The sequence below is a fragment of the Acipenser ruthenus genome, chromosome 5, assembly GCF_902713425.1.
Source record: "Acipenser ruthenus chromosome 5, fAciRut3.2 maternal haplotype, whole genome shotgun sequence".
Classification (NCBI taxonomy): domain Eukaryota; kingdom Metazoa; phylum Chordata; class Actinopteri; order Acipenseriformes; family Acipenseridae; genus Acipenser; species Acipenser ruthenus.
In genome coordinates, this window is record NC_081193.1 from 12,013,911 (window position 1) to 12,148,589 (window position 134,679).

The 134,679-nt window shown below is 40.0% G+C and overlaps 1 protein-coding gene across 2 annotated transcripts; it reads right to left on the reverse strand.

Moving 5' to 3' along the window:
- Positions 1-20,429: 20,429 nt before the first annotated feature.
- Positions 20,430-82,872, reverse strand: LOC117402668 (adhesion G-protein coupled receptor F1-like). 2 transcript variants are annotated; one of them, XM_059023648.1, is made up of 16 exons: positions 82,812-82,872; positions 61,077-61,132; positions 47,757-47,863; positions 46,976-47,039; positions 45,674-45,829; positions 45,139-45,303; positions 44,644-44,750; positions 38,830-38,891; positions 38,120-38,256; positions 34,713-34,894; positions 33,994-34,179; positions 31,883-33,217; positions 31,078-31,119; positions 30,526-30,582; positions 29,823-29,874; positions 20,430-22,123 (listed from the first exon to the last, which is right to left on the reverse strand). In XM_059023648.1, exons 3-16 carry the CDS (start codon positions 47,859-47,861, stop codon positions 22,041-22,043), a joined length of 2,733 nt encoding a protein of 910 aa, XP_058879631.1. In that variant the 5' UTR covers positions 47,862-47,863; positions 61,077-61,132; positions 82,812-82,872; the 3' UTR covers positions 20,430-22,040. The 2 variants fall into 2 exon arrangements, with proteins under 2 accessions (XP_058879631.1, XP_033859933.2); XM_034004042.3 differs by lacking the exon at positions 82,812-82,872 and having other exon boundaries at positions 61,077-61,258.
- Positions 82,873-134,679: the final 51,807 nt, after the last annotated feature.

A 134,679-nucleotide genomic window follows, 5' to 3' on the forward strand; every position in this document is an offset into this window, starting at 1 on the left:
TTAAATCAGACCATAGGTACCTACAACATAAAATACAGCACATCTTCTACAACAACAGGTAATGGAATTGTAATTTAATACTGGTAATTGATTATAAAACCATGTATCAACACGCATCCTTTTACTTGTAAACTGCAGCTTTCTTTAAAAGGACAATATACAATTAAAGTGCAGAATTCCATGAAACATCCTGGTACTCGTGTAATTATACTTATGAGACGTATTAAACACTTTTTCCTGAATGAAAAACTTTACAATTCACCCAGATGTCATTGAGCATTAGAAGATGATACACCACTGGTACATGAATAGAGTTAACTCATCTAAACTGGGACATTTAATATAAACTGTTTATCCATAACTTTAAAATCAGAAGCAAAACTGCAAGAAAAAAAGTCAAGCAGGCAAGTATTTCATATATAGTAGGCGTTATCAATCTTTACTGGTTGTAATAATAAAGACATTGATAAAGACTTCTACCAAAATATTTGCTACTAGACTTAGTTTCTTAATTTACCACAGTAAAGTCAAACCTTTTATAGAAAAACATATAGTGCTTTTTTTTAAAGAAAACAAAATGTAAAATAATGTTAACATGCATTCAGGATTCTATTATTTATTTCTTATTTATTTCTTAGCAGAAGGATTCATAAATTAAGCTTGTGATTTATTTCACACTGGGTTTGAAACATTGCCAGTTGTATTATGGTAATACTTTGGTAAATTGTACACAATAAAGAAATGGGTAAACAGGAGCCTGTGAAATGGTATAGTTCACGTGGTATACCACAAAGAAAGGTAGCCATGGAGGTATCTCTTTTGCCATGCACAGACCATTAATGACAGTAGCAAGCTAAAACAAACAAGGCAACTTATTTTTCTCTGTCAGTCAATTAGCACTGAAGGGGTTGAATGAATTATAATGAAATCTTTCTCTAAGAATATGTGCGTTTAACACAGGGTGGAACTAGGATAGGTGAGTCCACGTTTTGTTAAATGTAACATCTGTCTCCCTAAATGTAACAGACAATACCATACCTTCCTCCACAAATCCCTTGGAACATGAGTAAATGTTCTACTGCACAATCAAGATAACAGGTCTGCTTCTTTGATCATTCTACTCCTTTGATCATTATGTTGTACGTACTAAAAAAAAACAAGTATGCTTCTGTGATCATCATCTGTGAACATCAACTTGTCTGTGCACTGGTCATTATTTTGCTTGTGCACTGGTATAAAAGGTTGTAACTTGTGATTACGTGTAAGAGAACTAACTGCAGACCACCTGCTTTACTTCTCTCCAGAATTCTGTACAATAATCTTTGCTGTTACATCTACACACTCTGAGGCTGTTTTTGATTTCTTCAGGGTCCCGACAACACCCCATTATCAGGCAGGGATGCTGAGAACAAGGCCAAAGTCTTTTCCAATTCCACTAACCATAGTATATTGAGGAATGCAGAATTTATATATACTATATATAATTACAAAATGTGTTTCAATTATAAAGCATGCACATATTGCTGACATTCACAAAACATATTTTACACATAAAACAATTTTAATATAAAGGAAAATGAGTATGTAATCCTTGAAGGATGTATTTATAATCTTGCACTTTCCCTTTTTGTCAAGGAATTTATTCATGATTAGGAGGATGCACATTTGAAGTTCACTGCTCAGGACTCCATGTTTCTGAATGCGTTGTCTCTGACACAGAAGTAATTGTGTCAGATTTGACTCAAACATTGACCTGAGTGGTGGAAAGTGATTTGCATAATTCTACCCTTTCAAGTGATTATAATTCTGGCCATGGTCCAATGTGGCAAAGTGGTTAATACTGTACAGGTGCAGGTGATTGAAGAACAGACAGACAATTGTAATCCAGGTGAAAAGGTTTGTTTTTATGAGTTGTTTTTGTCCAGTGCCTGACGGCGAAACAAACAGGAAATAATAATGCTGATAAGTAATACAGCGGCGTGTATTACTTACATTTAAAATCCCCCAAGCTGGTCCCGAAATAATAGTCCCGTTCTTGTATCCCCACATTAAACACAAAACACATACACACGTTTTAGTGATTGTGGTGCAATACAGTTTTACAGTGGTACAAGTGAAGTGCTGTTCCGGGTTTGTGCTGGCCTCTGGCGACAGCTCTGGAACATGTTAGCTGTCTAGTGAATACACTCAATAATAGACAGTATAAACAAATACTCACGATTATTTCACGAACAGTACAGGTCCTTCCAGGTCAATGACACAACCAAAACAAAGGAACAGATAACATTGCTTTGACCCTTATTTATACCGTCACTCATGACCCCTTGGTAAACGATTGCAGCTGCTTTTTATGATCTGCAGCTGCCACATCATTTCCCCTCTGGGTCAATGAGTTAGTGTACCGAAGCTCTGTCTCTTTTCTACATGACCAACTTCCTTTTAACCCTCGGAACGAAGTGTCAGGCCAAGTAGTCCAGAGTACTCTGTTCCTGTTACTTAGCACCCTCACAGATCAGAAGGGAGATTTACCACCAAGAATCATTGTCTTTCTGTCACATGCAGATTCCACTTTTCCAAGGCACTGCTGTTACAAAGGCTCAGTCGGTCATGCTGATAAATACACTCATATTGCGACATGACTTAACTAAGGAAGCTACAGCTGATCTTTTAAATTAATTGAGCTCATATTCACTGGTGTACTTCCACCTCATGTTTTCCAATTATCTAATCATTTTACATATTATAAAAAACATTTGCGATATTCACTTTTATTGCAAAGTATGTCTTGTGTACTGTGGAACAGGCCAGCTGTCCCGATTGTAATTCAGACTTCAAACTTCCTACCTATAGAAAGACAGCATCAGGATTTTTTACAATTCACTGATGTAGCCAAACACATCATAAACTGGCAACAATCTCATTGTACTGATGCAGTAATGATGTTTACAATGGATTATGTATTGGAAATCTGGTACCATTTTTTTATTTGACAAGAATGACTTCTCACTGACTTGCTTTATTCTGTTTGGCCAATTCAATTTCATGTAAATGAAATCTCCACAGACCTGCGTAGGAAACACACCTTGGGTATCTAAGCCATGCATAGAAACATTCTTAAGACCATTTGTTGATGAAACTGTAAAATTAGGCAATGAAGGGTTTATGTGAAAAAAACCTTTTTACTCAGAATAATTTGGTGTGTTTCCAGTGATCTGTACATGTGACTATGTTGCAGTTAAAATGTTAACCTATTAGTGTGGTTCAGGGGGTGGAGCTAGGCCCACCCTGCATCCTATCATCTCCTTTCATCAATTAAATCTACCTTATTTAGCTATAAGTCACCTCTATCTAACTGTCTTGTGTTTTTTCATTTTCGGTGTAAACCTAAGCGGATGGCAAAACTCTCAACTTCTATCAAGCATAATGGAGAACTTACAGCATCTGTCTTCCGATAAAGAGGATTCTCAGGATTTTCTGTCTATACCAGACCATTTTCCTCCAGCCTCATCTCAGTTACATCCAATCAGGCTCCCGTTCAAGTTTCTCCATGTCCGCCTGCCACCCAAGGACCTAATCTTCACCGATCCAAGCGACTCCGGCCTCAGGATGCTCCTCCCGTGCGACTTTTTTGGAAGGACTGGACCATGAACAAACTAGTAAAAACCCTCCTTAAAAAAGGCAATGCGATTATTATTATTATTATTATTTATTTCTTAGCAGACGCCCTTATCCAGGGCGACTTACAATTGTTACAAGATATCACATTATACATTATTTCACATTATACAGATATCATATTATTTTACATACAATTACCCATTTATACAGTTAGGTTTTTACTGGAGCAATCTAGGTAAAGTACCTTTCTCAAGGGTACAACAGCAGTGTCCCCCACTGGGGATTGAACCCACAACCCTTCGGTCAAGAGTCCAGAGCCCTAACCACTACTCCACACTGCTGCCCCGATTCCAGCAGGGACTGATCGAGAATCTCTTTTTCTTCTCTATTGCAGTTCAGTTTCCTCCTAAAAAAGCGCCTCAGAAGAGCCCAGCCGTTCAGTCGTTCTGTGCCAGAGCAAGTCATCCCCACATGCGGCCTTTTGCCGACACATTATCTTCGGTCAGTACCAAACTGAGCGATTTGGATAAAAGGTTATCTAATATCAAACAAGAGAAACAAAGTTCAGCTCTCTCATTAATTCCTGCAGCAAACACTGTAGCGGTGGCTACAGTTTCTTCCGGTTCCTCTCTAACTTCGGTCTTGAATCAGATCCTCCAATCTACAACCTTGCTACTGCATCTGCACATGGCTCCTCCTCTCCAACTTCAGCTTGCCGTCACTCAATATCTCTGCAAATCAGGCGCAACATAATCGAAAGTAAGGATGTCAATCTCGTTTCATTATTGATGGCGACATCAGAGTTTCTGGATCACAGAGTTGTGGATTGTGGAGATCTAACAGTTACTTTAAAATCCAGAGACCCCAGATTACTGAAAAATTGAACATTGGGGGAATTCATCCTCACCTTCTCTATATTCAGCAATGTGCTATTTTCTGTATATCCTAACCGAACAGTTTAACTAGACTCCTATGAATATTACATAGTCTGTCTGTCAGATATGGAGGGACCATGTTTTTTGATTATCAAAGCTTTTTCAGCAAATCAGCAGCTATTCTGGCATCTGACAACCACATAATTGACTGGGCATAACCTGATTCAGATTTATTTAATAGAATTTTTGATGGCCTCAGAGCCAATGCATGTGGGGTCTGCACTTCCACAGCTCACTCAACATCTCTCTGCCCAAAAGCAGCAACAGTGTCAACCTCATAATCAGCTCCTGGCACCTCCGTACCTCACTACTCAAACAGAGCCTCCTTCCCTAATTCTATGCATGTTTCAGCTCCTCCAAATTTATCCTCAAGGCAAGATAAATACGAGTGCAGAATTAGATTCTCCAGAGGGAAACAAATCTGTAATCATTTTAATACTGGTTTCTGCTCAAACAGGCAATGTAACTTCATTCATATGTGCACAGGGTTGCCCATTCGAATACAATCTGCCCTCTAGCTCACAAGTGACTCTCACCAATGCTCACAGTCCCCACTCCCATAAACATTCCGGCTGTATCTAAAAAACTCCAGAATCACCCTGACATAATTTTCACCAGCTACTTAATCGATGGACTAAAAAACGTTTTTTCAACCGTACTCAGTCAAATTCTTCTTTTCAAAGCAAGAACCTTTGTTCTGGCATTCAAGAACCAGAGGTAGTTCATTCTTTCATGGAAAAAGAAATTAAGAAAGGTTTTATAGTTGTTCCCTTTTTAGCTCCCCCGTTTCCAGTCTACAGAATTAATCCCATTGGCATCGCCACTATGAAAATGTCATGTTCCATTTCTGCTTCATCTTTTTATTTATCGCTCCTCCTTCAGATCTGCCAGCAGAAGCAATTTCTAATCTTAAAAGTTTATTTTCAGAAGTTGGCGTACCATTTTCAGAAGAAAAAACGATCACCCCCCTGCATTCTCTGGAATTTCTTGGAATCAGTCTAGACACAGAAAAGTTTGAAGTCAGGCTACCCGAGTCTAAACTCAGCCATATTTGTTTCCTTATTCAGAACTTTCATATCAGTAAAACAATCAGGAAATGTGCACTGCTTTCCTTGCTGGGTCATTTCAACTTTGCAATTTGCATTATCCCCCAAGGGAGGACGTTTATATCTCAACTAGCAAAAAATGTGGACTCTTACATTAATATTTCCTCAGAAGCTAGGAAAGACATTAAAATGTGGTCTGCTCGTAATCAGCATTGGAATGGCCTGTCTATGTTTTATGACAATATTATTTCAGCATCACACGACCTGGCTTTGTTTACAGACGCCTCATCGCTGGGATTCGGAGGTCTCTTAAACAATCAATGGTTTTCCAGTACATAGCCTCAGGAAATTGAAAATCTATCTCCACATCTAAAATCCACAGCTTTTCTTGAAATGTATCCAAAAGTTGCAGCTGCCCAGCTATGGGGTCATCTCTGGTCTAAGCAATCATTATTATTCTGCTGTGATAATATAGCTGCAGTGCACATTAGAAATAAAGGCAGTTCCAGTTCCCCTCTTATCATGCAATTACTGCGGTGGCTAGTATGGATTTCAGTTTCCAACAATTTCCTAATGCAAGCTCGCCATCTACTGGGCTTTTATAATAATGCAGCTGATGCTCTTTCTCGTTTACAGATTTCCAAATTCACAGTCTGGTCCCTACTGCTCAGCCATCTCCAGCAGCAACTCCAAAGTTCAATCAGCTGACTTTCAACTGACTCCAACTGTCAATAAGCTACTTAATTCAGATCAGATTACATGACTTCAGCAGATCCATGTACCAGATCCTCATACTCTACAGGTTGGGCTTAATATGTAACTTTCTGCTTCCAAAGCAGGATTAATCCTACTCCATTTAACCAGGACTGGATCATAGCTGTCATAGTTCATGCAAATGATTCTTTACATCTGGCACCAGCTACTATCAGATCCCATTTGTCAGGAATTCAACACCAATTTCGCTTGATGTCCATCTCTTCTCCAACTATACTATCAATCCCAGTGGTCTGTCTCCTCCTCCTGAATTTCCAAGTGTTCACCGGCTCCATCTCCTGCTCGGCTGTCTAGATCTATAGACATTCTCGGCAACTTGATTTCAATTCTCCGCCAAGGCTGCTTCTCTCCATTTGATGATTTAACTATAGAAACCATATGTCTACCTGCATTTTGGTTTTTTTTAAAATGCTCCGAATATACAGTGCCTTGCGAAAGTATTCGGCCCCCTTGAACTTTGCGACCTTTTGCCACATTTCAGGCTTCAAACATAAAGATATGAAACTGTAATTTTTTGTGAAGAATCAACAACAAGTGGGACACAATCATGAAGTGGAACGAAATTTATTGGATATTTCAAACTTTTTTAACAAATAAAAAACTGAAAAATTGGGCGTGCAAAATTATTCAGCCCCTTTACTTTCAGTGCAGCAAACTCTCTCCAGAAGTTCAGTGAGGATCTCTGAATTATCCAATGTTGACCTAAATGACTAATGATGATAAATAGAATCCACCTGTGTGTAATCAAGTCTCTGTATAAATGCACGTGCACTGTGATAGTCTCAGAGGTCCGTTTAAAGCGCAGAGAGCATCATGAAGAACAAGGAACACACCAGGCAGGTCCGAGATAATGTTGTGGAGAAGTTTAAAGCCGGATTTGGATACAAAAAGATTTCCCAAGCTTTAAACATCCCAAGGAGCACTGTGCAAGCGATAATATTGAAATGGAAGGAGTATCAGACCACTGCAAATCTACCAAGACCTGGCCGTCCCTCTAAACTTTCAGCTCATACAAGGAGAAGACTGATCAGAGATGCAGCCAAGAGGCCCATGATCACTCTGGATGAACTGCAGAGATCTACAGCTGAGGTGGGAGACTCTGTCCATAGGACAACAATCAGTCGTATACTGCACAAATCTGGCCTTTATGGAAGAGTGGCAAGAAGAAGGCCATTTCTTAAAGATATCCATAAAAAGTGTCGTTTACAGTTTGCCACAAGCCACCTGGGAGACACACCAAACATGTGGAAGAAGGTGCTCTGGTCAGATGAAACCAAAATCGAACTTTTTGGCAACAATGCAAAACGTTATGTTTGGCGTAAAAGCAACACAGCTCATCACCCTGAACACACCATCCCCACTGTCAAACATGGTGGTGGCAGCATCATGGTTTGGGCCTGCTTTTCTTCAGCAGGGACAGGGAAGATGGTTAAAATTGATGGGAAGATGGATGGAGCCAAATACAGGACCATTCTGGAAGAAAACCTGATGGAGTCTGCAAAAGACCTGAGACTGGGACGGAGATTTGTCTTCCAACAAGACAATGATCCAAAACATAAAGCAAAATCTACAATGGAATGGTTCACAAATAAACATATCCAGGTGTTAGAATGGCCAAGTCAAAGTCCAGACCTGAATCCAATCGAGAATCTGTGGAAAGAACTGAAAACTGCTGTTCACAAATGCTCTCCATCCAACCTCACTGAGCTCGAGCTGTTTTGCAAGGAGGAATGGGCAAAAATTTCAGTCTCTCGATGTGCAAAACTGATAGAGACATACCCCAAGCGACTTACAGCTGTAATCGCAGCAAAAGGTGGCGCTACAAAGTATTAACTTAAGGGGGCTGAATAATTTTGCACGCCCAATTTTTCAGTTTTTTATTTGTTAAAAAAGTTTGAAATATCCAATAAATTTCGTTCCACTTCATGATTGTGTCCCACTTGTTGTTGATTCTTCACAAAAAATTACAGTTTCATATCTTTATGTTTGAAGCCTGAAATGTGGCAAAAGGTCGCAAAGTTCAAGGGGGCCGAATACTTTCGCAAGGCACTGTACAGTTCCTTCTATTTCCAGCTTTCCTTCTCTAGGTATCCGCTGCAGTGACCTCAGGCTCATTCCAGATTCCCATTTCATCCTATTGCTTCTCATTTCAAAAACAGATCAGCTGCAGCAAGGACAATGTATTCAGCTTTCAAAAATTAACTCTCCTCTGTGCCCCTACACTTCCATGCTGAAGTACATCACAAAACACAAGGCCATTTCATCCTCTGACCCTTTGTTCATCAATTCAAGCCAATCCATTGTATCAAGGCATTGGTTTTCTTCACATCTCTCCACTGTGGTGTCCAGAGCAGGTCTTCCCTTGCAATTCTACACTCCTCATTCATCCAGAATAGGGGCAGCTACATCAGCTGCAAAAGCAAATATCAACCAGCATCTAATCAAGAATATGGGATGCTTAGGGGGCTTCCAAGTGATGCATCTAATAAAGGCGCTCTGAGTGGAGTGCACCCTATAGCCTGGAGGTCGCCGGTTCAAGTCCAGGCTATTCTATTGCCGGCTGTAGACGGGAGCTCCCAGGGTGCGGTGCACAATTGTCCGAGCAACGCCCGGGGGGGAGGGATTAGGTCAGCCAGGGTGTCCTCAGCTCACCGCGCATCAGCGAACCATGTAGTCTGGCCGGGCGGCTGCGGGCTTGCCTGTAAGCTGCCCAGAGCTGCGTTGTTCTCCGACGCTGTAGCTCTGAGGCGGCTGCATGGTGAGTTCGCAGTGTGTAAAGAAGCGGGCGGCTGACAGCACACGCTTCAGAGGACAGCGTGTGTTCGTCTTCGCCGCTCCCGAGTCAGCGCGGGGGTGGTAGCGGTGAGCTGAGCCTAAAAATAATTGGATATGCCAAATTAGGAGAAAATAATAAAAGAATTGGCAATTACTAAATTAAAAAAAAAATAAGGGATGCTGGACCTCATCAGCAATCAAAGCTTATATTCATTCTTAATCATCGGAAATATCCTCTGCCCATCAGTCTATTGCTAGTATGTCCGGAGTGGGGACAACCTTTCCACCGTACAGAGGGTCTTCACATAGTCAGTAGGGTACAGCTTACTAACCCCTTTGTCATGTTAAGTGTTTTATTTCCTTCTTGTGTTAAATGTTTTCTCTTTTTTTCTCTTTTTCTATATGCATTGGCAGTTCCCCTTTTTCTTATCATAGGTGTCTTCAGCAGGGAGCCAGGGATCCATTCTTTGGGGGGTTAGTGATTCCACTTTCTCCAACCCTTTGTTAAGCATAGTTTCATTTACCTCATAGAGGAGGGTTCTCCATGAGTCAGCGGGGACCCCCGGCCAAACCCTTCCTTTAGCATGCATGATCCCTTGTCATCTTCTCTTTCAGGTTCTGATGCCTCTATTCATATGAGGGCCCCCAAGCAGTGGGACCCCTCTTCGTTTGTCGGGTCTCCTCAGCGACGGAACCTGTCTATCTTGCTGAACTCATGATTCTGTTGTTCACAATGCGTTGCATGCTCTGCATTTTGATCAGCCAGTTAAGGGAATTAAATCTCCATCTCCTTTAATGGTTATTCCTTGTTTTGATATGGTTGATGACTTTGTTCCAGATTACATGCATGCAGTGTTACTAAGTGTTAAACAAATTGCATCTTTGTGGTTTGGTTCATGTTATCATGGGAAACCATGGTATATTGGTAGTAAGACAGCAGATGTGGATGATTTGCTACAATGTTTTACACCTCCAGACAAACTACCCAGGTACACAAGGACTAAAAGTTAGGAGATACTGGAAGGCAAAGGAGTGGAGAAATGTTTTACTTTCTATTCTCTGCCTTCTCTACATGCTAAATTAGAATGGAAGTATTATTTTCATTGGTCGGTGTTGGTTTATTCTACTAATGCCCATTTTCAGAACAAGATGCAGCCCAGCAAAATCTCCAGTTTTTTGTAAAATTATTGTGCACCTTTTGTTGCACATTTGTCAAAGTGTCCGTAATTGGAGACCTCTTGAGCATACAGGTCTACTTTTTCTTTTACAATCCTCAACTACTGTTGTTCTGTCATGTTGCCAAAAGAGTATCTATGCAAATATTACAAAATATTTCCCTGTTGAGGGATGTGCAATATAATAGTCACTTTTATTTTTGAAATGCCAATCAAAAATGTCAGATTTTAGTGCATAAATTAATGAAGTATTTTATTCCTAAACACAATTTGGCAAATTTTACACAAATTAAATGTTTTAATAGACCTAACCTGTTTCTATTTCTCATCGGATAGCGGCTGAATCATTCTTTAACTGTATTTATCCAGAAATACTTTAGAAGAGTATGACAGATTGAATCTATGTAATGTAGATTATTCATCAATAAGCTATGAAAGGCACACATGAAAGGGAAATTATGCAGTATGTTTCCATGGAAGATTTGCTTTCATTACTGGTATCTTACAAGTGCACTTTCTAGATAGAACTGATGTTGTTGTTGTCCTAAAGCTTTTACAGGTTGTAAAGAAATTCAGTGGAAGATAATGATGAGGAGATTGCAGTTCCCTTTCAATTCGAAGACGACCACCAAAACATTACTTATGTGATATGCCTTCCTATTGGTAGGTCTTCACTGAGATCTTTATATCAGAGCTGCCGATAGGCCCCTTCCTGGAGTGACGTCCTCGGTCCCGCCTACCGGGTGATTAAACAGTCAGCCCACGGAAGCAATGTTCTCTTTTTGTCTCTCAAGATGGTAAGGTAAGACCTCTGTCTCGCTGTAGAGTAGACCTCACCGGCTGCCTCAGCCCACCTACCCTGGTGTGTTGCGCTTCCAAAAAAAAAGTGTATTTTACCCCCTGTTGTTTTTTAACTCACCCACTGTGGCGTTAGCCTGTGTGTCTCCCTGGTGTATGCTGCGCGCTGACCAGGTGTGTGACTACATGCGGTCAGGGTAGGCACTGCTGCATTAGCTGACCCCTGGTGCTTCGATACCTCGGTGCACGTTCAGCCCTTGGTACTTCTTTGCCTGGTGCTCATGGTGCTCGGTGCACTTGGTGCGCACGGTGTCTAGTACCTCAGTGCACATAGCACCCTCAGTGCTCAGTACACTTGGTGCACGCGACGCTCGGTGCACACAGTGAATACGGTGCCTGGTGCTCACGGTGTTCGGTGCGCACAGTACTTCGGTACCTCGCTGTGCGTAGCGCCTCAGTACACATGGTGCTCAGTGTGCACGGCACACGGTGCGCACGTTATCTAGTACCTCAATGTGCATAGCGCCCTCAGTGCTCAGCACACTCTGTGCACGCAGTGCTTGGTGCACACGGCGCACTCGGTGGGCACGGTGCGCATGGTACTTGGGCCACTCAGTGCACACGATACTCGGTGTGCAAAGTGCTCAGTATGCACGGTGTCTAATAACCCAGTGCGCATAATGCCCTCGGTGCTCGGTACACTAGGTGCATGCGGTGCCTTGATGCACTCTTCCTATAGACGGTGCTCCACTCCGCTGTAAGCTTCGCACTGCCCCGGTTGGGTGACTGCACGTAGTACAGGCTAGACACCCTTGTCCAGTTGCTGGGATCGATCCTGTGTGAAACATCGAGTTCCCCTGCAATTTCATTGCTGGAAGCTGGCTTGCCACTTCCCTGGAATCAGAAACTCCCCTTCTGTGAACTCAGCTATAAACGCTGCAGAACTGCGCTGTGTTTGCTCTTTTTCTATTCAACAGCCTACATCGCTTTGCGATTGTAGTCTGCTTTTCTAACCTTACAGCGTTCGCTGTTTTGTGTTTTCCTCTGCTATTGCAGCTATAAAAAATAAAAAAAGAGACCTGTGATCGTCCACCGGACCCCAGCTCTGCTGAGCTCCGCCGTGGAGTTGACTCCACTGGATTATCTCGGCCTGCCCTCTCGGTGCTCTTAAAAATTCAGTTCACCTGCGTTGCCGTGGTGTCTGTTCTATTTACCCTCACAGCCTTGCTGTTGTGTGTGTGTCTGTGTTGTTTTCTTTTACTGCCTCGCAGTTTAAAAAAAGAAGAAGAAAGAAGCGTGATTCCTCCACCGGGACCCAGCTCTGAGTTGAATCCGCTGGCTTGTTTCAGCCTGCCTACTCAGCGCGCTGGTAAAAAAAAAAAAGAAAAAAACAACAACAAACAAAAAAAATCAGTTACCCGCATTGCGGTGGTGACTGTTATTTTACCCGCACAACTTGATGTTGTGTGTGTACGTGTGTTTTTTCTTTTACTGCCTTTTACTGGGACTCAGCTCTGCTGCGCCCTGCTGTTGAGTTGCATCCGCCGGCACCTCAACTTGGTGTGCTGGTAAAAAAACAAATAAATCAGTTAAAGCGTTGCCGTGGTGACTACTACTTTACCCTGTTGTGTGTGTGCATGTGTTTTTTATTTATTTTTTATTTAGTAGTCGCCAATTTATTTTTACCCCGTTTCTCTCCCAATTTGAAATGCCCAATTGTATTTAGGTTCAGCTCACCACTACCACCCCTGCGCTGACTCGGGAGCGGCAAAGACGAACACACGCTGTCCTCTGAAGCGTGTCCCTTCAGCCAACCACTTCTTTTTAGTCTGCAGGCCAGCCATGCAGCAAGCCCAGAGCTACAGCGTCGGAGGACAACGCAGCTATGGGCAGCTTACAGGCAAGCCCGCAGACGCCCGGCCAGTCTCCAGGGATCACTGGTGCGTGGTGAGCTAAGGACATCCTGGCCGACCTAAGCCCCCCCACCAGGGCGTCGCCCGGCCAATTGTGCGCCACCCCCTGGGAGCTCCCGTCCACGGTCAGCAGTGGAATAGCCTGAACTTGAACCGGCGACCTCCAGGCTATAGGGCACATCCTGCACTCAATGCGTAGCGCCTTTACTGGATTGCGCCATTCGGGAGCCCCTGTGTTTTTTCTTTTACTGCCTTGCAGTTTAAAAAAAAAAAAAAAAAAGAAGCGTGATTCCTCCACCGGGACCCAGCTCTGCTGCGTCCAGCTGTTGAGTTGAATCAGTCGACTTGTTTCAGCCCGCCTAGTGCAGCACTGTGCGCTTGCCTGTACTGCTATCCTGATTGCCTATCGCAGCCACTCGAGCCTGTGTATCCACACCGGTGTATGCTATGCGCTCTGCGCCGTGGGTCACCCCAGATGTTACAGAACCGGATGTCAGCATTGCTGAGGAGGACCATTAAGCTTGCGGTATAAATGGCATGACTCTGCATTTTCAGTTTTGAAAGCAGATTGGTGTACTCACAAAATGTGGTACATGTGAGAGTGCTTGGTTAAAACTGTCATAGCTTTAAGTGTAATGGCTCAGAGACAAATTAGACATGGTTAAGTAATGAGGACCAAATGGACAGGGGCAACATCATGCTGCTCAATTATTGAATGTGTCCCAAAGTGTGGTCTCCTGTATATGGAGTCGATACCAAACTAGCGGCACTGTTAGGAGGCAACATGGTGTGGGGTGCAGAAGAGTAACAACCCCTTGGGAAGATCACAATATTCAAATTGAGTTATTTTGGCAACGTTTCGCAAATGCTACCCACTTGAGAAATGACCTCCAGAATGTAACAGGTGTTATAATTTCTACTCAGACGGTTCATAGACGGCTTCATGAGGCTGGTATGAGGTCCTGAAGAGCCTTAATCCATTTACCTCTGACACTGACAAATCCAGGAATGTTTGAGATGGGCTAGGGATCACATCAGGTGGAACATCACCGATTGGACGCCACTCCTCTTCACTGACGAGTCCACATTCTGGCTTGATTATACTGACAGACAGCGCGGTGAACGTTTCTTGCCGCATCATGTTGCAGAACACAATAGAAAATGGAGGAGGATCTGTCATGGCTTGAATAGGACGCAATTGAGAGGGTGAATTGGCCAGTGCGATATTCTGATCTCAGTCCTATTGAGTATGCTTAGTACATGCTAAAGAGTGCGATAGCAGCCCATTTAAGATGCGACGTGTCGTTGGGACTTTATTATTTTGTATTGTACTGTTTAACCCTATTTTCTGATGAAGTTATGTACTTGTAGATTATTTCAAAATCATTTGATTTTGCACCTGTTTACACAGATGTGCACCCTGCCGTGGAACTTGAGAGTTGTTGTTCTCTATTGGAGTGCTTTTTGGCTTTTGTTCCCGAAAAGCTAATCACTTACCTTTGTGACTGTACAAACAAAAGAGCATGCAGCTGCTTCACAGGTAAGCCAGCTGCAAACGGGAAGGTGTTTTGTTTGAAATGGCAGTCAGGGACAAAATACTATCAAAACACAGTACTGGGTACAAGGCAATGAAGCAGGCGTCTGCGGCAGCCAGATCCATCACAATGCCTGCGCAAAGTAGCCCTGTACACGCATTTGTGACCATCCCTCCAACACAAGGGAAGCAGAGACCACAAAAAAGGTGTAGGGTCTGCTACAAAAATGAAAACAAAAGAAAGGACACAAGAAAAATGTGCAGTGGTTGCGAAGGCAACCGCGGGTTCTGTTGTATTGAACATTTCAATAAATGGCACACGTTTTGATGCTGTTTGATTTTTATTTGATAATCACTGTTTACTGATTATTATTGTTATTAGCGTTATTAGCAGCATTTTTGTTTTCATTGTTCAAACAAAAAATAAAATAAAAAAACTTGTTTTTATCTCTATATTGTACATGGGTATGTATTACACAGGAGCATAAATGGTTAATGAACAGCACAGTGGTTAACTCCTTTGTTAATGCTGAGTGCCAGTGTAGAGATTGTCTCTCGTATAATTTAATTGTATTTGGAAAGAACACAGAGGGGCTGGAAGGCAGTACTTTCTTTTTAATTAATTTATTATATATTTCTTAGCAGACGCCCTTATCCAGGGCGACTTACAGTCGTAAACAATAATACATTTCAAGAATCACAGAACAAGTAATAATACAATTAAGAACAAGATAAAAATACAATGACTTTGGTTCTAGCAAGTACAAGTATATGACAAAATACGATTCAATAACGGAGCAGATAACAGTGTCAGTGATAGTTACATCAGGATATAATTAAATACAAAATACTACAGATTAAATACACTTGTGACAGATTACAGTACTCAAAAGTACAGCATTAAATGCAGTAAAATAGTGGGCAGATAAGGGCAGGTAAAGCGCATTTAAGGAAGTGATAAGTGTCCAGAGGGAAAAGAGGAGTTCTACAGGTGCTGTCTGAAGAGGTGAGTCTTGAGGTGGCGCCGGAATGTGGTCAGGGACTGAGCAGTCCTGACATCTGTAGGAAGGTCATTCCACCACTGCGGGGCGAGGGTGGAGAAGGAGCAGGCTCTGGAGGCAGGGGAGCGTAGAGTTGCATGCACATGGTGTATTACCAGCGCTGCGTGACAACAGTTTGGCCAAAACAGCTTTGTAACAAAGTATTCTTTCATAGATCTAGGTTGCACAGATTATGCATTTAAGTTGCTATGTGATCAAAAGTAAAAACAGTACAATCAAGTAAAATATGAGTGTAAAATAAAAAAAAAAATTAAAAAAAGTACTTATTGACAGTAGCGAAGTTGAAATGATAGGCAGGTTGCATTGATGTTAAGCCAGGCCAGAAGGCAGTATAAAGAGTCCAGGAACAGATTGTGGGAACAAGAACATAGCACATTTATTTTAGTAGTAAAAGGCTTCAGACCTTACATTGCCTAGTTCAAGGGGGCGTTAATCAACAAGCATTTGAAAAACATGCAAAACACTATGTCATGTCAAGCTTAAACTAATTCCAAACTGTGTTGTACAACTGGACTGAAACAATATAATACTATACTCCGGTGATATGTAGTAAACATATATGTGATAGTGCTAAGGTGGCGTAGTTTGTTTTGTGGGTTTGCTGGAGTTAGTATGAATCTCTGCCTCCCCTACTGGAAATGTACCTGTTTTAATTGCAATTTAAATCCAATACATGTTATTTTGATATGATGTAATTTGTTTTTCTTCAACATGCACTTCAAATACAGCTTTTCCTGATGTATAAAATTACATTCCAGAGAAAACTTTGCTCCTAGATTTGATTAAAATAGCGCCAGTGGTTTCACCTAAAACGTTAGGTTAGTATCATAACCCTGATTCCCAGGAATAGAAATGTAACCATTACCTCATGGGTATTTATCCTTTAATCATTGATTGTTCCACTTTTTTTACTGACACCTTATTCCACTCACAAGCCAGGCTTGTACACTCCACTTTGTTAAATCCCAGGCGGACAGATGCCTCCAACTTAAAAAGCACAGCCCCCACATGAGAGCAAGTCTAAAATGTGAAAAAGAAAATTATGGCAAAAGAAAACAAAATATTTGATCTCACATTCCTGAATTCATATTTGTAGAAATTAATGACTGAAGCTTGTTGCCTGTTTCTTATGCCTATGGTTATGCTGCCCTTACCCTCCCATGCAGTTACAGTGAGCAGCTATTACACTCCCATCACTCCTGACAGTTACCAAAGTCTGATGGGGTTTATCTGTCACTCTCCATGAAGGTTTGACATTTGCCTTGAAGACTGTGCTGTCTGAACCTGGAGGTTTGTGATGGTACACAATCTGCACCCAGCCGCTGACGAAGAAATTGTGGGTATCCAGAGACCTTTAGTTCTTCATTGTCGAACTTGTATAAATCCCTAAAAACAGTGATAGCAGTAACAACATGAGCAAACATGACTATAGAAGAGACCTCATAATAAGATTCAGTAAGCTGGTGTATATATGATAACGTCGACTCGTAGGACATAACTTTAGCTATAACTGATGCAAATCGCTAAGTATCTTAGCTTGTTAACTAACGTAAACTCGTTTTGACCTAGCTAGCGTGTCAGATAAAATCACAAAAGCCATTTATAAAAAGTTCAAAGAAATCAGTACATACCGGGAGATTCGATTAAGTAGCTATATGACTGGATATGTCACCTCCGGCCAGCTGGTTGGGTCGTTCCTCCAGCAATCATTTTGCAATGCGAAGGGACAGTCTGCAAGCCCTATATTATTAAGTGTTTTAATATATCTGGTCCCAATTAATTAAAGTAGTCACGGGACATACTATTTACGTTTTAAGCTAATATAGCAAATTAAATATGAATTAATCGATTACGAAAATAAGCAGGATTTCAGTGGATCCCTATGAGAGGCACCGGTATTACACAGGAGCATAAATGGTTAATGAACAGCACAGTGGTTAACTCCTTTGTTAATGCTGAGTGCCAGTGTAGAGATTGTCTCTCGTATAATTTAATTGTATTTGGAAAGAACACAGAGGGGCTGGAAGGCAGTACTTTCTTTTTAATTAATTTATTATATATTTCTTAGCAGACGCCCTTATCCAGGGCGACTTACAGTCGTAAACAATAATACATTTCAAGAATCACAGAACAAGTAATAATACAATTAAGAACAAGATAAAAATACAATGACTTTGGTTCTAGCAAGTACAAGTATATGACAAAATACGATTCAATAACGGAGCAGATAACAGTGTCAGTGATAGTTACATCAGGATATAATTAAATACAAAATACTACAGATTAAATACACTTGTGACAGATTACAGTACTCAAAAGTACAGCATTAAATGCAGTAAAATAGTGGGCAGATAAGGGCAGGTAAAGCGCATTTAAGGAAGTGATAAGTGTCCAGAGGGAAAAGAGGAGTTCTACAGGTGCTGTCTGAAGAGGTGAGTCTTGAGGTGGCGCCGGAATGTGGTCAGGGACTGAGCAGTCCTGACATCTGTAGGAAGGTCATTCCACCACTGCGGGGCGAGGGTGGAGAAGGAGCAGGCTCTGGAGGCAGGGGAGCGTAGAGTTGCATGCACATGGTGTATTACCAGCGCTGCGTGACAACAGTTTGGCCAAAACAGCTTTGTAACAAAGTATTCTTTCATAGATCTAGGTTGCACAGATTATGCATTTAAGTTGCTATGTGATCAAAAGTAAAAACAGTACAATCAAGTAAAATATGAGTGTAAAATAAAAAAAAAAATTAAAAAAAGGTGAAAAGTGAATCACCTGGATACCGGTACTTATTGACAGTAGCGAAGTTGAAATGATAGGCAGGTTGCATTGATGTTAAGCCAGGCCAGAAGGCAGTATAAAGAGTCCAGGAACAGATTGTGGGAACAAGAACATAGCACATTTATTTTAGTAGTAAAAGGCTTCAGACCTTACATTGCCTAGTTCAAGGGGGCGTTAATCAACAAGCATTTGAAAAACATGCAAAACACTATGTCATGTCAAGCTTAAACTAATTCCAAACTGTGTTGTACAACTGGACTGAAACAATATAATACTATACTCCGGTGATATGTAGTAAACATATATGTGATAGTGCTAAGGTGGCGTAGTTTGTTTTGTGGGTTTGCTGGAGTTAGTATGAATCTCTGCCTCCCCTACTGGAAATGTACCTGTTTTAATTGCAATTTAAATCCAATACATGTTATTTTGATATGATGTAATTTGTTTTTCTTCAACATGCACTTCAAATACAGCTTTTCCTGATGTATAAAATTACATTCCAGAGAAAACTTTGCTCCTAGATTTGATTAAAATAGCGCCAGTGGTTTCACCTAAAACGTTAGGTTAGTATCATAACCCTGATTCCCAGGAATAGAAATGTAACCATTACCTCATGGGTATTTATCCTTTAATCATTGATTGTTCCACTTTTTTTACTGACACCTTATTCCACTCACAAGCCAGGCTTGTACACTCCACTTTGTTAAATCCCAGGCGGACAGATGCCTCCAACTTAAAAAGCACAGCCCCCACATGAGAGCAAGTCTAAAATGTGAAAAAGAAAATTATGGCAAAAGAAAACAAAATATTTGATCTCACATTCCTGAATTCATATTTGTAGAAATTAATGACTGAAGCTTGTTGCCTGTTTCTTATGCCTATGGTTATGCTGCCCTTACCCTCCCATGCAGTTACAGTGAGCAGCTATTACACTCCCATCACTCCTGACAGTTACCAAAGTCTGATGGGGTTTATCTGTCACTCTCCATGAAGGTTTGACATTTGCCTTGAAGACTGTGCTGTCTGAACCTGGAGGTTTGTGATGGTACACAATCTGCACCCAGCCGCTGACGAAGAAATTGTGGGTATCCAGAGACCTTTAGTTCTTCATTGTCGAACTTGTATAAATCCCTAAAAACAGTGATAGCAGTAACAACATGAGCAAACATGACTATAGAAGAGACCTCATAATAAGATTCAGTAAGCTGGTGTATATATGATAACGTCGACTCGTAGGACATAACTTTAGCTATAACTGATGCAAATCGCTAAGTATCTTAGCTTGTTAACTAACGTAAACTCGTTTTGACCTAGCTAGCGTGTCAGATAAAATCACAAAAGCCATTTATAAAAAGTTCAAAGAAATCAGTACATACCGGGAGATTCGATTAAGTAGCTATATGACTGGATATGTCACCTCCGGCCAGCTGGTTGGGTCGTTCCTCCAGCAATCATTTTGCAATGCGAAGGGACAGTCTGCAAGCCCTATATTATTAAGTGTTTTAATATATCTGGTCCCAATTAATTAAAGTAGTCACGGGACATACTATTTACGTTTTAAGCTAATATAGCAAATTAAATATGAATTAATCGATTACGAAAATAAGCAGGATTTCAGTGGATCCCTATGAGAGGCACCGGTTTGTTTTCCCCCAAGCGGTGGGCATGGCATGACCAAAACGTACGGTTGAATCCACGCAATGAGTGTTTCTGGCTGGTGAATAAGCGACTAGAATCTAAATCCTCTGCACTGCCTTAAACCCCCTCAACCTAATTTATTTATCTGTCAGCTCAATCTTTGGAAGGTAAATCTATACAATAAATACAATATTCTGCGTTTGGAGAGTCAGGATATTTTATATTACTATAGCAAGGTGTAGTGAATTAGATATACAATATATTTACATATAAATTAGTCATAGTCACCCTCTTACGGACGTCAAAATGTAAGAAATGAGACGTACCATATTTAAGTTCTGGATCATGTAGAACTCGGATTCCCTTGACAATAACCGACATTCACACAACATGTCAGAAATATAAAACAATAGTTTATTGAAGAATAAAAAAGGGTGCACAACTAATCTAATATTGCAGAAAGAAAAAGCTACTGGTTAGAGATATGCTTGAATAATATTATTGTTTACATAGTCAAACGATTACAACGACCATAACATCATTAGCATACAGCCTTAGTATACTTTGCATTAGTATTTTCAATACGCGTTTCTCGTTGTAATTCATATCAATATGCACGAGAATTAATTCAACTTCCCATTCAGAACGGAATCCAACATTCCAGTACCTAATTTAGCAAATTAGTTTTACTGTGTTAATTTAGTTTAGACATGATGTACCAAACTATTAATATGTTATCAACCTTAGTTGATTATATATTCAAATTAACTGAGAAATGGGGCAATGATCAAATTCTCTGCATTTACGAGGCAACTCCTTTGAGTTGCACATTTCAACAAACAAAATACATTTCTTACACACTCTAAAACAAGAAGTAATATTCTATTCCTAGAACAGTTTATCCACTAACTTGATAGCATTTGCTACAGTTAATTTCTCGAGTCATAAAGTATTTAATGTGCTGAATACTTATCGATTTTCAACAAAGAGGTCAATCTGTGTTGATGAACACGGCAGCTCTCTGGATCTGAAGTTCCAATGAAAGAAGACGGTACTTTGCTTGAAGTACGCATTGTATTGCATCGGTTCGCAATAAACACCTTACCCTGTAAAATTACCCTGTAATTTTATGGTAATAATCCAGTTTTACTGGGTAAATACCAATTGTCTTCCGTTCTTTCATTGTAACTACTGTTGGAATAAGTAGATAGTTCAATGGAAATGGTCTTGTGTCCTTCTATAATTACAGTTTTAACAATTTACTGTTACCTAAATGGATATACTCCTATTTCTCAGTGATAAGGTGCTGTGCTGTTGCCTGTCGTCTTAAAGTGGTTTTCTCATTAATGCAGTTACTGATTGCAATGAGAAACAGGCAGCAAATAAATGAGTTATTCAGTTACAGTATTCCAGCCTATTCCAACAGTAGTTACAATGAAAGAACGGAAAACAATTGGCATTTACCCAGTAAAACTGGATTATTACCATAAAATTACACAGTAATTACATAGTTATTTGTGCACTGTAATCCAAAGTTCTACCATAATTGCTTTATAAATATATACCATGTGCATGCAGGTCTTTTCATCTTTTCATCTGCAGTGTTGGAATTCAAAATATATAAGTTCTGTTCCTGTGTTTATTTGCTTCATGACCATATTGTTTGTGGTCAATAAAGCAAAAAAGAATAATTGTTGTTTTTCTTTTTATTAAAAGAACAAGTTTTTGTACAGTAGTTCAAAGTAACATTATAGTTAAAATGTAAAGCTCTAGTTAATGCATAGCCCATAAGTTAGCACTAAAGTATGCACAGTATTTATTGAAAGTACTCAAAGTTGCATAACTTGACAAATATACAGATTTGCATTAATAGGCACTGAAATGTGAAATTTATATTTTAAAAAAACAGAAGCCAGAATTATAATATACTGTACATCAAGAGATATGTGCAAAGATATTTCAGTGTCTTTACAGTTTAGAGCTATTGCTCAATTAATATGTTTATTAATTTTGATTTAACTTAGAATAGAATCCAATATTTAATGGAGAATCACTTGAGTTTGTGACTTCATGCAGTCTGTGGATTTCTGGAACAAAAAGAAAGGATTCAAAATGATCATTGGTATTTTAGAACCCTTTTCATAAAGGTTTAGCTCATTAGTAATTGAACCGTATCAATGCCTTTAGCAAGAGGTCTTGTCATTTTACAATCCCTCATAATGTGCCAAAGGCAGTTTGCATCAATAAATACAGCTTTACAAACAAAGCTTGTAACTCCTCTGTTTTTGAATTTCTGTCTGAAATATATCAGTGAAATATATCAATGGATTGATGCATTTACATGTAAAATGCTTAACATATTTTACTATGGTACATTCTATTTAATGGCAATTTAAAGGTTTGATTTTTTCATGAATATCAAACTCCACTTAAATCATGATTAAAGCTTTGTTGATATGGTCCATAATTTCATAATTTGTAGTACTATGTATGCATGCTACACAAATTCTACTAACATTCAACACACATCCTTTGGAGTGCTAACATGCACAGTACAACTAAAACACAGCACAAAATGTTAGGTTACTTACCGTAACCCTGGTTCCCTGAAAGAGAAGACGACCACCAACATACTTATGGGATATGCCTGCCTTAGGTAAGTATTTACTGAGCATTTTATGTCAGAGCTGCCGATAGGCCCCTTCCTGGGGTGATGTCCTCGGTCCTGCCTACTGAGGGATTAAACAGTCAACCCACGGAAGCCATTTTCTCTTTTGCATCAAACCCGTGAGGGTGACCAATGCAACAACGCTGGTTGGTGGTCGTCTTCTCTTTCAGGGAACCAGGGTTACGGTAAGTAACCTAACGTTCCCTTTCAATTCGAAGACGACCACCAACATACCTATAGGAAAAGTATACCAGAGCAGTCGCGAGGGAGTAGGAACGGCAGCGGTTGAGAGACGCATCAAAACCGCATAACCCAACATTAGCAGTGCGATCTTACAACCTCAAGGACCCTCGTGCCTAATTAAGGCAGGGCAGGATCTACCACATTAAGGCGGCAGAACCTGGAGAAAGTATGTGGCGTAGCCCAGCTAGCCGCAGTACAAATATCAGACAGCGAGGCCCCTCTGAAGAGGGCCCAAGATGTAGCCAAACCTCTGGTACAGTGCGCAGCTACCCTCCCAGGTGGGGACAAGCTGGCATTGTCATACGCAGTCAAGACTGTGTCCGCAATCCAGTGCGACAGTTGCTGCTTCCAGATGGCCTGTCCTAGGGTCTGTGTAGCGTGACAGACAAAGAGCTGGTCAGAATGACGCAGAGCGCTTGTCCCATCTATGTAACACCTCAATGCCCGCACAGGGCAGAGGAAGTTCAATCTCCTATCCTCCTCCAAAGGAAACAGAGGTGGATGGAAAGACTTCAGTTCCACAGACTGGTTCATGTGGAAGGCTGTGATCACCTTAGGGAGGAAAGCAGGGTTTGTACGTAGTGACACCCTGCTGCCATCGTCCCAAATATGCATACAGGAGCTGTGCACTGACAGCGCCTGTAGCTCACTGACCCGCTTTGTGGAGTTGATAGCCAAGAGGAAGGCTGTCTTCATAGACAGATACTCCAAATATATGAAGTGTATGGGGTCAAATTGTGCCTTCGTGAGAGCCTCCAGTACAACATCAAGGCTTCATTCGGGGAGAACGGCCCTCCGTGGAGGGCGTAATCACCGAGCACCCTTGAGAAAACAGGTTGCCAAGAAATGCGCACCCGGAGATATAGAATCAACGGGGGCATGGCACGCAGAAATGGCAGCCAAATACACCGTCAGTGTAGAACGTGACCTACTGGCATCCAGCAGTTCTTGCAGAAACTGCAAGATAACGGACATAAGGCAAGATACTGGGTCATGACCTCTAGTCATGATATCTCCACTTACAGACGTATAACGACCCAGTCGAGCCTCCCCAAATAGCGTCAAATAGCCCTAGGGCTGACCAGCGCTCCCGTTCAGGGGCCAGAGCCATAATTGGAACCTGCCTGGTTCCGGATGCTAGAGAGTGCCTTTCGTCTGACTGAGGAGATCCATGTGAAGTGGGATATCCCAGGGCTGGCATTGTAAGAGCAGTGGTATTCGCAGGAACGTGTGAAGGAGTGTCCTGGGGACCTCATGGGTGTCGATGCCGAGTGGACCGCCTAAGCGGTGGAGGGAGTACCACAGGGGCAGTGTGTCGTCTCCGCCGAGGCGAAAAGATCGACCTGCGCCTTCCCGAACCGTTCCCAAATGAGCTTGCAGAGACGCTTCGCGTTCTCTGTGGGAGCTCTGCAGGATCTCTTCCACTGCTGGCCCAAAGGTATGCCCCGGGGATAGCCGCACGTCTAACAGTGCCGCCTTATCCGCATTGGGAACCCTCGCCTGTGACAGCCATAGCTGTCTGCGAGCCACCACCAGGCTTGCCAGGCTCAGGCCTAGGGCTTGCCCTTGAAGGTCAGAGATCTGGAGCAGCATGCCTGAAAGGAGGCGTAAATCGGCTCAGGGAGTGGAGCTTCCCTTAGTATCCCATATAGGCAGTCAGTATACCTGCCGTGTTTGCAAGGTGGGTCACCTGTGCCGCTGCTGCATACACCCTCTTCAGGTGTGTCTCCGTGACCCTACACTGCCGGTTTGGGCACACAGGGTCTTTAGGTAATCCCCCCACCGGCAGAGCCTTGACCAAGGCCGCAATGGCTGACTCAAATGGGGGGCAACCATGCCCCGAGCGCCGTGTGTACTGAGGCGCCAGGCACCATAAGCACTGTGTGCACCGATCACCGTGTGTTCCACGTGCACCGAGCGGCGTGTGCACCGAGGCACCAAAGTACCATGCACACCGAGTGCACCGAGCACCGTGAGCACCAGGCACCGTAGTACCAAGGGCTGAGCGTGCACCGAGGTATCGAAGCACCAGATGTCAGCTAATGCAGCAGTGCCTACCCTGACCGCATGTAGTCACACACCTGGCCAGTGCGCAGCATACACCAGGGAGACACACATGCTAAAGCCACGGCGGGCGAGTTGAAAAAACAACAGGGGGGAGAACACACTTTCTTTTTTTTTTTGAAGGCCCAACACACCAGGGTGGGTGGGCTGAGGCACCCGGCGAGGTCTACTCTACAGCGGGGCAGGTTAGAACGCAGCCCCGGTGCACTGCAGCTGAAATTCACAGCACAACACAGGCAAAGCGGGGTTGTGCGACAGGGTCAACACACAGGAGGACATGCAACAACAACAGTAAACAATAATATTTGTTTCTTTTTATATTTCGCCCAACTGCGCACACTACAGCCGCTGGAATCACTCAGTGGCAGGGATACAGCAAAGCCTAGCCCCGGCGGAGGAACTGTGTTCTCCCCAAGAGTGTAGGCTGAAAAGACACACACACACACCCTTAATCAATAATGCACAGACAGTCGCTCACACACACAGCAGTATACTGACAGCCTGCAATGCAAGTGAGGCAGGCTGTGAAGAAAGGGCAAGAAAGAAGCTAAGTATTAGAGTCGCTGATTCCAATGAAAGCAGCAAGCCAGCTTTCAGCATGAATACAAGGGAACTGCAGTCAACTCAGACGAGCTCTTTCAAAAACACACTCAGTTTAGTAAACACAGAAGCTTACCTTACCGTAGGTGAGAGGCAAAAGAGAAAATGGCTTCCGTGGGTTGACTGTTTAATGCCTCAGGAGGCGGGACTGAGCACGTCACCCCAGGAAGGGGCCTATCGGAAGCTCTGACATAAAATGCTCAGTGAATACCTACCTAAGGCAGGATTATCCCATAAGTATGGGTGGTCGTCTTGAATTGAAAGGGAACCACCACACAGGACAACATCTATGGCAGCAAGCAGAACAGACAGACAAAGTGTAGGAGAGCAGGTGGAAGGTCTATGACACCAACACCCAGTAAGTCCAATAAGGATGCGTTTACTGTATATGATTTATGTCTTCAGAAAACCAAGATGGAGTCTCATTCCACAAAATCAACCTTCACAGGAATGCAAAAAAAGAGAATTCTAACAGCACTTCAAATACTGTGTAAAATAGGGATGTGTCCAATATTGAGAGGAACGGTAGTTAATCGCGCCAAGTTATCAGCGAGAACTGCCAGAGACTCTCTATACAGCAAGGATAGTTTACATGTTTTTAGGGTATTGGTGCAGCAAAAGTAAATCAGCCAAAAGCACCATTTCACTTTTAATTTGTAGTTCCCAACACTCTTAGGTGAAATGTAGAAAAAAGGTCAATACCTCTCATACAGTAAGAGAACGAAGTCGCCAAAGTAAGGTAAAAATGTCCTTCTTTATTTTGTTTTATTTGCAGATTTTTGCAGACCCCAGGCACTTTTATCCATGCATATGTATATTACAGGACACTGGGCCAGACCAAATCAAAGTTAGCACTTAGCGAACTAGGATGCAAAAGCATTTGTGGTAATAAAACACAAGAACAATTCCAAGCAAAATCTTGCGGAACCAAAACAAGTCCTTTTCACCCTTCAAAAAGCAGCTATTACTTGTTGACTACTAGTGGGTTGAGAAAGGTGAGTGGTTTGCTATTGTCTGACCAAATCTAAAATAATAAAATAAAATACAAATACCCGAATCTGTCCATTTAAAAAAATTTAAAAATCCGCAATCATCTATTTCTTTTTCATGGCACTGGACAGCATTTCATTCAACGTCTTATTGTATAATATGTACAGTGCCTATAGAAAGTCTACACCCCTTTCAAAATGTTCACCTTTTGTTGCCTTATAGCCTGGAATTAAAATGCATTAAAATGTTTGTTTTTTTTCATTGATCTACACATCCTACCCCACAACTTCCAAGTGAAAAAAATATTCTAGAAATTTGTAGAATATTAATTAAAAATAAAAACTGAAATAGCTTGGTTGGATAAGTGTCCACCCCCCTTGTAATGGCAATCCTAAATTAGCTCAGGTGTAACCAATCGCCTTCAAAATCACACACCAAGTTAAGTGGCCTCCACCTGTGTTAAATTGTAGTGATTCACATGATTTCAGGATAAATTCAGCAGTTCCTGAAGGTTCCCTGTGCTGGGTAGTGCATTTCAAAGCAAAGACTCAACCATAAGCACCAAGGAGCTTTCAAAAGAACTCCGGGGACAAAGTTGTTGAAAGGCACAGATCAGGGGATGGGTATAAAAAAATATCAAAGGCCATGAATATCCCTTGGAGCACGGTAAAAATTTTTAAAAATATAATCTTTCTCAATACAACCTTTTTTCCCCTTAACAGTGTGGAGTATGGTGTGTAGATAAGTGGAAAACATCCTCATTTAAATGCATGAAACTCTGAGGCACTGACACAACAAAATGTGAAAAAAGTTCAAGGGGGTGTAGACTTTCTATAGGCACTGTACCGGTACTGATCCTGGCGACAGTGTTACGTTGGTTTTTGGATGTTCTATTCACCTCAAGTTTTTATACTCTCACACTTTCTTTGTTATCCGCCATTTTCTTTTGACATTTAATCTTCGTTCTTGTGCAGTTATAGCCTACTATACAGCCTTGTGCACAACAGGGCTGTACCATGCCAGTCAGGTATGAGGATGCTGGCATTGCATGGTGCTGACACAAGCCAGGGCATGGTACAGATTTTTACCAAAATCATGAAAACAACGTGGCTCACTTTTATAACAGTGACAGAACAATGCAACGTGAAGCTGCAGACATCGTGGAAACAAGGTAATTGCCAAGTGTGTGTGTGTGTGTTACTATTATTATTAAACATATTTTTATTAATATTACAAATAGTAGTAGTTGTTGTATGTAATAGCATTCACTGATATTCAAAAGAAACAGTAGTACAACACAGATTTTTATTTAATTTTTTTCCTGCCCTTTCGCTTGTTACCACCCTTCAAAAGGTCACAAATACCGTCTGGGGATTGGTCAACAGCTATTTTCATGTTGCTTTCGGCGGTCCTTCCTACTCCTGCGAAACTTCTCTCCGCCCCTTTCGTGGATTGGAAATGGCTAGTTTTGGTTTCGGGATAAAGAAAATGTAATATGGAAACTAGTGATATTATCGCATGAACACTCTTTCGCAAGAGTGATTGGGGTTTGATTTGATCCGGTCCATTGTCATATATGTGTAGACAAAAGTGCCTGGGTTTACCTTACTTTGGGTTTACCTTACTTACTTTTTATTTCTCTTACTGTATGACAGGTATTGACTTTTTTTCTACATTTCACCTAAGAGTGTTGGGAACTACAAATTAAAAGTGAAATGGTGCTTTTGGCTGATTTACTTTTGCTGCGCCAATACCCTGAAAACACGTAAACTATCCTTGCTGTATAGAGTGTCTCTAGCAGTTCTCGCTGATAACTTGTTTTGTCAACATGGAAATATACTAGGGAATGCATTTATTTTGATGTCTGTATCATTTATATTAAATGATTTATTTATATTTTAAAATGGACTAATAGCACACATCACACAGAAAATTAATTAAAAAGAACTTTTTTGAAGACCCCATGGAATTCTATCCATGCATATGTATATTACAGGACATCCGAGTTTAATGACAATTAACTTGTTTTGTCAACATGTAAATATATTTCATTTATATTAAATGATGTATTTCTGTTTTAAAATATAAATATTAAAAAGTGTCTTGCATGTGTGGGATTTGAAACTATAACCTTCTGTTTGCAAACGTGTTGTGTTACTGTCAGTGTTACACTATTAGTTGAGAAAATAAGCAGTATTTTGAAAGATGAAGTCAGCCAGCTGAGAATTACTTGACACTTATTTTTTACATTTTGGAGATTTTTGGGGGATTTTTTTTCTTTTCTTTTCGAGTCATCTCATCATTCTGAGATTCTGATCTTAATCTCTGAAAAATGTTGGTTTCTTGTCAGTGTAACGCACATTGTGGTCCCTGTTGGCACAAGGAAGTACGGTTTCCTCTCGATACTGGTTGATGAGAGTAACACTATTTGTGGTCCCCACTGGACAAAAAGGAATGTTAATTTCTGAGAATTAGCTATGCTGACGTCAGAGCCTATATTTTTGGTAAAAGTGAAACATAAATACATTAGTAAATATTGAAATAAATCAATACATAGACATGTATTTCTTTCTTTATCTACCTTGATATTTATGTATTTCTTTTTCACTATCAGATCTAAAGACTGCCATTTAATACTGTATGAAACAAAAATAAATACTCAACAGTTCTTGTTCAATTGTAAATTAGTGAAGATTTTTTTACATAAAGGTTGTCATGCTTTTGTATATTTTTGCTTTGTTGCAGGACTTGTCTGTTCAGTTTGTCTTGTCTGTCGGGTCACATCGTTACTTAGCACGGGAAGGGGGAGTGAGTGAATGAGTGGGGATACAATACAATACAATCATATCAGGCAAGTTAGAATGCAATTAAAAACATCTAACTGGTCTGAAGTACCAGCCTGGTAAACAAGAAAAAAAAAACTTCAACTGTAGAGGTCGGAATTAATAGGTTGCTGACTGGAGGCCATCATTTGAGCTGACATACGTATCTGGAATTTGACTACTCAACTCAGCTATCAGAGAGTCCATTACAAGAGTGAATAAACAAAGATAAATAAATAAATAAATACATACATACATCATTATCATGTTTCATGATGTTTTATAGTATTGAATAAATTATACAAATCTTCAGCATTCCCCATAACTCGTTTTAAAATCATTACATTTCTTTCTTTGTGGGTGTAACTAAAACAGGTTTCTTTCATTTTTTATACTTACTTTTTTTGCCAAAGATATTATATCTATCACTCGAAATACCACCAGTTGTACTCTGTAACAGGAAAATAAAACACAGTAAGTGTATGTTCTTCTACATCATGAAAGTACTGGACAGTTATCTACTGTATAGCTTTGTGTACTGTAGGTGCTGATAACAATGCCTGCAAAAATATGTGCTTGTAGATTTGCCTTCTAGATTTGTATGTATATTGAACTGGTGAGTTATGTATTACTAGCAACATATATTTTGATGTATAATCTCTATTTATTTATGTTCCAGATGAAATCCCTGTTTTAAATTGTTTTAAACTCATTAATAAAGTTTTATTCTGAAAAAAATAAATTGCAAGTTATTTCAATTTGATTTACAAGATGTCATTTATAACAGGGGTAGACAACTCTGGTCTTAGTCCATTGCAGGTTTAGTAAATATAATTGACTATTAAGCGCATTATGAGAGGTCAGGTTTAAAAGATTAAATTGACATGTTTGGAACAAAGGCCTGGACTAGAAGTGTCTATATTGTCTACCGTTGATTTATATCTGTAGCGACATGGAAAGCCTGTTTTTCACACATCTCTCTGGTTGTCAGACTGCTCTAAGTGATTTGCACAGTATATGCTCCATGGCTTATTGTTCTTGAAGTAGCTTTTGAGAAAGTGCTTGTTTTGATCTTGCATTAAAAACACAAAATTGCACTCACTGTTTGTTGAGAGCTGTATTTTGATATCGAAAATTTCTTCAGCAGTGCATCTCGTATCTGTAGTTAAAGTACATAAATATTGGACATTAGACATGTATCATGATTTGAATTACAGGGCATGTACTATATACTATAATAAGTATTTCATTTTATTGTAACCATTAGGTTCCTATGGTAAAATGACTTGGTAAGAACTTAGTAATTACAGTCATGAATATAGGTGCAATTGTGTAAGGACTACTGAGTACAGACTAATAACCCTCTTTTGATTATAATTAAACAATTTAGTGTACTGTAGTAATAACATATGCATGATAATGCATGCTGGGATGTTCCCGGTAAACTTTACCACTTACCTCAATTGTAATGCAAACAGTTAGCAAGTAAAGCTTAAAAAAATGACCCAATAGACACACTAGTTTTCAAATAATGTATTTTAATAAATAATGATGTATTATGTGGCCAATTGAAATTGTTACTGAGCATTACATATCACCAATCCTAATTTCTCAACACTCGTTTAATAATATTAAAAAAGATTATGAAACCTACCTTACTGTCCAATAGGGTTCCAAAGACTAGAACAAAGAATCCCTAATAAAGAGAAAAAACATTAGCACACATTATTGATTCACTTGTTAATGCACTTGTTTTAGCCAGTTTATTTGAGGTCCTAAGGTATAGGTCCTGGTCTTTTTCCCTTTAATGTTCTTAATTAACTGTATGAACACAAAATAAAATAAATAAATTATTTTCAACAGTTAGTATATTAAATGTATATTTGTCTACTGTGTTTCCTGGATCCCTCTTGAAAAACAAGCTGGAGGTGCCAAATTAATGAGGTTTCCCTGATGTGAGTGTGTAAAATTTTAAATAAATACATAGATTAGTAATAGCATACCCCAATGCATATTTGTCCCTAAAATGCATTTAATAAAAAGTGGCCCTGATTTTTGTATGTATTTTACACTTTTGTTTGCCATCTGGTGGCAGGAAGAATGAAGTACAGCTGAAATGAAGGCTGACAGAAAACAAACAAACAAAAAAAAAACTGCAGCCTTGCGTTTTGTTGCACATTATTTCCGTAACCATGCAGCTCAGGGGCAGCTGAATCTGGCTGTGATTGTACTCTCCATTTAAGTCAGTGACTACAGAAATACATTCATCTCTATCTCATGCTAGAATTATTGGGATAAATAAGCATAAACTTTGTCTAAAATATTCAATTACTGATCAACCTAGTTATAGAAATATATACAATTGAGTTAATATTTCGCTATGCTGCAGTGTATTATATCTAAGAACTTCATCTCTGCACTCTACCATTCATTATGGATATAGTGTTTCATACAAATACCTGAAATGCATTGAGCACTGTGAACACAACATGGATTCCCTCGTTGTCAGGTGCAAGCAATGTTCCAATTCCAAATCCCCAGGTAAGACCAAGAAATGGTGTTAAGATGGCGATGCATCTAGCAACTACTTTTAAGGTGCTTGTTTCTTCAGCCCTAGACATGTCTCCAATAGTTCTTCTTAGCATCTTGACAATTACCACAATCAGTATGATCAAATTGATGGTAATTATGACCAGGGCAGGTATAACAAAAGCAAGAAGGACCATGGTGTTATCCCAGTTGAGCCAACATGCATCTGTTCTTGTGTAATTACTCTTAGGGGCAGTAACAGCTACCGAGATAACAGCAATAATAAGTGGGCAGCCATAGCCAAGGCAGAATGCAATTGCCAGCATTTGTGACTTGCCTAGGTCTTTGAAGACCAGGATTACTCGGAAGAAAAGCAGAATAGCTAAAGTTAACATCCAGAAGAATAAGGCCAGGTAGAAAAAGTGAGTAAAAAAAGTGGCTGCACTGCAGGCTGCTGTGTTTGCATTAATCGCAGCCCCTATGATGAACCATATATCAGCGATCAACAAAGATAAAGCGAGGTTCACAATTGAAACGTGTCGAATGTAAGAGGTTTTATTTTTGTTCACACTGTGCCATACAATTGCTTCAATAAGGAGGCACAAGACTAAGCTTCCTATGGAGATGCCCAATCCGATATAAGTAATGTAAGTACATATTTTACACGGGTCTTTGGGTGACATTAAGATTGAGAAGGAAGTCAAGTGTTCACATTGACAGCGAACGTTGTTTCCCAATATCACTGATGTACAGCCAGACGTATCCCATGATCCTGTGTTGTTGAAGAGAGTGAAGTTCCAAAAGACACACTCAGGTTTATCCAAAAAAGTGTTTTTCATTTCAAAGTCCAAGGAAACCTTTTTAATTACGCTATTCACTACTGTCGTCAACACAATGCCATTTACTTTTCCTTTTGTTGTGTTGTTTCTGAGTGGGAGGATGTCTGAAATGTTTAAGTAAGCAATGCTAACGATAACAGGAAGAGTGCTTAGTTCTGATGAAGGAATAGATACACTACCATGGACTGTATTATTAAATTTAAAGCTCTCATTGTATGCAATGTCATTGTTAGTTATTTTAATCGCATTCAATTTAATGTTGTTTGTTTCTAGTTTGAAAAAAGAATTTGTAGAGAATGACGTAGCGAAAAGTTCCACTGACTGCAATAAACGAGAGCTGGTACTATCAGCATTTTGATTATTTAAGGCATCCCAGGATTTTATTGATTCCGATCCTATTATATTGTTCACTGTTCCAATAAATCCCTACAACAAAGAAGAAAAGGTAAACAATATTAAATAGCACTCCAAATATCAACATTACTCTCATCTGATTGCAACAGCAACAAGTCTATTTATATATAGCAACAACTGAGAAGTAAATGGGTCATGATGGTAAAAGGCACTTATACCAGGCCAAAACAGTGCCTGATTATGGGAAGCAAAGTAGAGGCAAAAAAAGTAATGTAATGCATCAACAAGCATGAAATTGAATCAATTGAATCGCTATAATAATTACTATTTGTTGAAAATAAAGAAGCTACAGCAATGCGTACATTGTAGGAAATAACTAGGCTAATTGTAATTGAAAACAACACACTTTCTAATTGTGTATTAGGAGAATATATATATATATATATATATATATATATATATATATATATATATATATATATATATATATAGAGATATATATATATAGAGATATATATATATATATATATATATATATATATATATATATATATATATATATATATAGAGATATATATATATATATATATATATATATATATATATATATATATATATATATAATTTCTATTTTAGTCTGTACAGCACACAATCACATAAGCAAAAAATATTTAATCAATGTAATGTAAATATTTCAAAATAGAGTTAGCACATTATCACATTTCCTCAAGATGAGGTCCTATAGTACTGTACTGTGTCAGAACTGCCTGGTACAGTAAGTGCAAATTAATGTGACATCTGATAACCTGCTAACTATTTTTTTTCTCAGTTAGTGAATGGAAACTTACCCCCAATTCAGCCTCAGTAATGGTGACATTTTTAGCAGTGTTTGAAAAGATTGTCAATATATCAACCACTGAGGAAATGGTTGCAGCTGATGAAGTTATATTGTTTTTAAACACTGTTGAAGTATTATTTAGCTGTTCAATTAAGATGGGTAGCTCAGTTACTGGTTCTGGGCTGTTTGTCAGATTCTGTTGTAAAGGGAAAATAAACAATAGTAGTAAACAATAATAATAAATAACTAAACAATAATAAAATAACTAAGTGGTAAACATTCTGAACCTGTGATAAAATATATTATAACATGATTGAGAAATTCCACCAAAGAACTTTGAACACGTTCCTCAGAATGTAAGACATTACAATACTGTTTTAGTTTAGGCGTTTTGCCTGGACCCTAACATTACAACACACTGATTGATTCCTGTGTGTTATTATGGTTCTGAAATAAGTGTCATAGATTTATTTCAGAAATAATAGAAATACAACCCTATTTTACTTGTATTTTTCATTGTAAACATAGCCAGAGAGAGAGAGAGAGAGAGAGAGAGAGAGAGAGAGAGAGAGAGTTTTCATAACTATTAAACAGCACTACTGCTTGCCCAAAGAAAACCTGGGCCCAACACAATACTCAGCTGTAGCTCACTATTTGAATTAGCAACTTCAAATTGAATAGAGCTTATTATATAAGTGTGTTTATATGTTTTGAAAAAAGGGACATTACCTGAGCGTTAGACAGAATGTTATTGATTTCTTTTAATACACATGTGTTCTCTATGATACACCATTCCCCATTTTTGCATTGTACATTGATATTTCCAATCTGTTGTGCTGGGCATGCTGTTTTAATTATGTCAAGGTCCTGTCCAACACCGTAGTCCGAGTTATTACATAACCCTTGAAATCCTGGTTTAAACAAAGAAGAACAGGGTCAAACATTTCCTCACAGTAGGGTTTTTTTTTTTTTTTTTTTTTTTTGGACAACAGTAAAATATTGTAAATATTAAAACAGTTCTGCTTTGTTCCTAGTTAACCAACCATGCTCAAGAAAATGTCAATCAACATAAAAGGACCCCCTTGTAAACAAGGCCTTGGTCTGAATGGATAACTCTCCTGGTTAAATAAATTAAATACAAAAAATGTTCCATTTGAACTTGTTAGTTGGGCTTGCGAAGCAAGAGTCCCCACTTTAAATCTTCGACATACTTCTTCTTCTTCTTCTTCTTCTTCGGCACGCTACTCCTCTTACACCGTTTAAGCTAGAAATGCCGTTCAAACTTTAAAACGGGTAGACCAGTCTGGAATAGTGTGCTTGTATACAACTTTTAAGAAAAAACTATTAAGATTTTTGTCCTTTTTTGTCCATCTTCATTCACTTTAATGGGACTTTTTTCAACATTCTAAAGCTCCCCATTGTTTAAAAACTCCCAGACTTCCAACATTCTATTTACTGTAAACGATGTAACTTTCGACACAAATCAGCTACTTTGACCACTTTCCCAACAAGTAAGACAAAAAGTTAGAGGGTATGACATGTTCCTCTACTCTGCTATTCAAATATGAAATCAAAACAGAAATAACTTTTACCAATCAAGAGGTACACCTGTTTTAGTAACCGTACCAACTACGTTTCCTGTGAACATTTAGAAATAACTGCCGTTTTGACCACTTTCCCAACAAGCTAGACAAATACTTAGAGCAAATGAAATCTTCATCTACTTCTCAGCTATTCAATTATTCAAATCAAAACAGGAATGGCGTCTACGAATCAAGAGGTACAGCTGTTTTAGTAACCGCATCAATTTCAAATTATAGCACATTCTAAGCATGAGGCAATTAGTAAACAATGTGACTTTTGACACAAATCAGCTACTTTGACCACTTTCCCAACAAGTTAGACAAAAAGGTAGACAAATCTGAAATCAGTTCAAATATCTTCTACCAATCAAACGGTACATGTCTGATGAAATGTGTGATCTAACTGCCCCACAGTCCAAAGTAATAAGGTTGATATAGTAGTCTATCAAAGTAATCAGACCAATTTTACTAAATTTAACTTTGACTGTATGTAACTGCTTTGCTTTAAAAAGTAAAACTTTTTAAACTTCTTCCACTACCACAAAAATGCTTTTAAAGAGCTAAAGCAAGCCCCACAACTTTACTTGTAAAGTTACCATCGAGTTGAACTTGTTGTCCAAAGGGCATGGCCGTAAATTGAAATATTCCGCGAGATGTCCTGAAAGCAGTGTACTCTCGAGACTTGGCAGCTAAGGGAATCTGCCAATATCACTTGCTGAGATCCAAGGTGGTGATGTATCGGGCCTTCCCCAGTCGCTCAATCAAGTCTTCTATGTAAGGCATTGGGTACGGATCAAAGTCAAGATTGAGACAGACCACAAACCGTTATTAGCCTTACTAGGATCGAAAGCTTTGGACAAGCTTCCACTGAGAATCCAACGGTTTCGCCTCAAGTTAATTAGGTTTTCGTTCCACATTGTGCATGTCCCAGGAAAAGTGTCACAGGGTGACTACAGTCCGCACTCACATATCTGACCCTTGATTTTGTTGGTACTACATTTTGAACAGAAGACGTATTTTAATTCAGAACGATATGATTCTCAAAATATCACTTGCCAAAATAGACAACTGTGGACATGTGGACTGTAATACAGTAGAAACTGTTAAATCTGATATGTATTGTAGCAGTATGTCAAATTCCCCATTAACGACCCAACAGCAAAATTAAATTAAAATGTTATCCATACACAGAACTCGGTAAAACATAAAAGGCAATGCAATTTAGCAAAAAAAAAACCAAAAAAAAACACAACAGTTTCCAGAATTAAAACAGTATCCAAAGTCAGTCTTCAAAATGGCAGAATATAGTGCTCGATAAGGCCCTAATGTCACAGTTCACTTGCAAATGAAAATGCACAATAAAGACAAACTGATAATCAAATCAATTGTAACATTGAAGAGAAGGGCTATGTATATAAAAAAAAAAAAACTGGTGACAGAGTCAGAAATCGCGTGTGACGGTTAAGTGCATTAGATTGTTCAAATATATATAATGGAAATTGATTTGTTTAAAACGCGACTGACGTGTATCCGAGTGTCGTATATTCCAGTGCCGACTGTATTTAATTCACAAGCCCAGTTTCTGACCGTAATTTATTTATGTATGTTTAAAGCACGATTTACTTTATTTTTATAAACTGTGTGGAAAGCACATCTCACTTTTGTTTTATTTGAGGTAAGAGATAGTGCCACAGGCACACAAGAGTTAATGGCAGAAGCATACGTCACTAGGATGGATGTGCAGGGGTAAGAGACTAGAGACCAGTGAGACGAGAGTGTCAGGTGCTGGAGCAGAGTATTAGGAGGTACAGGTAATGAAGTGCATGTTTATTCACACCCCTGTGTCGACCTCCTTTTACACACACACACACACACACACACACACACACACACACACACACACACACACACACACACACACACACACACACACACACACACACACACACACACACACACACACACACACACACACACACACACACACACACACACACACACACACACACACACACCGAGGAGGCTGTGTGGTCCAGTGGTTAAAGAAAAGGGCTTGTAACCAGGAGGTCCCCGGTTCAAATCCCACCTCAGCCACTGACTCATTGTGTGACCCTGAGCAAGTCACTTCACCTCCTTGTGCTCCGTCTTTCGGGTGAGACGTAGTTGTAAGTGACTCTGCAGCTGATGCATAGTTCACACACACCCTAGTCTCTGTAAGTCGCCTTGGATAAAGGCATCTGCTAAATAAACTCATTATTAATAAATACAGTGCTTAGATTACAGCAATGGAATATTAGCCTACATGCAAATGTGCTGTTGGGTTCAGTTCTCATCTATGCTCGTTGCACATGTTACATTTACAGATGTCTGACATTAGCCAGGTGGGTGGTTCCAGGTACTGTTGTGAGTCCTATCTCCTCTATTTCATTAAACACATTCTGATTTGCTTTGAACACATTTTGAACATCTGGAAAAGGTAAATACACACTGCATGATTTGCTGTATAAGTAGCACTTAGTCAGTGTTCACCGATACTAATAATTATGTTCTTACCGGTAAAAGATGCTGCGTTAACGTTATAGCCTTTCTCAAGAAGAGATGATGTTATTTTGTTGTTTCCTGCCTGCAAGATGGAGGATGATAATGTCCCAGTTGTTGCTATCTCATAGTCTACAATAACACTGCCGCTTCTGCATCAATGAAAACAGACATTTCTAAAGAAAGGAACTGATGGCAATGGGAAGTACCAACGGTTGTTAAAAGTACATTAATCATATGCAATTTAATTATTATAATTATATTATTCCTGTGGATGAGAGAATAAAGTGGAAACTCCAAAAGATGGAGTCCTTCATGCTGTTAATTAATGTAGAATAAGTTACAGGAAACATAATTGTTTGGGAGTGGTGATACATTTTCTTTGGAAATAAAACAACAAGAAAAAAAGATGTTTAAACTGCACATTTTTATACTGAAGAGTGTCATTAAAGTTTGGCAGTGTCTGAGTCACTGTTCAGGTAAGCAAGGTATTCTACATCGTCTGCTGTGGCACTAAAAGTAGTCAGTAGTTGTGCTATTTAAAATAACATAGGAGAAAACCGAAGTTGAAATAATAGATATGCACACAAAATATGCATAGGTCTAGAATTACCATTTTGTTTATGTAACTGCTTCAGTATAAGTGGTGATGCCCCAACTCCTCAGCTAAACAGAAGATATATTTAGGTTACTACAACTACAACTACTAATAATAAACAACTTACCTGAAACCTGTGACTGCTACTGTCTGAATACCCATTACAGTTCCAGAATAACTCTGAATTATCTGAAAAGAGGAATTCCATTGGAAATAAAGCATGTGTATAGAACTAGTAGTCATTATATAAAGTAATTGAGATTCATTGAACAAAATTATTATCTTGATATTTTACCTCAGATATAGGGCCATATTCGCACAGCATTTATCACAGTGCAAAGTTAATGAAAAATAAACTTCTAATTACAGAACTAGCAAGATCCAACTATGTATATACAGGAGTGTTATTGTTTCCTTCCCATTTTTGTTATGTTCGTGTTGTTATTCAGAAGTTATAATTAGGTTTGCTAATATTCGACTTTTTTTTGACAACTCGACGATTAATATCAATGTTTATTTTAGTTTTTGTTTGATTTTTATTTTTCATTTCATCAGAGAATGGGTGAAATCGACCTTTATGCTTATAAAAAAAATGTATGCCATTGAAAAACGTCTCATTTAACTAAACCACTGTATCATATTCAAGATGCAACAAAACCATGGCTACCAACATTCTAATTAAAATAACGTTTGGTCACGGCGGATCCTACACAAATTTAAAAATTGTCTCCAATAAACCGTAGAAAATGCAACATATAAAAGTGTATTACACAGACTTTTATAGCATTTATTTACGAGTAAAAATAATATGCACAGAACAAAACATTAGGTAGCTGAATAGAACTAACTTGCACTTATTATTCGGAGTCTGAGCTGCACCCCTCTCCTTCAGCACAGCCGGACTCTGAGTCACTGGAAGGCAAGGCAGACGGGCCCGCTTCATCCTGCCGCAGACTTCAGCTGTTGGCCAGGGTATTGTGCATAATATTCATTAAGTGTTTTCCTCTTGCACCCCATTTTCAAATCAAACTGGTAACTGTCACCGTATACCTAAAGCAAAAGCTCACCTACACCTTAACCAGATAATTTCAAAGTAGGCGCTGTGAATGACATAAGCGCTGTAGCTAGCAAATGGAAGTGCATAGTCGGTGCAGGTCTTGATGATTCACAATCACTTTAACGAATGAGAGCATTCTAGCGCTGCTTCAGTCGACAAGATCTGCCAGAACACAGTGAAACTACACGACTAACGGACCACTGAGATGACTGAGAGACAGCGACCCCCAGCCATTCAGAGCGGAACGGAGACAGGACAGACAGCAAGTATAAAAAAACTATACAAACCAGAGATGATTTCAAAATGATTATTTTTGGTAAGAAAATAATAAAAAAAAAAGAGTGAGTGATTTTACCGACATTTATCCTATATAAATGTATTTCAGTCTAACTGTTTTTTGGGGGGGGGAATTCGATGTTTAACGTTTTACCGATTAATATCTTAAAGTAGCACGCCCAGTTATAATCAAATCAGTCAATCCACAGTTTATGTTTTTTTTTTTTTTCCGTCTTTGAGTTAGCAAACACCTACTCTGTCTTACCAGCAAAGCAAATGAAATTCGATTCACAGTTGCTTTTCACTAGATCTGGCGTAATAATGTACAGCCACTCTGGCTGATCTAACTTATCTTTTATTCATCCTTGGGCTGGCAACTAGAATTGAACAGCATATTTTTTTTAGTACCTTTGTGACGGAAATATAATGAGTTCTGGTTGTAAATCTCCCTCTCGACCTGTGAGGATACAAAGTAGCGAAAGGGAAAGGCTTTGGACAGGTTGTCCTGACAGTTCATTCCCTGGGTCGGGAAGTCAATCAGCCTGGAAAAAGACGAGACTCCAGTGCGAGAATGCATTGACCTGGAGAGGTATGACACAGGCCCGTTTTTTGGGATGGAACCGCATAACAGTCCCGCGTTTTGATTGGTTGATGTCTGTCACATGAATATGTCGTCACACGAGTGCTTGCAGGAATTTTTAACATTATGATCAGTGAGAGAGATCTGCTTTCCACAACCTTTCCTAATGTGGTATTACGCTGTACTGATATAACAAACTATGGGTGATTACTTTAAAAGTCGAAACATCTGGGTTCAGATAGGCAGAAGCAGGGAAAAAAAGAAACTTCGTCAAACACAACCACCAGAAATCCAGACAGCCAACACATTTGAGCCACTTCAACATTTAGATGACCAAAACCAACATCAAGAGAATGAAAGAAACAACACCCAGGACCCTATAAACAGTGCTGACCAGGCAGCAAAAAGAAGGGAGGTCATGATTGTTGGGGACTCCATACTGAGAAACACAGCAAGTTCAGTTCGCAGTTTGGACCCCCTTACTACAACAGTGTACTGCCTTCCAGGAGCCTCAGTCAAGCACATCACTGAGAATGTGGACAGGCTCCTAGAACGAACAGGAGATGACCCGGTAGTAGTCATCCACATTGGTACAAACAACATTGGAAGAGACAGGCCAAGATCCCTGCAAAACAAATTCAGAGAGCTAGGAAGGAAATTAAAAGACAAGACCAAAACTGTGGTATTTTCTGGGATACTGCCGGCGCCTTGCAAAGGACCATATGGACAGCTGGAAATACAAAATCAAAATGCATGGCTGAAATCGTGGTGCACACAGGAAGGCTTCACCTTTCTTGAACATTGGAGCACTTTCTACAACAAGGACTATCTATACAGGTGGGACGGACTGCACTTAAACAGAAAGGGACCCAATCTACTCGGAGAAAGGATCCTTCAGGATGTCCAGAAGCATTTAAACTAGAAAGGCAGGGGGGAGAAAACAAAAAAACAGAAGGGAGACTACATCAAAACAAGGGCAACAACTCAGGTAAGACCACTATTAAATGTATTTATCTTAATGCTAGAAGTCTCAGAAACAAAATGTTAGAACTTGAAGCTACTGCACTAACAAGTAACTACGATGTGATAGGTGTTACAGAAACTTGGTTGTCTGAGAGTGATGGAGACGAATATAATATTAGTGGGTACACACTGTATAGGAAAGACAGGCAGGACAGAAGAGGCAGAGGGGTAACGCTATACATAAGAAATAGCCTTGAAGCCCAGGTGTTAAATCAGGACAAAGAAAACAATTGCTATGAAAGAATTGCTACGAAACTGGGCATATTACATTCAGGCTGGTCTAGCACCCTTCGAACGGTGGTTGTAGGTGCTCTGGTTCGAGAGATATGACTGAAAATGTGTTTTTTAACACTGCCATAGACATGAATGGGGCTGAATACCCGAAAATATATTTTGCAAAGAATTGCTACAGTGGGTGTATGCGTGCAGGGGTTGCATGGTGGTGAGTGCATGTAGGGGTTGCATGGTAGTGTGTGCATGTAGGGGTTGCATATTGGTGTGTGCATGTAGGGGTTGCATGGTGGTGTGTGCATGTAGGGGTTGCATGGTGGTGTGTGCGTGCAGGGGTCACATGGTGGGTGTATACATGTAGGGGTTGCATGGTGGTGTGTGCGTGCAGGGGTCACATGGTGGGTGTATACATGTAGGGGTTCCATGGTGGTGTATGCGTACAGGGGTTCCATGGTGGTGTGTGTGTGCAGGGGTTGCATGGTGGTACACATGTGTGGAGGGGAATTGGAGTTCAGGTTTTGCACAAAAGAGGGGCGGGGAAAAGACTGGGAAGGGTAGGGTAAAAGAAAAATTACTACAATCATTTATTTTCACTTTCGACTTCCAGTCTCCTTACCTTCACTTTATGATTTTATTTTGTGATTATTTAATTATTGTCAAAATAAACGGCCTTCTTCTACTCACAGTTGCAGTCTCATTTCTGTCCAAAAAGAACCTGAAACACTACAATATATTGATGGACGTTACATAAGAAAATGAGATGTCCTTTTTTCGGAATACCATGTTCCTTCCCAAAATGTGTTTTAATATTAGTCTTTAATAAAGGAAAATGACTGCTTTAATTAATTTTAATGTATCTATTTCAGTGCAATGTAGTTTCTTCATGTAATAAGAAATACGTTTTTTTAACATTTACATTTTATTTGTTTTTTCATAAAAAAAAAAAAAAAGATTTCTGGGGAGAGTAAAAATACATTAACTTTGATTCATGTACTAAGGGTTACTCTCAAATGAATTCACGATCCAGTTTATGGTAAACTGCATGGATGACTTAGAAACTCGGCTGTCAGCTGAGTCCCCAAAACTGGGCAGAATTCGAAAATGCAAAGCGGCCCAGAATTTGGGACGTTATCTAAAAACCAAGGTGGCCCAGAATTTGGGACGTTATCTAAAAACCAAAGCAGCCCAGAATTTGGGACGTTATCTAAAAACCAAAGCGGACCAGAATTTGGGACGTTATCTAAAAACCAAAGCAGCCCAGAATTTGGGACGTTATCTAAAAACCAAAGCGGCCCAGAATTTGGGACATTATCTGCAAACCAAGTCGGCCCAGAATTTGGGACATTATCTGAAAAGCAAAGTGGCCCAGAATTTGCGACGTAAATGAAAACAGGGGCAGTCTATATGTAAAACTGTGATTACATTAGAGATAAACTAATGTATCCTCTAACAAAACTGCAATAGTGTATACATTTTATATTAAAATATATCGCAAAACCGATTATAGATATATGCTACTTGAAAGAAAAAAGTACACCACCACAGAAAGCCAATTCTTACATTCGTGCATAACATGATAATTTATATAAAGTAATCACCCAGAGTTTGTTATATCAATACAGTGTAATACCACGTTATATTTTAATGGAAAGGTTGTGGAAAGCAGATCACGCGCTCTCTCTGATCACAATGTTTAAAATGCCTGCAAGCTTTTCCACTCGTCTGACGACATATTCATGTGACAGACATGGACCAATCAAAACGCGAGACTGTTATGCGGTTCCATCCCAAAAACCGGGCCTGTGTCATATCTCAACCTGGAAGGTAAACGAGGTAGCAGCTGTAGGCAATAGAATCAGGTGCAATCTTTTACCAAGGGGTCATGCATAATCGCATAAAAGGGGCTGGAGTATTGTAACTCTTTTCCTTCGCTTGGGATTTGACGTGGAAACTGGAAGGACCAGGAGATTGCCCAAAATAATTAAAAGAAAAGAGTTTGTGAGTGTTTTGTTTGTTTGTCTGTTTAGTAATTGTCTGTGTTCGTTATCACTAGACGGCTAAACACAAATCCGGAGCTGTCACCGAGGGCCAGCACGAAACCGGATCACCACTGCACTACCGTCACGAATAAACATTGTTATCAGCACCTGTTTCACTAAAAGCACGTATTATATAGTACTTCACCACAAGCACTGAGAGCACTCACTTTGGAACAGCGATCATGTGTGTCTAATTGTGTGTGTTTGTACCGTGTCTATTATTTGCAGGACTGCAACCCTTCGTTTCATTACTGTGCAATACACATTGTTGTGTATTGCCAGCTCTTTATTATTTACCAGTGGGTCATCAGACCATTGGATTATACACCATTAAATCAATCATTCTCACTAGTACTTTGTTGTCTGTGTGTTCTTGGGATTACTGTATCCGCACTGCATCTGCTATACACCTGCTACCACTTACCACTTTGCCACAACCTTAAACACACATATCAAGATAAAGAAAATAAAACACAATGTGAGTCTTTACAATAAATCCATGTGCTGTACTTATGAACTTTTAATGCTTGAAGCTTCTTTCATTTTTCTAGTATGTGATGAATACTTTGTGATATGGTTTCTTAGAGATCTGCCCTTGGAGATCAATCCAACAGATGCTTTGAGCCTCACAAGCTTTCATAGACATAAACATCCAAAGAAAGCGAGTAATGTGTGCTGCGTATGCAGCTCAAGCACATAACAAAACACACACAAAAAAAAAAAAAAACCACTCACTGCCTCTTCAATGTCACTTTTGTACTGGTTATATTCCGGGGATGATATATTATTTAGAGCAGGTACAAATTCTTTATCCATCGAAAAACTCATTTTTAGAACAAAAACTGTAAAACAAGAACATTTTCAGTAAAATTTCTAAAATTAAGATTACCAATCTATAATCTGAACCATGTGTTGTAAGGACCCCATCTGTAACATTAACATTCTGTTCAACATTAAGAGGATATGGTATTTTCTTAAACAGTCATACTTTTCTCTTTCCAGTTTGACACAAGTCTAAAATCCTCATGAAAAAAACTTTTTTGTTTTTGATTGTGTTTTATTTTGGAAGTGTGAATAAAGTATAAATTACCTAGATTACTTTTGTTTTAATTGCAAAGTAGCACTATATATTTAAAACTCAGTATAAAACCTTTGCCAATGTAGGTTAAGAGAACCTGAAGTGTAGCGCAAAACAATAAGATTAAAAGCTTTGTAGCATATATTTCTTACAAGATTTTGCCAGGCAATAGAGTCCATCTGGTGAAGCCACTTGGATGCAATCACAGGTGATAGCATATTCTCCTGAGCAAGATCTGTATTTGTTGCAGATTGTAGAAGACCAGGCATAATCTTTTTCACACTCGCACTGTGTGTATTCACCATTTTGAGTGCAAGCTAAAATTTTTTTTAAAAAAACCAGTTACACACATTCCAACTTCATTTTAAGAATTAAAAAAAGAATAATAATATAAAAACATGTAATGACAGGCTTTTTTTTACAAAGTAATTTTAATCTAAAGAAAACTGGTTGGATCGTTTCATGATCTCTTTTGTTCCACCACAATGGAAGCATTTTCACTTGTCAGGCAAATTCTTACCAGCAGCCACAGTAACCCCGTATATTGAGGACCTTTAATAAAATTAAACAAGTTGTGTGGCTAGAGTACCTGTAGCTAGCAAAATACTTGAAAATAAATGTCTATGGCAAAAAAGTTCTTGACATATAGAAAATCCACTTGTATAATGACTCTGCCAGCGTACTTACTTGTTGTAAGGACCCCATCTGTAACATTAACATTTTGTTCAACATTAAGAGGATATGGTATTTTCTTCAAGAATTGTTTCAGTCCATCTAGATAGGATTCATCAGGAATAGTGACAAACACCTCAATATCGATAACATATTCCTGAAGAGAAGTTGCTGTAAAGAGGAACAATCGAATTAATACAAAATAACAGGTGTTTGTAACATTTAAATAGTTGTTAGCAAGGATCATTATTTTCAACAATGAGTCAATGGCCGGGTTTCCAGGCAGTTTAGAAAGCTGATACTCTCTCTGATTTATGTGACATACCCGGGCTGCCAGATGTTTCTTTGCCAAATTTTGGAAGTGACCAGCAAAAAGAGTAGTCTCTGTATTACATATCAACAGTGGCGCCATGTCAAATTGGTACTCGGACAAAAACATTTAAATACACCCTCCTGTATTTTAATATTAATTAGGTTATTTGCATGTGGAAGATTTCTCTGGCTAAAACAAAGATAACTACGCGGAAACACACGCAACCCGAAAGTACTACCGAAACAGAGTGAGAAAAAGGTGAGACTAATTTGTCTTTTTCCATGGAAGCTGCCCCAATGTTATGGACTCTGTTATTTAATGTCAGATCCTTGCGGTGAATGGCGATGGAGTCACAGCCTCACTTGAATTCTTCTTCTTATTTATTTCTTAGCAGATGCCCTTATCCAGGGCGACTTACAAGATATCAGATTATTTTTACATACAATTACCCATTTATACAGTTGGGATTTTACTGGAGCAATGTAGGTAAAGTACCTTGCTCAAGGGTACAGCAGCAGTGTCCTCCACTGGGGATTGAACCCATAACCCTTCGGTCAAGAGTCCAGAGCCCTAACCACTACTCCACACTGCTGCCTTACAAATAAATCCCACTATTTTGCAACCACTCTCAGCTACTTACACAATGGAATTTAAATACAGCATTAGAGGTAACTAGACCTCACTTTTTTTTCTTCTTCTCAAAGCCTGCTGTATACAGGATACATCCAGAAGCTTAACCTAATGCGTTACCAGACTGGCAGGCCATTAAAAATTATCTAGTGGCAGAAAACAAGTTAAATGAAGTAAAACTTAAAACGAATGCTGAATTTAGTAGGTTTACAGAACAAAGTAATGTACTTAAACAATATTAATGTTGTACTTAAGAGTTTGTTTGTGTAAGTTAGGCAGACCAAAAGACAGCATTTTGTGAGTTTTCGGTAAGAAAATATGAAATGTTATGGTTCCATATTAAACGTGCTTAAGGACTAGAATAAATTGCTTACCTTCGCGTTTTTGCCTCAAAGGGGCATGGATTTGATATTCATGATTTACAGAGGTACTTCCTACCTAAGATTTAAAACATAAACATGCATGTATTTAGGAATAATCTAATTCAGGGTCTCTGAAACACAGTAGTTCTCAAACTTTTATTTTGTTTGGGAATCATTTATAATGGCTTTGGACTGGCACAACCCCCCTTATAGAAAAAAAAGCCATTTACAAATACATTTTAGACACATCAACATTGAGTTGTATAAACAGCACATGCAAAGCAATGCACACATGGTTGTTTTCTTAATAAGAGAGAGGATCACAATGCAATGCAGGCTTGCATGGTTCTGATATGGCCATTCTGGAAACCTTTCCTCCACCTGTCAGATGGTCCTGCACCTTAGCTTGAGAACTACAGCTCTAGCACATATGATTTATCTATAAAGATGCAATATTGATAATGAAATAAATAGACATGACGAACAAGATGTTGCTATTGTCCACGATAGCTATCATTGTAAGTTGTCCTTCCTGTAGTTTTAAATACGTTTCTCATTTTTCATTAATGCCAATGCAGTAGAACTTTTATTTTTAGTCGCCTACACTCTGTTTAGTGGGAGAATGATTCATTTCCAGTCCACACTAGGTTCTACTAGTAATATTTACAATAATTCTGAATAGGTATTCATGCTGTTTCTGAAATATTTGGATAACGCTAGTATTTGGCTTATTTTTATGGTACTGTATGCAATTATTTAATGGATTAAAAAAAGCTGTAAAATGGTTACTTACTGTTAAATTGTACTGGTCTTCATAGCCATGTAATACTTGTGCTTGTGAAAAGTTAACTAAAAGAAGCAGTATTATGGAATACAAATTCACTGCATGCATGGCCATTTCTGTTAAAAAAAACAAACAACACAACACAAATAATTATTTTAAAGTCAATTGGAAATTATAAAAAGAGAATATTCATCATAATAATTATCTGGAATACCCGCTTCCGACCCGCTGCAACACCGTCCTCTTACCCACGACCTGACCTGACCCGACCCGCTTTAATCAGACCTGCAACCCGACCCAAACCCGCAAGTTTTTGTCCTTTACCTACTGGCTGCGTCAATTGACCCCCACGCTCTCATATTCGAACACCAGTCTCTACCATTCTCCAAAGACTGAGTTTATACAATAGGCTATACAGTGGTAGCTTTCACTAGTGGTCTGGATATATTTTAACATTGTAACATTAACTATCTCTACTTACTTTACTATAAAATACCTGTATATTCATTTCGTGCCACCCGTCAATATGGAGCTACACCTGGGCTTTCACAGAGATGTAACAGTTTTGTGGCTGCCCCCCCCCCCCCCCCCCCTTTGTGGGGCATTAGAAGGGACCGCTAAACAAGAGGTGCTAGTTCTTGAGCAAGGAGAGCGGGCCACTTGTGCCACTGGAAAGTACTAGATGAACTGATAAGGCTTCGGTATGAAAACTAAGAGTAGAATTCTTTAAAGCACGACAGCATGGGGGTGAATTAACGGGGGCTTTCATTCTCCGGCTTCGGGAGTTGTTTTCCAGATGGCAGCGACAGGAATGTGGTGACGCCGCACAACGAGAGAAGATGCTGCGAGACCAGCTCATCTTCGGGCTAACCCAGAGACCTATCCAACAGGAACTGCAGCGACGGGTACGTCGAAACCCGCAAATTACGTTTCCGGAAGTGGTCGGAGAGGCCAAGATACTGGAGCAAGAGGGAGACAATATGGAGACTGAAGCAACGGCCTGCCCCTAGAACTGTCACCAATGGACCTGGAGGGCTGGAAGAACAATACCCGGGCAGAACTGGTTAAGGAACTACAAGGGTAACTTAGAGAACTGGGTAAGTCCCTCTGTGAGAAGTTATGTGGTCAACCTAATCAACCAACCATGGGTGTGGTCTCTGTCTTCCCTATCACCACTAGGGGGAAAGTTGAAGAAGGACGACATCGCCCCAGACCAGAGTTACAATTGGATGACCAGGGACGTTGACCAGGGACGTTGACCAGTGACGCTGTCTGTGTGAAGGGGACCCTTAACTCAAAAACCTGGGCTGGCTGTCGTGTGGAGATGGGTATAACTGCAGGCCGGAAGTGTGCTCTGTGGCGGCATCTCTGTGAGAGGACCGTCTCTGTGGGAGGCCTTGCGTGCGCAGCTTCAATCCATATTGACAAACTGATTAATATTGTTAAAACAAATTGCAAAGTCTTAAAACTAATTGGAAGGTATTTTATTCAAGCAACCTAGGCGTTATGCATTCATAGAGTAATGGATCCTACTATTAAAGTAATGTTAACAATTTGGAAACAATTAAAATAAATATATAAAAAGATTTGATTTATTAATAATCTATTTAATTTTTAATGCTGCACTGGGATTAGGCAAAAGCAGCCCCCCACCCCCTTACAATATCATATCAAAATCATATAATGCCCATTTGCCAACTATTTCTAAAATCAGCCTCCTATTTCAAAGTTTTTCATAAGCAGTACATTGTATGTGTGTAACAGGACAGGAAACAAAAAGAAAAGTGTTTTGTGCAAGGCACGGAATCTAGTTATATAAATTAGCTTCCCTCATTACTTTTTTGGGGCATTGCAGTGTTAAAATAATAGTTTCAGAAACTAGGACAAGTACTTTTCTTTAACTAATTTCACAACCTATTAAGTTTAATGCTGTATTTCAATTCGTTACAGTGTTTCAAACTATCGTTCTCAGGCAATCCAACCCATAAATTGTTTAAAATCTGCCAATAACGTCTTTCAGCTACGGAAACAAAGCAAGTACATTGTTTCAAGTTTTGCTGAGAGTCAATAACAATGTATTTGTTCATGTTTATCTGTTCAATCTATGTGTTCAACTCCACCAAACGGGCGTTTATCCACTTTTGTATTTACCAGTACACTAACTCCAATACAGATTCACATAGTACAGTACACACATAGCCAAGGTAGGACTGGAAGTTCAAAGGATTGTCCTTTTGATGCAGCAGTACTGCCAGTAGAGAAGCCTGGCTATAGATTTAGTATTTGTTTTGCGTGCAAGTTCAGAATGGTTGCAAAGTATTTCCCATGCTTCGGAACAGTTTAGAATTCTGGTATTTTTCCCTTGTGAAACACGAACACTCCAACACCATAGTTAAATTAAACGAGGATCTTTATTTGCATTATATCAGAGACAGTCCAATTATTGAGCGTGCAAACTATACCCGACAAATAAAGACAAAAACAAAGCATAGGAACAAAAGAAAATAAATGGATAAATCAAAGCTAATTTAAATACGCAGAATGTTACGTCGTTAGGTTGCCTGCTATAACCTACACTTAGTTATAATAAGTATCAATGTAGCAAACTAAAGCAACAACGAAGCAAAGTGTTACTTTCAATTCCATCTCGTCTTTAATCTCAACCCCCTCAGGGAGACTGAACAAGCTTTTTAACTTGTAAACCCCTTGTTAAGGTGGCGGCTATATCGAAAGGTACAACATCCTCTATATTAAAACATACGTATCCATCCCAACAATCATATCATTACAATCAATAACACATATACATGCACAGTTGAAGTTTTCCTTTAGTTCGCGAACTTAACAAAAGTGATGCATTATTTTAATATAAGTTTATAAAGTAGCACGGAACACTGCGTCCTGCAGTAATTCAGGGCAGCAGTGTGGAGTAGTGGTTAGGGCTCTGGACTCTTGACCGGAGGGTCGTTGGTTCAATCCCTGGCGGGGGACACTGCTGCTGTACCCTTGAGCAAGGTACTTTACCTAGATTGCTCCAGTAAAAACCCAACTGTATAAATGGGTAATTGTATGTAAAAATAATGTGATATCTTGTAACAATTGTAAGTCGCCCTGGATAAGGGCATCTGCTAAAAAATAAATAATAATAATTCAAAGAATTTATTAAGACTGTATCTGTGGCAATCAGATTAACTGTCAGTTTGTTTATCTTTAATAATGGGTAAATTATGTTGCATTTTCAGTCCTATAAAATACCTAGTGCACACGCAGCACTAATAAAAGTGTCTCTCTTGGTTTTATGTGACTGCTGTTGTTGATATTGCTGTCGTGGATACCTCACAAAAGGTAAATTGAGTGACTAAGTAATTTATTACATTATCAGTTAGAAGTGTATTACATTATCAGGCAGGTCAGAGTTATTACATTATCAATGAAAAGTGATTACATTATTGGGCAGAAATTTTTATTACATTATCAGTTGAGTTATTACATTACTGGAAGATTATTACATTAATGGTTGTTACAGTCATAGTTCTGATGAATTCTTCATAATCATCTAAATGTAGATCTACAACAATCCTTGCGACAAGAATGTTGAATCCTGGATACGGTCAGCTGCTTGCAGTTGTTTAAAATGCATTTTGTTTAACACTGAAACAACTGATTGTATTCGGGATTCAATATTCTGACTGTAAGGATTGTGGTTAATACATTTTTAAAAAGCACATTAAGCACTTACAACCCTATAAAATACATAAATAAATAATATAAGTTTTAGCTCAGAATAAAAAAAAAAAACATAAATAAAAACACGCACGCAAGGCCGCCACAGAGCATGCCTCTGGCCTGCAGTTATATCCTCTTGGGTCATAGTGTGAGAGAATGTTCGTAGAAGTGGGGGGCATTTTTGATGCAGATCTATCATTTGAAACTCAAATTAGGAAAATGATTAAAGTATAATTTTATCGTTTGAGAAATATAGCTAAACGTAGACCTATTATTTCTGTACCTGATGCTGAGAGGCTAATGCATGCCTTTGTTTCATCAAGAATTGACTGTAATGCACTTTTTTCTGGGATTCCAAAACACCTGGTATCTGGCTTACAGCTCATCCAAAATGCCGCCATAACTAAAACCAGCAAAAGAACATATTGCCCCATATCTTGGCCTCTTTGCACTGGCTCCTTGTACAGTTTAGAATACATTTTAAGACTTTACTTTTAACTTATAAATCCCTGAATGGATAAGCACCCAGTTATTTACAGTTACTGACCCCGTACACTACTAGGGGCTGTTCGTTATTCTAGGGTGAACAGACATGGTATGGGAGGAAGGGCTTTTTCTTGTAAGGCTCCAACACTATGGAACTCTCTGCCTTATTCTGTCAGAGAAGCTATGACTCTTACTGCCTTTAAATCAAGACTGAAAACACATTTTTACAAACTAGCCTTCTTATCATAGTTTTTTATTATACAGTATAACTGCTTTTTTGTTGTCCTTTCTAATTTCAAATTGTATTAATGTTCCTACTATGTTGTTTGTATTCTTTTTATATGAACTGGCTTTCTTTCTGTTAACTTCGTGTAAAGCACCTCGAGGTCCATGTTACATAAGGTACTATATAAATGTGAATAAATAAATAAATACATACATATGGGGCCCTATTTTCATACCCGACTATGGGGTTCAGCGTGCATGTGGCAAAGCGCCCCGCCCCTGTGTGCATTTGTGTTCTGTGTTGTATGTTGCGTGTGTGTGTAAATGTTGGTGTATAGATTGGTACACGGGATATAAACGGGTCTGTGTTTCACGTATATTTAAAAGGTGTATATTTGTATTTAGGCACGGGATTGCACATCACGCACGTGCATTTAAAATATAATATGTGAACACGGGGTTTCACGTAATTAATTCACGTGCTGGGATTCAAGTGAATAATTAATTAGTAATTGAATCCCAGCACAACAGTATAAATAGGCACATTTTTAGTCAGTTAGGGGTTGGGTGTTCGGAAGAGGAGAACGGGTGAGAGAGAGAGGAGAAACTAAATAGTGTTAAATAATAATAATAGTTGTTTGTACTCACCGTGTTTGTTTGTCTCCGTGCACCGTTTGTTAAGTGTTTAGTCGTTTTGTCTGTCTGTTTATTTTGGCGTCAAGTGCCGTGTCCTGTTTTGTATTCCATTGTTCAAACCTTTTATTTGTTATTAAACGCTGAGTGCAGCCATTGCACTCAGCTCATCACAACCACCGTGTCTTTGTTTGAATTCCTGTCTGGTCTGACGCCACCCACTCTGGCCGTCTTTGTGACACGTGGTGTCAGAAGTGGGATAGCCGCGCCTCCAAGCGTCAGACCAGGAGGGGTCTGGGAAAAAAAAAAAAAAAAAAAGGTCAATGGCAGAAGACGCCATCAAACTGCGGGGCTGGTTCCTAGAGAATGCTGGGCTGGAGGCCCAGTCTCTGCCCATAATCGTCCGGGCCCTGTGGATGATGGACAGTGAGAGATGGGAGGCCTATCAGGAGGAACACACCCCAAACACCTTGGAGGAAGGTGTGGAGTTTCTCCTCAGCTACCTGGAGGCAACGATAAAAGCAGCCCAGGTAGCAGGCCCACCAGCAGAGGGTGAATGCCTGCTGTCCCCATCTCCACCAGCAGAGGGTGAGTACCTGCTGTCCCCATCTCCACCAGCAGAGAGTGAATGCCTGCTGGTTTTGCCTCCACAGCCCAAGCGGGAGGAGCCTGAGCGTCCACAGCCCAAATGGGAGGAGCCTGAGCGTCCACAGCCCAAATGGGAGGAGCCTGAGTGTCCACAGCCCAAGCGGAAGGAGCCCGAACGTCCTACGCCTGAGTGGGAGGAGCCTGAACGTCCTACGCCTGAGTGGGAGGAGCCCGAACGTCCTACGCCTGAGTGGGAGGAGCCCGAACGTCCTACGCCTGAGTGGGAGGAGCCCGAACGTCCTACGCCTGAGTGGGGGGAGCCCGAACGTCCACAGCCCAACAGGGAGGAGTCGGTGCGTCCACAGCCCAACAGGGAGGAGTCGGTGCGTCCACAGCCCAACAGGGAGGAGTCGGTGCGTCCACAGCCCAACAGGGAGGAGTCGGTGCGTCCACAGCCCAACAGGGAGGAGTCGGGGCGTCCACAGCCCAACAGGGAGGAGTCGGGGCGTCCACAGCCCAAAAGGGAGGAGTCGGTGCGTCCACAGCCCGAAGAGAGGGAAGTCGGTGCGTCCACAGCCCTAGGACCCAAGCCACCAGCAGAGGGAAAATGCCTGCTGGTTCAGCCCCAAGAGCCGGAAGGGGAGGGGTTACAGGCTCAACCCCCTGAAATTTTTTTGGGGGGAGAAGGGCAGGATGCTGGTGTCCCCCAGCAGCCTCTCGCTATGCTGCTGAAGGCAGCACGGCGCGCACATGCCCAGCCGCCACAGCAGAGGGAGCCAGCACCGCCAGGAGCAGAGGAGCTGGAGCTGCCTCTGCCTCCACCACCTCCAGGAGCAGAGGAGCAGGAGCTGCCTCTGCCTCCACCACCTCCAGGAGCAGAGGAGCAGGAGCTGCCTCTGCCTCCGCCACCACCACCGCAAGGAGCAGAGGAGCAGGAGCTGCCTCTGCCTCCGCCACCACCACCGCAAGGAGCAGAGGAGCAGGAGCTGCCTCTGCCTCCGCCACCACCAGGAGCAGAGGAGCAGGAGCTGCCTCTGCCTCCACCACCGCCAGGAGCAGAGGAGCTGGAGCTGCCTCTGCCTCCACCACCGCCAGGAGCAGAAGAGCAGGAGCTGCCTCTGCCTCCACCAGGAGCAGAGGAGCTGGAGCTGCCTCTGCCTCCGCCACCGCCCGGAGCAGAGGAGCAGGAGCTGCCTCTGCTGCCCGTACCTCCGCAGGGAGTACGGTGGCCGGAGCCCCAGAAAGGGGAGCTGCCGGCCACGAAGAAGGGGGAGGAGGTCTGGAGACCACTTTCCCCAGCAGCAGTTTCGCTGCAGGAGTTCTTGTGGCCGGAGCCCCACAGGAGGGAGCTGCCGGCTATGAAGAAGGGGGAGGTCGGGGGACCACCTGCCCCCGCAGCTTTTTCGCTGCAGGACGGGACCAGCATGCTGTCAGCCGTGCCACTACCGGCAGGGGAGCTGACAGCATTTCCAGCCATGGGCCCACTGAAGCCTCCCTTCCCAGCCCGAGACTTTGGCCTGGACTGCTGGGTATTTAAGGGGGGAGGTGGCCGTTGAGGCCATGTGTGCTGCGCACAAGGGGGGGTATATGTGGCAAAGCGCCCCGCCCCTGTGTGCATTTGTGTTCTGTGTTGTATGTTGCGTGTGTGTGTAAATGTTGGTGTATAGATTGGTACACGGGATATAAACGGGTCTGTGTTTCACGTATATTTAAAAGGTGTATATTTGTATTTAGGCACGGGATTGCACATCACGCACGTGCATTTAAAATATAATATGTGAACACGGGGTTTCACGTAATTAATTCACGTGCTGGGATTCAAGTGAATAATTAATTAGTAATTGAATCCCAGCACAACAGTATAAATAGGCACATTTTTAGTCAGTTAGGGGTTGGGTGTTCGGAAGAGGAGAACGGGTGAGAGAGAGAGGAGAAACTAAATAGTGTTAAATAATAATAATAGTTGTTTGTACTCACCGTGTTTGTTTGTCTCCGTGCACCGTTTGTTAAGTGTTTAGTCGTTTTGTCTGTCTGTTTATTTTGGCGTCAAGTGCCGTGTCCTGTTTTGTATTCCATTGTTCAAACCTTTTATTTGTTATTAAACGCTGAGTGCAGCCATTGCACTCAGCTCATCACAACCACCGTGTCTTTGTTTGAATTCCTGTCTGGTCTGACGCCACCCACTCTGGCCGTCTTTGTGACAGTGCATAAATGCATCTTTTCAGTCATTTAGACGGGTGACTTGTATGTGATTTTCGAACGTGTAAGTTTACGTGCTTCGTGGGATTTAGTCGTCTGTCTATTTTAAGTTATTCATGGCTAACTAACTTAGCTGACATACCCCTACATGTGATTCCCAAAGCATTTACACGTCTTTTATTAGGCTTTTAGGACTTTCCGAATTACACCTGCTTCTACTTAGTGTAATTGTAGTCGCTATTGTTTAAAAGATAGACAATTCACTACCCTTCTGAAAGTGAGAATGGCATTTTTTTTGAAGTGGTTGCAGTGCAGGAAGAGAAGGAGAATAATGAGGAGGGGGAGGTATCCTTTTGCTAGATTATACAGACACCGTATTTGTTTTTCTGACCTAACAGATTATCAGATTATTAATTGTTTTCGACTAAATACACAAGCAATATTGGAATTATGTAGAGAACCACAATGCTGGGTTGGTCACGGAATATATTGATCCTTTGCCTTGCAGGAAGGTTTTATATAAATGAAGAACTGCATTGACAAGTATTTCTACTTTCTCAGATGAAAAATGTGGTTTTCTTCTGTTTTTTATTTTCTCCAAATTACCTTTACAAATGCCTGAAGAACTAAATGTAGGCGATTCTGAGCCCCGTCTGCTCATTACCATCCTAATTGATATTCTGCCTAGTCATTTAGCACATTAGTGACTACAGGTTTCGAAAATCACACCTTCATTGACACGTCTAAATCCAATGTCACCTTGTGACAGGCTAGCTGCAGGGATGACTTCAGGCCAGAGAGAAATACACGGACACAGGCAGTAGTGATGAAACTGAGACGCAATGGTTGCGCTCAGAGCATTTAATAAACAAACAAAAAGGTTTTAAACAGAAAACAGGACATGGCGCTTGAGGCCAAATAAAACAGACAAACAAAATGGACTAACACTTAAACAAACGGTGGATGGACGGACAGACACACAAACACGGTGAGCATATATAAACCAAAAAGTATCATGCTGGTCCTACCAGCATGCAATAGCAATTGTTGCTTACTTTACTTTACTTTACTTTCTCCTCTCCACACCCATTCTCCACTCACCGAACACACAACCCTGAGTGAATGAAACATGCATCTATATATACTGTTGTGCCGGGATTCAATTACTAATTAATTATTCACTTGAATCCCAGCATATGAATTAATTATGTACAACCTCGTGCTCACATATTAATTACTTTAAATGCACGTGAAGTGATGTGCAATCCTCGTGCCTAAATACAATTATACATTTTAAATAACTTGTGCTGCACACACCCATTTATATCCCGTGCAGCCATCTCTATACACCAACATTAACACACCACACACAACATATAACACAGAAATGCACACAGGGGCGGGACATATTGCCACACACCTGTAGGAGAGAATTTAGTCATCTAGACAAGCATAAGTGATTTAGATGCTTAACCCTGAATTAAAAACTTAGGGGTAGATGTACTAAAGTGTTGCTCCTGTCGCAAACCATTTGCAAACGAGTGGGAAGTCTAGGGCAAAATGCACTAAACAAGCCCAACTCTTTAGGGAATGCTTTGCAGCAGCAGTTTCTTTGCAGTTTAAGCTTAGATGAATATGTAATTATGGGCATTCCTGCACACATTCGCAAACGGGGCGGAGAATATTATAATGAGATGTACTAAAGCTGTCGGCAATTGCAACACTTACAATTGCATCAATTTGTTATATATATATATATATATATATATATATATATATATATATATATATATATAATGAAGACAGAACAGGATGCATTGTACAGATGACGTTTACATTTAACAAAAACAATGTTATTTTGATTCTTGCACCCTTGCATGTATAGACGTTACCTTGGGGCACCCTCTGCTGCAGCAAACCACAACTCAACTCCCATTATGTCGCACGACTCTCGCAATGTATAATGCTAGAGATCTTTCTAAGGAGATGCAACAAATATTTAAATTACTAAATTGAGGCTGTCGTTATTAATATATTTTCTCTTAGTACATAGCACAAAATGTTTACTTTTGTAAAGTGTCGTCACAAAAATGCAAATTGCAGTGTGTTTGCGCTGTGACTGGCCCATCTTAGGACACCTACCCCTTAGTTATTTATGAAAATCGGGGCTACACCAGCCCTTACACCTGCCTAAAAAAAAACAAAAAAAAAAAAAAACACAAGAGAATCCCCAGACTGTACTAAGTGATGTTGCATATTTGCTTTGAGGAAAGATAATGTATTTCAATAGAGGGTGTATGGAATTACATGTATTGTACTACAGAGTGCATTTTGGATTCAGCAGCCCTGCATTCATTTAATCAGTATGTACAATAACAACTGGTTAGAGAACTCCTGTACAGTGGGGTAAGCTGGGTATACACTGACAATTTTCTTCTAATATTTTTTATACTGCTTTTACACTTTTTGATACACTTTATAAAGAAGACAAGTTTACAGGGGTATAAATTACATAGATTAAATAAATCCCATGATAATTATATATATATATATAGAAAACAAAAAAAGATAATTTGTGCACTACAATGCTTGATATTGACGAGGTGCTGACCAGCATAAGGTAATTACATGTAATGAAGGTAGAGTCTCTACAGCAATGCAAAAGTTCAAAATTCTTTCAGCCAAACTTTCAGTTTAGATGGCTCACCAAAAGACTTTCCTTAGAGACATTCATGGTCAATGTGAACCTGATGAAGACACGGTAGTGTTGAAACACGTTGTTTGTTTGTTCATCATGTTTTAAAATTAATAAAGATATTTTTTGAAGAAAATAAACAAGCAGGAGTTCAATAATTAATCCGTTTGAAGCAAAATGACAAGAGTGCGACCATGAATGTCTCTACAGAAACTCTTTTGGTAGCCATCAAAACTGAGTTTGGCTGAAAGAATGTTGAACTTTTGCATTGCCGTAGAGACTCTAGCTTCAAATATATATCATGTATTTATTTATTTATTTATTTATTTATTTATTTAAAAATAGTCTTACAAAAACATAAACTGTCCACTTTTATTCTGTAAATTGAAAACATTGAACCGTGCTTATCCCTATTTTAAATCTCCCTCTATTTAACCATATTGGCAACAAGACAGTAAATCGACAAGACCTTTCGTCAAAGGCACTGAAAAGGTTAACTAGCTCTTCAACCAGTGTTAAATCTTCTGAACCAGTATGGCCAGTGAAAACCAGCAAACTACCAGTTTTCATCCATACCTATAAAACACTCAATAGGGGTAAATAGTACAATACCTGCATTCAAAGTCAAATCCAAGTGAGAACAATGGAATGAACATCTGTCATAAAATCCACTGCGCAACCTGCCACAGGTCAACAGTACCACAGACATTAGGTTCTACCACGGGTACGTTGGACTTCCAAACCACAAACAGAGTTTACATTATTTATTGTAATAAATGCGCAGCATGTATATAGGTGAAACTAGTCAGTTTTCACTAGATTTGCAGAACATGACTAGGATTGTGAACACCTGGACTCCAGACCCAGTCCAGCCTGGCTGCACTTTAATCAACAAATCACATTTGTACTATTAAAAACATTACTTGTACTGAAAATATTGCACAGAAAGGAAGCGATCCTAAAGAAGTAGTCATTAATCTGCACAGACTATAGCTCCCCCATTGTGCTTCTATATATGTGCTTCTATAAAATAAAGCCAAATGTACAATCGTCTTTTATTTAAAAAACATTGCCGAGTCCCTTAGCACACCTGTAATCCAACTGTCTAAGTTAATTTAGCATTGGTAAAATGCTTTGTGTATGCTGTGAACTTAAAGTATACATTTTATTCAAATAGCTGTAAGAATCAGTACAGAATGCACTTAGTTACACTTGGGGAAACTGGAGCACATTGGGTATGTTTCTGCCTTCATAAGCAGGAATTATAGAGGATGTCCGTGATATGTCAAGTTTGGAATCAAGTTTTAATTTCCAATGTGAGCAAAATGCAGGCAAACGGTGTATTCATGCAGAAATATACAATATATAAATATATTAATATAACTATTAAATGTAGAGAAGTTTTAGGGATGGTTTGTTGTGGCCATAACACTTTTGTACAGTATATAAAATAAAAAATATATATATATCTTTAACCATTAATACACAGTAAACTACACTTAATATCATTCCTGTTTATAACAGTCTACACTTATTATCACCACATTGAAATGTCCCAGTCAGAATATAATGGGGGCAAGCTCCTAATATCAGTTTGATAACACTGGTTAATATCATTAACACTGAATCACTCATACAACTGATTTTCACCCCACTTTATATCACATTAGGAAGTAAAAGCATATACTTAGAAGGTTTACATGGCAGTACGTTTCTGTTCAGTATTTTAATATTAAGTATGGTAGCACAGTAAAGCAAATACAATGCATGCGTTTAAAGCAGTCTAGCAGACTGCATTGAAAATACATTTTCATTAATGGACTATTACTATTAAGCTAATATATATATATATATATATATATATATATATATATATATATATATATATATAACAGTATATATTAGCTTAGTATCACAGCAAAACAGGCATATTTGTTGTGTCAGAGTTCTGGTGAAGTTAATTCTGCCCAGTGTCTATATTTTCTCAGTCCCTTTGGAATTATATTAAAAGGGGTTGACTGCAATACGAATTACAGAGGCTTATGTTCTGTAAATAATAAAAACCCAAAATGAATAACCCCATATATTGTATTGAAAGTCAAGGTGGTGTAAGCTTACTGTAGACATCTCCAGGGAGTGTGTGGTTTTACATCAAAATACCATAACGAGCCAAGCTATTTGTAAAAAAACATTCTGCACTACATGACTGTATAGAAAATGTCCCATCTAGGTAAAAAACTTCTCAGAATTGCTTCTAAGACTGTTCTTGTGTAGCTACCTGTCAGGAGAAAATCTGGTATTCAGAGTCAAAGCTGTTTACTTCATTGTGCAAACTGCAGCATATTATTGAAAGGAAAACATGTACTGGTGATGTTGGAAAATCTACTGTATAAAAGTGTAGCCCATAAAATAACTTTCTGGTTTGGTTTCACAAATGTTGTATCATTGCCAGTTCTATTTTTCTTTCACATAATTTGTAAAATGAAACACTGAGGTAAAATGCCCTAATAATTAGGGGGTTTCTCATGTACTGTATGACTGTTACAGACGTGTAAAGCACCAAGTGCAGTACAGTAATTGCATAAAACTTGACATAAAAGTATAAATCAATAGATTTAAAAAAAAAAAAAAAAAAAAAATTGGTGGAAAAATGTTTGGATACACAAACCCAATAACATCTATTTAAACAGGCTTTACATTAAGAGAAACAAATTGCATTGTTTCTTTTTAATAGTTATGGTAACAATAAAATAAGTATAGATTCAACTGTTTCTTACCTTTCTGAATGCAAGTTTTCTGTTCCGCATAGGGGGTGAAGACTTCTGTTCATAACCTGCAGTAAAAAAAAAGTATTGACTCTGTATTAGAAATCCCTTTATATATATATGTGGTTCAGTTACACTTTTCAAAGGCATGTGGAGTCCTCTGGCAGTAGAGAGGTATTATACAAGACACACCTAAAATGAGAGCACACCTGTCTAGCAAGTTCATGCGTTCATATTTCCTTATGTCTGTTTAATTACCCAATAGCAGGTGTTGGATTTATATTTTTCCGGTCACGCTTTATTTAAAGGGCTGTTTTTTAGTTTATTAACTGTTAACAAACATTGTTCATTTTTAGCTAAGGGTTAGGGTAAAGGTTAGGGTTAATATAAACCTAATTTCAAGCATATGATCGACTGGGTATTGACTATCCATAGGGCTCTGGTGTTTGATTGATCACCCATAGGGCTCTGGTGTTTGCAGTTTTAGCTGGCCTATTATATATTATTAACTAACAGTTAACAAAAAATAAATAATGTACATTAACATGTTTATTAGCTGTTTGTTAACAGTTAATAAACAAAAACAAAACAGCCCTTAAAATAAAGCGTGACCATTTTTCCTTTCTATTTTTACATGTTAAGATTTATAAGCAATAACATAAATGATATCAGCAGTAACCTGCTACTGCTGCACATAATCGTAACAGGATTCTTATGTGACAACCAGGTGACAAGCAAGGGGCAGCAGTGTGGAGTAGTGGTTAGGGCTCTGGACTCTTGACCGGAGGGTCGTGGGTTCAATCCCAGGTGGGGGACACTGCTGCTGTACCCTTGAGCAAGGTACTTTACCTAGATTGCTCCAGTAAAAATCCAACTGTATAACTGGGTAATTGTATGCAACAAAAAAAAAAAAAAAGTGTAAAAAATAATGTAATTGTATGTAAAAATAATGTGATATCATGTAATAATTGTAAGTCGCCCTGGATAAGGGCGTCTACTAATAAATAATAATAATAAAAGTTTACACAGGGGACCTGAAGCAAAACCAATGGAATCTAAACTAAAGGTCTACTTAAATCCTATTCATACTGCGTAAATAACAAATGCAGTCATTGTGCTTCTAAAAACGTGATTGGGAATCAAGTGTATGTAGGTAGTTTGGAGAGGGTATAAGGTTGTTCTGAACAAATACCAATTGCAATTGCAAAAGCACAATTCCCAAAATACAATTATCAAAACATTTAACACCAACACTGAAATTGCTAACTTATTTGTAAAACACACATTACTAAATCCTGAACAATCCTTTCAATTCCCTTAACACAATTAAATTGCTTTTGTACATATTTTTGTGATTAATTCCTCTTTAAAAGGTAAAGTGTTTTGTTTGCAAATGATAACAATGAATAACTGAAAAAATAAACATTCCAGTTTTGGAAATACAATTTATATAACGTATGTCATCTGGTTCTTAGTACTTTAGGAGTGCCCATGCTTTGAATAGTATCTGTTATAGAGAGAATATTATTTCATTTGTCTTGCTTGGGGACCAAGGGTGCCATTTAGGGGGATCAGATGAACAATACATGATTTAATGTAGACCTGTCAACTGTTTTTTGAGCACTTCTCCCAGACAACTCCCGGGACAGATTTTCTTCCGTATTTTGCTCAAAACTATAGTGTTTTATGTCTGCAAAAGACATGTACTGTCTGTACCTAGCAGGCTTTAGGACCCAGGGGAGACCTGCAGGCATGCATTCAGTGCACAAGGCAAGCTCACATAGTTGACCATCTTCAATGACTGCACGTGCGATAGGCCCTCCCAGTTAAAAATCAATCAATCTATCTATCTATCTATCTATCTATCTATCTATCTATCTATAAATTTCAAGCTTCTTGGACAACAACATATTTTCACATAATCCGAAGAAGCGTTGGAAAAAAAGCACATTTTCGGTAAACTATGTAGGACTGATTTTAATGGTGGGACATGGGAGCAAGAATGATATTTGTGGTAAGCATGAAAGATCACAAAAACACCAAAAAGCCAGCGGCACTCAGAAAACCAGAGCTTTAATAACATCTTTCATTGCCAAAGGAAAAATGGAGATCAAGAAAGTTACATATGCCAAGAACCTACATGTTGTGACTAGTTCAGCAAATCTGTATAGACATGTTCCCAGACTCACACACTGTGAAGTATTCTGCAGGAAATTGAAAAAAAAAAGTCACACAAATAGTGAACGAGCATTTCTATTACAATTTCAACATCAACATTGCTTTAGAAATTCAGATTGATTGATTATATGTGTTCATATTCATTTGAACCCCCATTATCCTGGACTGTGTATTAACTGAATCACCACATTTCCACCTTGCCACCAACAGTGCACACCCAGAAATGCAGTAATTGTTCCTATGTACTTCCTTGTAACAGTTTCATTTTGCATTGTACTAATGTTATGCCTCTTCAGTAGAGATTTTAAATAATATAAAAAAGGGGCCCCTGGACCCATGCTTGAAGTTGACCTCCCCACTAGTGAAATCTGAAATGGCGCCCCTGTGCAAAAACCAAATCTGTTTGCTGTGTATGATTGGCATAGGGAAATAATGCAGGTCATGTATTTGTTTTTGATTGAATCCCTCCTCAGTGGATCTATATGGTAAAACAATTAACAAATTAATAATGATAATAATGATTGAGCTATGTGAATTACTCAGTTCTTGCAGCCCCCCCTCCCCCATATATGATTGTAGTGTTTGTTCAAGTGATAAAAAAAAAAACTAGACATGATAATAGCTTGCTTGAAAAGCAAACATGTTATTCTGTAACCTCAGCCATAATCCAGTCATAGGTAACCTGCTGCATCTGTTACAGGTGATTTTAAAACGACACAGGAATCCTATTGGGCGTCCTATTGAAACTTGCTGGCGACATCAACTACATTTTTCAAAAGCATGTGGAGTCCTCTGGCAGTACAGGGGTATTATGCAAGACACACCTAAAAAAATCCTGAAACAGCACGAGGAACAGAGAGCACATCTGTCTAGCAAGTTAATATATTCACATATTTCTTCATGTCTGTTTACTTACCCAATTCACGGAAAAGGAGCAGGGAGGGGCTGCGCGGAATAAGCTCTATGAACTATGTGCATGAGACTTTAGGTTTTCCCCTTGGCTTGTGAAGAGCTGCCCTCACGGAGGTGAGCGACAATCGGCCTCCCAGGTTGGGAAGGAAGTATTACTTCCCCCAGGAAAATGAAGAGAAGGATAGAGGATACATATAAGAACACTAGAAGTCGCTCCAACTAACAAGAAACAGCTACACTTCGGGAGATCGGCGCAGCCAGACCTCTGAGACAGAGCCACGCGGGGTGACAGGAACACTGGCATAGATAAAGCAAGTTAGTAAATAATACAGGGTTTCACCCTGGCTCAGGGAGAGCGTGTATGCTGGCCCCAAGGGGAAGAAGTGATAGAAAATGGAGATTTGAGAAAAGTACAGGGTTGCCCCCTGGCTCAGGGAGAACAGCCCTCTCAGAGGTGAGACCAAACTGATCAGCCTCCAAGGCTGGGGAGAATGTATTCTGCCCCCCAGGGGGAACCTGGAAAGATAGAGAGATTGCCCCCAAAAGAGGACCCTCGGCTCCCCACATCTGTGCCACCAATGCAAAATAAAAATTAAAAATAAGGGTTTGTAAAGAAACAAAGGTTACTAAGAGGCAATCAATACTGGAGGAATGTTTTTTTTAAGATTATTATTAAGGACTAATCTCAGCGGAGAGAGAAATAAACTTTAATTGGGAGGAAACCTCTGGTGGTCCCGGCGGAGAGATGGCCACCACTCCGGCATACTAGTAATATTGTGTTGGTGGTCAGTTATAAAAGATATATATATATATATACACTACTGGTCAAAAGTTTTAGAACACCCCCATTTTTCCAGTTTTTATTGAAATTTAAGCAGTTCAAGTCCAGTGAATAACCTGAAATGGTACAAAGGTAAGCGCTAAACTGCCAGAGGTTAAAAAAAAAAGTTTAGGTTACCAAAAACTGAAAAATAATGTACATTTCAGAGTTATACAAAAAGGCCTTTTTCAGGGAACAAGTAATGGGTTAACAACTTACAGCTGTTCTGCAGCAATGGAAGTAAATTAAGCCTTGAAAGTTGATGCTAACAATTCCTACAGGTGTCCCAACTTTTGTTGATTACTTACAAACCCTCTGTCTGTATAAAAGCAGTGTTGGAACAGACTGTGTTACTACACCCTCTTAAGCATTATTTGGACTGTATTGTACTGCAGGAAGCAGTATATTGCTCTCATAATGGCGAGAAAAAGGCAATTAACAAAGGAAGACAGACAGACCATTATAACCCTTAAAAGTGTGGGTCTTTCCTTTAGAGAAATTGCAAAGAAAGCCAAGGTGTCAGTGAGTACAGTTTCCTACACCATCAAAAGGCACTTGGAAACTGGAGGAAACTCTGACAGGAAGAGGTCTGGCAGACCCAAAGCCACAACAGAATCAGAAGACAAGTTTCTGAGAGTCAACAGCTTGCGTGATAGGCGGCTCACAGGACAACAGCCTCAAGCACAGCTTAAGACTGGTCGAAGTAAGCAAGTCTCAGTTTCAACTGTGAAGAGAAGACTTTGAGCTGCAGGTTTGCCAGGTTGAGTGGCAGTAAGAAAGCCATTGCTAAGATGGCAAAATAAGAAAAAGAGGCTTGCCTGGGCCATGAAGCACCGCCAGTGGACTACTGAAGACTGGAAGAAGGTCTTATGGACCGATGAATCAAAATTTGAAATCTTCGGTTCATCACGCAGGGTTTTTGTACTCCGTCGAGTAGGCGAAAGGGTGGTTCCTCGGTGTGTGTCACCAACTGTCAAACATGGAGGAGGAAGCGTGATGGTCTGGGGCTCTTTTGCTGGATCCAGAGTCAGCGACTTGCACAGAGTGAGTGGCACCCAGAACCAAAACTGCTACCACGGCATTTTGCAGCACCATGCAATACCCTCTGGTATACGCCTAGTTGGTCAGGGGTTCATCCTACAGCAAGATAATGACCCAAAACATACCTCCAGGCTATGTCAGAACTACCTTAGAAGAAAAGAACAAGACAGTAGGCTTCAAATCATGGAATGGCCAACACAGTCTCCAGACTTAAAACCCATCGAGCTGGTTTGGGATGAACTGGACAGAAGGGTGAAAGCAAAGCAACCTACAAGTGCAACACATTTGTGGGAACTTCTGCAACAGTGTTGATAAGAACTTTCCGAACAATATTTGATTTCCATTGTAGAAAGAATGCCACAAGTGTGTTCAGCTGTTATATCTGCAAAAGGTGGCTACTTTGAGTAAAAAATTTAGATTAAATTTTGTTAAACAAAACGATTCCATGATTTCTTTTTTATCTCCAATTGTTTGTTTGTTCTATGCTTTAATTTCAGAGTACATTGAGACATTAAACTGCGTAAATTTCAATAAAATAAAAACTGGAAAAATGGAGGTGTTTTAAAACTTTTGACCGGTAGTGTGTATATATATATATATATATATATATATATATATATATATTTAATATAAATTCACTCTTGGGACAGACTAGCGGCAGAAATGGAAACTGCGACTGCGCTTGCTTTGTGACAGTGAGCTTGTAGTTTACAGTGATCTTGTAGCTTATGACTTCAGTTGGGAGTTCATGGCTGCTGCTGAAGGAGAGAAAGAATGTTGCTGAATGAATTGCCTGGTCGAGCTGCAGCAGATTGCATAGGGAGCATTATAAGATAGAACAAGATAACATGAGCGTGAAAAAATGAGGAGCTGCCGTGCCAGGCGCGTGCGGCAAAAGTAGGGATAGGACAATCAATCCCATGGTTCAATCTTGTGATCCCATGATTCAATGCACGTATCCATGATTCAATGTGCATATCCCTTCAGGCACCATTATTGGAGCCCACTGAGTTGTAGGTAACAAAGCATTGTCACTTCATAATTAATGTAGACAGAATGAACACAGTTGTGAGCGTAAGGGGCGTGGCTGTAATGAAATATTTTAGTATGAATGAATGCGTTGCTACTAATTCTGGAGCCTGAACAGGTCAGTGGGGCCGAGCCCGCAGCCTCGGGATTGAACAAACAAGTACACCCAAAACACACAGCAGGCAGGGTAGGACAAACAATCTTGTGATTCAATCGTGTTATCCCATGATTCAATGCACATATCACTAAAGACACCATGATTAAGGCCCACTCAGAGGTGGAGGTAAGCAAAACATTGCTTGGACAGCAGAAGAAAATGACTTTTCCTACAATTTCTAATTTTGAAAGACAGCTTAGTACCAATTGTGTAGGGAATTTAGGAATCCAGATCGAGAAGGTGTTGTGAATACATGCTGCCATAATTGATGTAGACAGAACCAACGCAGTATAACGATAATGTAAACACAGAACACAGAGCAGGACGGAGTGTACACGGACACTGTGAAGCCGAGAGAGGAATGGCAGAGCCCACCAAAATTAAAACAAATTAGGGCAAACCAGTCCTATCAAAGTTTCTCACAACCAAAGCACAGAAAATGTAACAATGTAAGCGAAAGTCTGGCGACACATAGAGAAGCACGGATGGCAGAAATGAAAATGACTAGTGGGGTCTACAGTGCTGCAAGACCGTACACAAATGCTAAAAACAGACATAGAATGAGAGTTTGACCCAGGGCTTAAATAGGGGGTTAATTGATAGAGTGTCTTAATTGATAGATTGGTTTGATTAACTAGGGGGAAGCCCCTGTACCTGCTCTCTGAATAACACCCAAAACTTGCGGGGGGCATCAACTAAATAAAAAATCACATCTGTATAGTATTTCAGGATTCTATTTACAGGGTTTGCTGGTATATCATCACATTTCAAAGCACTCTGACCTCTTATGTTAGCAAACAAAAATGGAGTTCACATTAAGTTAAAGTTTAGTTTGCTAACCAGGGTTTCAAAATGCATTGTCTTACTGATATTAGCTTTATTAATTAAAGATTGTGCAGATAATCAATTGGTTCTTCACTTTTCTACATTAATTCAGGATATACAAATGTTTCAAATACAATTGTATGTGTAATTGGAACCAGTTGTAGCTAGACTACTGGAATAAGTCTGAAAATTAAACCAAAAATCCTTCGTACAAATTCTAAGACTAGATGCCATCTGTAATGCTGTCTTTGAAATATCTGACTTTTCCAAATTGAAACATAAAATAAAAGCAAATAACCCAAAGATCTTCAGCAGAAGAAAATTGGGACCAGTGATACTTTTTATGTTATTATTATTATTATTATTATTTATTTCTTAGCAGACGCCCTTATCCAGGGCGACTTACAATTGTTACAAGATATCACATTATTTTTACATACAATTACCCATTTATACAGTTGGGTTTTTACTGGAGCAATCTAGGTAAAGTACCTTGCTCAAGGGTACATCAGCAGTGTCCCCCACTGGGGATTGAACCCACAACCCTCCGCTCAAGAGTCCGGAGCCCTAACCACTACTCCACACTGCTGCCCTATGTTGCAAACTAGTGTGAGATGGCAGGGAGGGGGTTAAAACCTATCTGCAGAAAAAACATGTGCGGAATGCACATTTGTCTTGTTAATTGTTTTGTTTAATTGTTTAATTGTTTTTGTTAATTGTTTTATTGATTAATCATTACCTGCACCTGGCTACTATTGAAAATTGGAGCCAGGTGCAGGGTTTAAAGGAGAGCAGTCAGTCTGCTCTGGGCAGCTGCTGAAGAGGGTAGAAGCCCGACTGTGCTGGTGTGTGGGTACAGCCGTAATTAAAAGAAAAGGTAGTGTGAAGCCTTTTTTGTGTGTGTTGTTCTGTTTTGTTTTTGTACAGGTAAACAGCTTAGCTGTCCTGTTTTTAGTTAGGGTCCTGTTTTGTTTAGTTATTGCTCAAAGAGAGCTAGGTGTTTGTTTTGTTTGTTTTTGTTTCATTAAAAATAGCGCAACCGCACTTCAAAAATCCATTTCTGTGTTGGGTCAGTGTTTTTTAAAGGGGCAACGAACCGTGGTGAGTGTGATTCTTTCACATATGGTGGCAGCGAGTGTGGGCGCCCCTGGAGACCCAAAAATGGATTTTAAAGATTTAATAGAGAGGCTTAATAAGAACACCGCTGCTCAGGAGGAGCAGACAAGGAAGATGGAGAGGCAGAGACAGGAGCTGGGCATGGCCCCGTTAATAATACAAGAGCGGGAGCCAACAGAACTGGAGCTGCTGCTGCAAAAGTGGGAGCTGCCGTCCCGAGAGCCAGAGGGGGTGGAGCTGCCGTCCCGAGAGCCAGAGGGGGTGGAGCTGCCGTCCCGAGAGCCAGAGGGGGTGGAGCTGCCGTCCCGAGAGCCAGAGGGGGTGGAGCTGCTGTTACCAGAGCCCAGAGAGGAGGAGTCGCCTCTTCCAGAACCATCATCCATGCAAGGGAGTCCGGCGTTGCCGAGGGAGGTCCCCAGTCCCGTCAACGTGGACACCTGGCCGGAATGCCCAGACCTCCCTGCGCTGGACCTTGCTCCCAGGTCGCAGCACTGCCAGGCACAGTCGCTTACCTGGTCCCTTACTCCACTCCCCCTGGAATCCCAGACGTCGCTGCGCAAGAGGCAGACGTCGCTACGCAAGGGGCAGAGGTCACTAGCGTTCCCCCTGCTGATTGCTCCGCTCCCCTTGCATCGTGCTGCACTCCACCTGGAATTCCAGAGGTCGCTGCGCAGGTCCACAGGCGCACGCCTCTGCCTGTCAGTCCTGGCTCCCGGTCACCGGTCCGCGCTATGGTCGCCCTGGACAAGTCGTCTGGGTCCAACCTCGCCGGTCCTGGGTCCCTCCCTGGAAACGCCGGAGGGACCAACCCACCCTCAAGCCCGCCCGTGGAAGAGGGCGAAAATTGACATTTGTGGACTTGAGGGTGGGTGGTCTTTTAAGGGTGGAGGGAGGTGGCCGTTGTATGGCCGGTGTCTTGAAAAGACATGGGGGGGGGGGGGGGGGGGTTGTGTGAGATGGCAGGGAAGGGGTTTAAAACCTCTCTGCAGAAAAAACATGTGTGGAATGCACATTTGTCTTGTTAATTGTTTTGTTTAATTGTTTTTGTTAATTGTTTTATTGATTAATCATTACCTGCACCTGGCTACTATTGAAAATTGGAGCCAGGTGCAGGGTTTAAAAGGAGAGCAGTCAGTCTGCTCTGGGCAGCTGCTGAAGAGGGTAGAAGCCCGACTGTGCTGGTGTGTGGGTACAGCCGTAATTAAAATAAAAGGTAGTGTGAAGCCTTTTTTGTGTGTGTTGTTTTTGTACAGGTAAACAGCTTAGCTGTCCTGTTTTTAGTTAGGGTCCTGTTTTGTTTAGTTATTGCTCAAAGAGAGCTAGGTGTTTGTTTTATTTGTTTTTGTTTCATTAAAAATAGCGCAACCGCGCTTCAAAAATCCATTTCTGTGTTGGGTCAGTGTTTTTTAAAGAGGCAACGAACCGTGGTGAGTGCGATTCTTTCACACTAGATAAGAAAATACATTTTAAAAACTTGTTTAGCTCACTTTTAATCTAAAGCATAACTAACTGTCCCTCCAGGACAATTGTTGAAATCAGGTGAATGGCCCTCCAGTATTGTTGAATGTAGGTGAATGGCCCTCCAGTATTGTTGAATGTAGGTGAATGGCCCCCCAGTATTGTTGAATATAGGTGAATGGCCCCCCAGTATTGTTGAATGCAGGTTAATGGCCCTCCAGAACTATTGTTCCCCTAACATAGGCTTCTGTTGACACATGTGCTGACAGCTGATAGATTTCAACCTCAGAAGGGTAATGTAGTATCAGTTTACAGGACATGCACTAAATATCTTGATTTCACTGCAGCTGTAATCTTTCCCTGGAATATCTGAGCATACCATATATGTGTGTACCCTTTACTCCTAATCCACAGCCAATCCAGCCCCAGCTTTAACCCCTTCCAATAAGACATGCATTTAGGGGTCAACCTGCTTATTGTGCTGGATGCAATCCAAAACGATTCTGAGTGCACATTAATAAAATCTGGATGTAGTTTACCTAGGCAGGTAAGAAAAAATGACACAAAATTCACATCCAATTTACATTTAAAAAGGTGTGTTATTAAAACCAATTCATATGCTCATTGTTGTTCTGTGTGACCCTGATAAAGGTGCCATATACCACACTGTATAGGAAAGACAGGCAGGACAGAAGAGGCTATACTTAAGAAATAGTCTTGAAGCCCAGGTGTTAAATCAGGACAAAGAAAACAATGCAGGATCAATATGGGTCAGAATAATGGACAAAAATTCAAAGGGCATAATAATAGGAGCATGCTATAGACCGCCAAATTCAGATGCTGAGCAAAATAATCTGTTATACAATGACATTCGAAATGCGTGTAGAAAAGGAGAAGCCATACTAATGGGGGATTTCAACTTCCCCCGTATAACATGGGAAGACCCGGTGGGAAGCACGACGGACGAAATTGAAATGGTGGAAATGACAAATGACTGCTTCCTAACGCAATTTGTCAAGGGGAGGCATGCCTAGAGGGGAGCCATGCCTTGATTTAGTCTTTTCAAATAATGAAGGCAGAATAACTAAAACAGAGGACAGAGAGCCATTAGCAAACTCAGACCACAACATGGTCTCATTTGAAGTATTTTTTAAAACCCCAAAAGTAATGATTAAAGCTAAGGTTTACAATTTTAGAAAAGCAAACTATGAATGTATGAAACAGAGACTAACAGAAGTAGATTGGAGTAAAATAGAGAGAACATCCACAGAAAAAGGATGGCTGTTTTTTAAAAATGTAATACTAGATGCGCAAAAAAATTACATCACAAAAGTAGACAAATCTAAATCTAAAACAAAATGGCCAAAATGGTTTAATAGATCAATTAAAAAAATATTCAGCGAAAAAAGGCACTTTACAGAGCGTTTAAAAGGGACCAAAAACAAAGTACGCAGAAAGAGTACTTGGAACTGCAAACACAAGTCAAAAAGGAAGTTAGAAAGGCCAAGAGAGAGGTAGAAATCAATATTGCTAAGGGGGCTAAAACCAATTCCAAAATGTTTTCCAATATTATAACAGCAAGAGAACATTCAAAGAGGAGGTTAAATGTCTAAGAGACACAAATGGCAAAATCATAGATGAAGAAAAAAAAATAGCAAATATATTAAATGATTACTTTTCACAGGTTTTTACAAAGGAGGACACGGACAACATGCCCCACATGTCAACCTGTTCCTATCCAACTTTAAATAACTTTAGCATGACAGAGGCAGAAGTGTTAAAGGGACTAGGAGCTCTTAAAATAAACAAATCCCCTTGGCCGGATGAGATCCTCCCAATAGTACTCAAAGAAATGAAAGAAGTTATTTACAAACCGCTAACCAAGATCATGCAACAGTCTCTTGACACAGGGATTGTACCAACAGACTGGAAAATTGCAAACGTAATACCGATCCACAAAAAGGGAGACAAAACCGAACCAGGTAACTACAGACTAATAAGCCTGTCTTCTATTATATGTAAACTTATGGAAAGTATAATAAGATCCAAAATGGAAAATTACCTATATGGCAACAATATCCTGGGAGACAGTCAGCATGGTTTTAGGAAAGGGAGATCGTGTCTAACTAACCTATTTGACTTTTTTGAGGATGCAACATTGAAAATTGATAATTGCAAAGCATACAACATGGTTTATTTAGATTTCCAGAAAGCGTTTGACAAAGTCAAGCATAAAAGATTAATTCTCAAACTGAACGCAGTAGGGATTCAAGGAAATGCATGCACATGGATTAGGGAGTGGTTAACATCTAGAAAACAGAAAGTACTGATTAGAGGAGAAACTTCAAAATGAAGCAAGGTAACCAGTGGTGTACCACAGGGATCAGTATTAGGTCCTCTGCTATTACTGATCTACATTAATGATTTAGATTCTGGTATAGTAAGCAAACTCGTTAAATTTGCAGATGACACAAAAATAGGAGGAGTGGCAAACACTGTTGCAGCAGCAAAGGTAATTCAAAATGATCTAGACAGCATTCAGAACTGGGCAGACACATGGCAAATTAAATTTAATAGAGAAAAGTGTAAAGTATTGCATGCAGGCAATAAAAATGTGCATTATAAATATCATATGGGAGATACTGAAATTGAAGAAGGGAACTATGAAATAGACCAAGGAGTTTATGTTGACTCAGAAATGTCTTCATCTAGACAATGTGGGGAAGCTATAAAAAAAGGCCAACAAGATGCTTGGATATATCGTGAGAAGTGTTGAATTTAAATCAAGGGAAGTAATGTTAAAACTGTATAATGCATTAGTAAGACCTCACCTAGAATATTGTGTTCAGTTCTGGTCACCTTGTTACAAAAAGGATATTGCTGCTCTAGAAAGAGTGCAAAGAAGAGCAACGAGAATTATCCCAGGTTTAAAAGGCATGTCGTATGCAGACAGGCTAAAAGAATTGAATCTATTCAGTCTTGAACAAAGAAGACTACGCGGTGATCTGATTCAAACATTCAAAATCCTAAAAAGTATAGACAATGTTGACCCAGGGGACTTCTTGGACCTGAAAAAAGAAACAAGGACCAGGGGTCACAAATGGAGATTAGATAAAAGGACATTCAGAACAGAAAATAGGAGGCACTTTTTTACACAGAGAATTGTGAGGGTCTGGAACCAACTCCCCAGTAATGTTGTTGAAGCTGAAACCCTGGGATCCTTCAAGAAGCTGCTTGATGAGATTCTGGGATCAATAAGCTACTAACAACCAAACGAGCAAGATGGGCTGAATGGCTTCCTCTCGTTTGTAAACTTTCTTATGTTCTTATGTTCTTCTTATGCCTCAAATACAGACAGCGAACTGTATTGAAATTTGCAATTAAACCTGATCTTGTGCAATTGTCTAGATGAGATGCAAATCTAATTGCTATCTTGATAAAACGAGAGAATTCACTGGAATATTATAACTGCTCTTTTAAAGTTACAGTAGTTTTACTGAGATTGTACTGAGGTGTTTTGCAGTTTTAATGGGGGGGTGGTATGTGACAGGAAGACCCTGTCGCTGGTTCTTGGGTGCATGTGTGCCTTTATGGAAGCAGATGGGATGCGCAACAGGAGACGCTTTGCTCAGGAAGTAATTGAGCAGGGAGGCTCGCCCGGCACTGAGTTGATCGGGGGTCCGGATTGGCTGGGGGGCGTGCTCGGGGACAGCCTCAGACCTTGCCATACACACACACACTTTTAGAAAGGCTCAGATGCCATTGGAATGGATTGAAAAAGGCAAAACCTCCAATGTTCTGCATTTATAACTGTCCCAAATTATAGTTGGAGTATACAGTAGATTTTTAGCACATATTTTTCATATATCCAAGTCACATAATATGTGTCGCTGTTTATTACTTATCTGTTTTGGCCACTGTATTTTTCGAATGTGTGCAGACCTTTTTTCACTCCCTAAATGTTTGACGTGAGCAATTTTACCGCAGTGGAAGATCTGACCAAATGAGTATTATTTTCAGCAGCCTCTTGTTTTCCTTATTTGGTGTTACATTGTCAACCAATCCATTAGATGCAGTGAGTACATAATAGGCTAGGACCATAACTGGATTTAGTTTACATGCAATGCAGGAACCATGGCTTTATGAAAGAACAATTAAACAATAGAGATACATAAAGGGTTGCCATTTAAAAAAAAAAATAAGACCGGTTTATATATATATATATATATATATATATATATATATATATATATATATATATATATATATATATATATATAATATAATTTGTTTCTTAGCAGACGCCCTTACCCAGGGCAACTTACAGTATACAAAAAATACATCTCAAGAATTACAGTACAGTTAAGAGCAAGATACAAAATACAATGACTTCAGTCCTAATAAGAGCAAATACAAAACACAGTACAATTTGATATCGGGGCAGTTCAAGAGCAGATATTATACTCTATGATGATATAACCTTTTACGCACATGTATTTCAAAACCAAAAAAATACAAAACAAGAGGACAGCTGGGAAACAAATCCCAGGACTTTGTCTTTCTTCTTTGTCCTTTTGTTTGTGTTTTTATTTTGTCAGGCAGTAGTGCTAGAGATCAAAAGCCCAGTAGTTGTCATTTACTTTAGAATACTGTGTAAAAAACATAGCCTTATATAGAGATCTCACGAAAACCATATTTTATAATCTGTTTACCCTCTCAAGAATGAGATTAGTGAAAAATAAAGACACATTTTATAATGGAACATGAATATACACGATTACCTCCCTTATGAAAGTTTACTGTGGTAAAAAAAAAACAGAGTGCATATACCATAGGATTTTCACAGTTCACCAGTTACCATGGTATCAATACCACCATTTACCATGCCCTGTTACCATGGTATCAATACCACCATTTACCATGCCCTGTTACCATGGTATCAATACCACCATTTACCATGCCCTGTTACCATGGTATCAATACCACCATTTACCATACCCTGTTACCATGGTATCAATACCACCATTTACCATACCCTGTTACCATGGTATCAATACCACCATTTACCATGTTCTGTTACAGCGTAAATGCCAGTGTTTACCAATGTTCTTACTATAGTATTAATAACAGCATTGTTATACTATTGTTTACAATGTTCTGTTACTATGTTAGATGTACCAGTGTTTACCACAATCGATTACTATTGTACATACACTATCATGTTTAGCCTGGACCATGATAGGACTACCACTTGTAGCCCAACTGCATTTTGTACCATGTTTAAATAAAGTTTTGAATTTAAATATGTTATAGGGTGGAAGCACAGGACACAAGGTTCACAACCTACCTAAACAACCATCAGAATAGTTTGGTCGTGTATGATGGCGATTCTAAGCTGTTTGGATCAATAGAAAGAGCAATCAAACAGAATCGTTTTTTCATATTTATTTTTTATTTGGTTGCAAGCTTAATAGGACCTATGGTAACAAGCCCTGATTTAATGTAACGCTATTTATTTAAAACGGCCTTTTCTTTACAGTCTTTACATATTTAATCTTAAAACTAAAATAGCATAATCACTCCCTGGGCTTTTGGCAAATCTCTATCTGGCTGACTATGACAGCCATCTGACACAAACAGACACTTCAGGGTGGCTGTTTGCGCTAGCTGAAGGGGTGTGAGAGAAGTCCCCACCCCCTCTGGGCACAGCACGATTTCCGAAAGGCATTTGAACACAGACTCTGAAGAGGAGAAGATGCAGGTAGTTTGCTGTACCCTGGCTAGGGGCCGGAAGTGTTTTTGAAACAGTAAGAGAGGGTTTTCTTGAGTTGAGCTCTGTTTATATGGGTCCTTTAAAGTAGTCTAGTGGCTTTAAATAGTTTTAACTCTAAAGATAGGATGTTATTTCTGTGGGAGACAGTGTAGCTTGTGTTAAAGACCGTTTCTCTCAATTTTTTCAACTTTGCTCATTTAAACGTATAGGTTATGTTAAACAGATTAATCTTCTGTATTAACGTTTTAAAACGAAAAAAGCTAATGTGTACTGTGATCCTATTTCTGTGTGCATCGATGTAGATCGGGTTAAATACAGTTTAAATGCAGTTTCTCTCTCTCTCTCTCTCTCTCTCTCTCTCTCTCAATATTTTAAACCTAGTAAGTCATTTTCTTTGTTAAAAAAAACCCAAAAAAAACACGTTTATTCAGCATTTCTCCCTTTTCATTGTCTGTGTTTTATTGTGAAAATATTAAGGGGCCTTAAAGTTTGGCGGTCTCTATATGTATACACTAAGCGTGGTTGTTACATAAGCACTTGCAAAATGTAAAATCACAACCCCACAAACCTATGAATAACAGCATAATTGTCTTATTAAACACTGATTTTTGTTCCTATCATAAATATAAGCGGATATATATATATATAAGGTGGACCTTCGATGGACAAGAGCAGAAATAGAATTTTTAGATACCATAGTAAAAGTTGAAGAAGGTTCAATTGAGACTGACCTCTTCTGTAAACCTACTGACATGCACCAGTATTTACACATGCCCTCTGAACATCCGATACACACTAAAAGAGCAATCCCAAAGGGTCTAGGAATAAGAATACGAAGAATATGCTCAAAAGAAAGTGACTATGTAAAACAAAGAAATGTATTAAAAACAAATCTTAAAAAAAGAGGATAAAAAGAAAGAATTATAGAGACGGAGTTAAGAAAAGTGGATAAACTAAAAAGAGATGACCTACTAGATTATAAAAATAGAAATAAAAAGGTCAAAAGAGTCCTATTAATAATGACTTACTCTAAACTTTTGCCCAATATTTCTAAAATAGTTTGGAAACACTTGCGGGTTCTACATAATTCAGAAAAATTAAAAAAAAGTATTTCTTAAGGTCCCAGTTGTAGCATTCAAAAGAGAAGCTAATTTAGGTGATATTTTAGTTCACAGTAAACATAAAAGAGTAATTGACAAAATAGGTTCTATGAACAAGTGCACCAGTAGATGTAAAGTGTGTAAATACATGGACAAAAGTAAAAATATAATTAAACATAAGAACACCACATATCCACTAAAAACTAATATCTACTGTAAAAATAGCAATGTTGTTTATGGAATAGCCTGTGAAAAATGTGATGAAATCAAATATGTTGGAGAGACTGGAACCACTTTATACAAAAGAATTCAGAACCACCTTTCATTCATTAGAAATAAAAAAATGAATGAACCAATAGTACAGCACTTCACCAGTCAAGGACATGACATAAATGATGTAAAGTTTGTAGTATTAGAACAACTAAAATTAGACAATGCGACATATAGAAGAATAAAAGAAAGTAAATGGATAAATAGACTGAACACGATTATGCCAGCGGGACTCAACAAAAAAGAATGAACTAATTAACTTCAATAAATATATAACATTTAAATAAATAAACAAAATTCATTCAAAAGTTGTGCATGCTGATGCGCTGGGGAGGCCAAATCAAGACTGATCCTCAGAGCCAGCATTGCATGATATAATAAAATTATAAGTTTTTATAAAGTAATGTTAATTAGAATTAATACAGATTCAAAGATAGAAGTAGAAATGATGTCACAATATATAGAACACCATTACATCATGTAAGAATAAATCATGGATTTGAATGTAAACAATAACAAGTAGTTGTCATGCCGTCAAAAACCTATAAATACCTCCAATGTTTTGATTCAAACACAGGCTCCCTTGAGAAAGATATGTATAACATATCGAAACGTTGGGCAGCTGGCTCTTTGAGCTAATATATATATATATATATATATATATATATATATATATATATATATATACATATATATATATATATATATATATATATATATATATATATATATATATATATATATATATACAAGTGATCCTTTATAATAGATTGAGTGCCTCCTTCTGACTTTGTTCTGCTCTCCTCCATTGCTTCCTCAGCTGCCTCCTTTCTCTAAGCACTGCCGCCGTCTAGACTTTACAGGGATAGTTTGTACTTTCTCCTTTCTTTTTTCAACTTCAAACCCTTCGCTTCCATATGCGTAGATGGTATCCCAAAATTTATCCAGCTTCTTTTCAACTGTTACCCCTAACCTTTCCAATGCAAAACAGAGATCTGTGTTTACTGTGTCCCATGCTGTTTTCTCAGAAGCTCTTGGCCATTTAACTCCAGTCTTGTGCCCATTGAGGTTATTTTCTCTCTTACGCTGGTTCATCTGACCAGGTTCACAAGGATCATTAGGTTCATCACTAGTTGTGTTTATGCAAGTCCTCCTCTCATCTGTGACAGGGGTGCTGATATCCTGCGAACGGTGGTTTGCATCCTGTCGCTAGATTTCATTCAACTGACTTGACTGACTTCATAAAAAATACTGATCAATGGGAGGCCCTTGTCCCTTCTCCCTGAAGCATGTCATTCTCCCTAGATGAATCTTCAAACCCCTGACCGTTGTCACTTTGCTCCAGCCACAGACACAAACCTGGAGCTCAATGTCTTTGCTAACTGCAGATCTTGAGCTAGTCCTTTGCAAAATACTCTCCGTTCTCATATTCGTTTCCTTTCCGAAGTCATTAACTGTGTTGTGAAACCCTGAGTCATCTTCCACCGACTAGGGGTATTTTTCTCTTTAATTTCTTAGAAGTCTTGGGTGGGTGTCTCCAGCATACTGTTCCATTTGAAAACACAGAGCTGGATCCTGTCAGCTAGGGTGGCTAACCCCCGCTAGCCCCAATTGGACTATTTACTCCGGTCAGATGTCTCTCCAGGCTGTCACAAGGTCTTTCCCTCATTGCCAGCTGCACTATTCACAGCAGTCACTGGACGTACCTTGGTACTCTCCCGCCTACTACTGGAACTCCCTCCTGGCTGGCCTCCCTGCGTCCGCCACCCGTCCGCTCCAGCTCATCCAGAACTCCGCTGCCCGCCTGGTGTTCTCTCTGCCTCGCTTCTCCCACACAACTCCACTGCTCCGCTCACTCCACTGGCTCCCGATCACCGCTCGCATCCAGTTCAAGACTCTTGTACTAGCCTACAGATGCCTTGACCAGACTGCACCCAGCTACCTCCAGACCCTCATCTCTCCCTACACCCCCACTCTACCTCTCCGCTCCACCTGCACTAGAAGACTGGCTCTACCGCCTCTACGCTCCCCTGCCTCCAGAGCCCGCTCCTTTTCCACCCTCGCCCCGCAGTGGTGGAATGACCTTCCTACAGATGTCAGGACTGCCCAGTCCCTGACCACATTCCGGCGCCTCCTCAAGACTCACCTCTTCAGAAAGCACCTGTAGAACTCCTCTGTACTTCGCCTGGGACACTTATCACCCTTCCTTAAATGCGCTTTACTTGCTCTTATCTACCCCCTATTTTACTGCATTTAATCCTGTACGTCAGAGTACTGTAATCTGCCAAGTGTTTAATCTGTAGTATTTTGTATTTAATCATATCCTGATGTAACTATCACTGACACTTATCTGCTGTATCATTGAATTGTATTTTGTCACACTTGTAATTGATTGAACCAAAGTGATTGTATTTATCTTGCTCTTAATTGTATTATTACTTGTACTGTGATACTTGAAATGTATTTGCTTATGATTGTAAGCCGCCCTGGATAAGGGCGTCTGCTAAGTAATAAATAATAAGAAGAAGAAATCCATTAAAATAGTCTAGTGGCTTTAAATAGTTTTCCATCATGATTTCCATTACATTTACAATTATTGTGATTTGTGTTTCCAGTTATTGGATTCTGAAGTGGTACAATGTCCAAGTTGTTCAACAACACTTGATAGAGATGCTAATTTTAAAATATGGTGTGGCGGGGCAGGGCCCTGCCTGTAAATAATAATATTGTGTGGTGATTTGGTGGTGGTTGGCAGGGATGGGGTTAATTTCCTATCCCCTGCCAAAATACATGTGAGAATGTGGCTGGAGCTAATTGAATAATAGATAATTAGGCTCCAGCCACATGCTATAAAAAGAGAAAATCCTTTGTTTGGTGTTGTGCTGCTGTATTTTTGTTAAAAATGTAAGTTCAGTGAAGGCTCTGCCCAGCCTGAACAGTTTTGTGTTTGTTTAAACTTTTGTTTTGGCCCTTGCGCCGGTTATTTTGTAAGTGTTTATTGTGTGTGAGATTTGTTTTTCTTTGACCTTTTATTTTTGCTCGGTGAGCAGTGTTTTGTCTTGGATTTTTATTTTCTGTTTATTGATTAAACCGTGCAGCAGCGCTTTAACTGCAGTTTCCTGGTCTCCGAGTCTCTTTGCCTGCCGATTAACGTGGGCCCACGCTACCCTGTCACATATGGTGTCAGAGTGGGATAGCGCCCCCTAGAGACTCGAAGCGGGACTGTAGTTTTAAAAAAAAAAAAAAATGGGAAGGAAGAGCTGTAAAAAACAGCAAAAGTGTCAGCCGCCGCAACAGATGCCACTGGGGGACGTTGGCCAAGTCTACGTGGTAGATGAGTGGTGCCCTGGTTGTGGGGAGTTTGGGCACACCGTGGCCATCTGCCCCACCCAATACCAGGGAGAGGAGTGGGCTGCCCAAGCGAGCCAGGACCAGGCACCCCGGGGAAGACCCCAGAAGCGGGAGATACCAGCTGCGGCCGCAAACCGGGAGAGCAGCTGGGATGCCATCCTCCAGGCAGTCATGTATAACTGCTGGTGCCCCATCTGCGGGGAGCGGGGGCATTCCCCACTCAACTGCCCACTCCTACCAGAGGGGTGCCTGCTGCACCCATTCCCACCAGCAGAGGGAGGATGCTTGCTGGTTCCATCTCCGCCAGCAGAGGGAGCAGGCCTGCTGCTTCCCCCGCTGTAGCCAGAAGGGGAGGAGCCCCTGCCGCCTTCGCAGCCAGAAGGGGAGGGGCCCCTTCCGCCTTCGCAGCCAGAAGGGGAGGAGCCCCTGTCGCCTTCGCAGCGAGAAGGGGAGGAGCCCCTGCCGCCTTCGCAGCGAGAAGGGGAGGAGCCCCTGCCGCCTTCGCAGCGAGAAGGGGAGGAGCCCCTGCCGCCTACGCAGCCAGAAGGGGAGGAGCCCCTGCCGCCTTCGCAGCCAAAAGGGGAGGAGCCCCTGCCGCCTTTGCCATCAAGAGGAGCAGGAGCTACCTCTGCCTCCAGCACCACCATTGGGAGAAGTGGAGCTCCTGCTGCCGCCTTCATGGCCAGGAGCTCCCCTCCCGCCATCGCCTGGGGATGCCAGTTCGCCATCGCCTGGGCCTGCCTGCTGCTCTGCATCGCCTGGAGGGGCAAGTACCTTTTAACAATGCCACTGGCCCCTCAACTTAAAGATTTTTTGGAGAACCTGTTATCATCCACTTTGATTTGCTGTATTTATTTAGTAGAAGAATCATTACAACTTGTTTGAATACTTGAATGCCGTGTGTCACAAAAGAGCACTAATTTGGCAGGTAAAAGGGTGTTCAAGTCAATTGGAGTGAGCTATGATGCTTGGATCCTGCAATCGAGCGAAAGCTAAGGGAAAAATATTCCAAGACATGCTAGGATTCACTGCAACGATATTAAAATGTACACAATAATGTGTACAAGGCACTAAAGAGTGAGCATTAATTTGCAAATCCCTCTTAGCAGAACGAGTCCCTTGTTTTTAAGGTCCATGTAAAGGTATGGTTTCTAAAGTTATTTTGACTGGAGTGTGACTGTATACAAGCTGGTCAAAAACTTCCCACTGCTCCTTCATTTTATGCATTTATAGTATTTGGCTTTTGTCGACTCTTTCTACCATTATCCACAGCTGCTTTGTTGTGTTTAACAGAGGAATTAAATCTTGAATGTCACTGTGGCAAAGTGCCCCGCCCCTGTGTGCATTTGTGTGTTCTGTGTTGTGTATATGCGTGCGTATGTTAATGTTGGTGTATAGATTGGTACACGGGATATAAACGGGTCTGTGTTTCACGTATATTTAAAGTGTAGATTTGTATTTAGGCACGAGGAGAGCACAAATCACTTCACGTGCTGGTTAAATGTAATATGCGAGCACGGGGTTGCACAGAATTAATTCACGTGCTGGGATTCAAGTGAATAATTAATTAGTAATTGAATCCCAGCACAACAGTATAAATAGGCACATTTTTCGTTCAGTCAGGGTTGGGTGTTCGGAAGAGGAGAACGGGTGAGAGAGAGAGAGGAGAAACTAGAACGTAAAATCATTAAACGTAAAGATAAGTGTGTGTACTCACCGTGTTTGTTTGTCTCCGTGCACCGTTTGTTAAGTGTGTAGTCCGTTTTGTTTGTCTATTTATTTTGGCGTGAAGTGCCGTGTCCCGTGTTTTTGTCTGTTCCAACCCAAGTCTCTCTGTATTCCTTCCTGCTTCTGGTCTGACGCCACCCACTCCGGCCGTCTTTGTGACACGTGGTGTCCTGCGTGGGATCGACAGCGCCTCCAGGACTCAGGCCAGAGCAGGAACCGCAGTTTGGATTTAAAAAAAAGAAAAAAAAAAAAAAAAAAAGGTCAATGGCAGAAGACGCCATCAAACTGCGGGGCTGGTTCCTAGAGAATGCTGGGCTGGAGGCCCAGTCTCTGCCCATAATCGTCCGGGCCCTGTGGATGATGGACAGTGAGAGATGGGAGGCCTATCAGGAGGAACACACCCCAAACACCTTGGAGGAAGGTGTGGAGTTTCTCCTCAGCTACCTGGAGGCAACGATAAAAGGAACAGCAGCCCAGGTAGCAGGCCCACCAGCAGAGGGTGAATGCCTGCTGTCCCCATCTCCACCAGCAGAGGGTGAATGCCTGCTGGTTTTGCCTCCACAGCCCAAATGGGAGGAGCCTGAGCGTCCACAGCCCAAATGGGAGGAGCCTGAGCGTCCGCAGCCCAAGCGGAAGGAGCCCGAACATCCTACGCCTGAGTGGGAGGAGCCCGAACGTCCTACGCCTGAGTGGGAGGAGCCCGAACGTCCTACGCCTGAGTGGGAGGAGCCCGAACGTCCTACGCCTGAGTGGGAGGAGCCCGAACGTCCTACGCCTGAGTGGGAGGAGCCCGAACGTCCTACGCCTGAGTGGGGGGAGCCCGAACGTCCACAGCCCAAGAGGGGGGAGTCGGTGCGTCCACAGCCCAAAAGGGAGGAGTCGGTGCGTCCACAGCCCAAAAGGGAGGAGTCGGTGCGTCCACAGCCCAAAGGGAGGCAAGTCGGGGCTTCCACAGCCCTGGGACCCAAGCCACCAGCAGAGGGAAAATGCCTGCTGGTTCAGCCCCAAGAGCCGGAAGGGGAGGGGTTACAGGCTCAACCCCCTGAAAATTTTTGGGGGGGAGAAGGGCAGGATGCTGGTGTCCCCCAGCAGCCTCTCGCTATGCTGCTGAAGGCAGCACGGCGCGCACATGCCCAGCCGCCACAGCAGAGGGAGCCAGCACCGCCAGGAGCAGAGGAGCAGGAGCTGCCTCTGCCTCCGCCACCACCACCACAAGGAGCAGAGGAGCAGGAGCTGCCTCTGCCTCCGCCACCACCACCGCAAGGAGCAGAGGAGCAGGAGCTGCCTCTGCCTCCGCCACCACCACCGCAAGGAGCAGAGGAGCTGGAGCTGCCTCTGCCTCCACCACCGCCAGGAGCAGAGGAGCTGGAGCTGCCTCTGCCTCCACCACCGCCAGGAGCAGAGGAGCTGGAGCTGCCTCTGCCTCCACCACCGCCAGGAGCAGAGGAGCTGGAGCTGCCTCTGCCTCCGCCACCGCCTGGAGCAGAGGAGCTGGAGCTGCCTCTGCTGCCCGTACCTCCGCAGGGAGTACGGTGGCCGGAGCCCCAGAAAGGGGAGCTGCCGGCCACGAAGAAGGGGGATGAGGTCTGGAGACCACTTTCCCCAGCAGCAGTTTCGCTGCAGGAGTTCTTGTGGCCGGAGCCCCACCAAAGGGAGCTGCCGGCTATGAAGAAGGGGGAGGTCGGGGGACCACCTGCCCCCGCAGCTTTTTCGCTGCAGGACGGGACCAGCATGCTGTCAGCCGTGCCACTACCGGCAGGGGAGCTGACAGCATGTCCAGCCATGGGCCCACTAAAGCCTCCCTTCCCAGCCTGAGACTTTGGCCTGGACTGCTGGGTATTTAAGGGGGGAGGTGGCCGTTGAGGCCATGTGTGCTGCGCACAAGGGGGGGTATATGTGGCAAAGTGCCCCGCCCCTGTGTGCATTTGTGTGTTCTGTGTTGTGTATATGCGTGCGTATGTTAATGTTGGTGTATAGATTGGTACACGGGATATAAACGGGTCTGTGTTTCACGTATATTTAAAGTGTAGATTTGTATTTAGGCACGAGGAGAGCACAAATCACTTCACGTGCTGGTTAAATGTAATATGCGAGCACGGGGTTGCACAGAATTAATTCACGTGCTGGGATTCAAGTGAATAATTAATTAGTAATTGAATCCCAGCACAACAGTATAAATAGGCACATTTTTCGTTCAGTCAGGGTTGGGTGTTCGGAAGAGGAGAACGGGTGAGAGAGAGAGAGGAGAAACTAGAACGTAAAATCATTAAACGTAAAGATAAGTGTGTGTACTCACCGTGTTTGTTTGTCTCCGTGCACCGTTTGTTAAGTGTGTAGTCCGTTTTGTTTGTCTATTTATTTTGGCGTGAAGTGCCGTGTCCCGTGTTTTTGTCTGTTCCAACCTTTTATTTTCTGTTCTGTTTATTAAATGCTGAGCGCGATCACGCGCCCAGCTTATACCAAACCCCAAGTCTCTCTGTATTCCTTCCTGCTTCTGGTCTGACGCCACCCACTCCGGCCGTCTTTGTGACAGTCACATAGGGCTTTTCCCACTTACAGTTGCCTGCAAGTCTGCTTTGAATGTTGTATTTTAAGAAACCCTACCCTGTTTTAAGGCATTTTAAGCTCTCATTCCTTCACAGAAAGGGTGTGCCTTTAAACAAAACTTAAGGGGTGTGTTTTAATTGTATATTACTAGCTGAAGTACCTGGCGTTGCCCGGGGAAATTCAATATTTCATGCATGACAAATTGGGGAACGGTAACCTTATGGTTTCCTATAAGTTACCATGTCGTACAATGCGCTCGGAGGACTTTCCCTTTTTTTAACTATTTTTTGGGGGGTTTTGCTATTTTAAATTGTATTATTTTGTTAATTTTATTAATTTTTTTGGTTTTGTGGGTTTCTTTAATTTGAGATACATGGCTACTGTAGTGATCCAGCAATGGGGTTACTAAAATTCTGGGGGTCAAAAATTCTGGATCCAAACATAGCCCTCGACCTTCCCCTGGATGAAAGAGGAGGCCATGCAAAGTTTGGTTGCACTGGCTCCTGCGGGGTCCGAATGCATAAAGGAACAGACAGACAGACAAACTTTCTTCTTTACATATTAAGATTTAATTTAATGAAACAATTATTTTCCAGTTTTAAGTACTGTGATAGATTTATTTTCTTTGATTACTAATTTGCATATTTCCATTTAAGAGTAAAATAAATCTTATTTGTATAAAATATATTACTTATACTGTATGTGCCATTTGTATTGCCAATACATAGGGTTTAGTAAAGTATTGCTGTATTTAAGAGTGCATTTAGTTTAGTCAGTAATGAACTTACATGTATTCTGACTAATCTGCTGGTTACGTTCTATATATAATGACTTTGGATTGATTACTGCATGATGAGCTAGTGCACTGTGTATTGTTTGTTTGCTGTTGAAGAAGTAAGCCACTTGGAGCCTGCATGCTGCTTATTCTGCTGTATGGAATAAAACATTGCCCTTTCATTCTAAAGTTTTTATCAGCCTTTCTTTTCAAAATAAGCTTGATTCAAACTTACAGTATTTTGCGTCACATACCAGATGTTCAAGTAAATCAAGATGTCAAAGCAATTACTGGTACTGTGTTTAGCACACACCCTGTATAACACTCATCCCTTGTAAAAATGTGAAGAAGAGTCAAGCAAATAATAAACTGTGTTTATACATACTATTTTATCAATGTGTCGGTTAAGCATAAGCTATACGTTTATTGTATTTTTTCTCAAATATAAATAAAAGCTTGACAGGTACATTGGTGTTTGTTGAGAGCTGAAGCTCAGGACAGAGTAAGAGGTGAAAAGCAAAGTAAACTATCAGCTGCTCAAAATGATCACTTATAAAGGAACCATGTTTACATGTTCTGAAATAGAAATGCTTACAGTAGCTGAGTATTATTATTATTATTATTGTTATTATTATTATTAATTTATTAGCAGGCGCCCTTATCCAGGGTGTCTTACAGTTGTTACAGAATATCACATTGCAAAATATCATATAATGAAATATCACATTACAGATAAGAGCAGTTATAAAATACAATAGTCAGTAGTAAATAGGAGCAAATTCAACCAAGAAGAAAAATACAGTAAATAATTAGATAAGAGTGATTTCGACTAAGAGCAGTCAAACTTACAGTAAAACAATTTGCTTATGAAAGAGTAAATTCCATTATGAGCAAGTAGTAAGTGCAATAAATGGCTAAGAATGATTTCAATTGAGAACAATTACAAAAAATGTGAATACGGTTACCTTTAAGAGTAAAATCAATTACAAGAGAAAATAGTTATAATTGAGAGCAGTAGTAGAATACAGAAAAGTGTGGTGCAGGTAAGTGCAAATGCAAGGTAAGGCAAGTATTGATCAATCAATCTTTATTTTATACAACGCCTTTCATAGTGAACCACCTTCACAAAGCGCTTTACAAGATGCAGTAACAACAAGAAAATCCATAATACTTTAAATACAGAGAAATGCATAACACATGATATACAGTAAAAAACAATGCATAATACAATACAGTGAAAAATGCATAATACATGATGTAGTAGCATAATACATGAAATAGTAGCAACAACACAACAGCTAATAGCAGATATCAGGCTTAAAGAGCATGGAAAGCAAGAGAGAACAAGTGGGTCTTGAGAGTTGATTTAAAGCAAGCGACGGTGGGAGCGTCACGCACCAAAGCTAGGAGAGATTTCCAAAGAGTCGGAGCCATGAAGCTAAACGAGCGTTCTCCAAGTGTGGTGCACTTTTGCTTGGGGATAACAAGCAGGCCAGAGTCGGAGGACCTCAGCTTGGGGGCAGGGACATAGCGGGTCAGCAGGTTGAGGAGGTACCCGGGACCTGTGTGATGAAGGGCATTGTAGGTGAGCAGGAGAGTTTTGAAAATAATCCTGAACTTTACAGGTATCCAGTGCAGCTGGGCAAGACATGGAGGATGATGTGACCATGTTTTTTACATCTGGTAAGGATCCTGGCAGCGGCATTCTGGACTAGCTGCAGTCGGTTTATGGTGCATGCCGGGAGACCACCATAAAAGAGTTGCAGTAGTTGAGTTGAGAGGAGACAAATGCATGGCAAAGTATCTCCACATCCAGGAGAGAAAGGTAGGGACGGACTTTGGAGATGTTTCGAAGATGGTAGAAGGAAGATCTGACCACAGAAGAGATGTGGGCATCAAAGGAGAGGCTGCTGTCAAGAAGTATCCCAAGGCTTCGTACTGTGGGGGAAGGCAGCAGCAGACAGTTTCTGAGGTTCAGGGCAGCTATATTGAGATTCTTAAGTTGAATTTTAGATCCTACTAGAAGGAGTTCAGATTTGCTAGTGTTCAGCAGAAGAAAATTGGAAGACATCCAGGCCTGGATGTCTTGAATGCAAGCCGAGAGCCGGACCATTGCAGAAGCGCGTCCAGGGTCAAGTTTTAAGTAGAGCTGGGTGTCATCAACTGTGTTGGCGGATGAAGTGACCCAAGGGAAGCATGAAGATATTGAAGAGAATGGGCCCAAAAACACATCCTTGGGGGATACCACAAGTGACTGGGTTTGCGACACCACTGCATCCAGCATAGACAACAGACTGCATGTGTCCGGATAGGTAAGAGGACATCCAGGAGAGTCAGGTTCCAGAGATCCCAGCATACCCAGGCGGTCAAGAAGAATGCCATAATCTATGGTGTCAAAAGCGACTGTTAGGTCAAGGAGGACAAGCACAGAGGGACCACCAGCATCAGCATTAAGCAGGAGATCATTCACAATCCGAAGCTGAGCAGTTTCAGTACTATGATGCGGGCGGAAACCAGACTGTAGAGATTCAAGCAGATTGTTATCCATGAGATGTTTCATCAGCTGACTAACTACAGCCCTTTCGACAGTTTTGGAGAGAAAAAGGAGATTGGAGATGGGACGTTGTGGCAGGGATGGCGAGTGGTGACGTCAGGCCAGAAGCAGAAACCAAAACACAAAGGCAGTACTGCAGTGAAAAAGAGACGTGGCGGGCGCGGTTTATTTAAATACAAAAATAAAATAAATATTCAAACGAGCAAAATAAAAAGGTGAACAAAATAATCACGAACACAAACCAAAACAATACAGGTCAGGCTGGGCAATTGCTGTCACTGTTCCTGTATATAATTTTACTCAAAATACTTAAATATCTCTCCTCTCCCTCTCCTGTACTTTCCTCTGTACATCCACCACCTGGAACCGAGAGCGCTGCAGGTTTATATGCAGGTGACCATCTCCCGATTTAGCAACAAATTAATCACTTAATTAATTAGGGCGATGGCCACCTTCTGCACAAGGTTTTTAATTATTCCTGGCAGAGGACGAGTACTTGCCTCTGCCAGAACACATTTTAAATGAAAACAAAACAATAACAAATAAATGCACGGCTACGCCGTCATATTTAAATACAATAACAAAACACGGCTCTGCCTCTACATTTCTAAAATAAACCATAACAATAATACAACAATAAACCATCATAATAACAATAACAATACAACAAAACAAATACAAAACCCTGAAGGCCAGCACCTTGCTCGTCCTATATAATAAATACATAAATCATAAAACAAATACAAAATAACACAGTGGCAGGACTTCCGGTCGAGCGCTAGATGGAGTAGACACGTGTGAGGCTCGCTCCCACAAACTATTATAAATTTAATTATCAAACCCATTCTTGATTTTTTTGTAACATATCTGTACACCTGCCATATGATGTCAAAGCTAAATAAACCTAAACGAGGGACGACAGACTCTTTACCTCTGGATTTCGCTACCAAGGGGCCTGCTGACCCGGCCGGGCCTGCGCCGGTTTCGATGTCTGCCGTAGTTTCCGAGCTAGAAAAGTTCCGCGTAGCCCTTACCGCTGACCTTACGGCAGAGTTTCAAAACTCGTTTGCATCTTTTAAAGCTTCCATTGATGCCATCCAGACCACCGTTACCTCCCATGGACACCGCATCGATAGCCTCGAGCATTCGGCTGACGACACCGGGGATCGAGTTCGTGAGTTGGAGGCCTCTTGTGTTTCACTTGCTGCTGACAACAAGGCAATTAAGGAGAAGTTGTCGGATCTAGAAAACCGCAGTAGGCGTCAGAATCTCCAAATCATCGGCCTGCCAGAGGGGTTTGAGAGTTCGCATTTCTGATTTCTTTGTGGAGTTATTTGGGAGTGGGGCGCTGGGATCGACTCTGGAGCTGGATCGGGCACATCGTTCTCTGGTGCCGAGGCCGGCCCCTCACCTAAGGCCCAGACCTGTGATCGTCCACTTTCATCGCTATCAGACCAAGGAGCTTGTCCTCCAGCTGGCGAGAGAGCGGGGTACCCTCACCTTTCGGGGTGGCTTAACCCTTTGCGGTCCATTGTCGGACTGGGTCCGACATTGCAATTATTCCTCACAGGTCCTTTGTCGGACTGGGTCCGACATCATTATAGCAAACGCAATAAACGGGTGTTAAGTCGTTTTTTCTCCGGAAAAACCCGAGAAAACCATTCAATTGCCGAGTGGGAGCGACAGGAGCCGAGACAAGTTTGAAAAAAAAAAAAAAAAAAGGCGTATTTCATGATTAGTCATACATGGTATCAGGTATCAGATAATGGGGCGTTCATAGTAAACAAGCTGGCTGAGTGCTTCAGCGCACTGAGACTATCATGGACATTTGCAGAGCTTTTTTCAGATGTTATAGTAATAAAATAATGACATGGATCGCATTATTGAGGAGTTTGGTGATAAAACGAGTGATCTGGAGATGATCGATCGGTATGTACGACTATTATTATTATTATTATTTATTTCTTACATAGCTGAACGCTATAGCAAACGAAAGGGTGGGGCGGGGCTGGAGATGCCTAGTGAGTGCTTTGTTGATATGCAGGGCCATTTAAACCCGTTTGACTGTGAAAAAAAACACTTTTAAACAGCGCGTATAAAATTAACTGCGCGTGTGAAAATTAATTAGACCTGGCATGCCTAACGCGCGATTAATAAATGGACCGCAAAGGGTTAATCCAAGTTCTTTTGCCTTTGTTCTCTTTTTTTTATTGGGTCTCCAGACAACTGCACTATCTATAGCATGATGTTTAAAGGTGACAATGGATCTCTTTTCCCTGATCTTATTTTTTTACAGCCTATAGTTTGATCTTGTATTTTTGCTATTATGATGTCTGCTAATAGAGGAACTGGTGTCAAGTTTGTAAGTTGGAATGTAAAAGGGCTAAATCACCCAGTGAAACGAAATAAGGTTCTAGCACATCTCCAGCATTTCAATGCTGGCATTGCATTCTTGCAGGAAACCCATTTCTGAATGTCAGATCACTTCCGTGTGCGCAGGGATTGGGTGGGGCAGCTCTATCATTCAACATTTCATGCTAAGGCCAGAGGTGCTGCAATCTTAGTACATACGAATATGATTTTGGCCAATGTCTATGCCCCACACTGGGATGACAGGGATTTTATTACAATTTTTTTAGCCTCACTTCCTGATTTAAATACACATCACTTGCTTTTAGGTGGGGACTTTAACTTGCTTGAATCCTGCTTTAGATCGTTCACCCTCGAAATCTACCTCACTTTCTAAAACTGCGTTAACCATCCGATCCTTTCTGTCAGACTACAGTGTTTCTGATCCGTGGCGTTTTTTATTTCCTACAGGTAAACAGTACTCTTTTTTTTCTCCTGTTCACCACACATTCTCACAAATGGATTATTTTTTTTCTGGATAATAAACTGCTGTCGGCTGTTCGTTCTAGTATGTATCACAGCATAGTTATATCTGATCATGCCCCTGTTATATTAGAACTGAATTTTCCAAATCAGGTTATACCCAGAACTCCTTGGCATTTTAGTAGTTTGCTGCTTTCAGATGAAAATGTTGTCTAATTTATGTCTGAACAGATTACTTATTTTTTTGATACGAATAACTCCCCAGGAGTCCCAATTACAACAGTATGGGAGGCAATGAAAGCTTACCATCTCTTTCACTGCTCAAAAGAACAAGTGTTGTAAGAAGAGATTGTCAGAGCTAACTGATCTTATTTTCCAGCTGGAGCAGCAGTATGCTGTTTTACCCACTGTAGGGAAAAATTGATGAAACCTGAAAAACAATATTAGTGAAGCCAGAAATATGTTTATTGACACTCCACGACCACCCCCCCCCCCCCCCCCCCCCCCCCCCCCTCATCAGATGAGGAATCTCGAGTCTGCCCGCAGCTTTCTGTTTCGTTCTCGATATCCCGGGCGAGCTCCCAATTATAGGGAAAAATTGATGAAACCTGAAAAACAATATTCGTGAAGCCAAAAATATGTTTATTGCTGTAATACAAGAATATAACTATTTTAAGAAAGCAGAGACAAATGCTCTGGGTCACAGCGGATGGAATCTGTGCCACAGACAATGGCTGCAATCACTTTTTAATAACATAGAACACTCTCCTATAATGACATAATTTGAGACCCTCCCCACCTAGACCTGTGTACGTGGCCAGTCGCCAAGCCTCTCCCACATTCCTTTGCATCTATAGATTCTCTGAGATTTTCCCATCCCCCCATGCAATCAAACAGAGCAGAACAGAGACCCTTTCCACAAATGCCCATAAATGGTCATATTTGCTGTCCCTGCATTCCAAAATACCCCACCTAAACTCTGTGCTCAATGTCTCTCCATTGAAAATACCATACAAACAATATATTAATATGGACTATCAAATTTCCTTACACCACCCCTGATTTGTATAAGGAGCAACTACGACAAACAGAATTTGATTTACTTGCCTCTCAACGTATAGAAAAACAAATACTCAGATCACGTTATGTTTTGTATGACCATGGTGATAAAGCAAGCAAGCTTTTAGCTCACCAACTGCGTCAATCCAGTGCCTCTCACTTGATTACTGAAATTCAAACACAATCAGGCTCTGTTACAACTGAGCAAAAAGCTATCAATGAGCAATTTAAATGGCTTTACTCAAATTTATATACTTCTGAATCTGTTATCGATCATTCTTTAATTGACTCTTTTTTTCAGAACCTCGACCTGCCTTCTATCAACCCCCAATCAAAGGCTAGCTTAGAGGAGCCCTTTTCTATTGAGGAACTAACAGAAAAGTGGCAAATCTCCTGGACCTTTATCAAGCCTCAATATCCTTACTGTTAAAAAAGAATAAGGACCCTCTCGATTGCAGCTAATATCGCCCAGTTTCATTACTTAACGCAGATGTCAAGATTTTAGCTAAAGCTTTAGCTCGCAGGCTCGAATCAATTATTCCTTCTACTGTCTGTTCAGATCAGACAGGTTTCATCCAGAACCGCCACTCTTTTTTTAACTGAAGACGTTTGTTTAATATTATCTATACATCTTCGGCTCATCCGGATCCTGAAGTGCTTATTCCATTAGAAAGCTTTCGTCCGCGTGGAATAGGATTACCTCTTTGCTACCCTTCAAAAATTTGGATTTGGTCAGAACTTTATTTCTTGGATAAAATTACTCTATACGTCTCCTTTGCCTCAGTTTGTACCAACAGTATGAACTCTGGATACTTTTCTCTGCAGCGTGGAACCTGTCAGGGATGCCCCTTATCTCCTCTATTATTTGCCATTTCAATTGAGCCCCTTGCTGCTTCCCTTCATTGTAATCATCTTATTAGTGGGGTGGTCCGTGGTGGCCTAGGAGCAAAAGGTATCCCTTTATGCTGATGATCTCCTTCTTTATGTATCTGACCCTTCTGCATCCCTACCCTAGATCAATTTGGTAAATTTTCTGGATACAAACTTATGTCACGGGTGACCTCGAACCAGTTATTATGTGTAGTAAGAAATTGGATTCCTTTGCATGGAGAATTTCAGTGGCTAGAGTTCACGGCTCCTCGATTGATTCAGATTCAGTTGTATTAAGTCTGCCCACTAATAATGTAGAGCAAAATAGGTATTGTGGTGTTTGCAGAGCCGACCCGAGCTGAACCCAAGACAGAAGTGGAGTCCTGCTGGGAACGAGCTGAAACATTGGACATGGACTGGATGATTTAAAAATGAAATGTATTAATGAGATGATATGTGCTGTAACCATTTGTAATGTTTGAATAATCTTTAGTCTGTAACAAATACTGTAAAGTGCTCTCTCTGTAAGACCGTATAACAGAATCTGGTACAACTTGATACACTGGCCGGCCTTGAGCAGTCTCTTATTAAAATTGGCACGATTCCCAGAATTTAGTGCTAAAATCTCTGTTAAGACTTTTCAGCTTGACTACAGAATAATGCTGTACTAATAGATGTATGTTAATATGCTTGTTTTAAATGGTATAGATTGTTGTGGTAACATATAATCATAGGTAGTGATAATTATTGTTAGTATGAAATACTATGAACAATTTTTATGTATAAGATCATATGATTCACTATGCTTAATATGATAGCATACCTGAAGCTGTTTTCTATCAAGATGAGCATAGTTAAAAACTGAGTCCTAATTCAATGAAAAGAATTACTGTGTGCTTACATTCAAGAATTATAACTTCTGAATATAAAGGGAAAAGGAGTTAGGAGTATTCTTAAGGGAAAGAGAAAAACAGAAAAGGATTAAAAGACCTCGCTTTGAGTAGGTTTCTGCTTGTAATTCAGTTTTAAAATAAGTAGGTGAGTAAGAACAACCTAGAGTAAAAGCAGACTATAACTTAAGAAAAATAAGCATTGTCAGAAGATACACCACAAATAGAGAGCAGAAAAATTGAATAAAATCCTATTGTAATATTGCGGATATACTGCTGCTAGCAGAAAGTAATAAGGTTAGCAGCCATACGCTATAAGAAGTAATGTACTAGTTTGACTCTGAAGTTAAAAGACGCAGCATAAAAAGATGTTGTGTTTAAAATACAAAATAAAAAGATTGAAAAAATATTGAAGAATAACTTTATAAGCAAAAGATAGGCTTTGGAAAAGTCAACTCTGTGTAACCTGCTTTATCGGACTTTCTACAAGCCTGCCCTTGGAGGGATCAGTGCTTGAGGCCAAGAGGTCTTCATTGGCAAGAGAAGCGGGGATTCTCTTATCAGGAATTTACGGTGTCAAGGCTAGAAGTATTTTTCAATTTAGAAGAAGGAAGGACAGAATAGAAATGGTCTAATTCCAAAATATATTAAGATAGTTAGTTGCCGGGCGGAACAAGCACGTAAGATACAGGTGTAAGGAAAGTTCTAGGGAACATTAATCACTATTAAACTTGGCAAGAAAAGAGGTGTCTCCAGCAAGCTGGTTTTAGCCAGTATGTGTATAGCTGAAAAATACAGGGTCATCTGGATGTCAATTAAGTTCAAGCTACCAGGGGCCCATAGGAGAAAAACATTACAGCTTTACAGCTCAGTAAAATAGTTAGGTTTTCCATAAGGAGAAATCTCTACACTAAAAAGATATAAGATGGAAGTTCCCTATAATACTGGCTAAACATACACCAGTAAGGAAGGAAACTAATTTGACTGAGATGATATGAAGGAATATATTTTTGAAAGCCAAGTTCATGTAATCAATTATAACCATTATAAACTATAAACTGCTATATTATGATATAAACTGTTGGTGTTGCATATATTCAAAAAACACCACTTTTCTTATATTGGTGCTTCATATATTTAAACACCACTCCTTTTTATAATGCACCCATATTAAGTAGTGAATCAAGGTAGCAGGGATTTTGTGAACTCTGCTTCATCTAACTTTTCAGATGAAGGAGGGGGGCCAAGAATGAGTGGATGAGAACATGGGCTAGTGTTGATTTGTTGGCATATGACTTTAATTGAGTCTGAGGAGTTGGTTGAATTCTTTAGAGATTACTGTTTGCCAAGAGATAAGGACTGTCAATATAGATTGATGACTGGATCTAATTGGGGCTTCCCATTGCTTTCAATGGGACGAAAATTGTATAAAAACCCTGGGCCGATCACACTGAGACCACCACAATCAAGCTTGGCAGAGCTACGTGGTCCATCCTTTGCAGATCTCTACAGAACAGTCCTTCTCTTTTGTTCACGCTACTCTTCCTTATAATAGGAGGTAAGCATATTAATGGTATTATTGTATCTCGCATTTATTGGTTATATTGCTATGAGGTTTTGAAACAATGTTTTAGTATTAAGAGTGTTATATTGAATGTGCTAAAACATAGCAGTGGGTGCTTGTAGGCTTTGTGCTTAACCAGCCTGAGGGCTGCACTGAATACATATAATTGTATTATGTTATTGAAGTATTAAATGCTGAAGCTTGTAATAAACTTAGGATTGCTAATTATTGTTACATGTTTTCGGGTTTTAGTAGTATGCGCAAACTACTAAACCAATATTAAAGGCATTTTAATAAAACGAAGGAGCGCTGATGTTGCTCTGATTCGTAAAACTTTGAATAAATGAGTCTGAGTGATTTTCTTGATTAAATAAAAAGGTTTTAAGGACACACCGCTCGTCCAGTGCTCGAACATAAACCACTAGGAGTTTTAAACATCTCTGTCCGCCTTAACGTCTCCCCTGAGTTAAGAGTGTGTGCAGAGCAAATAATATAATAAAAGAGAACGTGAAAAGTGAAAACGTGACACTTAATTTACATAAGAGTGGATTATTTCCAATCAATCCTGCAGCAATACATTGTCAATTTGCTGATCTACCTTTCAAAATTACTTATGATAAATTTATCATATCTAGGAATTTCTGTAACAAGGTCCTATGTAGATCTCTTTAAATCTAATTTCACCCCCTTAGTGGAACATATTAAACAAGATTTTATCCGCTGGTCCACTTTGCCTCTCTCACTTGCTGGCCGCATTAATTCAGTTCAAATGAATGTGCTACCTGAATTCTTATTTTTTTTCCAGTGTATTCCTATTTTTATTCCTAAATCTTTTTTCAATACACTGGATACACTAATTTCATATTTTATATGGAATAAGAAAAACCCACGTATTCGCAGGTCCCTCTTACAACGGCCTAAAAGCTTGGGAGGTTTGGCCTTGCCCAGTTTTCAATTCTATTATTGGTCAGCTAACATTCGTTGTATCACATACTGGCTCCACCAACATCTACAGCAGACAGGGCCTGCCTGGTTACTGATAGAAGCTGTCTCTTGTCAACCCATATCTTTAGTAGCATTGATGTGTTCCTCTCTGCCTCTTTCTCTCACACAGTTTAGTTCCAACCCTGTAGTAAGGCATTCCCTTAGGATGTGGGCCCAGTTCAGACAGAATTTTGGTTTTCAATCTCAGTCAGTGTTTTCACCCATTGCTATGAATCATAATTTTGCACCCTCTTTGAGTGATGTTTCCTTCCAGGTGTGGCATGATAAGAGTCTGAAATTTGTGAAAGATCTGTATATTGATGATAATTTTACTTCTTTTGAGCAACTTTCTCAAAAATGTAATATTCCAAATAAACATTTCTTTCGGTACTTGCAGATTCAACACTTTGTGCTTAGTAAGGTGACTCATTTCCCCAGTGCACCTGCTGAATCCCCCATTGACTCTCTACTTAAACTTAATCCTCAATGTAGGGGTATGATTTTTAAAATGTACAATTCTATTTTCTCTTTAAACTGTCCTCCAATATCTACTGTAAGGGCTGCCTGGGAGCAGGACCTTGGCTTTAGTTTTACAGACGACATTTGGGATTCTGTTGTTTTAAGAGTACATTCCTCTTCTATATGTGCACGTCACACTCTGATTCAATTCAAAATCCTCCATCGCATCCAAAACTAAATTGGCAAATATCTATCCTAATATTGATCCTACATGTGATAGATGTAAGCAGGCTCCAGCCTTATTGATCCATATGTTTTGGACCTGTCCTAGGCTAACCACATTTTGGAACTTTGTTTTTGAAACCTTCTCCCAAATTTTTTGTTTGCCCATTGACCCTATACCACTTATAGCGATATTTGGAGCTGCACCGGATGGTCTACTTTTGTCCAAATACCAATCCAGCATACTGGCTTTTGCATCTCTTCTGGCTCACCGCCTCATTTTGATGAATTGGAAACAAGCTGCCCCGCCCTCTCATGTCAATTGGGTAAGAGACATCATGCAATTTCTCAAAAATAGATTCACTTAATGGATCTAGCACTACATTTTATACTGCATGGCAACCCTTTCTCTCATATTTTGACACCTTAGAACTTACAGCTCCCTCTCCTTAATTCCTGTTATTATTCTTGGCTGTATGTTCTTGCAATAGTCTGAGACCCAGCTCCCCCCCTTTTTTTGTGTATCCAATTGTGGCAAAGTGGTAAGTGGTAGCAGGTGCAGTGCGGATACCGTAATTCCAAGAATCACACAGACAACAAAGTACGGGTGAAAATGTTTTAATGGTTTATAATCCAATGGTCTGATGACCTGCCAGTAAATAATAAAGAGCTGGCAATACACAACAATGTGTATTGCGCAGTGATGAAACAAAGGGTTGCAGTCCCGCAAATGAAAAACACGGTACAAAACACACACAATTAGACACACACGATCACTGTTCCAAAGTGAGTGCTCTCAGTGCTTGTGGTGAAGTACTATATAATACGTGCTTTTAGTGAAACAGGTGCTGATAACAATGTTTATTCGTGACGGTAGTGCAGTGGTGATCCGGTTTCGTGCTGGCCCTTGGCGACAGCTCCGGATTTGTGTTTAGCCGTCTAGTGATAACAAACACAGGCAATTACTAAACAGACAAACAAACAAAACACTCACAAACTCTTTTAATTATTTTGGGCAATCTCCCGGTCCTTCCAGTTTCCTCGTCAAAACCCAAGCAAAGGAAAAGATTTACAATTCTCCAGCCCCTTTTATGCGATTATGCATGACCCCTTGGTAAATGATTACAGCTGACTCTATTGCCTGCAGCTGCTACCTCGTTTACCTTCCAGGTCAATACATTCTCACACTGGAGTCTCGTCTTTTTCCAGGCTGACTGACTTCCCGACCCAGGGAATGAACTGTCAGGACAACCTGTCCAAAGCCTTTCCCTTTCGCTACTTTGTATCCTCACAGGTCGAGAGGGAGATTTACGACCAGAACTCATTATATTTCCGTCACACCAATGCAGGTACTTTTGATTATTGACTGTGTGCTGTATGGCTAATAAGATGATTTAGCCTATACATATTTTTATTTACTTATTTTATTTTCAATGATGTCACCGTACACTAATGCAGTTATTTATTTATTTATTTATTTATTTCCCTCATTGTTTTTGTATTATGTTTGAAAGCAGAAAATTAATAAAAAATAATTTAAATAAAATACCACAGGGGCGGAGAGGGAAACCCCGTTCGAAAAATAAATAAACAAATAAATGTACAGGCTCCTCGCCCTGTTACAGACGGAAATTAGATAAGTCAGCTGGGTCGAGTGAGGGTTTTTTGAGTACTGGGGTAACTCCGGCAAGCTTAAGGGCAGCAGGAACTGAGCCAGAGTCCAGGGACAGGTTGAGAGTGCATAATTGAAGAAGCAAGATCAGAAGCACAGAGACGGACAAGGTTAGTCGGCCAGGGGTCCAGTGGCAGTAGTTGATTTCAACAGTAAGCCGGAGAAATCAGTAATGGAGAGAGGAGAGAAAGAGGAGAGGGCAAGAGGGGCAACCGGAGGGCAAGAGGGGCAACCAGTCAAGGTGGTCAAGTAGTAGACTGGGTTTGTGGTGGGAGAGCGTAGAATAGATGTTGTCAATTTTGCTCCGAAAGAAAGAGGAGAAATCATGACAGGTAAGAGAGGAGGGTGAATGGGAGACGGATCTGTCGGTGGCTGGATGTAGGATTTGGTCAATGGTCTTAAAGAGAACATTGAGTTTACCGTGTTTACCTCAGACATCACCCCTCCTCGAGTCAATTGTCACCCCTCCTCAAGTCAATCCTCACCTAAATCTCTCCTCCTAAATATTTTGGACAGTTTTCAAAACATTTTTTGCTATATTTTTACAACACACGTTGATGTTGATATGATAAACGCGTATATCTGCTTCAGGTATTTAATTTTTTTCAAGGTTAAACGATGGCCCGTCTTTCACAGCACACTAGAAATAAAACGTCAAATATACAATATGTATTTTGTTCGTTTTGTGGATTTGCTGTATTTTAACATATTTTAATACTGCACATAATGACATGGTTTTGAAAATGCTACTTAGCAAAACCGTGAACTGTATTACATAATAATTGCCTTTATTCCGATTCCAGTGGTGTTTTCTCAATGCAAGATGTATTGTAGGCATATATACAGTGCTGTATAAAATCACATGCACTATATATATATGTATCATATAGGTCTACTGGCGAAATGGCCAAGAGGCAGTTGGTGCTTAACACCTACTGAATTATTTTGGCCCCGAATTTTAGCATTTTTTGTGATATAAAAGACAAATTTCACATATTTTATAATGTTACTGTAGGGCAGCAGTGTGGAGTAGTGGTTAGGGCTCTGGACTCTTGACCGGAGGGTCGTGGGTTCAATCCCCAGTGGGGGACACTGCTGTTGTACCCTTGAGCAAGGTACTTTACCTAGATTGCTCCAGTAAAAATCCAACTGTATAAATGGGTAATTGTATGTAAAAATAATGTGATATCTTGTAACAATTGTAAGTCGCCCTGGATAAGGGTGTCAGCTAAGAAATAAATAATTATAATAAGCTACTTTTTACAGCAGATGAATCTCACAGTATTTTTAAGCACAAATACAATAGCCTACATTTCAACAGTCAGTGTTGAAGCTGATTGCTTATTCTTCCAGAAGTAATGGTCGGGTGTAACAGGGGATTACAAGGTTATATTTGCAACCAGGGAGGGTGTGAGCGCATTCTACTGAACTGGAGAATATTGGCACAGAAGTTTAGTTATGAAAACGCAAGTGCAAACAAACAAGTAAAAAAGATTAGCCTGTCGTCAGACATGTCAAGTAATACAAAATGCATTAATTTACTGCGTATTGGTATTGCGTCTGGTCGGGGAAAGGGGACACACAGGCGCGTTAAGAGAAATTCAGCGGGACATTTTTTAATTCAGGGGGGCATTGGCGCAGCCTAGTGCGAACACTAGGAGGGGTGAGGATTGACTTGAGGAGGGGTGAGGATTGACTCGAGGAGGGGTGACAATTGACTCGAGGAGGGGTGAGGTCTGAGGATGTCCTAAAATGGACACTTACTGCAGGATAAAATCATATTTCAAATTCGATTTTCATCCGGCTGTTGCCAATGAAGAACATACAAGTATTCATGGCAATTATTAAGCCCCACAAAAATACTTGCATCTGCCTCATCGGCAACAGCTGGATGGGAATCAAGTTTCATGACTGCCTGAGGACAGTAGTCACCGTTTCATTGTTCTTGCAGCCCTCCACCACTTTAATTGCCTCCCCCCCCCCCCTTTATTAGGTTTTTTAGTAACAATACAAATTTACAAAAAGAGGCAGTATTGAGATCACATACAAACCACATAATATTGTAAATATTGTACTCAAATACAGCATTATTTCATGAGCAGTACAAGAGAAAACTTCAAATAAAAGAAATACAACAACCATAAATGAACATAGAGGGATAATAACTTCAAAAATTATTAGAGAAGCTATTAATAAGGTTGGATGTCCGGAACGCCTTATGATTACTAGTTTTTTTTTGTAGAGAAGAATGAAAAGATTTCAGATCGATACAAAACAAGTTTGTAATTAGGTTTGGATTTTAGCCTTATGAATGTGGTATTTTCCCAATAAACATAGAAGCTTAATAGCCCCATTGATGTTACTTTTACCATTGTAGTTATCCAGGAAAAGGCCATGCGTTTTGAAATTTTAACTCCTTTGTTGAAGCTTCTAAATATCAGAAGGGACACGTTATTCCAAAAGATTTCAGAGAACTTACATGTATAGAATAAGTGTAGGATTGATTTTTTTTTCTTTGAGACAGAAGGAGCAGCAAGAAGACATATCTGAAAATAACAAATCTGTAAATTACATAGATAAAACCTATTAAAATGTATAAAATTAATTTCTATAACTTTTTTTTGGTATTAGAAATTTATTTGGAGAATTCCAAGCATTTTTCCAATTAATGTTATTAAATAAGGATTTCCATTTATTGGGAGCTGTCGGGATACAGCTGGTATCGGATATTAACTTTTCTAATATGAGAATTACTACATTTATAATTTGTAATATTAATACCTTTTATGGAGAGTGTGGGAATAGACCTAATTATTGGATTATATAGTATATGTGATTTAATAACAAAAACTAATTTAGCCAGAATGCCATTTATTGATATGAAGCAATCCTTAGGTTTAATTATTATATTGAATTCTCTAATTAATTTGTTGTATGTACAAAGATCACCTCCATCATTTAGCAGATCAGATATGAATATTATCCCCCATCTGTCCATTCTCTTATATACTTGTATATACTCAGATATTCCTAGATAAAAACAAGTTGATTATTCCAAATTATACAGCTATGTGGAGAAAAGTTATATACGAAAGCAATCTTGCATGAGTTGAGAGCTTGTTTATGGAAATTTGAGAGTTTGACAGGCAATTTATTACAGTAAAAAATCAAGATGACCACTTTCTTTAAAAATATGATTAGGAATCCAGAACCAAGGAGATTTAGTCAAAGATACACATTTTTTAATCCAATTAATCTTAAAGATAGTATTAATTGTCTGGAAGTCCAGTGCATTCAAACCACCCTCTGAAAAACATCTGGTTATAGTACTTTGTTTCATATATTCTGTTTTATTTTTCCAGATGAATTTAAACAATAAAGAGTAAGTGGATTTGTGTGTGATGGGGTGCCCTCCCCTTGTGGATATTTATGTATGTATGTGTGTCCATTTATATTATTTGTATTGTATTACACTGTGTAACAATTTATTTTATTTTTTTTTGTTCCTGGGTAGTAAGTGTTATTTCCTAATTGCTTATGCCTCAAAAGTATAGAAAATGGCTGTTATTCCCCACAAACTTTGCTTTTGTGACCAGGACAGCGATATTTTGAAATTTACCTATTTTCCAGAACATTCCAGATAGATTCAGTGCTGAGTAAACTTGGAGTAACTTCTAGAACTTTCTAGAACTTTCCAGTAATATAAATAGTAGTATAAATACAGGGGCCTTAAGCCCACCAGTTCAGTTTAGTTCCAGCTGCCTAAGTGGATACATATCTGCATTTTTCTGAGATCGCATCAAGGTCATAGGAGACTTCAAAATGGTGGCGTTCCTGATGGGTCTCCAAGGCGGTTTTACCACGTTTCTCTGCTATCTTTGCCTTTGGGACAGCAGGGACACCAAGGCGCACTACCACAGGCGGGACTGGCCACAGCGGACCGAGTTCTCTGTGGGGAGGAACAACGTCAAGTGGGAGCCACTGGTGGACCCCCGGAAGGTGCTGATGCCACCACTGCACATCAAATTGGGCCTTATGAAACAATTTGTCAGAGCTCTAGATAAGGAGTCGGCAGCCTTCAAGTACCTTCAAGACTTCTTCCCTAAGCTGTCTGAGGTCAAAGCCGGTGTCTTCGTTGGACCACAGATAAAGAAGATCCTGGAGTGCAATGAATTCCCCAAGAAGTTCACTAGTAAGGATAAAGCGGCTTGAAACAGCTTTGTCGCAGTGGTTCGGGGCTTCCTGGGCAATCACAAGGCCGAAAACTATGTGGAGCTGGTTGAGACTCTGGTGAAGAACTACGGCACAATGGGCTGTAGGATATCCCTCAAAGTCCATATCCTTGATGCTCATCTTGATAAATTCAAGGAGAACATGGGAGCGTACCCAGAGGAGCAAGGCGAGCGCTTCCACCAGGATATACTGGACTTTGAACGCCGCTACCAAGGACAGTATAACGAGAACATGATGGGAGACTACATTTGGGGGCTGATTTGTGAAAGTGATTTACAGTATAATCGTAAATCTCGAAAAACTACTCACTTCTAAATCTTCTGTAGTCATTTTTGTATTACTTTAGTATAAATACATGTTAATTTGGATTCATATGTTGTTTTTTCTGACGAAAAGACACAAATTCGCCCGTTTTCTCATTGGAAATAGGTAAATTTCAAAATATCACTGTCCTGGTCACAAAAGCAAAGTTTGTGGGGAATAATAGCCATTTTCAATACTTTTGAGGCATAAGCAATTAGGAAATAACACTTACTACCCAGGAACAAAAATTGTGTTACATAGTGTTATTATTATTAGTATTGTATGTATTTGTGTGCGGACGGACAAAAGCCGTCCTTCATTGCTATTTATTGTAGCTCGTGGGAATGTGGCTGACTGTCTCCCAGGATATTGTTGCCATATAGGTAATTTTCCATTTTGGATCTTATTATACTTTCCATAAGTTTACATATAATAGAAGTCAGGCTTATTGGTCTGTAGTTACCTGGTTCAGTTTTGTCTCCCTTTTTGTGGATCGGTATTACATTTGCAATTTTCCAGTCTGTTGGTACAACCCCTGTGTCAAGAGACTGTTGCATGATCTTGGTTAGCGGTTTGTAAATAACTTCTTTCATTTCTTTGAGTACTATTGGAAGGATCTCATCCGGCCCAGAGGATTTGTTTATTTTAAGAGCTCCTAGTCCCTTTAACACTTCTGCCTCTGTTATGCTAAAGTTGGATAGGAACAGGTCGACATGTCGGGCATGTTGTCCGTGTCCTCCTTTGTAAAAACCTGTGAAAAGTAATCATTTAATATATTTGCTATTTTTTTTTCTTCATCTGTGATTTTGCCATTTGTGTTTCTTAGACATGTAACCTCCTCTTTGAATGTTCTCTTGCTGTTATAATATTGGAAAACATTTTGGAATTGGTTTTAGCCCCCTTAGCAATATTGATTTCTATCTCTCTCTTGGCCTTTCTAACTTCCTTTTTGACTTGTGTTTGCAGTTCCAAGTACTCTTTCTGTATACTTTGTTTTTGGTCCCTTTTAAATACGCTGTAAAGTGCCTTTTTTCGCTGAATATTTTTTTGTTATTGCTCTATTAAACCATTTTGGCCATTTTGATAGGTTCTTTACCCCATCCAATCTTGTACTAGGTAAATTCATACACTGTGCAATTGATAATTTAGATTTTCACGAGTACACAAGAGATGGCACTACACTTCATGCCACAACTATTATCTTTTATAAGTATACAGAAGACAGCCAACCAGGATCACAGGTTCAAATACCTCTTGTGAAAAGACGTGCAAGATCTTTAGTAGCACCTAAACCACTGAGACTTCAGCAATCAAATGTATCTCTGAGAGATCATCAAAGGTCTCGTTCTTTAGCAGATTTATTGAAGGTGCACTTCAGTGAAACTGCAATAAAAGCAGACAGCAGCGAGGTATGGAATCTTTTGCAGATTAAAGAGACACAGTTTTTAAACAGTGAACAAGAGTTTGAAACACCTAGTTGTAGTTCCTATAATGACTTGTTGCAAGAGAATGAATCGCCAGCAACAAAAATTGTCTATGGTTCACTGTGGAAGGGTGGTGGGCAATTCACTGACACACCGAAGACAGAACTATAGTTGAAATGCCACTCCGGCGCACTGATTTATTTTGGCCTGCAGAGGGCGCTGTTGTCTGTGGCCTGAATACCGGTGTCCCAGGAAATAAGTTAATCGGGAAATAAGTTGATCACGCTCTAGAATTTAGAGGGGAGGTTCCATTGTTTCTAATGTAAATGAGCCTAGGCTAGGAAATAAGTAGATCGAACCAGGAAATAAGTTGATCGAGCCCAGGAAATAAGTTGATATGATATATTAATGAACAAAAAATAATTTTAAATGAATTTTGTAAGTATAATTTATATCAATTAGTATATCGGATTTATTCGGCAGTATGCTGCTAGATAAGATGATGTGAATATCGCTTTAAATCTGATATATTAGCCTAACAAAAATGCATAATTTAAAATGACTTTTGTACGTATAATTTACATTAACATGTAGATCGGATATATTCAACAGTATTATGCTAGATAAGGGAATGTGAATATCGCTGTAATATATATTAGCAGCAAATAAATAATTTAAAATGAATTGTATAATTGTACATTTCTGATTGTGTATTTCTGTTTGTGTAACAAACGTTAACTAGCAAAATGTGTTACGTATTGACGTTATTTTACATTTCTGGAGGTGTATTTGTTTTGGGAAGCACTACAGTTTGGACAGCAGGTATGCGAGCGATTGTCCAAAAGTTAAAGCATGAGTTTCAATCGTGGAAAAAATTAAGCTCCATGCTGCGATTACTAACTAGGCCATGGTGCACATCAATCACAAGATGAAAAACGTAGCTTATACAGTATTATTATTTTATATTTGTTCTTTCATTTATTTTTACATACAGTACTTTGTATAATTAGGACAGAAAACGAACAGGAGACTGGTTATCATAGTGCATGTATTTCAATTACAAGTTTGGGAAGAAATAATAAATTAATTAAAAACTAAAGAGTTAATGTTTTTGCTAAACCGTGGTAAATACCTGTAGTTCAATACCAACCAAGATTTTGTGTTGTGAGAGAGATCATACAGTATATGTAGGCTACTGTATATCAGCATAAGTTTAAAATGGTAAATCCCTGTAATGCAACAACCAATAAGACATATAACGAGAAAGAGATACAGTATATTAAATTAAAGTGAATTACACGATTTAAAATCATGTAGATATACACATATATACGGTATCTCTCTTCCTCATTATATATGTCTGTTGTCTTGAATTACAATTGTTCAATACCAGCTAGTTTTTTTTAAACTAGCAGTGGTAGGCCTACGCCTGAACTGTAGTAAGGTTACAGCTATAATAATATTAAAATGTATAAAATACGACTTGCCCTGCTAATAATATTACGGATGCAGCATGTCATTATATTACTGAAACATTTTACTTTCGATTAAAGATTGACAACATTTTGACATGTAAAATCATTTAAATAAATCTCCACAATCACACATAAACAACATCAGATTGACATCGATGTCAGAGAAACATAAAAAGACAGAGGTTTAAAACAGTTTACCATTGAAACAGTCGTCGATCACACATTTTAAAGTTCATACGAAAAGACAGTGGCATAAACATGCACCAACATACACAGTCTAGTAAATAAAACGGCCAGATAAAAATAAAAAGCCATGCAGTGAACCTCCCCTTTAATCAAACTGTAGCCCCGCCTTACTTTTGTCTACTTTTGCCTTACTGCGCTTGCGCGGTCAACTTATTTCCTACAACGCCGGCACAGGTAGACAGTCAGGTTGATTCTGGCGCACTCGCAGGTGCTCAAAATAATAATGAAAACAAAAGGCGAAATGAAAAGGAAAAATAACACAGTAATAAAACTACAAAGTAAAGGTGCTGCTTACGCAGTGCCCCCACTGCCGCTAAGCCGGTCAGCTCGGGTCTCCGTCCTACACTCTGTTATGCACTATACACTGGGGTGGCCAAGGTTCCCCTTCTAATCACACACGTTCCCTCGGATACGTAACAATTTATTTTATGTATTATTTTCTTTCTCTAAGCTGGCTGTTTTCCTCAGCCATGCTTTCCTGTTTTGTTCTCTCGCTCCAACCACTGGCGTTCCTGCCTGTCTATGTTTACATTTGGCTTCTCAGCCAGCCTCTCTGGGTATTCCCAATCACGGCAACCCGAATATATAACCAAGTGCAGTACTTATGGGCTGAGCAATCCCCGAAGGCCTGTCTCTCAGCCACTCAGAGGGAAAGCCAACACACCCTCTTCCCCACCTCTCGATGTCATCGCCATGACTGACAGGCAGTTCCTGCAGAACCATGCACGCGCCAGACAGTCAGCACAGAACTCCCGTTACATCCACTGATTCCAAATCTCCCACAGACCCATCTGTTGTGGAGGAAGCCCTCCTCTACTGCCAGAAAATAGTCAGCAAAATGGGAGGAGAATACGCAATCGTGACATGTGACCAAGCAATATACGACATTGCTCTTGTTGTCAGAAAAAATACTTATTTCTCAAGCTTATACTTAGAATGGGAGGTTTCCACATCGCTGAGAACTTTATGGGTTGCATTGGTCACCTGTCAAAGGACTCTGGAATAGAAGATATTCTGGTTAAAGGTAAATTGTTTCTAAGAGGTACCATCAACATCATGTCATGCAAAGATCACCGGGCCTTCATCTTGTTTGATAGTTTTCTCTTTAAGGCACACTGGAAAGGATTTGAAACTTGGCTCTTGAATGAAGACAAAGATACTGAATTACTTTCTGAATTAAACTCTGTTCTTGATGACTTGAAAGAAGCTGTCAAAGCAGAAGACAGAGAGAAGGTACAGGAATATCATAAGAAGGTTGTCACACTATTGGAAGCAATAAAGTCGATGCTGCAGGAGTTTGATGATTTTAGCTCAACAGCAACAAGTACATTTTGGATGATGTACCAAGAAATAGTGGCAATTTTGCATAGATATATTACTGCTGAAAAAACTGGAAATTGGGAAGAACATCTCAATGCTGTTGAACAAATGCTGCCTTATATTGCTGCGTCAGGCCACTACAGATATGCAAATCACCTACCAGTCTTGATGAAATGAAAAATCTCCCTCAATCAGCACCAGAAGTCGATACACATTTTAAAATTGGAAATTTAATGGCATATGGAGTTACCTATTCTTGGAACAAACTTACAATTGGGAAGGTAAATCAGCCCTGTTTAAAGGTCTCACACGGAATCATTCTGCAATGGTAAAATACATAAAGATATCTCCTGTCATAATTGTATGTAAAAATAATTTGTAAAAATAATGTAATTGTATGTAAAAAATAATGTGATATCTTGTAACTGTAACAGTGTATAATGCAGATGATACTGTACTGTACTGGAGAACTTTGCCGAGCTAAACACTTGCATCCCAAAATGAAAAGCATGCGATGGGGTACAAAAAGTGCAAGGATCGTGTTACTTTGCTGGCGTGTGCCAATGCCACTGGAACACATCGACTGCCTCTGATGTTGATAGGCAAATCCAAATCACCTAGATGTTTTAAAACACGTGAACATGCAAAACCTGCCAGTGAGATACGCAGCCCAAAAAAATTGTGGATTAATAAAGAACTTTTTAAAGACTGTTTTCACAACGATTTTGAGCGTGCAGTATCATCTAAACTGGAAAAGAAAGCTGTGCTGCTGCTAGATAACTGCCCAGGACATCCCAAGGAGCTTCAATCACAGGATGGGAAGATTCGCTGCATGTTTCTTCCCCTGAACACAACCAGTAAAATTCAGCCAATGGATCAGGGAATCCTACAAGCTTTGAAAATCCTGTCCAGATGCAAATTCCTGCGCGCGGCGATGTCCAAGCCATAGAGCGCATCATGCACTCCACGCGGAGTGCCTTTACCGGATGCACCACTCGGGAGCCCCCCAGCCAGACACTTCTGATAGAACTCATTTGCTATTGCGAAATTTGCAGCAGAATGCTGCATCAAAGAGAATGTCATCACTGACACAAACATCTATAAAGGACTTTTTCACCCAAGGACATTAAAACAAGGTATGTGCTATAGTGTTTTTTTCTAGCGTACTGTACTGTATATTAGGCCTTTTTTATTTTTATTTTGAGACTGATAAACTCTGAAACTGTTTCAGTACTGTTTTTATCTATACTATGTACTCAATCATATTGTTGTTTTAAACTTATATAATTGTGTTAAATGTGCAGTATTGTACTTGTGTTTCTTTCTTGAATAAGTACAGTGTGTTGTATAGAAAATACCAATACAGTGCTTAATGAAAAAAAAAATGATAAAAAATCACAAATCCGAACAACACAATTCCGAACTGAAAGTATGTCCCCCCCCCCCCAAGGCGTTAAGATTTGCGACGTTTTACTGAATGCCATTCTCCAAAATGAAAAAAGTCACAACCGGCAAGCAAGTCAAACAGATACATGCAGATGAAAATAATGTTATAAGATCTCTCTATTTTGTACAAAATATGGATGAGAAGAGTAAGCTTGAAACATTTCAACATGAATGGGCTGCATGTTCACCTTCCCTCTTTGAAGAAGATTTACAAACAATGGGGACTGCATTTGCTATGGGCCATAAAAGTTATTTTTTGATACCACTTCACAATGCCATTGATATTCTGTGGGAACAAGATTCTTTACAAGAATGCCCATCATCAACAGAGCATATCATTAATGCAATGGCATTTGCCCAGAGATCTCAAACTCTGAATGCCTCTACTTTTAGAGACTTACAGCAAAAATACCTGTGCAAAATAATCAAAGAGAGACCAGCAGGTTGCAATTGTATTCATTTAGATGGTGACTGCTATGATGTAGACATAACCTCCTCCCTTAAGGAGGAAGAAAGAGCTCGTCGGGGTTCAAAATCAGGAGTCTCTACAGCATGAGAATATGTCCCAGCTGATTACTTGCAAGTACCTGATTGGAAGGTGTTTTGTTCTAATGCCAAAAATAAAGGGAACCTGCTACATTATCTGAGCGAGTCTTGGACTTCTGATCACTTCAGTCTTCCCTTTGAGTTCCATATTGTCCTTGGTAGCATGAACAAAGAACCGGATAAAACAATCCACTTGACAAAAGAAACTAAGATTTCTTCCAAATCTGAGCTGTATAAAAGCATGAGGAAGCAGACACGAGGATTAGTGCTCACATTAATCATTCTGCTTCAGAAATGGGCTATGAGAGAGCAGTTGTGCAGGCAACTGACACAGATGTAATCCTCCTCTGCATTTATTTTTCATCAAGAATATCTGGCCTACAGGAATCATGGGTTCAGAAGAAAGAAAAGTATATTCTAACCCATCTGATTTACAAACAACTAAGTTCTAAATTTAAGATTTCGGAATCCACTCTAACAGGCCTACTGCTTAGTGCTTACATTTTTACTGGCTGTGACACAGTCATTATCCTTTCAGGAAATGGAAAAAAGTTGCAAAACATGTTTTGGCTTCCTGTAATGATTTCACTGCCCTTGCAAGCTTGGTGAGATACCATATCATGCAGGTGAAAAAGTGTTTGACAGTGTGTGACAGAGATCGAATGACTCTTGGTGTTAGATCTCCCTCTCGACCTGTGAGGGCACGGTGCAAGAGGAACAGAGTACCCTTAATTAAATGGCACAACAATTTATTCCGTAGGGTAGGTGGAAGTCGGTCATTTAGGAAGGGGGCAGAGCTACGGCACCCAAGCTCATTGACCCGGACGGTAAGCGGTGTGGCATCCGAGGACTGGAGGAGCGGATGCGCTCGTTAACCTCGGGGTCAGGGGCGAGGGTATAAATAGGGGGCATGGCTTGAGTGATCTGTTCCTTTGCATATGGTTAAGTTAAATAACCGAGAAGGAGCCCGTACTGTGAAAAACCGTGAGTGTTTTCGTGTCTGTGTATTAACACTGTGTGTCTTGTGTGTTATTAGTCACTGAAGATTACTGAGCACGATCCGGAGCTGCAGCCGCAGGCCAGCAAAAACCCGGACTTCACCATTCACCTTTTCCACTATCGGAACTGTCTTTGTTTTCACCAATAGCACTAGAATCACGCACTGTCTAATTGTGTCTGTGTTTTGTGCTTTGTGTGGGTGACGGAACAGGACTTTGGGTTACCGGTCAAACCTGTGGGATTACAAACTGAAGCGATACACGCCGCTGTATCACTTCCTACACTGTTATTATTTGCAGGTTTGCCTTAAGGCATTTATTAAATTAAATAAACACCCTTGCACCTGTACAAACGTTGTCCATGTGATTACTCTGCACTGCACTCACCTGCACGTCTTTACCACTTTGCCACACAGTGTTATAACAGAGGCAAAGGAACTATTTGCAATGCTCTACAGCAGAGAGAAATTTGACACTCTAGACAGACTGAGAGCCCATCTTTTCGGAACAATGTCTGCCAGAGCAGACCTTAGAAGCTTGCCTCCTATCTTTTCATCTGCATGCATTGTGTGCTCTTCACCAAATATATGTGAGCAAAAGTGCTCACATGAATGATCCAACACATGATCCTTACCCCAGTACTAATGACAAAGTCACCTAAGCCACTGCCACTGTTATCACAAGTTATGTCCTTATGCTCAGTGAAACTTAAGAAGTTAGTATATTTAAATTATTGTTAACAAAAAAAAAAAATCCAAAAACAAACCAAAAAAAACCCAAACCTCTGCCTAAGTTGGAAATGCTGGGCCTCAACGTGGCGCAAGGGTGAACACCCATGGTGGTGGCCAACTGGAGTGTTATTCATTTACACATTACAGATAAATAATAGTCAGTGATGATCTTTCTAGGTACAACACTGAGTGTTAAACCAATTTAAGGAAGTTAAACAGTAAGTAGCATATACTTTTAAGTTTTATCTTAATATTGGGCAGAATTAATATAGGCGATTTTTCGCTGGATAGGCTAAACTTTGCTGCTTGATATAATACATTTTGCAAGAGCAGATCCTGAGCAGAACTCATCAAATTTTACTTCTCAATACCTATATTTTGTGAAACAAAGCTCGACATTTGTGGTACTTTTTGGACCCATTCATCCCAGATTTGCCCTACATGGGTCCCAGACTATTAAGTCTATTAGCGTAAACCATAGCTAGTAATTTGTAATCAGAATTGAGCAATGTACAGGATGCCAATTATCTAATATTGAAGATCTTTGTTTGGTTTTGGAATCAGTGTAATAGACCCTGCTTCATTGAACAAGTTAAACCTCCTAATTCTATACATTCGTTTAGAGCATTGAATAACAAACTTCTAATATTATCCCAAAACACCTGAAAAAAATCAAAGGGTAAACCGTCTGGTCCGGGAGATTTATTTTTGGGGAGCTTTTTAATTATTTGATCTAACTCATCCAATGATAAGGGTCCATCACAAAATAATTGATCATGTTCATTGATCTTGGGAATAAAATAAAATCTACCTTATTAAAGAAATCATCACAATCAGATGTATTAAAAGCAGAAGAATAAAGTTTTTGATAACATTTATAAATAAATGTTGATATAAGTTTACTTTCAGAAGTATAGTTATCATTAATATAAAGAGAAGAAATGTGCTTCTTTTTACCACGTTGTTTTTCAAGATTAAAGAAATTTTTTCCACCAAATTCCAACCATTTAGCCCTAGATCTAACAAAAGCACCTCTAGCTTTCTCACAGTAGAGCTCATTTCATTTTTTTGTAAGGAGTAAAGAGCTTCTTTATCATCATTGCTGGGATCAGGAGATTGTAAAATATTACTGATACTTGTTATAATGTCAACATATACTTTGTTTTTTTATTTGAATAATGCTTACCAAATTTAATAGACTTTTTTTCGGCTTTCATATTTAAAAAATCCCCATTTGGATATAGCAGAAAGCTCTTGTTTAAGGTTTATACATGCAGCTGTATCATTACAAAAAGATTCCTCATTTAGAAAAGAACAATTTAATTTCCAGCACCCAGGATTCTTCATCTGATTAGATTTAGCATCAAAAAGGATCAAATCAATAAATGAACGATCAGTTAGTGGGGAAGGTGATATGTTAACCATCCGAAATAAGCCACAAGTCTATCCGAGATTTTAAAGACATATCTGCATTGATCCAAGTATATGAATTAGAATTAAGATTGGTATGTTTATATGCATCTACCAAAGTCAACGACTCACAGAATTGGATTAAAATTAGAAATATAAATTAGAAATATATTATGTATCCTTCCACTGAGAAAAAATAGTCCCTGAAGACTGTCTGATTGTAACATGTATATTTTGTACTTTTTTGTATTTGCCATAAACATTACATTGAACATTGCCATTTGTGTAACATTTTTCGAGATTAAATTATATTTGTGAATTGAAAACAGACTGATTTCCCACATCTGAGGGAGGATTCATTGAACAGCCAAAGGTATTATTTTTCTATCCCTGCTCAAAAAATAAAGAAACGCACAACTCTGCCTATGTACATGACACCTCTGAAGAGACTGCAACCTCAATCCGGCATGTAATACAAACTAATGTACACCCACCTTAGTAAGCACATGTTATTTGATAGTACAGTCCCGACAGACAACCCAAGATGAACTACTTACAGCACAGCAGTCCTTCACGTCCCCTTTTTCCCAGCAGAGTTCAGTGCCAACACAGCAGGGGATAAAACAAGGGCTGTCTGTTTATCTCGTTGTTAGCTTGGATGGTGAAAACTTAAACTCAGAGGAACTTAGAGCTTTGCTGGTCACTCTAAGTGCTATCCGAAAGCTGGCTGAAGATATCTTCTTGTAGGGGGTTTAGTTGTTTTGTTTTTTTATTCAATTTACTCAGTCCTGTACAATTATATATATATATATATATATATATATATATATATATATATATATATATATATATATTGTAAGAAAGAAGTAACGTCGCCTTTAAGGAATGGCGGCGCTACTATAGAAAATGAAGCAAACAGCACCCAGGAACCGGAGCACTAATTGGTAGGGCGGGGTTCCTGGGGTATATAAGGAAGTAGGGTAGGACAGGACGGGGGTGATCGTGGGGAGCACCGCCGGATTGTCCTGCAGGAAATACCCAGAGAGTAGAGAGTGTGGTAAAACTTCGCAAGGTAAAGCGAACGGGTTTTGTTTTGTGAACAAGAGTTTTGTTTTTGTGTAAATTGTGAGCGTTTTTCCTCTTGGTGAGGTAGCCTTTTGTTTTACTAGGATAATTTGTTTTATTTAAACGTTTGGATGAACGCCGCTCCTCGGTGTTAGGTAAAGCAGTTCCGCAGCTTCCGTGTCGGTTGAGAACCGTCACAGCGGCCGTCTGTGTGTCTGTGTGAAGTATCCGGGACCTGGAAAGGGATTGTAAGAGTACGCGCTGCAGGAGCAGCGGGTAGAAATAAAAGGAAAAGAAAGCGGACTGAAACAACAGTTTGGTTTGCAGGACACAGTTTATTGTAACAGGAAATAAGCACGTTTTACACAGGGGTGCTCTGGAACCTCCCAGGACACTGGCTGCCGGGGTTCTTCCCCACAGTCTGGATATAGTCATCAACGCCGTTGGGCACGTCTTGCTCGGGAGGTGGGACACAGGAGTGTTCATCCAGGAGCTCTTATTCAGGGCCCCATTACATACTCCAGCCAAGAGTCTTCCCGGTGTTTGTTACCTGTGTTACAGCGAGATTCCAGCAGAGGGAGTCGGCGCTGTACTTACCTGTTACCTGTGTTGCAGCGTGACTCCAGCAGAGGGAGTCGGCGCTGTACTTACCTGTTTCCTGGGTTGCAGCGAGACTCCAGCAGAGGGAGTCGGCGCGGTACTTGTCTGTTACCTGTGTTGCAGCGAGACTCCAGCAGAGGGAGCCGGCGCTGTCCTTACCGGTTACCTGTGTTGCAGCGAGACTCCAGCAGAGGGAGTCGGCGCTGTCCTTACCTGTTCCTGTGTTGCAGCGAGGCTCCAGCAGAGGGAGTCGGCGCTGTCCTTGCCTGTGCTGCAGCGAGACTCCAGCAGAGGGAATCGGTGCGGTCCTTACCTCTGTGTCAGAGAGACTGCAGCGAGCGAGGAGTCTGTGGATACTTACCCGTGTTGCAGGATTACCCCAGCAGAGGTAGCGGTTGGACTACGTGGATTACAAAGCTCATACCACAGGGAGAGTCTACGCGGACCCTTCCTCGGGAGCGGACTTCTACAGGCTCCGACCTGTAGGACTTGGTATTCTATACTAGATAGAGAGGGGCGAAGAAGTGAGACAGTTAGTGTCCCGTACAGGGCATTCAGTGATTTAAAGAGTCTCTTGTGTTTGAATATTGTAAATAAAAGTTACTTGCCTGCAATCTCTACGTGTCTGTGCTCGTCGGTGGAAGCCGTGGAAAGGAGTATCCCGCAGGGTACCCCTCCAGTTTGTTACTATATATATATATATATATATATATATATATATATATATATATATATATATACGTGCTTACTATCTATGAGAAGATTTGGTTTCGGTTTCTCTTACAGAGAAACTAAAAACAAGCAGGTAAATTACAGTCAGAAAAAAATAACCGAGTAGGATATATTTGAGTTTTAACAGAAATCAAGAGGTAATATTTTTCGTTAAGAAAAACAACTTCATCACACTCAACTACTGTTCTCTCTCCTCTTCTTGTCCCGCCCCATAGTAACCAATACACACTCCTGATTCGCTGGTACAGTACTCCCCTGACCTTCCAATTCCCACCTAATAGGCTCTTGTTAACTGTCAGTAAATGTACTGTATTCAAGCCCCCAAAAAACACAAGTGTTTAGTGCTGCAGGAGAAAGACACTACAGCCTTACAACTCGAGTAAAAATAATTAGATTTTCCACGGGGAGAAACTCTATACTAAACAGACATAGGATGGAAGTTCCCTATAATACCTGCTAAACACACACCTGTAAGGAGAGAAGGAAACCAATTTGAAAAATGAAATTATATGAGGGAATATATTTTTAGAGGCCAGGTACATATAATCAGTATAATCAAGACTGTTGGTGTTGTATATATTTACACAACACTCATATATTCAAACAAAATTATTTTATAATACACATATAAAAAGTAGAAAGGTAGCAAGGACTTTGTGAACTCTGCTTCACCTAACTTTTTAGATAGAGGAGGGGGTCGAGAGATGAGTGGATGAGATCATGGTCAAATGTTTTAGACACGTGTTGATGGCATATGACTCCAATTAATTGTGAAAAGTTAGTTAGCTGCCAAAAAAGATAAGAACTGTCAAAAGCCAATTAATGATTGGATTTGATTAAGTCTTCCCATGTATTCCAATGGAGAGAGAATCTTATAAAAACCTAGATCTCTCACAATGAGGTACCACAATCAAGACTCAGCTTGGCAGAGCAACGTGGTCCATCCTTTGCAGATGTTCACAAGACAGTCCTTCTCTTTTGTTCACGCTACTCTCCCTTGTAATAGGAGGTAAGCATATAAATGAAATTATTGTACTTTGCATGTATTGGTTGCATTGCTACGAGGTGTTGAAACTATGTTTTAGTATTAAGAGAGTGTTATATTGAATGTGCTAAAATATAGCAGTGGGTGCTTGTAGGCTTTGTGCTTAGCTGGCCCGAGGGCTGCACATATACATATAATTGTATTATGTTATTGAAGTATTAATGCTGAGCTTGTAATAAACTTAGGACTGCTAATTGTTGTTACATGTTTCTGGGTTTTGGTGGTATGCGCAAACTACTAATCCAATATTAAAAGCATTTTTAATAAACCGAAGGAGTGCTGATGTTGCTCTGATTCGTAAAACTTCAAATAAATGAGTCTGAGTGATTTTCTTGATTAAACAAAGGTTCCATGGACACACCGCTCATCCAGTGCTCGAACATAAACCACTAGGAGTTTTAAACATCTCTGTCCTCCTAACGTCTCCCATGAGTTAAGAGTGTGTACAGTGCAAATAATACAATAAAAAGAGTATGTGAAAACCTAAAACGTGACAGCACTGTCTGTCAATTCTAACAAACTCTGTGGATGCAGAGAGAGCTGTGTCTACATACGGACAGGTATTTATTTACACTGCAGAGACAGGGAATGAAGAAAAACAGCATTTCAGAATAGTTTTTGAGTTACTGTTGCATGCAATGACATTTAAACCCAGAACATTCTTTTTTAAAATAATAACAACAGAAACGCAACAATCACAGAGCGATCCTCTGGATTTCAGTTTCATTTTCTTTTAGCGTTTCTACTTTGTTAGTCACATGTTTTTGTTCAGGGGTTTAAATGTTTATATTTTGCTGTTTTTAACTACATGTTCATACTTTGTTACACCACCGTAAAATTTAAGATTTTTAAAATATTATGACCGTGAAATTTATGAAAATGTATCATGAATTTGGTAGGACCCTATTTATGGTATAAGCATAGTGATCTCTAGTGTTCTTTTTGAGGTATTACAGCTGGGTATGTGGATGGGCTGACTCATTTTGGTAAATGTAGGGGAATGTAAAATGTAAAAAGTAAAATATATCCAACATCCTATGTTAAGGAAGGAAAAATACTATCGAGGCTGGTGTTATAAATCTTTATTGTACATATATTGTGGTCATCGTTGATATGGATCCACAGAGAACTTAATTCCATATTAGATAAATCGTTCGGTCTGTAGTAACGAAAGTACAGCCATTTCATTCCTCCTTCCCAGTCAGTGACGCGCCGAAATGAATTGAAATAAAGTATGCGTTACAGCCGCACTTCATTATATTCCATGAACCAATTGATTTCATACTGGCGAACTGAAGTGCGCTGCACTTATTACAAAGCAATCTCCCACAATGCATCGTAGTAAGTAATGACAAAACCAGGAAGTGAATGCATGTGTTTGTTTACATTTATTATCGATATTGTGCAATTGTACCAATGAAAACATTTACCCACTGTATCACATAGCATTCCATGTTCTAGCTAGCTAGTTAGATACAGATTCAAGTGATACCAGAAGGCAAATCATTATCTGGAAGATTCTTCAAGAGAGAAAGAAAAGAAGAAAGATGATGGCTATTCTCAGCATGATGGTGGCGACAAAAAAAATGTCTTCAGGAAATGCTTACTTATAAGTGTGAGACTCAGAACTGGTTGCTCCTCATTGCTCCTCCATGCCATGATTGGTTCTGGTGGTAACAGGTGATCAGTGTAGCATTGTGGGGCACACTCTGCTCTTTAGCATATGATTTGAAATGTTCGCTGGTGCTGTCAGAATGAAGCTGGCATTATGCTACTTTGGCGATTACTGAGAATCACAGAGCTCTGCAGCACCCGCGTGGTATGAGCGAGACTCACACTTTTTCATATTGGTTTTGAACACACATAGACCAGCGGTAATAGACCAGTCAATGCTGTCTGTCACATTAGGGGCTGGACATTATAGTACGGTTGTAATCTCGCGAGAGTCATATTGCAGTTGAACCTGGAAGTGTAAGTTTGTGGAGTGTACACCGCATGTAGCTGTTCAAAAATGTCACAAAAAAGAATATCCGACTTTTTTGTAAAATCCTCAGCAGAAGCACCAACTAAAATCAGCTCCTCACAAATTCCACTAACTGGGGGTGCTGGTTTGAGCAGCAATTCATACAACGGAAGTCCGACAATTCCTGTGAAGGAGGCTCCCGCCAGCAGCTTGCCTCAACCAGACACCGCAGCCACACACGAGCCGCTGGATCAACCTCTTCAGCCAACGGACTACAACTTTCCAGCAAGGCGCTTCGGGACAGAAAGTGTTACCCGACATGTAAGTCTGGTTGATTTGAAAATTGGCCATGGCTACACTATGTAAAGGCAAGCGATCGTGTTCTTTGCTTTACCTGTTTAGAAGCAACTGAGGAAAGACTTATCAGTGACAGTGTAAGGCACAAATTTAGTTTTGTTACGGACGGCTTTTCAAACTGGCGTAAGGCATCCGAAAAGTTTAGGGAGCATGAAAGATAACACTTTCACACAGGAGCCGGACAAAAGATCACTGGGCTGGGTTGTACACCCATTAATGCTCTTCTGTCAGAGCTTGTTGCCAAAGAACAAAACACTGCAAGAACTGTGTTACAAACGTTGTTTGGGTCCATTTAGGTCCTTGGTCATCAGGGATTTGCTTTTAGAAGCCACTATAATCGCGATGGAGTACTCGGCAGCTAATGCTAGAATGAACACACACTGAACCCAGTGCTAGAGAATGGCTACACAGATGGGACAACTGGATGTCGGACTCTATCCAGAATGAGATTATTGAAATTTTTGCTCATGCAGTTCAGCGGGAAATCCCTAGAAAGTCCATTCTTCGGACTGACTGCAGATGAAACTACCGATAAAAGTACATGTGAGCAGTTTTCATGTAACCTACAGATTACGGATAAAAGCCTTGACATGCAAAGTCATTTTCTGGGATTTTACAATGCACCTGACACTACAGCAGAAATTTTATTTTTGTGTATCAAAGTTTTTTTTTTTTCGATTGAATCTGCCTCTCGGGCATCTGCAGGGTTATTGTTTTGATGGTGCAAGCAACATGTCTGGCCGGTTCTGGGGTGTGCAAGCTCAACTTAAAGAAATATGCCTTGATTCACTGTTTGTTCACTATAGTAACCATTCACTGGATCTTGTTCTGCAAGAGGTGGGCCGGGAAGTACGTCTTGTGGCAGACATATTAAACTTTGTTCAGGAAGTTTCCGTTCTTATTCGAGAATCTGCAAAGCGCAAAAACAGACAACCCAAGATGAACTACTTACAGCATAGCAGTCCTTCACGTCCCCTTTTTCCCAGCAGAGTTCAGTGCCAACACAGCAGGGGATAAAACAAGGGCTGTCTGTTTACCTCGTTGTTAGCTTGGATGGTGAAAACTTAAACTCAGAGGAACTTAGAGCTTTGCTGGTCACTCTAAGTGCTATCCGAAAGCTGGCTGAAGATATCTTCTTGTAGGGGGTTTAGTTGTTTTGTTTTTTTATTCAATTTACTCAGTCCTGTACAATTATATATATATATATATATATATATATATATATATATATATATATATATATATATATATATATATATACTGTATATATATATACGTGCTTACTATCTATGAGAAGATTTGGTTTCGGTTTCTCTTACAGAGAAACTAAAAACAAGCAGGTAAATTACAGTGAGAAAAAATAACCGAGTAGGATATATTTGAGTTTTAACAGAAATCAAGAGGTAATATTTTTCGTTAAGAAAAGCAACTTCATCACACTCAACTACTGTTCTCTCTCCTCTTCTTGTCCCGCCCCATAGCAACCAATACACACTCCTGATTCGCTGGTACAGTACTCCCCTGACCTTCCAATTCCCACCTAATGGGCTCTTGTTAACTGTCAGTAAATGTACTGTATTCAAGCCCCCAAAAAACACAAGTGTTTAGTGCTGCAGGAGAAAGACACTACAGCCTTACAACTCGAGTAAAAATAATTAGATTTTCCACGGGGAGAAACTCTATACTAAACAGACATAGGATGGAAGTTCCCTATAATACCTGCTAAACACACACCTGTAAGGAGAGAAGGAAACCAATTTGAAAAATGAAATGATATGAGGGAATATATTTTTAGAAGCCAGGTACATATAATCAGTATAATCAAGACTGTTGGTGTTGTATATATTCACACAGCACTCATATATTCAAACAAAATTATTTTCTAATACACATATAAAAAGTAGAAAGGTAGCAAGGACTTTGTGAACTCTGCTTCACCTAACTTTTTAGATAGAGGAGGGGGTCGAGAGATGAGTGGATGAGATCATGGTCAAATGTTTTAGACACGTGTTGATGGCATATGACTCCAATTAATTGTGAAAAGTTAGTTAGCTGCCAAAAAAGATAAGAACTGTCAAAAGCCAATTAATGATTGGATTTGATTAAGTCTTCCCATGTATTCCAATGGAGAGAGAATCTTATAAAAACCTAGATCTCTCACAATGAGGTACCACAATCAAGACTCAGCTTGGCAGAGCAACGTGGTCCATCCTTTGCAGATCTTCACAAGACAGTCCTTCTCTTTTGTTCACGCTACTCTCCCTTGTAATAGGAGGTAAGCATATAAATGAAATTATTGTACTTTGCATGTATTGGTTGCATTGCTACGAGGTGTTGAAACTATGTTTTAGTATTAAGAGAGTGTTATATTGAATGTGCTAAAATATAGCAGTGGGTGCTTGTAGGCTTTGTGCTTAGCTGGCCCGAGGGCTGCACAAATACATATAATTGTATTATGTTATTGAAGTATTAATGCTGAGCTTGTAATAAACTTAGGACTGCTAATTGTTGTTACATGTTTCTGGGTTTTGGTGGTATGCGCAAACTACTAATCCAATATTAAAGGCATTTTTAATAAACCGAAGGAGCGCTGATGTTGCTCTGATTCGTAAAACTTCAAATAAATGAGTCTGAGTGATTTTCTTGACTAAACAAAGGTTTCATGGACACACCACTCGTCCAGTGCTCGAACATAAACCACTAGGAGTTTTAAATATCTCTGTCCTCCTAACGTGTCCCTCGAGTTAAGAGTGTGTACAGAGCAAATAATACAATAAAAAGAGTACGTCAATTCTAACAAACTCTGTTGATGCAGAGAGAGCTGTGTCTACATACGGACAGGTATTTATTTACACTGCAGAGACAGGGAATGAAGAAAAACAGCATTTCAGAATAGTTTTTGAGTTACTGTTGCATGCAATGACATTTAAACCCAGAACATTTCTTTTTTAAAATAATAACAACAGAAACGCAACAATCACAGAGCGATCCTCTGGATTTCAGTTTCATTTTCTTTTAGCGTTTCTACTTTGTTAGTCACATGTTTTTGTTCAGGGGTTTAAATGTTTATATTTTGCTGTTTTTAACTACATGTTCATACTTTGTTACACCACCGTAAAATTTAAGATTTTTAAAATATTATGACCGTGAAATTTATGAAAATGTACCATGAATTTGGTAGGACCCTATTTATGGTATAAGCATAGTGATCTCTAGTGTTCTTTTTGAGGTATTACAGCTGGGTATGTGGATGGGCTGACTCATTTTGGTAAATGTAGGGGAATGTAAAATGTAAAAAGTAAAATATTTCCAACATCCTATGTTAAGTAAGGAAAAATACTGTCGAGGCTGGTGTTATAAATCTTTATTGTACATATATTGTGGTCATCGTTGATATGTATCCACAGGGAACTTAATTCCATATTAGATAAATCGTTCGGTCTGTAGTAACGAAAGTACAGCCATTTCATTCCTCCTTCCCAGTCAGTGACGCGCCGAAATGAATTGAAATAAAGCATGCGTTACAGCCGCACTTCATTATATTCCATGAACCAATTGATTTCATACTGGCGAACTGAAGTGCGCTGCACTTATTACAAAGCAATCTCCCACAATGCATCGTAGTAAGTAATGACAAAACCAGGAAGTGAATGCATGTGTTTGTTTACATTTATTATCGATATTGTGCAATTGTACCAATGAAAACATTTACCCACTGTATCACATAGCATTCCATGTTCTAGCTAGCTAGTTAGATACAGATTCAAGTGATACCAGAAGGCAAATCATTATCTGGAAGATTCTTCAAGAGAGAAAGAAAAGAAGAAAGATGATGGCTATTCTCAGCATGATGGTGGCGACAAAAAAAATGTCTTCAGGAAATGCTTACTTATAAGTGTGAGACTCAGAACTGGTTGCTCCTCATTGCTCCTCCATGCCATGATTGGTTCTGGTGGTAACAGGTGATCAGTGTAGCTTTGTGGGGCACACTCTACCCTTTAGCATATGATTTGAAATGTTCTCTGGTGCTGTCAGAATGAAGCTGGCATTATGCTACTTTGGCGATTACTGAGAATCACAGAGCTCTGCAGCACCCACGTGGTGTGAGCGAGACTCACACTTTTTCATATTGGTTTTGAACACACATAGACCAGCGGTAATAGACCAGTCAAGGCTGTCTGTCACATTAGGGGCTGGACATTATAGTACGGTTGTAATCTCGCGAGAGTCATATTGTAGTTGAACCTGGAAGTGTAAGTTTGTGGAGTGTACACCGCATGTAGCTGTTCAAAAATGTCAAAAAAAATAATATCCGACTTTTTTGTAAAATCCTCAGCAGAAGCACCAACTAAAATCAGCTCCTCACAAATTCCACTAACTGGGGGTGCTGGTTTGAGCAGCAATTCATACAACGGAAGTCCGACAATTCCTGTGAAGGAGGCTCCCGCCAGCAGCTTGCCTCAACCAGACACCGCAGCCACACACGAGCCGCTGGATCAACCTCTTCAGCCAACGGACTACAACTTTCCAGCAAGGCGCTTCGGGACAGAAAGTGTTACCCGACATGTAAGTCTGGTTGATTTGAAAATTGGCCATGGCTACACTATGTAAAGGCAAGCGATCGTGTTCTTTGCTTTACCTGTTTAGAAGCAACTGAGGAAAGACTTATCAGTGACAGTGTAAGGCACAAATTTAGTTTTGTTACGGACGGCTTTTCAAACTGGCGTAAGGCATCCGAAAAGTTTAGGGAGCATGAAAGATAACACTTTCACACAGGAGCCGGACAAAAGATCACTGGGCTGGGTTGTACACCCATTAATGCTCTTCTGTCAGAGCTTGTTGCCAAAGAACAAAACACTGCAAGAACTGTGTTACAAACGTTGTTTGGGTCCATCTAGGTCCTTGGTCATCAGGGATTTGCTTTTAGAAGCCACTATAATCGCGATGGAGTACTCGGCAGCTAATGCTAGAATGAACACACACTGAACCCAGTGCTAGAGAATGGCTACACAGATGGGACAACTGGATGTCGGACTCTATCCAGAATGAGATTATTGAAATTTTTGCTCATGCAGTTCAGCAGGAAATCCCTAGAAAGTCCATTCTTCGGACTGACTGCAGATGAAACTACCGATAAAAGTACACGTGGGCAGTTTTCATGTAACCTGCAGATTACGGATAAAAGCCTTGACATGCAAAGTCATTTTCTGGGATTTTACAATGCACCTGACACTACAGCAGAAATTTTATTTTTGTGTATCAAAGATTTTTTTTTTTTCGATTGAATCTGCCTCTCGGGCATCTGCAGGGTTATTGTTTTGATGGTGCAAGCAACATGTCTGGCCGGTTCTGGGGTGTGCAAGCTCAACTTAAAGAAATATGCCTTGATTCACTGTTTGTTCACTATAGTAACCATTCACTGGATCTTGTTCTGCAAGAGGTGGGCCGGGAAGTACGTCTTGTGGCAGACATATTAAACTTTGTTCAGGAAGTTTCCGTTCTTATTCGAGAATCTGCAAAGCGCAAAAACAGACAACCCAAGATGAACTACTTACAGCATAGCAGTCCTTCACGTCCCCTTTTTCCCAGCAGAGTTCAGTGCCAACACAGCAGGGGATAAAACAAGGGCTGTCTGTTTACCTCGTTGTTAGCTTGGATGGTGAAAACTTAAACTCAGAGGAACTTAGAGCTTTGCTGGTCACTCTAAGTGCTATCCGAAAGCTGGCTGAAGATATCTTCTTGTAGAGGGTTTAGTTGTTTTGTTTTTTTATTCAATTTACTCAGTCCTGTACAATTATATATATATATATATATATATATATATATATATATATATATATATATATATATATATATATATATACTGTATATATATATACGTGCTTACTATCTATGAGAAGATTTGGTTTCGGTTTCTCTTACAGAGAAACTAAAAACAAGCAGGTAAATTACAGTCAGAAAAAAATAACCGAGTAGGATATATTTGAGTTTTAACAGAAATCAAGAGGTAATATTTTTCGTTAAGAAAAACAACTTCATCACACTCAACTACTGTTCTCTCTCCTCTTCTTGTCCCGCCCCATAGCAACCAATACACACTCCTGATTCGCTGGTACAGTACTCCCCTGACCTTCCAATTCCCACCTAATAGGCTCTTGTTAACTGTCAGTAAATGTACTGTATTCAAGCCCCCAAAAAACACAAGTGTTTAGTGCTGCAGGAGAAAGACACTACAGCCTTACAACTCGAGTAAAAATAATTAGATTTTCCACGGGGAGAAACTCTATACTAAACAGACATAGGATGGAAGTTCCCTATAATACCTGCTAAACACACACCTGTAAGGAGAGAAGGAAACCAATTTGAAAAATGAAATTATATGAGGGAATATATTTTTAGAAGCCAGGTACATATAATCAGTATAATCAAGACTGTTGGTGTTGTATATATTCACACAACACTCATATATTCAAACAAAATTTTTTTCTAATACACATATAAAAAGTAGAAAGGTAGCAAGGACTTTGTGAACTCTGCTTCACCTAACTTTTTAGATAGAGGAGGGGGTCGAGAGATGAGTGGATGAGATCATGGTCAAATGTTTTAGACACGTGTTGATGGCATATGACTCCAATTAATTGTGAAAAGTTAGTTAGCTGCCAAAAAAGATAAGAACTGTCAAAAGCCAATTAATGATTGGATTTGATTAAGTCTTCCCATGTATTCCAATGGAGAGAGAATCTTATAAAAACCTAGATCTCTCACAATGAGGTACCACAATCAAGACTCAGCTTGGCAGAGCAACGTGGTCCATCCTTTGCAGATCTTCACAAGACAGACCTTCTCTTTTGTTCACGCTACTCTCCCTTGTAATAGGAGGTAAGCATATAAATGAAATTATTGTACTTTGCATGTATTGGTTGCATTGCTACGAGGTGTTGAAACTATGTTTTAGTATTAAGAGAGTGTTATATTGAATGTGCTAAAATATAGCAGTGGGTGCTTGTAGGCTTTGTGCTTAGCTGGCCCGAGGGCTGCACAAATACATATAATTGTATTATGTTATTGAAGTATTAATGCTGAGCTTGTAATAAACTTAGGACTGCTAATTGTTGTTACATGTTTCTGGGTTTTGGTGGTATGCACAAATACTAATCCAATATTAAAGGCATTTTTAATAAACCGAAGGAGCGCTGATGTTGCTCTGATTCGTAAAACTTCAAATAAATGAGTCTGAGTGATTTTCTTGACTAAACAAAGGTTTCATGGACACACCGCTCGTCCAGTGCTCGAACATAAACCACTAGGAGTTTTAAACATCTCTGTCCTCCTAACGTCTCCCATGAGTTAAGAGTGTGTACAGTGCAAATAATACAATAAAAAGAGTACGTCAATTCTAACAAACTCTGTTGATGCAGAGAGAGCTGTGTCTACATACGGACAGGTATTTATTTACACTGCAGAGACAGGGAATGAAGAAAAACAGCATTTCAGAATAGTTTTTGAGTTACTGTTGCATGCAATGACATTTAAACCCAGAACATTTCTTTTTTAAAATAATAACAACAGAAACGCAACAATCACAGAGCGATCCTCTGGATTTCAGTTTCATTTTCTTTTAGCGTTTCTACTTTGTTAGTCACATGTTTTTGTTCAGGGGTTTAAATGTTTATATTTTGCTGTTTTTAACTACATGTTCATACTTTGTTACACCACCGTAAAATTTAAGATTTTTTAAAATATTATGACCGTGAAATTTATGAAAATGTACCATGAATTTGGTAGGACCCTATTTATGGTATAAGCATAGTGATCTCTAGTGTTCTTTTTGAGGTATTACAGCTGGGTATGTGGATGGGCTGACTCATTTTGGTAAATGTAGGGGAATGTAAAATGTAAAAAGTAAAATATTTCCAACATCCTATGTTAAGTAAGGAAAAATACTGTCGAGGCTGGTGTTATAAATCTTTATTGTACATATATTGTGGTCATCGTTGATATGTATCCACAGGGAACTTAATTCCATATTAGATAAATCGTTCGGTCTGTAGTAACGAAAGTACAGCCATTTCATTCCTCCTTCCCAGTCAGTGACGCGCCGAAATGAATTGAAATAAAGCACGCGTTACAGCCGCACTTCATTATATTCCATGAACCAATTGATTTCATACTGGCGAACTGAAGCGCGCTGCACTTATTACAAAGCAATCTCCCACAATGCATCGTAGTAAGTAATGACAAAACCAGGAAGTGAATGCATGTGTTTGTTTACATTTATTATCGATATTGTGCAATTGTACCAATGAAAACATTTACCCACTGTATCACATAGCATTCCATGTTCTAGCTAGCTAGTTAGATACAGATTCAAGTGATACCAGAAGGCAAATCATTATCTGGAAGATTCTTCAAGAGAGAAAGAAAAGAAGAAAGATGATGGCTATTCTCAGCATGATGGTGGCGACAAAAAAAATGTCTTCAGGAAATGCTTACTTATAAGTGTGAGACTCAGAACTGGTTGCTCCTCATTGCTCCTCCATGCCATGATTGGTTCTGGTGGTAACAGGTGATCAGTGTAGCTTTGTGGGGCACACTCTACCCTTTAGCATATGATTTGAAATGTTCTCTGGTGCTGTCAGAATGAAGCTGGCATTATGCTACTTTGGCAATTACTGAGAATCACAGAGCTCTGCAGCACCCACGTGGTGTGAGCGAGACTCACACTTTTTCATATTGGTTTTGAACACACATAGACCAGCGGTAATAGACCAGTCAAGGCTGTCTGTCACATTAGGGGCTGGACATTATAGTACGGTTGTAATCTCGCGAGAGTCATATTGTAGTTGAACCTGGAAGTGTAAGTTTGTGGAGTGTACACCGCATGTAGCTGTTCAAAAATGTCAAAAAAAATAATATCCGACTTTTTTGTAAAATCCTCAGCAGAAGCACCAACTAAAATCAGCTCCTCACAAATTCCACTAACTGGGGGTGCTGGTTTGAGCAGCAATTCATACAACGGAAGTCCGACAATTCCTGTGAAGGAGGCTCCCGCCAGCAGCTTGCCTCAACCAGACACCGCAGCCACACAGGAGCCGCTGGATCAACCTCTTCAGCCAACGGACTACAACTTTCCAGCAAGGCGCTTCGGGACAGAAAGTGTTACCCGACATGTAAGTCTGGTTGATTTTAAAATTGGCCATGGCTACACTATGTAAAGGCAAGCGATCGTGTTGTATGTATTTCCTTGAATTATTAACGGCTCATCAGGTGCTGGTATCTTCTGTGGAAGGACAGGGATGAGGTGCTTCAGCATATGTGTTGAGTAGTTTCTTTTATACTTCATTTCTGTTCCTGCAAGGTTAAATAGTTCTACAGTCACTTGCGTGCGGTCTTCCAATACATCTTTTTTTTTCTTCATCTGCAAACAGGTGTCTTTTTCTTTTTCTCATTGTAGCTAAAAAACTAAGTATTAATTCAGTTATTTTTAAATAATTCGATTTAAGAACATTTAGCAAATGTATTTTTCATATAAAACACATTTTGCATATATATGATATTTTAGTGTAAAAACAATCAACATATTTTTTCTTAGGGGGTGGTAAATTAAGTAATAAAATGGATCTATTGTATATGATATTCTACAATAATTTTACACCACCCCTTACACAACAAAAGTGGTTTAGACACAACTAGGAAGCAACATATAAAGCTCCTCTGATTACACCTACCAAGCATTTCAACTCGTGTCCTCTTGTAACTGAAAGTACGTCCTGTTTTCGGCCTTCCACGCCTGCATTTAACTGGAGTTATCTTCAGTGCACATCTGATGTGACCCTGATCTATGTTTTTGGCATCAGTGGTACTGACACACTTTTTAAATTCTATGGGCTGTTCTGAAATTGGCCTTTGTGTGGAAGTGGTTTCTTGTATTGAGAGTTCACTTTGAGGAGTCTTCGATGTTGTCATTTGACTTTCAGTGACAGCCCTTGTAAGTGACTTAGCACTGCTTGATTTCTCAGAAACATCTTGTCGTTTGCTGATTGGTGGCAGAAAAATGTTGCACTTTTCACTATCTTGAATTTCCTCTACCACCATTTCCTTGTTAAGTTTCCAACAATTTAAGATGGTTTTCAAGAACTTGTACTTCTTCTGATATCCGTGACCACCACAAGCAGAGACAAGTGTTGCTAGTTCCATTGCAGTTGGATACACTAATTTGATCGGTCATTGGAGTTCAGACTTTTGCCATCAGTGTGTGTAGAAATGAGAGAGACATTTACTTTTCAAAATGTAAAAGAACAACCAAGGAATGCACATTGGTTTTAATCCTTACAGACCTGAGACACCTTATAAATTAGTGGGATTCTTTTTTTTTAAGTTTTTGTCACCAAGGAGACCTCTAAAGTAACTTTAAAAAGTACCAACAAGCATCCCTGGCTCAACTATACATATGAATAACCAACCAGCAACTTTCTTTGCAACAGCTGCCTGAGAAACCACAGGAGACTCCAGCAGCTCCTTCAAGACTTCAACGCGGTTTACGCAATTTACTCAAGTCACAGTGTAATCACGTACTCACTGCACTGTCTTGCTCTGAAAAACAATCTCCGTTCATCATTTGAAAATACTGTATCCCAATTAAACAAAGTAAATTTTTATTTAAATGATATACAGTGCCTTGCGAAAGTATTCGGCCCCCTTGAACTCTGCGACCTTTTGCCACATTTCAGGCTTCAAACATAAAGATATGAAACTGTAATTTTTTGTGAAGAATCAACAACAAGTGGGACACAATCATGAAGTGGAACGAAATTTATTGTATATTTCAAACTTTTTTAACAAATAAAAAACTGAAAAATTGGGCGTGCAAAATTATTCAGCCCCCTTAAGTTAATACTTTGTAGCGCCACCTTTTGCTGCGATTACAGCTGTAAGTCGCTTGGGGTATGTCTCTATCAGTTTTGCACATCGAGAGACTGAAATTTTTGCCCATTCCTCCTTGCAAAACAGCTCGAGCTCAGTGAGGTTGGATGGAGAGCATTTGTGAACAGCAGTTTTCAGTTCTTTCCACAGATTCTCGATTGGATTCAGGTCTGGACTTTGACTTGGCCATTCTAACACCTGGATATGTTTATTTGTGAACCATTCCATTGTAGATTTTGCTTTATGTTTTGGATCATTGTCTTGTTGGAAGACAAATCTCCGTCCCAGTCTCAGGTCTTTTGCAGACTCCATCAGGTTTTCTTCCAGAATGGTCCTGTATTTGGCTCCATCCATCTTCCCATCAATTTTAACCATCTTCCCTGTCCCTGCTGAAGAAAAGCAGGCCCAAACCATGATGCTGCCACCACCATGTTTGACAGTGGGGATGGTGTGTTCAGGGTGATGAGCTGTGTTGCTTTTACGCCAAACATAACGTTTTGCATTGTTGCCAAAAAGTTCGATTTTGGTTTCATCTGACCAGAGCACCTTCTTCCACATGTTTGGTGTGTCTCCCAGGTGGCTTGTGGCAAACTGTAAACGACACTTTTTATGGATATCTTTAAGAAATGGCCTTCTTCTTGCCACTCTTCCATAAAGGCCAGATTTGTGCAGTATACGACTGATTGTTGTCCTATGGACAGAGTCTCCCACCTCAGCTGTAGATCTCTGCAGTTCATCCAGAGTGATCATGGGCCTCTTGGCTGCATCTCTGATCAGTCTTCTCCTTGTATGAGCTGAAAGTTTAGAGGGACGGCCAGGTCTTGGTAGATTTGCAGTGGTCTGATACTCCTTCCATTTCAATATTATCGCTTGCACAGTGCTCCTTGGGATGTTTAAAGCTTGGGAAATCTTTTTGTATCCAAATCCGGCTTTAAACTTCTCCACAACATTATCTCGGACCTGCCTGGTGTGTTCCTTGTTCTTCATGATGCTCTCTGCGCTTTAAACGGACCTCTGAGACTATCACAGTGCACGTGCATTTATACAGAGACTTGATTACACACAGGTGGATTCTATTTATCATCATTAGTCATTTAGGTCAACATTGGATAATTCAGAGATCCTCACTGAACTTCTGGAGAGAGTTTGCTGCACTGAAAGTAAAGGGGCTGAATAATTTTGCACGCCCAATTTTTCAGTTTTTTATTTGTTAAAAAAGTTTGAAATATCCAATAAATTTCGTTCCACTTCATGATTGTGTCCCACTTGTTGATTCTTCACAAAAAATTACAGTTTCATATCTTTATGTTTGAAGCCTGAAATGTGGCAAAAGGTCGCAAAGTTCAAGGGGGCCGAATACTTTCGCAAGGCACTGTAAATAGCATTGGGAAGAACCATCTCCCAGACTTGTATCCCATTTAAGCAAAAATCCCGATTATCAGTATCTCGATTAGGCGGTGCTGACTGTATTTGCCATGATAAATACTTTTTCATTCATCTGAAAAGAAACCTAACCACCAGATCAAACTATCAAAAATACTGGTACTTTTAATATCAGTTAATATACCTCATAATATATTAGAATTCTATTAACAAATAGCGACACATATGTCGCTTTTGAAACTTAGAAAACAGAAAGTAATTGCCTAATTTTTTTTTTTCTGAAATAAGAGGGCACAGTTTTTATGATGGCATGATTCAAAGCTCTGACAAACATGAACCAGAGTGGAACATAAACCTAACAACAATAATGTAATAGTGCCCTCTTGTGTGGTGCACTGCTATTACATATGATGTTATGAGCACAGTAACTGCTCATGCAACTGCCTCTTTTGTACAGTGGTTAAGACACTTGACTGGCTTATGCCCAGCCTCCCCTCTGTAACACACGATCACGCTGTCCTAAATTCATTCTTTATCTATTATTCATTGTTTCTTTGTCAGTTTACATACTGAATATTGTTTATATTGAGGTGATCCACCCAAATAGGCTCCTGCCACTTATTTGCAGCAGTATAATGTTATACATAACTTAAAATACAAAAGGGACATTTAAAAAGGTGCTGTCTTTTTCAATATGTTAGTTTTGTAATCCAGAAATTGAACAGGAAACACTAATGGTGCTTTGTGGCAGTGTGGCAGTGTGGCAGTGCAAAAGCCCTGCCGGTGCATGTCTGTATGTATTGGTGTGGGGAATAATGGGTTGGCAGGGAGGAGGTTAAATTGCTACCATGTGGGAATGTGGCTGGAGCCGTGAATTAAATAATTCTATAAATAGGGTGATCATGGGTGTTAGTGATTAATGATTAATGTGTAATGAGTTGATGTTGGTGAAAGGTGGAGGTTTTTTGAGTTCAGTGCTGTCTAGTCCCATCTGTTTGTTTTTACGTTTCTGGGAGTGTTTTGTAGACCTTTTATTTTGGCCCTTGTGCCGTTTTGTTTCTAATGTGGTTTTGTTTGTTGTGTGTTTGTTAATATTAAACATGTGCATTATTTCAAGCACTGCTTGCAATGATCTTAATAAAAATGATGTTACATGTGTTGTTGAATAGGGTACTGAAATTGCTCTGCTCCAGATTGTAAATGATCTCCTGCTTAATGCTGGTGCTGCTGCTTCTGTTCTTGTCCTCCTTGACCTAACTTTTAACATCATAGATTGTAGCATTCTTCTTGACCGCCTTCAGAAGTATGCTGGGATCTCTGGACCTGTCTCTCCTGGATGTCCTATTACCTATCTGGACGCATGCAGTCTGTTTTCTATGCTAGATGTAGCGGTGTCGCAAACACAATCACTTGTGGTGTCCCTCAAGGGTCTGTTCTTGGGCCTCTTCTTCAACATCTGCATGCTTGCCTTGGGTCACCTTATCCACCAACATAGCCTTATCCTGATGACACCCAGCTCTCCTTAAAACTCGACCCTAGATGTCCCTCTGCCATGGTCCGGCTCTTGGCTTGCATTCAAGACATCGAGGCCTGGATGTCTGCCAATTTTCTTCAGCTCAACACTAGCAAATCAGAACTCCTTCTGGTAGGATCTGAAACTCAACTTAAGAATCTCAATATAGCTGCCCTGAACCTCATAAGCTGTCTGCTGCTGCCTTCCCCCACTGTAAGAAGCCTTGGTATACTGGACAGCAACTTCTCCTTTGATGCCCTCATCTCCTCCGTTGTCAAATCTTCCTTCTACCACCTTAGAAACATCTCCAAAGTCCATCCCTACCTTTCCCTCCCAGATGCGCAGATACTCTGTCATGCATTTTTATCCTCTCGACTTGACTACTGCAACTCTCTCTATGGCGGTCTTCCGGCAGGTGCCATCAACCGACTGCAGCTAGATGAGAATACCGCTGCCAGGATCCTAACCAGATGTAAAAAATGTGAACACATCACCCCCCTTGCCCAGCTGCACTGGCTACCTGTAAAGTTCAGGATTACTTTCAAAATGCTCCTGCTCACCTACAATGCCCTTCATCACACAGGTCCTGAGTACCTCTTCAACCTGCTGGACTGCTATGTTCCTGCCTGCAAGTGGAGGTCCTCCAACTCTGGCCTGCTTGTTATCCCCAAGCAAAAGTGCACCACACTTGGAGAACGCTTATTTAGCTTCATGGATCCGAATCTCTGGAACTCTCTCCCAGCCTTGGTGTATGATGCTCCCACTGTCGCTCGCTGTAAATCTCAAGACCCACCTGTTTTCTCTTGCTTTCCATTCTCTTTAAGCCTGATATTTGTTATTAGCAAGGAATCTATGAAAAAGATCTAGTTTATGTTGACTCAGAAATGTCTCCATCTAGACAATGTGGGGAAGCTATAAAAAAGGCCAACAAATTTCTCGGATATATAGTGGAAAGTGTTGAATTTAAAACAAGGGAAGTAATGTTAAAACTCTACAATGCATTAGTAAGACCTCATCTAGAATATTGTGTCCAGTTCTGGTCACCTCGCTACAAAAAGGATACTGCTGCTCTAGAAAGAGTGCAAGGAAGAGCGACCAGGCATGTCATATGCAGACAGACTAAAATAATTGAATCTATTCAGTCTTGAACAAAGAAGACTACGTGATGATCTGATTCAAGCATTCAAAGTTCTAAAAGGTGTTGACAATGTCGACCCAAGGGACTTTTTCAACCTGAAAAAAGAAAGAAATACCAGGGGTCACAAATGGAGATTAGATAAAGGGGCATTCAGAACAGAAAATAGGAGGCACTTTTTTACACAGAGAATTGTGTTGTTGAAGCTGACACCCTGGGATCCTTCAAGAAGCTGCTTGATGAGATTCTGGGATCAATAAGCTACTAACAACCAAACAAGCAAGATGGGCCCGAATGTCCTCCCCTCGTTAAAATTTCTTATGCTCTTATGACTCTTGCTACCCAGCTCGCCATTTTGACCAGTGTTCCGCGAACCTTTTAAATGTGGCCCCCCCTTTTTTAGCATACATTTGGTTGTCCCCCCCGACACACATATTAAAACGTTAGACCGTAACTTTATATTTTAACAAATAAATCAGTGAAAAAAATACATGTAACTTAAATCTTTTTTTTTAACTTGGCGATTCAACATTTACCTAACAGATAAATCTGAAAAACATTACCGTTCAGCAATTAAATCT

Excerpts from the sequence above, each read along its gene's own strand:
- LOC117402668 (XM_059023648.1), bottom strand. The coding sequence starts at position 47,861 with ATGGCCATGCATGCAGTGAATTTGTATTCCATAATACTGCTTCTTTTA. Across the intron at positions 34,895-38,119 it reads TAACGCAGCATCTTTTACCG|GATTTCAAGGGTTATGTAAT; the intron begins GTAAGAACATAA and ends TGTTTAAACCAG. Across the intron at positions 29,875-30,525 it reads AATACAGCTCTCAACAAACA|AGTACAACTGGTGGTATTTC; the intron begins GTGAGTGCAATT and ends TTCCTGTTACAG.